The sequence below is a fragment of the Oncorhynchus nerka genome, linkage group LG4 (assembly GCF_034236695.1).
Source record: "Oncorhynchus nerka isolate Pitt River linkage group LG4, Oner_Uvic_2.0, whole genome shotgun sequence".
Classification (NCBI taxonomy): Eukaryota; Metazoa; Chordata; class Actinopteri; order Salmoniformes; family Salmonidae; genus Oncorhynchus; species Oncorhynchus nerka.
The window spans coordinates 93,359,824-93,504,002 of NC_088399.1; the positions used below are offsets into that span (position 1 = coordinate 93,359,824).

General features: G+C 44.1%; 4 protein-coding genes across 9 annotated transcripts; 1 reads left to right on the top strand and 3 right to left on the bottom strand.

Moving 5' to 3' along the window:
* Nucleotides 1–14,768: 14,768 nt before the first annotated feature.
* LOC115116544 (alpha-tubulin N-acetyltransferase 1-like) lies at nt 14,769–50,994 on the top strand. Of its 5 annotated transcripts, none has more exons than XM_029645037.2 (12): nt 14,769–15,400; nt 15,863–15,923; nt 16,001–16,092; nt 16,973–17,030; nt 19,474–19,587; nt 25,201–25,302; nt 26,084–26,129; nt 26,996–27,041; nt 30,709–30,783; nt 35,028–35,247; nt 42,731–42,834; nt 44,145–50,994. In XM_029645037.2, the coding sequence occupies exons 1-12, from the start codon at nt 15,309–15,311 to the stop codon at nt 44,452–44,454; spliced, it is 1,320 nt and encodes a 439-aa protein (XP_029500897.2). In that variant the 5' UTR covers nt 14,769–15,308; the 3' UTR covers nt 44,455–50,994. The 5 variants fall into 5 exon arrangements, with proteins under 5 accessions (XP_029500897.2, XP_029500900.1, XP_029500898.2 ...); XM_029645038.2 differs by having other exon boundaries at nt 14,770–15,400; nt 26,996–27,029; XM_029645036.2 differs by lacking the exon at nt 26,996–27,041 and adding an exon at nt 43,642–43,714 and having other exon boundaries at nt 14,771–15,400.
* Nucleotides 50,133–77,078, bottom strand: LOC115116545 (regulator of G-protein signaling 3-like). The gene is made up of 6 exons (XM_029645041.2): nt 76,414–77,078; nt 74,517–75,166; nt 73,450–73,508; nt 70,825–70,955; nt 52,792–52,958; nt 50,133–51,680 (listed from the first exon to the last, which is right to left on the bottom strand). The coding sequence occupies exons 2-6, from the start codon at nt 75,027–75,029 to the stop codon at nt 51,510–51,512; spliced, it is 1,041 nt and encodes a 346-aa protein (XP_029500901.1). The 5' UTR covers nt 75,030–75,166; nt 76,414–77,078; the 3' UTR covers nt 50,133–51,509.
* Nucleotides 77,079–88,026: 10,948 nt separating this feature from the next.
* Nucleotides 88,027–89,626, bottom strand: LOC115116549 (toll-like receptor 13). The gene is made up of 2 exons (XM_065018042.1): nt 89,087–89,626; nt 88,027–88,580 (listed from the first exon to the last, which is right to left on the bottom strand). The coding sequence occupies exons 1-2, from the start codon at nt 89,617–89,619 to the stop codon at nt 88,340–88,342; spliced, it is 774 nt and encodes a 257-aa protein (XP_064874114.1). The 5' UTR covers nt 89,620–89,626; the 3' UTR covers nt 88,027–88,339.
* Nucleotides 89,627–99,008: 9,382 nt separating this feature from the next.
* LOC115116547 (neurensin-1-like) lies at nt 99,009–118,926 on the bottom strand. 2 transcript variants are annotated; one of them, XM_029645044.2, is made up of 4 exons: nt 118,716–118,926; nt 102,217–102,296; nt 101,895–102,056; nt 99,009–101,376 (listed from the first exon to the last, which is right to left on the bottom strand). In XM_029645044.2, the coding sequence occupies exons 2-4, from the start codon at nt 102,280–102,282 to the stop codon at nt 100,933–100,935; spliced, it is 672 nt and encodes a 223-aa protein (XP_029500904.1). In that variant the 5' UTR covers nt 102,283–102,296; nt 118,716–118,926; the 3' UTR covers nt 99,009–100,932. The 2 variants fall into 2 exon arrangements, with proteins under 2 accessions (XP_029500904.1, XP_029500903.1); XM_029645043.2 differs by lacking the exon at nt 118,716–118,926 and adding an exon at nt 118,450–118,693.
* Between the last annotated feature and the right edge of the window lie 25,253 nt (nt 118,927–144,179).

Here is a 144,179-nt window from a genome sequence, read left to right on the forward strand (position 1 = left end):
TTAACCCACTGTTCCCCTCAACAAGGCAGTTAACCAACTGTTCCCCTCAACAAGGCAGTTAACCTGCTGTTCCCCTGAGCAAGCAGTTAACCCACTGTTCCCCTCAACAAGGCAGTTAACCGACTGTTCCCTTCAACAAGGCAGTTAACCCACTGTTCCCCTGAACAAGGCAGTTAACCCACTGTTCCCCTCAACAAGGCAGTTAACCCGCTGTTCCCCTCAACAAGGCAGGTAAGCCACTGTTCCCCTGAACAAGGCAGTTAACCCACTATTCCTCTGAACAAGGCAGTTAACCCGCTGTTCCCCTGAGCAAGGCAGTTAACCCACTGTTCCCCTGAACAAGGCAGTTAACCCACTGTTCCCCTGAACAAGGCAGTTAACTCACTGTTCCCCTGAACAGGCAGTTAACCCACTGTTCCCCTCAACAAGGCAGTTAACCCACTGTTCCCCTGAACAGGCAGTTAACCCACTGTTCCCCTGAACAGGCAGTTAACCCACTGTTCCCCTGAACAAGGCAGTTAAACCACTGTTCCCCTCAACAAGGCTGTTAACCCACTGTTACCCTGAGCAAGCAGTTAACCCACTGTTCCCCTCAACAAGGCAGTTAACCCGCTGTTCCCCTGAGCAAGGCAGTTAACCCGCTGTTCCCCTGAGCAAGGCAGTTAACCCACTGTTCCCCTGAACAAGGCAGGTAAGCCACTGTTCCCCTGAACAAGGCAGTTAACCCACTATTCCTCTGAACAAGGCAGTTAACCCACTGTTCCCCTGAACAAGGCAGTTAATCCACTGTTCCCCTGAACAAGGCAGTTAACCCACTGTTCCCCTCAACAAGGCAGTTAACCCACTGTTCCCCTGAACAAGGCAGTTAACCCACTTTTCCCCTGAGCAAGCAGTTAACCCACTTTTCCCTTGAACAAGACAGTTAACCCACTGTTCCCCTGAACAGGCAGTTAACCTACTGCTCCCCTCAACAAGGCAGTTAACCCACTGTTCCCCTCAACAAGGCAGTTAACCCACTGTTCCCCTGAACAGGCAGTTAACCCACTGTTCCCCTCAACAAGGCAGTTAACCCACTGTTCCCCTGAACAGGCAGTTAACCCACTGTTCCCCTGAACAGGCAGTTAACCCACTGTTCCCCTGAACAAGGCAGTTAACCCACTGTTCCCCTCAACAAGGCAGTTAACCCACTGTTCCCCTGAGCAAGCAGTTAACCCACTGTTCCCCTGAACAAGACAGTTAACCCACTGTTCCCCTGAACAAGGCAGTTAACCCACTGTTCCCCTCAACAAGGCAGTTAACCCACTGTTCCCCTCAACAAGGCAGTTAACCCACTGTTCCCCTGAACAAGGCAGTTAACCCACTGTTCCCTGGTAGACTGTCATTATAAATAACAATTTGTTCTTAACTGACTTGCCTAGTTAAATAAAAGTTAAATAAAAACCAAAAATATCCTAGGAACCTGAGCAAACGGAGCAAATGGAGCAGCTGAATCTCTACTTTCAAAATAAGGGTTGTTTTTCCTCTCCCCTGTTTTTTAAATGATCCTTTGGGTAATTTGCAACGTTCAATTATATTTTCAGCTAGTCTGTATTAAAATAGATATGTCCATTTTATATACGATACCATAAATAACAGATTGCATTTTGTACCACCCCTCCCCCCGTCGCCTCAGGATTATGCTTTGCTTTATCTTGGCCAGGTCGCAGTTGCAAATGAGAACTTGTTCTCAACCAGCCTAACTGGTTAAATAAAGGTGAAATGTATATATATATATTTTGCTTTGGCTCCCTGCCACTCACCACTGTGTTGGTTGTGAAAGCACCAGTTACACCCCTGGTGTTGAAAATCAAAAGGCAAAAGAACGTCCTTTATCTGTTTTGATGTGCTGTTGTTACATGTTGGTCGTTGTTTCGTGTCTGATGAACTCAGGGTGTTGCTACAGCACATGCATATATATATATATAAAATCAGGAAAAAGCATTCAAGATTGTCATCGTAGGCAAAATGTTCAAAATGTGTGATTTTAAGAACCAAAACGCAATTACATTATGTATGCAGACAGGCTGTAGCCTATATGAGTAGCTTGCAAAAAAAAGTTTTAGTATGAAGTTGCTCTTATGAAAGAAAAGGTTGAAAACCTCTGCCCAAACCGTTCAAATGTAACCCATATTACCGGAGCTACATATTATTATTTTGATTGCAGATTTCGGGCCGTAAAATATATGGGTATATATAGCTGGCCCCCCCAAAAAATGCTAATTTCACAATGATAATTATAAATTAATATGTGTGCAATGTTGTGTTTATGTGAACATAATCTATGACCAAATTTAAATGCAAAAACTCCAGTTTGCATTTTCAAGTTGACAGTTATTGTTTAATGTCCTACCAGATAACACTGCCAAACTGAGAAAGAAAATTGTTTAAAGAGAAATAAAAATTCACATTTGTAATTGTACTACATTACTGTGATTGCATTATTTTGGACAAAAAAATACAAATTTATTTGCAATTTAATAATGCTTTTTTTTTAATTAACCTATAAGTACACAATTTAAATTCTTATTGGGTAAAACAATATTATTCCTCCCATTTTCAATTATGTTTCTTCATTGTTGTCATTGTTGTCATTGTTGTCATGCCAACTTTCTTAACAGTTTGGCCTGTCAATCGATCACTGTAGGTGGGGGTTTTAGGGAAGGGGGCATGATGTTTATGAGTCACAGATTTGGTAGGGTTTCAGACCCGTCTATTTGTTATTGGGGGTGGGATTTTCAGGGAAGGGAGTAGATTAGTAAACTAGTCATCAAAACATGTTTTCTATATCATTTATTGTGGCAAAAGGTAAGAAGGATTGTTGTGTTCTGTTCATAAATATTGATTCTCCCTGTTAAGAAACGGTACAGAATTGCAGGAAAACTGAGCCCCCCTTTTGCACCCCCACTTTCAGACAAACTCAGGCACCCATACATATTAGAATGGCCTCAGTCTCATCCTGTTCTGTTTTGCCTCATCCAGTCTCATCCAGCTGATCTTTAACAACTGCATCCACTCAGTGTCATATTCAGAGGTAATACTGTAACATCAGTGGTAAAGATGATAAATAGTGACTCTGTATTATTTTTTGTGTATTTATTTAACCTGAATTCTGCAGATTGTTCCACAAAGTAGGGATACATTTTTTTTATGCAGATTTTCCCAAATCTGTGGAGACTGAAGGGATCTCTAGTGTTATCCATTCCTGTGAAAGGGTTTGGTAACTTCTGATTTTTAAAATCTTAATTAACGATGTTACACATAGAGGGAGTTTCAGTCAGATTGCTTTGTACATAAAAGAGAATGCAGCTTTCTTCTTACAGACAGAGAGAGGTCCATCCCACATTTTATACAGACTACAATGACGAGTCCTAAAATGGTCCCCTGTGATAAAACGTATTGCTGAATGGTAGACTGTGTCCAAGGGTTTTAAAACAGAGGTTGTGCCTCATGCATGTAAACAATATCACCAACATCCAATACAGGGAGAGGCGTTGTTTGAACAATCTTTCTCCTATTTTTAATACTAATGTGGGATTTATTTTGATATAAAGAATAAAAAAAAATCTTGGATCTTAGCTTCTTAGTCAGATATTTGATATGCGTTACGAAGGACAATTTCCAGTTACCAAGGACAACTTGTCATCAATCCAGACATCCAGGTACTTATATTGACAAACAAGCTTAATTTGGGCTCCATTTATAGGGCACATATACAGGTCCTCAGGGTCAATATTTCGTGACCTAGAGAACAGCATGAGCTTGATTTTACTTGTATATAACACTAATTTATGATCTGTACGTGATTTCTGAATTGAATCAAAGTCATGCTGAAGTTCACAAATGGCCTGCTGCACCGAGGTGGCACAGGAATACAAAACTGTGTCATCTGCATAGAGACGCATGTTACAAGTATTAAGTGTTTCCTATTTCATTAATATACAAGGTGAACAATAATGGACCTAAAATAGAACCCTGAGGAACACCTTTTTGAATCTCAAGAAATTCAGATTTAACCCCGTCTATCAAGATGGCCTAAGTTCTGTCGCTGAGATAATTCAGATTTAACCCCATCTATGAAGATGGCCTGAGTTCTGTCGCTAAGATAATTCAGATTTAACCCCACCAACAAGATGGCCTGAGTTCTGTCGCTCAAATAATTCAGATTTAACCCCATCTATCAAGATGGCCTGAGTTCTGCCGCTAAGATAATTCTGAAACCATAAACAGGCTGTATATCTCAGGCCGACTCTTGATAATTTCTTCAGCAAAACAAATGCCTTTGACAGGTCAATGAACAAGGCAGCACATTAACCAATGATTCAAGAATCTTAGCTAAACAAGGTAGTCTTGAAATGGGGCGATAGTTGTCAAGATCCTTTGTATCCCCACCCTTATGGGGCGATAGTTGTCAAGATCCTTTGTATCCCCACCTTTATGGGGCGATAGTTGTCAAGATCATTTGTATCCCCACCCTTATGGGGCGATAGTTGTCAAGATCATTTGTATCCCCACCCTTATGGGGCGATAGTTGTCAAGATCATTTGTATCCCCACCCTTATGGGGCGATAGTTGTCCAGATCCTTTGTATCCCCACCCTTATGGGGCGATAGTTGTCAAGATCCTTTGTATCCGCACCCTTATGGGGCGATAGTTGTCAAGATCCTTTGTATCCCCACCCTTATGGGGCGATAGTTGTCCAGATCCTTTGTATCCTCACCCTTATGGAGTGGCAGTACCTACGCGGATTTCCATGCTTTTGGAGCACTTCCTGATAACAATGTTAAATAAAAAATGTGGGCTACCGAGCCAGCAATAAGCCAGCACATAGGTAGACCAGGCTCAAAATGATCAGCCCCTGGGGATTGAAAAAAAAATAAAGCATCCAGGACCTCTTCATCTGTGAATTTCCAAAAAGAAAACTCCTGACCAGCATTTTCAGTATCATTCAATAGTGTTTCACCATCTACATCCAAACTACTCTTTTTTTTCAAGAGCTGGCTTTGAAATACATTCAAATATCAAGCCCGCAGAGATAAAATGGTTATTAAATGCATGAATGATATCAATTTTGTCAGTAATAGGACCAGAATCTAAATGAATGTCTTGGGAAGAGAGAGAAGAGGAGACACAAGCCTTCAGTGATTTAACAGCTTTCCAAAATGTAGCTGGGTTCCCTGTACATTCACACATATCAATGGACGAACATATTTGTAACTTTGTGACACATTTACTCAGTCTGTGCGGATGTTACCGATTCACCAATAATATCCCTAAGTGAGTTAGTGTCTGACTAGCCTCTGAAGCCCAGGATTTCTCACACTAGACGGGGGTTTGGAAGTAGGTGATGTCATCGACATTACTTAACAACTACAGAGCCGTGTGGGAGTATATTTGTAGCCAGTGTACTGTATGGCATGTTGACATTCTAGGGATTTGCCTATGACTGAGCGGCTATATTTAGCGCTTCCTTATTTTGAGCGTGAGGATATTTGAATAGATGAGTATTAATAATGAAGGGGCAACATTATGTCACACACATTATGGAAACAAGTAACAACAAACATTCCATATAAATCCCAGAACTACAATCTGTCACGCCCTGACCTTAGAGAGATGTTTTATTTCTCTATTTGGTCAGGTCAGGGTGTGATGTGGGCATTCTATGTTTTGTTTTCTATGTTTCTTTATTTCTATGTTTTGGCCGGGTATGGTTCTCAATCAGGGACAGCTGTCTATAGTTGTCTCTGATTGGGAATCATACTTAGGTGGCCCTTTTGCCCTCCTTCTGTGTGGGTAGTTAACGTTGTTTGTAGAACTAAAGCCCTGTAAGCGTCACGGTTGTTGCTTGTTTTGTTGGCGTCATTCCAAAATAAAGTGTAAAATCTACGCTCACCAGCGCGGCACCTTGGTCCTCTTCTTCTGACGGCCATGACACTAACAGAAACTAATAGTCATTAACATTAGTCATTCATTCAACTGGCTAAATAAAAATTAGACTGTTTGATCACAACAACAACAACAACAACAACAACAACAACAAAAAATAAGTTAATAGATCACACGAAGTGAACAATTTAGTAAACAGACACTGAACAGATAAGTATTTATTAAAGTATGGGCTGAGGTGGATCAACAGAGTTCAGAGCCCTAGAAAACACATTAAAGCTTTGTAATTACAACACTTTCTGTCTAGGTTCAAAACACCTGATGGTGACTGGTCCAGCATGAGTAATAAGATGATACACACGCACACACACACGCGCGCGCACACACACGCACGCACGCACGCACGCACGCACGCACGCACGCACGCACGCACGCACGCACGCACGCACACACACACACACACACACACACACACACACACACACACACACACACACACACACACACACACACGCAAAGAGAAACGACGGCCCATCATTACTTTAAGACATGAAGGTCAATTCGAAAAATGTCAATAACATTAAACGTTTCTTCAAGTGCAGTCGCAAAAACCATCAAGCGCTGTGATGAAACTGGCTCTCATGAGGAACGCCACAGGAAAAGAAAACCCAGAGTTACCTCTGCTGCAAAGGATAAGTTCATTAAGAGTTACCAGCCACAGAAATTGCAGCCCAAATAAATGCTTCACAGAGTTCAAGTAACAGATACATCTCAACATCAACTGTTCAGAGGAGACTGCGTGAATCAGGCCTTCATGGTCTAATTGCTGCAAAGAAACCACTACTAAAGGACACAAAAAATAAGAAGAGACTTGTTTGGCCAAGAAACACGAGCAATGGACATTAGACCAATGGACATTAAACCAATGGACATTAGACCAATGGACATTAGACCAATGGATATTAGACCAATGGACATTAGACCAATGGACATTAGACCAATGGGCATTAGACCAATGGACATTAGACTGGTGGAAATCTGTCCTTTGGTTTGCAACCGCCGTGTGTTTGTGAGACACAGAGTAGGTGAACGGATGATCTCCGCATGTGTGGTTCCCACTGTGAAGCATGGAGGAGGAGGTGTGATGGTGTGGGACTCCTTTGCTAGTGACACTGTCAGTGATCTATTTAGAATTCAAGGTACACTTAACCAGCATGGCTACCACAGCATTCTGCAGCAGTAAGCCATCCCAACAGGTTTGCGCTTAGTGGGACTATCATTTGTTTTTCAACAGGACAATGACCCAATACACATCCAGGCTGTGTAAGGGCTATGTGACAAAGAAGGAGAGTGATGGATTGCTGTATAAGATGACCTGGCCTTCACAATCACCCGACCTCAACCCAATTGAGATGGTTTGGGATGAGTTGGACCGCAGTGAAGGAAGAGCAGCCAACAAGTGTTCAGCATATGCTGAACCTCGGCAAGACGGAGCTGCTCTTCCTCCCGGGGAAGGACTGCCCGTTCCATGATCTCGCCATCACGGTTGACAACTCCATTGTGTCCTCGTCCCAGAGCGCTAAGAACCTTGGCGTGATCCTGGACAACACCCTGTCGTTCTCAAATAACATCAAGGCGGTGGCCCGTTCCTGTAGGTTCATGCTCTACAACATCCGCAGAGTACGACCCTGCCTCACACAGGAAGCGGCGCAGGTCCTAATCCAGGCACTTGTCATCTCCCGTCTGGATTACTGCAACTCGCTGTTGGCTGGGCTCCCTGCCTGTGCCATTAAACCCCTACAACTCATCCAGAACGCCGCAGCCCGTCTGGTGTTCAACCTTCCCAAGTTCTCTCACGTCACCCCGCTCCTCCGCTCTCTCCACTGGCTTCCAGTTGAAGCTCGCATCCGCTACAAGACCATGGTGCTTGCCTACGGAGCTGTGAGGGGAACGGCACCTCACTACCTCCAGGCTCTGATCAGGCCCTACACCCAAACAAGGGCACTGCGTTCATCCACCTCTGGCCTGCTCGCCTCCCTACCACTGAGGAAGTACAGTTCCCGCTCAGCCCAGTCAAAACTGTTCGCTGCTCTGGCCCCCCAATGGTGGAACAAACTCCCTCACGACGCCAGGACAGCGGAGTCAATCACCACCTTCCGGAGACACCTGAAACCCCACCTCTTTAAGGAATACCTAGGATAGGATAAAGTAATCCTTCTCCCCCCCCCCCCTTAAAAGACCTAGATGCACTATTGTAAAGTGGCTGTTCCACTGGATGTCATAAGGTGAAAGCACCAATTTGTAAGTCGCTCTGGATAAGAGCGTCTGCTAAATGACTTAAATGTAAATGTAAATGTAAATGTGGGAACGCCTTCAAGACTGTTGGAAAAGCATTCCATGTGAAGCTGGTTGAGAAAATGTCAAGAGTGTGCAAAGACATCATCAAGGCAAAGGGTGGCTACTTTGAAGAATCTCAAATATAAAATATATTTAGATTTGTTTAACACTTTTTTTGGTTACTACATGATTCCATATGTGTTATTTCATAGTGTTGATGTCTTCACTATTATTCTACAAAATAGAAAATAGTAAAAATACAGAAAAACCCTTGAATGAGTAAGTGTGTCCAAACTTTTGACTGGTATATAAGATTTTAACATGATAATACTGCAGCAAAAGGATATGAACATTTAGTCCATAATGTTGCTTGATCGATGGTTAGGCTATTAGCTGGCCAAAAAGTAGGCTACATGAAAAGAGCCATACTGTTAATTTAATGTGTCAGTGTGGGTTTTCAGTGAATTCATGTCAATCATGAAGCTCATCTGCATTTACTGCGGCCCAGGACAATTATCAGCCACAAGATCCTACATCTGTGAAATGTGAATAGGGTGCCGTTTTTGGGGGATTTAACCGATGTGTTTCACCTGGCATCTCATTCCGAGACGGTGAATGTTGTTGTTGTTGTTGTTTTGTTTGTCAGTCTCTTCATCTACCTTTTGAAAGAGGTATTTGACATATTGGAGAATTATTATAATTATTTGACACTTCCATTATGAATAGTCGGGGTAGTTCCCCCATGTGTAGTTTACAGTCCACCGTCGTAAAACATATTTTCCTTCCTCTTGTGTCAACAGAATTATCAGTTGATGAGAAAAGGACTAACAAACACCTTCCCACGTCCTATTTCACGTCGTTCTCTCTATCCTCTCCCACCGCAGCTTGTTTATCCGTGGGTGAATGGGGGCGCTGTCATTCACACAGCACAGCGCTTAGTAGTGCATAGACATTGGCCCCCTTTAGACATTCCACTTCTACAATTGATGTACAACGGCATTTGGCACAACAGTTGTGATAAAACATAACGTTTTTCTGCTAAAAAAAGAAGAAGATTATATAAGCATTGTGGAGACACACTGGTTGTAAAAGGTTGTGGAGATACTCTATTATTCCACCAAAAAAATGATATGTTGTATTACAACCAATGTGTGTAATGTGTTGTAGGCCTACATCATAGTTGTAGTACAGGGCCTGTGAGGGGCCAAATCTAGTACAGACGCACGGTGTGGATTCATTTCCAGTTCAGTGGAATGTAGTAATGCATCATTGCACTGTGTGGTATTACTACATACGGACCACATCAAGGCCACCACTGGAACACTGCGGAGGTGTTTACACACTGAGGAGGTGAGCTTCACCAGAAAGGGGCTGAAAGTGGGGCATTTCTTGGTAACTGATTTGATGAGAGAGAGAGAGAGAGACAGAGAGAGAGACAGAGAGAGAGACAGAGAGAGACAGAGAGAGAGAGAGAGAGAGAGAGAGAGAGAGAGAGAGAGAGAGATTCACATAAGGTCCAGGGGAAGTCCCATCTTTTTACCTATTAGCTTTGATTCAATTTCAACTTGAACCATCAGAGCTTTAAAAGTTGGTCTTAAAATCATGTACTGTACATAACTGTCAGATGATTATAGCCTCAACAATGATAACATTGATAGCAAAAAAAATAATGAATCCAGAAACATTCCCATATCATATGAAACATTCAAATATGATATTAAAGGTATTTCCAAAGACCGAAGTAAGAAAGTTTTCGTCAGTATCACGTGAAAGTCACTTTATTAGCTGAAAAATACCACGAGGAAGACTTGACCTTAAGACAGGGAAGTAAAACCTACAACCGCATTAAACCAAAAGGGGATTTGAAAGATGGAAGGCCATTCTAGACAATAAGATATTTGGACATCAAACATTGTTTCTGTGAAATATCGACAAGAAGGAACAGTCACTGTTGTGGAGTCTTGGCATCCCCCCCCCATTTCTATTGGTCTTATGCTTCGATCACACCGACATCGTCATTACATTTTTAGTACACAAGAATTACATTAATTTCCAATGAAACGCTGGGTTTGCCTTGCACCATTGGGTTGCAGAGGCAGTTGCAGTGCATTCTGGGTGATGCATAAATCGGATTTATCCAACATACGCTTCAAACGGTACGGTAGCAGGAATGTGTGAATGTTTAACTTTTGTCTCGCGTACATATCCAGATCATGCTGCATACTATTTTGTTCAATGACGCTGTCAGTGTAGTCGAGGCGTTTAGTATTGGTTTGAGAATGATGCAATAAACCCTTCCTGCCCCGAAGCTCAGTATCATAGGAAAAAAAATATATATGACTGTGTATTATTGAGAAAGGGTAGAAAGAATATACGTGGGAGAGAAAGGAGATTAGAAGGAGTGAGAGGAAGGTGGTCACAGGTGTGACCATTAAAGGTGAAACATACCAGCTACAGAGAGAGGAGGAAAAGGGGCATTCAGAGCTCTGACTAAGTGAAACTGTGGTTTCCTTTCCTTCCAGGCTTTTGGAACCATTACGCTACTGGTGTTGGGGGGAGGTGTGAGTGGCAAATATTGGTCCACTTGTGGTTTAAAATTAGGTTAGATAAGGATCGCATTTTAGTCAATCTCTCATTCAATCTCCCTCTGAGATACTGTATCGCTTGGCACCAGTTGCATCTGTAAATTCATAACATTACATGTAGTTTAAATGACAACAAATATAATGGTAATAGACATAGTCAAACAGTTGAAAGGCCTAACTGTTGAAAATGCCATTGATGGAAGTGAGATAGAATAGAACCACATGGTTGTGAATGACCCAGAACTTGTCTACTTGTAGCCCCACCTTATCAATGACTCACAACTTCTCTACATTTAGCCCCAACTTGTGGTCATGTCTGTTATTTAAACAAATTATTTAACCATAATTTAAACTAAGCAAGTCAGTTATTAAAGAACAAATTCTTATTTACGATTACTGTCATTGTAAACGTGTGTAACATGTCCACACAAGTGTAACATGCCCAAACAATTTCAGCTCAAGGAGAGTAGGTGTATATGCTCGATTTAAGTTATTTGATCTTAACTTTGATTCTTACATTTGTGGATATGTTGATGTTAGCTTTTGAAATATCAATTTGAACAACACCTCACATCCTAATATAGCTTGCTGCTTTTCAGTTTCACCTAACTATTGCAATTCTGTGAATTCCAAAATTGGAAACAGCTGACTTAATGTTTTTGTTTTGTACGTGTAAGTATAATCATTTTCCAGATAGACATTTAGAATTCATTTTCTCTGCAGTAGTCATCTGAATTATGCCCAAATGTGAGTTGATGACACTAACCACATTTCCATCCAACCATTTTATGTGGATGAATTACCTGACGCATTAAAAAAATCAAGACACGGTTGACGGAAACATGAAATGCCGGAACAATTTTATAAATGCCGACAGACAATTTGTTCGTTCGTTCCATGGTGGGATCTTTTTTTGTGTCGTTCAAATTAATTATGCATGAAATGCCTGTGGAAATAACCATCATATCGAAGTAAACTTGGAGCCACGCGATATGTTGTGTGATCCTCCAACTACGACTCGAAAAATAATGCAGTTTACTAGGCTACAGATGAAATAAATTGTGATGAATGTGCAAGGTGATGAGCTTGATGCCCCATTTCAATAAATATCGATGGACTTATTCTGGTGACATGATGATCGATGGTTTTATCGCTCTTTTCCATAATAATCTCATAATATAAAGTAGCCTACCAGCAATATATCTACGAGCTGTTGGCTAGAGCGCATGCGCTAAGACCAAAGTGCGCACATTTGCTATATAATGCAACGCAACAGTTTTAAAAATGCGATGGAAACCTATTTAATTAACTAGTATTTTTCATTCGGTACATGGGAAATTAATGGCAAAGGTTATTTTTATGAGCACTGCTGCCTCATCACGCACACCCTTTTATCCGTAAAAAGCAGTGGTGTAAAGTACTTAAGTAAAAATACTTGAAAATACTACTTAAGTCATTTTTTGGGGGGGTATCTGTACTTTACTATTTATATTTTTTGACAACTTATACTTTACCACATTCCTAAAGAAAATGATGTACTTTTTAATCCGTACATTTTCCCACTCAATACCGTACACCCCTGGTCATCCCTATTGCCTCTGATATGGCGGAGTCACTAAACACATCCTTCTTTGCAAATGATGTCTGAGTGTTGGAGCGTGCCCCCTTGCTATCCGTAAATAAAAATACAAAATTGGTGCCGTCTGGTTTGCTTGATATAAGGAATTTGAAATGAGTTATACTTTAACTTTTGATACGTATGTATATTTAAAACCAAATACTTTTAGACTTTGACTCAAGTAGAATTTTACTGGGTGACTTTTCTAAGGTATCTTTACTTTTACTCAAGTATGATATTTGGATACTTTTTCCACCACTGGTAAAAAGTCAGTTTGATGGAAACGCATCTCTGGTGGGAAAATGCACGTATAGTTTTTATTTATTTATTATTGCCGATTTTAGAATATTCGCATGAAAATCTGTTGCAAATTGGATGGAAACCTCGCCACTCACACACAAGTTTGAATATTTAGGTTAGAGCGTTGGACTAGTAACCGAAAGGTTGCAAGTTCAAATCCCCGAGCTGACAAGATCGTTCTGCCCCTGAACAGGCAGTTAACCCACTGTTCCTAGGCCGTCATTGAAAATAAGAATTTGTTCTTAACTGACTTGCCTAGTTAAATAAAGGTAAAATAAAAAAATAGGAGGAAGGAGGAAGTGAAATGTTAGCATTGCATGCTAAAACGTTACCCACCATGCATAAATTAACACATTTGATATTTTATCTATGTCGAGGAAGTGAAGAGGCTGATCTTTTACATTTTTTAAATTAGGATGTTTCCAACTCTGGATGAGTGTAGGCTATAGTGTCCCAAATGGCACCCTATGCCCTATATAGTGCCCTAACTTTTGACCTGGACTTATAGAGCTATTTGGGATACACTCACTCAATGATTAGCTTGACTCATTAAACTCTTCCGCTGTATTGAGTGGGTTTGAATGACATGGGCCAAGGGCTATCTGACACCAGAAATAACATCTGCGTCAAAGCCTAAAGGAACAGAGTGGCTCATCTGCAATAAGTCATCTTATGATGTCATCTTCCAAAGGCAGGAAGTTGTTGGCTTGATAAAATAAGGCTTATCAATTATGTCACCTTATCTCACCACATAATGAAAATGATTTTGGTCTCAAATTGACAATCCTTTAGCTTGTGCTAAATGGATGCACTTGATTTCATAATTTGTGGAAACTTAAAACACAACTGTGTATTATGTATATTTTAGTGGGCAGACAATAACCCCTTAGCCTACAGTTTATAGGGAGGAGGTCAGAGACCTGGCCGGATGGTGCCAGAATAACAACCTCTCCCTCAACGTAACCAAGACTAAGGAGATTATTGTGGACTACAGGAAAAGGAGCACCGAGCACGTCCCCATTCTCATCGGCGGGGCTGTAGTGGAGCAGGTTGAGAGCTTCAAGTTCCTTGGTGTCCACATCAACAACAAACTAGAATGGTCCAAACATACCAAGACAGTCATGAAGAGGGCACGACAAAGCCTGTTCCCCCTCAGGAGACTGAAAAGATTTGGCATGGGTCCTCAAATCCTCGAAAGGTTCTACAGCTGCAACATCGAGAGCATTCTGACCGGTTGCATCACTGCCTGGTACGGCAACTGCTCGGCCTCCAACCACAAGGCACTACAGAGGGTAGTGCGTACGGCCCAGTACATCACTGGGGCCAAGCTGCCTGCCATCCAGGACCTCTACACCAGGCGGTGTCAGAGGAAGGCCCTAAAAATTGTCAAAGACCCCAGCCACCCCAGTCATAGACTGTCTTCTCTACTACCGCATGGGAAGCGGTACCGGAGTGCAAAGTCTAGGACAAAAAGGCTTCTCAACAGTTTTTACCCCCAAGCCATAAGAGTCCTGAACAAGTAACCAAATGGCTACCTGGACTATTTGCATTGTGTGACCCCCCAACCCCTCTTTTTACACTACTGCTACTCTCTGTTTATCATATATGCATAGTCACTAATCATATTTACATGTACATACTACCTCAATCAGCCTGACCAACCGGTGTCTGTATGTAGCCTTGCTACTTTTATAGCCTCACTACTGTAAATAGCTTGTCTTTTTTACTGTTGTTTTATTTCTTTACTTACCTATTGTTCACCTAATCCCTTTTTTGCACTGTTGGTTAGAGCCTGTAAGTACGCATTGCACTGTAAGGTACCTGTTGTATTTGGCGCACGTCACAAATAAACTTTGATTTGATTTGATTAGAATAACAGCAGTCTTCTTTCTTGCAGAGATCCCTGATGACAGAGATAGAGGACAGGTTGCGCGCATTCAAGGGCTCTGGGAGCGTTCATGAGCCACCTGGGCGCGTTCATGAGCCACATTGGCGCGTTCATGAGCCTCCTTTGCTTTCCTAACAACCAAATCGAACTGTACAGCGACAGCCCGGACCCGTTCGCCGTAGGGCAGTGTATAAATGTACAGATTATACTTCAGGCTCATCGTGGCTGTTTTACACGAACTGATAAGATGTGCAATATTGGCATTTAAAGTTTTTATTTTATGTCATTGTTTATTTACTTGAGTTTTTGTAAGTTTTTGAAAGTTTAGTGGGCTAACGCTTTTATAAAGATCCGTGTTTTTGTTGTTGTATAATGGTATTATTGGGTTACCCGGGTATAGTATTGATACAATATTACCACTACATGACCGGACCGTGTTCATACTGTAGCTAGTTACTGTTGCTCATTGATAACATAGTTAAGTGACTGTAAAATCAGTGGCCAATGTTGTTCTATCTTTAAGGGTCGAGGTTGCTAGCTAGCTTTGCTAACAGTGTTATTGTTAAACCTCTAGCTGGCTGCACGTTAGCAAGCAATAAAACACATGCGGGAGCACTGATTTTATACTACGAGAGACGACTTTTTTTAAAGGAATATGGAAACCACTGTTGATGTAAACCACATTTTCCCTGAAAGGATTACAGTTTTGGATCAAAACCTGATTGCATTTACAAAATCGCTGGGAAGGTAACGTTATTCTATTCGTTTTCTGCAGCCAGAACGAACAGCTTTTCATTCGGGACATTCGCCGTTAAGTTTACCATCTCTGGTTACATGTGATGTCCATTTACAACATGACTGCGGAGAACTTCGGCCAAATACAGTTGTGCATGACGTCTGTGTATTGACAATCATTCAATCCCTTCCTCGGTTTGCAAAAAAATGCAAAGTGACAGTTCTTAATTAAAGCTGACAGAAAAAAAAGTCTATATGTAACCTACATTATATTCTTAAGTGTTTACTATTTTGGATAGAAGATCACTGAGCAGTTTGAAACACTAGGCTACCACATTTGACCAATACATGAATAGACCTAGAATACACACAAGATCAATAGATATTTTACTGTTAGTGTGACATGAATCAAACCTCCCATCTCCTCTCTTCACCTTTCTCCTCTTTTTATTGTTATTTTATTCTTTAATGTAGGTCAGATCCTCAATCTCTAATTGCAGCAGTAATTGATGAACTTGGAAGAGCCTCAGCCAAGGTGTGTGCGTGTGCGCTACAACCTATATTTCTGTTGCCGTAGGCCCTAGTTTCATTCACTGTATTGTCTTTCCCCAGGCCCAATACTTGACAGCACCAATCACAAGTGCATCAAAGCTGCAGACCAACAAGCACCATCTCTACCTGCTGAAAGACCGAGAAAGCAACGGGTACCCCTAACTACCTGCCTACCTACCTCACTCATCATGCACGCACAGCTCCTGGTTTCTATCCTTTTTCTAGAACATAGAAATAGTATCACTAGAATGGGAAAAGCCTCTTAACTCCTCACAGATTAGATTAGAACATGTAATCCTCGACTATTGAGGACATTTTGTCCAGTATAAGACACAATGAGACACAAGAACACGCATCTGTTTCAAACCTCTTTGTGGAAGTCCTTCAAGAATTCATGTTTGTTCATCATCATAGAGTAGCAAAAGCTTTTCAAGGCCACCTTGGCATGTCTACTACTGTCACAGCTGTCACATCTGTCTGTCGGTCGGTCGGTCTGTTATTCTCTGTCTGTCTGTCTGTCTGTCTGTCTTTCGGGCGGTCGGTCGGTCGGTCGGTCGGTCTGTTATTCACTCTGTCTGTCTGTCTGTCTGTCTGTCTGTCTGTCTGTCTGTCTGTCTGTCTGTCTGTCTGTCTGTCTGTCTGTCTGTCTGTCTGTCTGTCTGTCTGTCTGTCTGTCTGTCGGGCGGTCGGTCGGTCGGTCTGTTATTCACTCTGTCTGTCTGTCTGTCTGTCTGTCTGTCTGTCTTTTTCTTTCTTTCGTTCTTTCTTTCTTTCTTTCTTTCTTTCTTTCTTTCTTTCTGCTGTAATGAGTTGTGAGGTCACAAAGGAGGCACAGTGTTAGTGGTTTGCCAAGTTAAGAAACGGTGTGGTGCTGAAACCAACACTATACTAGTTCTGGTTTCTCTCAGTGGAATTCACTCAAATGGAAAACTAGGTTTATCATTTTGTGATTTCAACCCTCCTCTCGCTTCCCAATGTAGCAGCTTGACTGTAACACTCCCCTCTCTCTCTTTTTCTCCCCCACGCACACAGAGGAAAGGGACTTGCAGTGGGTTTTCTAAAGGTTGGCTGTAAGAAGTTATTTCTGCTTGTGAGTCCCACTTTCTTTACTTGTGTATTCCCACGATGTTTTTAATGCAACATATGCGAGAGTTTGTTCCTATTAATGCAAAAGTGTGTTCCCTGTTTGCAACATTTCAGTAGTAAAAGGAGGTTTCAGCTCATTCGAATGTAGGGCTGTGACGGTCATGGGATTTTGGATGACGGGAATTGGCCGGCCAAATGGCCTTGTTCACCGTAATAACCATTATAGCAAAAACATTTTAATTAAAGCACATCTTCTCCTCTCCTCCGCTCCTGACTGCATGTGCTGCCATATACACTGAACAAAAATATAAAACGCAGCATGTAAAGTGTTTGTCCCATCTTTCATGAGCTGAACAAAAAAAATACCAGAAATGTTTTTTTTTACGCACAGAAATGTTATTTCTCTCAAATGTTGTGCACAGATTTGTTTATATCCCAGTTAGTGAGCATTTCTCCTTTGCCAAGGTAATTAAATCCACTTGACAGGTGTTGCATATCAATAAGTTGATTAAACAGCATGATAATTACACAGGTGCACCTTGTGCCGGGGACAATAAAAGCCCATTTTAAAATGTGCCGTGTTTTGCTACATAACAAAAATGCAACAGATGTCTCAAGTTTTGAGGGAGCGTACAAATTGGCATGTTGACTGCAGGAATGTCCACCAGAGCTGTTGCCAGATAATTTAATGTTAATTGTTCTACTTTAAGCTTAGTTCAATGTCATTTTAGAGAATTTGGCAGTGTGTCCAACAAACCTCACAACCGTGTAACCACGCCAACCCAGGACCCCCCATCTGGCTTCTTCACCTGTGGGATCGTCTGGGGTGGGAGTGCTGAGGAGTATATCTGTCTGTAATAAGCCGTCTTGTGGGGAAAAACTCATTCTGATTGGCCGGGCCTGGCTCCCCAGTGGGTGGGCCTATGCCCTCCCAGGCCCACCCATGGCTACACCACTGCCCTACTCCATAGAGTAGGGCCTCGTGAATTTATTTCAATTGACTTCATTTCCTGAAATGTAGTGTAACTCAGTAAAATATTTGAAATTGTTCCATGTTGCGTTTTTATATTTTTGTTTGGTATAAATAGAATGAAAAGAACAGGTGTCAGTATAATCCAAGAACAGTATAATCCTTGTATGGATGTCAACCCCAATACGTGTCCATGTCATCGTCACCAATTCACTGCATAACAGTTAAAAACGACTATCAACCACTGAGCTTTGTACGCTAGCTATGCTACCAGTTTATACGAACAGGAGTTAGCATTTAGCAGTAACTTATTCTAAACATGAAAAAAGGGGTCAACTTCTAAATGTTGTTCAGTGAAAACAGACAGATATTTACACAAATCCAGACTTTATTTAACCACATTATGTGCCTGTTACAATACATCAATCATGACGGATTTGACAAATATCCACTTTAGTTAGATCAGATTTGTTGAATGTCAATCCGCCATCGCTCTGGATAAGAGCGTCTGCTAAATGACTTAAATGTAAATGTAAATGTAATCTTTCTTTTATCCTCAACGGTCGGCCTTACATTGACCTCTTTACCAATTTGAGTTTACCAGTCACATGACCAGGGTTAGAGGTTCTATTCATTATATTTACCAGTCACATGACCAGGGTTAGAGGTCCTATTCATTATATTTACCAGTCACATGACCAGGGTTAGAGGTTCTATTCATTATATTTACCAGTCACATGACCAGGGTTAGAGGTTCTATTCATTATATTTACCAATCACATGACCAGGGTTAGAGGTTCTATTCATTATATTTACCAGTCACATGACCAGGGTTAGAGGTTCTATTCATTATATTTACCAGTCACATGACCAGGGTTAGAGGTTCTATTCATTATATTTACCAATCACATGACCAGGGTTAGAGGTTCTATTCATTATATTTACCAGTCACATTACCAGGGTTAGAGGTCCTATTCATTATATTTACCAGTCACATGACCAGGGTTAGAGGTTCTATTCATTATATTTACCAGTCACATGACCAGGGTTAGAGGTTCCAAGCCTGTTCTATTCATTATATTTACCAGTCACATTACCAGGGTTAGAGGTTCTATTCATTATATTTACCAGTCACATGACCAGGGTTAGAGGTTCTATTCATTATATTTACCAGTCACATGACCAGGGTTAGAGGTTCTATTCATTATATTTCTATGTGCTGCGCTGCTGCTGATCATTCAGTCAGCTGTTTGTTTAAACGGTTATGTCGGTTGTATTTTATTTTCACAATGGTGTTCATCCATAACCGTCGGTTACACGGTTATACGGGAATTGTGCCAGCCTCATTCAAATGTCCTAGGTTCCCTCACTATGGTTACTCGTAATTGCTCCTGAGGGGATTAATCAAGTTGAATTAAATTCAATTGAGAATTGACTCGACTTGAATTGAATTGAATGTATTGTAATGCCTCCCTAGGACCAGCGAGGGGCGCATGTTGAGACGGAGCCTCTGTGTGTCTTGGATTTCTTCGTGACAGACCACTTTCAGAGGCACGGCTACGGACTGGAGCTGTTTAGCTTCATGCTGCAGGTGAGACAGAGACCAAGCCTTGATGCAGGGTTGGGGTTTACCTGGGACTGATGCAGGGTTGAGGTTTACCTGGGACTGATGCAGGGTTGAGGTTTACCTGGGACTAATGCAGGGTTGAGGTTTACCTGGGACTAATGCAGGGTTGAGGTTTACCTGGGACTAATGCAGGGTTGGGGTTTACCTGGGACTGATGCAGGGTTGGGGTACCTGGGACTGATGCAGGGTTGGGGTTTACCTGGGACTGATGTAGGGTTGGGGTTTACCTGGGACTGATGCAGGGTTGGGGTTTACCTGGGACTGATGTAGGGTTGGGGTTTACCTGGGACTGATGCAGGGTTGGGGTTTACCTGGGACTGATGCAGGGTTGGGGTTTACCTGGGACTGATGTAGGGTTGGGGTTTACCTGGGACTGATGCAGGGTTGGGGTTTACCTGGGACTGATGTAGGGTTGGGGTTTACCTGGGACTGATGCAGGGTTGGGGTTTACCTGGGACTAATGCAGGGTTGGGGTTTACCTGGGACTAATGCAGGGTTGAGGTTTACCTGGGACTGATGCAGGGTTGAGGTTTACCTGGGACTGATGCAGGGTTGGGGTTTACCTGGGACTAATGCAGGGTTGGGGTTTACCTGGGACTAATGCAGGGTTGAGGTTTACCTGGGACGGGTGAAAGGTTGGGGTTTACCTGGGACGGATGAAAGGTTGGGGTTTACCTGGGACGGATGAAAGGTTGGGGTTTACCTGGGACGGATGAAAGGTTGGGGTTTACCTGGGACTGATGCAGGGTTGAGGTTTACCTGGGACTGATGCAGGGTTGAGGTTTACCTGGGACTAATGCAGGGTTGAGGTTTACCTGGGACTGATGTAGGGTTGAGGTTTACCTGGGACGGAAGCAGGGTTGAGGTTTACCTGGGACGGAAGCAGGGTTGAGGTTTACCTGGGACTGATGCAGGGTTGAGGTTTACCCAAATCTAGGGATTTCATATGATTGGGAAAGAAGATTGTCACAGAAGGTAGGGGCGTGGATCAGAAAACCAGTCAGTATGTAGTGTGACCACTATTTGTCTCATGCAGCATGACACATCTCCTTCGCATAGAGCTGATCAGGCTATTGATTGTGGTCTGGAATATAGTCCCACTCTTCAATGGGTGTGTGAGGTTACTGGATATAGGCAGGAACTGGAACATGCTGTCGTGTGGCATGTCTGGAGAGTATGCAGGGCATGGAAGAACTGGGACATTTTCAGCTTTCAGGAATTGTGTAAAGATCCTTGTGACATGGGGCTGTGCATTATCATGCTGAAACATGAGGTGATGGCGGCGGATGAATGGCACGACAATGGGCCTCTCTGTGCATTCAAATTGCCATCGATAAAATGCAATTGTGTTCATTGTCCATAGTTTATGCCTGCCCTCACCATAACCCCACTGCCATCATGGTCTGTGGTTGTGAGGCCGATTGGACCTACTACCAAATTCTCTAAAATGACGTTGGAGGCGGCTTATGGTAGAAAAATTTACATTAAATTCTCTGGCAACAGGTCTGGTGGACATACCTGCAGTCTGCATGCCAATTGCACGCTCCCTCAAAACCTGAGACATGAGATTGTCTAACAAAACTGCACATTTTAAAGTGGCCTTTTATTGTCCTCAGCACAAGGTACTGTCGTGTCTTTGGCTATGCCGGATTAAGTGATATGACATGCTATTCTATAAAATAATTAATATTGAGCTAATCATGTAAATGTAATTAACTAGAGAGTCAGGCACCACAAAATAATATTTATAGAGCTGTTATCTTCCGAATAAACTCTTAAAGACCTAGTAATATTTTACACCAATAGCAGTCAATATTAATCCTCATCTTAATTCAGTCTCATCTGAAAGTTGTAAATTCTCTGCACGTACCCTGGCTAACAATTTGAATCAGCAATACAAAATTGGGTTTAATTATTTATTTACTAAATACCTAACTAATCACACAGAATTACACATAATTAAATCATAACTTGATTACATATTACGTCATAAAGGAAATCGTCCCCAGCGGGCGGAACAGATATGACAGCTTGTTACACAAAAGAAAAGGGGCTGGGTTTGAGTGAAAGAGCGGGAAGACTGAGGAACAAAGGGCGAAGCTGTGCTATCGTAAATACAGTATCTTATGGATTCTAAATTACCGCCCATTTGGAAAAGGAAAATGCAATAAATATTTACTCTGAGCTGCGCTTCGGTAGGTTGGTGGTAGATGGAAGGCCGTGTTGCCCAACCGAGTCCTTTGTCCGTTGAAGAATGTCTCTGCTGGTAAATTGAATACATTGTAGTAACGTCGTTGTGTGGTAGACAGGATACTGTGTCTGTTCCTTCCTAACCTCGTCTGCAGCGGCTGTTGCTAACTCAACGGCTAGGAGGTATCACTTCTGTAGTGAATAAGAGTTCAAAGTTCATACCATTCGCAACCAAAGCTCACGCTGATGTTGGCTTCGTTCTGTAGTTATTATCTGAACCATTCTGACATCGGACCGTCGTCCTCGGAACAGGAGGTTATATTGTCGTCCAGGCTTTATATAGGAAGGGAGAGGAGGGCGTGTTTGAAAAGTTTTATAGACCATGTCCCTTCACAGGGGCGGGCCACTGATTGAGCATAGCCCTAATTTATGAAAACCCAAATCTCACATTTTAGAAGCTAAAATCATATTTCATCCCATCACGAATAATTTCATATTCAAAAATTTAAATTGAACAAAAATTCCATGTGAATCCGATAACTCTGATGTGTAGACTTTCCACTGTAGAGTTTATGTCATCTTATCATTGATGAGAATATCTCAGATGACAACTGAACTGACATCATGTTAGATGACTTCGTCAACCATTTTGAAAAGAAGGTCGACGACATCCGATCCTCGTTTGCTAAGTCAAACGACACCGCTGGTTCTGCTCACACTGCCCTACCCTGTGCTCTGAACTCTTTCTCCCCTCTCTCTCCAGATGAAATCTCGCGTCTTGTGACGGCCGGCCGCCCAACAACCTGCCCGCTTGACCCTATTCCCTCCTCTCTTCTCCAGACCATTTCCGGAGACCTTCTCCCTTACCTCACCTCGCTCATCAACTCATCCCTGACCGCTGGCTACGTCCCTTCTGTCTTCAAGAGAGCGAGAGTTGCACCCCTTCTGAAAAAACCTACACTCGATCCCTCCGATGTCAACAACTACAGACCAGTATCCCTTCTTTCTTTTCTCTCCAAAACTCTTGAACGTGCCGTCCTTGGCCAGCTCTCCCGCTATCTCTCTCAGAATGACCTTCTTGATCCAAATCAGTCAGGTTTCAAGACTAGTCATTCAACTGAGACTGCTCTTCTCTGTATCACGGAGGCCCTCCGTACTGCTAAAGCTAACTCTCTCTCCTCTGCTCTCATCCTTCTAGACCTATCGGCTGCCTTCGATACTGTGAACCATCAGATCCTCCTCTCCACCCTCTCCGAGTTGGGCATCTCCGGCGCGGCCCACGCTTGGATTGCGTCCTACCTGACAGGTCGCTCCTACCAGGTGGCGTGGCGAGAATCTGTCTCCTCACCACGCGCTCTCACCACTGGCGTCCCCCAGGGCTCTGTTCTAGGCCCTCTCCTATTCTCGCTATACACCAAGTCACTTGGCTCTGTCATAACCTCACATGGTCTCTCCTATCATTGCTATGCAGACGACACACAATTAATCTTCTCCTTTCCCCCTTCTGATGACCAGGTGGCGAATCGCATCTCTGCATGTCTGGCAGACATATCAGTGTGGATGACGGATCACCACCTCAATCTGAACCTCGGCAAGACGGAGCTGCTCTTCCTCCCGGGGAAGGACTGCCCATTCCATGATCTCGCCATCACGGTTGACAACTCCATTGTGTCCTCCTCCCAGAGCGCTAAGAACCTTGGCGTGATCCTGGACAACACCCTGTCGTTCTCAACTAACATCAAGGCGGTGGCCCGTTCTTGTAGGTTCATGCTCTACAACATCCGCAGAGTACGACCCTGCCTCACACAGGAAGCAGCGCAGGTCCTAATCCAGGCACTTGTCATCTCCCGTCTGGATTACTGCAACTCGCTGTTGGCTGGGCTCCCTGCCTGTGCCATTAAACCCCTACAACTCATCCAGAACGCCGCAGCCCGTCTGGTGTACAACCTTCCCAAGTTCTCTCACGTCACCCCGCTCCTCCGCTCTCTCCACTGGCTTCCAGTTGAAGCTCGCATCCGCTACAAGACCATGGTGCTTGCCTACGGAGCTGTGAGGGGAACGGCACCTCAGTACCTCCAGGCTCTGATCAGGCCCTACACCCAAACAAGGGCACTGCGTTCATCCACCTCTGGCCTGCTCGCCTCCCAACCACTGAGGAAGTACAGTTCCCGCGCAGCCCAGTCAAAACTGTTCGCTGCTCTGGCCCCCCAATGGTGGAACAAACTCCCTCACGACGCCCGGACAGCGGAGTCAATCACCACCTTCCGGAGACACCTGAAACCCCACCTCTTTCAGGAATACCTAGGATAGGATAAAGTAATCCTTCTCACCCCCCCTTAAAAGATTTAGATGCACTATTGTAAAGTGGCTGTTCCACTGGATGTCTTAAGGTGAACGCACCAATTTGTAAGTCGCTCTGGATAAGAGCGTCTGCTAAATGACTTAAATGTAAATGTAAATGTAATGTTCATTAAGTACCACCGCATGTGTTCAATTGGTCGGATTACCAGAATATAGTTCCTTTCCCCCCACCTTCTGATGTTCCCAGAATCTCTATGTTAACCAAGGGTTTTGCAAATGTAACATCAGTAGGGTAGAGAGAGGAAAAAGGAGAGACAGAGAGAGGGGGGGAAGAGGTATTTATGACTGTCCTAAACCTACCCCCAGGCCAACGTCATGACAGTACACCTGTGTAATGATCATGCTGTTTAATCAGCTTCTTGATATGCAACACCTGTCAGGTGGATGGATTATGTTGGCAGAGGACAAAGGCTCACTAACAGGGATATTAACAAATTTGTGCATAAAGTTTGAGAGAAATAAGCTGGAACATTTCTGGGATCTTTTATTTCAGCTCATGAAACATGGGACCAACACTTTACATGTTGTGTTTATATTTTTGTTCAGTGTATTTAGATTTTTTAAATTCAAATCACTTTCTGAATTGAGTGACTTCAATTAGAATTGACACCCTGAAGGAATGACCACTATAGCCTGGTTACAGCCGGGGTGTATTCATTAGGAACCAAAGGGAAGCAAACGGGACGAAACGGGAATGGACCTACCTGAATTTGTCCTATAAGAAACTCTCCTTTTCGTTGCAAAACAAACATTTTTAGTGAAACGTTTTTTTTTTTTGTTACGGTTTTGCACTAATGAATACACCTCGGCTCTCACCATTGTTGAGTACAGTATGATTTTGTTTTTGTTGACCAGGCTATGAAAAGTAGAACGCACAGACTGGAATGTGATGGTGTGCTGAGGCAGAGTCGTTGGACTAGAAAGTACAGGGTGTTGCCAAGAGGCTGTTCTTCAAATGTCTGTTTGCTTGTTGAGACGTGTTGTAATTGCTATGTTTTACCTCCGTCTCTTCCCCTCCATGTTCAGCACAAAAAGGTAGAGCCAGTGATGATGGCTTACGACAGGCCCTCCCCTAAGTTCCTCTCTTTCCTGGAGAAGCATTACTGTCTGAAAAACGGTGTACCTCAGGTATGATTTGACGGCGGTCTCTCCTGTGATTGTGCCACCAGTTCTTTGTATTTCTCAACGCTGTATCTTTACTCTGGTAAATTATTATTATACAGGCCTGACAGTACAGCCTCAGATAATGCAAATAGATATGAACATTTCATAAACTAACTGTTTCAGACTGAGATAAGACAGGAGGTGAAGGGGGTATTGGCTAAATATAGAACATACTTGAAGAGAGGCTGGGCCCTACATCAGGCTGGGCCCTACGGTTAATGATTCTGGTAAACAGACTAGCTCTCATCAGGCTGGGCCCTACGGTTAATGATTCTGTTAAAGAGACTAGCTCTCATCAGGCTGGGCCCTACATCAGGCTGGGCCCTACGGTTAATGATTCTGGTAAACAGACTAGCTACATGATGTCATCATCATGGGCCGGCCATCTATCATCTACCTGGGACGGATTAATGAATTATTAATATGTTTTTCAGTTTCCTCTCTCTCTCCCCTTCTCTCTCCCCTCTCCCCCTTTCCTTGTCCACTTGTCTCCCCTTCTCTCCCCCTTTCCTTGTCCACTTGTCTCCCCTTCTCTCCCCCTTTCCTTGTCCACTTGTCTCCCCTTCTCTCTCCCCTTCTCTCCCCCTTTCCTTGTCCACTTGTCTCCCCTTCTCTCTCCCCTCTCCCCTTCTCTCCCCCTTTCCTTGTCCACTTGTCTCCCCTTCTCTCTCCCCTCTCCCCTTCTCTCTCCCTTTCCTTGTCCACTTGTCTCCCCTCCCCTTCTCTCTCCTCTCCCCTTCTCTAGGTCAATAACTTTGTGGTGTTTGATGGTTTCTTCACCAACAGATCAGGTAATATTCCCATCTCTGTGCCAGGCGATGTCTTCATTCATTCTGGGGTTATTTTCGATGAGTAGTGTTGTGCAACTAGGGTTGCGTCCCAAATGGCTCCCTTTCCCCTAAAGTAGTTCACTACTGTTGATCAGAGCCCGTATGAGTCCTGGTTAACAGTAGTACACTAAATAGAGAACTAGAGTGTCATTTGTGACGCAGCCCGTTGCGCAACACTTCTCATCCGAAATAACAGCACCACTCTGGTGTAGTCAGTGTTGGCTTCCTGCCTGTGGTGGTGTGGTGACTGGTAATAGGAGCAGGGTTTGTGCTAGCGTGGGTGTCCACACCCTCACAGGTGTCCGCTTGTGTCACGCCTAATACAGACTGGGCTGTCTCTCCTCTCTGTATCCTTGCCAAAAAACAGAACACTCTAATATTTGCAGCTGGGTTTGTTTTTAGAATAAGCTAGATGTTACATCATCCTGTCAATGCATGTATTTGGCCTTAAACCACTCAAAAGGTGTCGCACTAAAACCCAAATCTGTAGCAGCCATCTTAGTTGTGATAAAAGTGTCTGTGGAGGCACATTGCCAAGACGTACATGTAGCAGACATATCGTCTCCAGAAGCATGAGATATGAGATAAGCTGCAGTGCTACTTTTCTGAAGTAATATATTGTAATTTTTTATTTCATTTTTTACATTTTTGTTAAATGAACAAAAGTAGGCTACAAAAAAAAAGAAAAAACTATTTCCCCATTTGCACCCTCCAGTATATTGGATATTTTTGGAGAGTCACTAACCCTGGAAAGTTCTGTGAAGTGCACTACTTGTTCTTATTGCGTTTTTCCATACGCCGGCTTTTGTTTCACCAAACTTTCCCAGGCTCGCCTCCCTCTCCTCTGCCGGATCAGAGAAGGTACGGCTTTTTGTAAGGAACTCTCTATCTCTTTTACTCCTCCTCGTTCCTCGCATCCACTCCCCACTTTCTTTCTCGTTTAGCTGCTCTATCCTTTCATTGATGTCAGGGCCCCTCTTTTTCTCTGAGAAATGAGAAACAGGGGCCCTGACATAAACAAAGGGATCTCTCTCTGTCTCTCTCTCTCTCTTGCTCTCTCTCTCTCTCTCTCTCTCTCTCTCTCTCTCTCTGTCTCTCTCTGTCTCTCCCTGTCTCTCCCTCTGTCTCTCTCTCTCTCTCTCTCTCTCTGTCTCTCTCTTGCTCTCTCTCTCTCTGTCTCTCTCTCTCTCTCTCTCTCTCTTGCTCTCCCTCTGTCTCTCTCTCTCTCTATCTCTCCTCTGTCTCTCTCTCTCTCTCTCTCTCTCTCTCTCTCTCTCTCTCTCTCTCTCTCTCTCTCTTGCTCTCTCTGTCTCTCTCTCTCTTGCTCTCTCTCTCTCTCTCCCTCTGTCTCTGTCTCTGTCTCTCTCTGTCTCTCTCTCTCTCTCTCTCTCCTGTTTTCCTGTTTCTCCTGTCTCTCTCTCTGTGTGTGTGTGCTTGCTCTTCTGTATCACTACCCTGCTTCTCTCCCAGCTGGGTCGATTATATGACACAATGTATCTGACAGATATACTGTAGATATATGATATACTGGAGCAAGCCCTCCCAGGTACCAGGCTGCTATGGTTACCCTGAGATCAGATAGACACAATACCCCTAACAATGTCCCTGGCTTCCTTCCCACCACAGATAATAATATACCTATTTGTAGTCCCACCCACTACCAGTGCCATTTACACACATACAGTGCCTTGCAAAAGTATTCACCCCCCTGGAATTTTTCCTATTTTGTTGCATTACAACCTGTAATTTTAATTGATTTTTATTTGCATTTCATGGACAGACACAAAATAGTCCAAATTGGTGAAGTGAAAAAAAAAAAAAAAAATTGTTTCAAAAAATTCGAAAATATTCTAAACTGAAAAGTGGTGCGTGCATACAGTATGTATTCACCCCCTTTGCTATGAAGCCCCTCAATAAGATCTGGTGCAACCAATTACCTTCAGAAGTCACATAGTTAGTTAAATAAAGTACACCTGTGTGCAATCTAAGTGTCACATGATCTGTCACATGATCTCAGTATATATATAGTTGAAGTCAGAAGTTTACCTACACCTTAGCCAAATATATTTAAACTCAGCTTTTCACAATTCCTGACATTTAATCCTAGTTAAAAATGCCCTGTCTTAGGTTAGTTAGGATCATCGCTTTATTTTCAGGTTGTGAAATATTAGAATAATAGTAGAGATAATGATTTATTTCAGCTTTTATTTCTTTCATCACATTCCCAGTGGGGCAGAAGTTTACAGACACTCAATTAGCATTTGGTAGCATTTCCTTTAGCTGTCTATAGGACCACTTTAAACTGTGCATTGCACAGAGTTGGGCTTTACGGAAGAGTGTCCAGAAAAAAGCCATTGCTTAAATAACAAAATAAGCAAACACATTTGGTGTTCGCCAAAAGGCGTGCGGGAGACTCCCCAAACATATGGTAGAAGGTACTCTGGGTTAAATGAGACAAACATTTAGCTTTTTGGCCATCGAGGAAAATGCTATGTCTGGCGCAAACCCAACACCTCTCATCACCCCAAGAACACATATATAATATATATTTTCATTCCCGGTTGTAAGGCAACAAAATAGGAAAAAGGCCAAATGGGGTGAATACTTTCGCAGCCACTGTATGAGACAAGTAGAGATATGTTTGTATGGATGGCTCTACCTGTTTGGATGGATGGCTCTACCTGTTTGGATGGATGGCTCTACCTGTTTGTATAGATGGCTCTACCTGTTTGTATAGATGGCTCTACCTGTTTGTATAGATGGCTCTACCTGTTTGTATGGATGGCTCTACCTGTTGGTATAGATGGCTCTACCTGTTGGTATAGATGGCTCTACCTGTTTGGATGGATGGCTCTACCTGTTTGGATGGATGGCTCTACCTGTTTGTATGGATGGCTCTACCTGTTTGTATGGATGGCTCTACCTGTTTGTATAGATGGCTCTACCTGTTTGGATGGATGGCTCTACCTGTTTGGATGGATGGCTCTACCTGTTTGTATAGATGGCTCTACCTGTTTGTATGGATGGCTCTACCTGTTTGTATAGATGGCTCTACCTGTTTGGATGGATGGCTCTACCTGTGTGGATGGATGGCTCTACCTGTTTGTATAGATGGCTCTACCTGTTTGTATGGATGGCTCTACCTGTTTGTATGGATGGCTCTACCTGTTTGTATAGATGGCTCTACCTGTTTGTATAGATGGCTCTACCTGTTTGTATGGATGGCTCTACCTGTTTGTATGGATGGCTCTACCTGTTTGTATGGATGGCTCTACCTGTTTGGATGGATGGCTCTACCTGTTTGGATGGATGGCTCTACCTGTTTGGATGGATGGCTCTACCTGTTTGTATGGATGGCTCTACCTGTTTGTATGGATGGCTCTACCTGTTTGTATGGATGGCTCTACCTGTTTGGATGGATGGCTCTACCTGTTTGTATGGATGGCTCTACCTGTTTGTATGGATGGCTCTACCTGTTTGTATGGATGGCTCTACCTGTTTGTATGGATGGCTCTACCTGTTTGTATGAAGGTAAGAGTTTAGGTCCTCTAACATTGTACCCAGGCCTGCCATAGGGTTGCCATAGGGTTGCGATAGGGCTGCGATAGGGCTGCCATAGGGCTGCCATAGGGATGCCATAGGCCTGCCATAGGCCTGCCATAGGGTTGCCATAGGCCTGCCTGCCATAGGGTTGCGATAGGCCTGCCATAGGCCTGCCATAGGGTTGCCATAGGCCTGCCGTAGGGTTACCATCGGCCTGCCGTAGGGTTGCCATATACCTGTCGTAGGTTTGCCGTAGGCCTGCCATAGGGTTGCCATAGGCCTGCCATAGGGTTGCCATAGGGTTGCCATAGGGTTGCCATAGGCCTGCCATAGGGTTGCGATAGGCCTGCCATAGGGTTGCGATAGGGTTGCCATAGGGTTGCCATAGGCCTGCCATAGGGTTGCCATAGGCCTGCCATAGGGTTGCCATAGGGTTGCCATAGGGTTGCCATAGGCCTGCCATAGGGTTGCCATCGGCCTGCCATAGGGTTGACATAGGCCTCCCGTAGTGTTGCCGTAGGCCTGCCATTGGGTTGCCATCGGCCTGCCGTAGGGTTGCCATCGGCCTGCCGTAGGGTTGCCATATACCTGTCGTAGGGTTGCCGTAGGCCTGCCATAGGGTTGACATAGGCCTCCCGTAGTGTTGCCGTAGGCCTGCCATAGGGTTGACATAGGCCTCCCGTAGTGTTGCCGTAGGCCTGCCATAGGGTTGACATAGGCCTCCCGTAGTGTTGCCGTAGGCCTGCCATAGGGTTGACATAGGCCTCCCGTAGTGTTGCCGTAGGCCTGCCATTGGGTTGACATAGGCCTCCCGTAGTGTTGCCGTAGGCCTGCCATAGGGTTGACATAGGCCTCCCGTAGTGTTGCCGTAGGCCTGACATAGGGTTGACATAGGCCTCCCGTAGTGTTGCCGTAGGCCTAACATAGGGTTGACATAGGCCTGCCATAGGGTTGGCATAATGTTTCCACCCCGTGCTGACTGTATCCTCTTCCACAGCGGCCCAGTTGAGAAAGGTTCCCCCCATAAAGCTGGACGGAGAGATCAAGCCCTACTCACTAACACAGAGAGGAGGTGAGCCACCGTTTAATCTTGGACAGAACACGTGGAGGATAACTCCTAATGGGCCAGTTTCCCGGACCCAGATTAAGGCTAGTCCTGGATTAAACACGTTTAATGGAGATTCTTGTTCCAGGACTAGGTTTCATCTGGGTACGGGAAACCAGCCCAGTACAGCTGGAAAACGTCAGATTTACATCATTTAGTTGTACTAGAAAACCCAGTCAAGACATTGTATGACAGCTTGATGAGGATACAGTATATTTTCCCTGGGACTAAACATTGTTACTTGTAGGGATATTTCCCCACTTCATTGTAAACAGAGTGCTAATAGGACAGTTGTCATTCGGCTGAATTTGTGTGGCCTCTATGACAGGCCTTTATATTCTGCCTCGTTACTGTAGGTCAGTTTAGTCTGAAAGACACTGAGCCATTCAGTGGGTATTGTCTCCCCATCTCTCCTCTCCCTCATGGTATTGTCTCCTCCCTCTCCTCTCCCTCATGGTATTGTCTCCCCCCTCCCTCATGGTATTGTCTCCTCCCTCTCCTCTCCCTCATGGTATTGTCTCCCCATCTCTCCTGTCCCTCATGGTATTGTCTCCCCATCTCTCCTCTCCCTCATGGTATTGTCTCCCCATCTCTCCTCTCCCTCATGGTATTGTCTCCCCATCTCTCCTCTCCCTCATGGTATTGTCTCCCCATCTCTCCTCTCCCTCATGGTGTTGTCTCCCCATCTCTCCTGTCCCTCATGGTATTTTCTCCCCATCTCTCCTCTCCCTCATGGTATTGTCTCCCCCCTCCCTCGTGGTATTGTCTCCTCCCTCTCCTCTCCCTCATGGTATTGTCTCCCCATCTCTCCTCTCCCTCATGGTATTGTCTCTCCTCTCCCTCATGGTATTGTCTCCCCATCTCTCCTCTCCCTCATGGTATTGTCTCCCCATCTCTCCTCTCCCTCATGGTATTGTCTCCCCATCTCTCCTCTCCCTCATGGTATTGTCTCTCCCCTCCCTCATGGTATTGTCTCCCCATCTCTCCTCTCCCTCATGGTATTGTCTCCCCATCTCTCCTCTCCCTCATGGTATTGTCTCTCCCCTCCCTCATGGTATTGTCTCCCCATCTCTCCTCTCCCTCATGGTATTGTCTCCCCATCTCTCCTCTCCCTCATGGTATTGTCTCCCCATCTCCATGGTATTGTCTCTCCCCTCCCTCATGGTATTGTCTCCCCATCTCTCCTCTCCCTCATGGTATTGTCTCTCCCCTCCCTCATGGTATTGTCTCCCCATCTCTCCTCTCCCTCATGGTATTGTCTCCCCATCTCTCCTCTCCCTCATGGTATTGTCTCTCCTCTCCCTCATGGTATTGTCTCCCCATCTCTCCTCTCCCTCATGGTATTGTCTCCCCATCTCTCCTCTCCCTCATGGTATTGTCTCTCCCCTCCCTCATGGTATTGTCTCCCCATCTCTCCTCTCCCTCATGGTATTGTCTCCCCATCTCTCCTCTCCCTCATGGTATTGTCTCCTCCCTCTCCTCTCCCTCATGGTATTGTCTCCCCCCTCCCTCATGGTATTGTCTCCTCCCTCTCCTCTCCCTCATGGTATTGTCTCCCCATCTCTCCTGTCCCTCATGGTATTGTCTCCCCATCTCTCCTCTCCCTCATGGTATTGTCTCCCCATCTCTCCTCTCCCTCATGGTATTGTCTCCCCATCTCTCCTCTCCCTCATGGTATTGTCTCCCCATCTCTCCTCTCCCTCATGGTATTGTCTCCCCATCTCTCCTGTCCCTCATGGTATTGTCTCCCCATCTCTCCTCTCCCTCATGGTATTGTCTCCCCCCTCCCTCGTGGTATTGTCTCCTCCCTCTCCTCTCCCTCATGGTATTGTCTCCCCATCTCTCCTCTCCCTCATGGTATTGTCTCCCCATCTCTCCTCTCCCTCATGGTATTGTCTCCCCATCTCTCCTCTCCCTCATGGTATTGTCTCTCCCCTCCCTCATGGTATTGTCTCCCCATCTCTCCTCTCCCTCATGGTATTGTCTCCCCATCTCTCCTCTCCCTCATGGTATTGTCTCCCCATCTCTCCTCTCCTCATGGTATTGTCTCCCCATCTCTCCTCTCCCTCATGGTATTGTCTCCCCATCTCCCTCTCCCTCATGGTATTGTCTCCCCATCTCTCCTCTCCCTCATGGTATTGTCTCCCCATCTCTCCTCTCCCTCATGGTATTGTCTCCTCCCTCTCCTCTCCCTCATGGTATTGTCTCCCCTCCCTCATGGTATTGTCTCCTCCCTCTCCTCTCCCTCATGGTATTGTCTCCCCATCTCTCCTGTCCCTCATGGTATTGTCTCCCCATCTCTCCTCTCCCTCATGGTATTGTCTCCCCATCTCTCCTCTCCCTCATGGTATTGTCTCCCCATCTCTCCTCTCCCTCATGGTATTGTCTCCCCATCTCTCCTCTCCCTCATGGTATTGTCTCCCCATCTCTCCTGTCCCTCATGGTATTGTCTCCCCATCTCTCCTCTCCCTCATGGTATTGTCTCCCCCCTCCCTCGTGGTATTGTCTCCTCCCTCTCCTCTCCCTCATGGTATTGTCTCCCCATCTCTCCTCTCCCTCATGGTATTGTCTCCCCATCCTCCTCTCCCTCATGGTATTGTCTCCCCATCTCTCCTCTCCCTCATGGTATTGTCTCCCCATCTCTCCTCTCCCTCATGGTATTGTCTCCCATCTCTCCTCTCCCTCATGGTATTGTCTCTCCCCCCCTCATGGTATTGTCTCCCCATCTCTCCTCTCCCTCATGGTATTGTCTCCCCATCTCTCCTCTCCCTCATGGTATTGTCTCTCCCCTCCCTCATGGTATTGTCTCCTCATCTCTCCTCTCCCTCATGGTATTGTCTCCCCATCTCTCCTCTCCCTCATGGTATTGTCTCCCCATCTCTCCTCTCCCTCATGGTATTGTCTCCCCATCTCTCCTCTCCCTCATGGTATTGTCTCTCCCCTCCCTCATGGTATTGTCTCCCCATCTCTCCTCTCCCTCATGGTATTGTCTCCCCATCTCTCCTCTCCCTCATGGTATTGTCTCCCCCCTCCCTCGTGGTATTGTCTCCTCCCTCTCCTCTCCCTCATGGTATTGTCTCCCCATCTCTCCTGTCCCTCATGGTATTGTCTCCCCATCTCTCCTCTCCCTCATGGTATTGTCTCCCCATCTCTCCTCTCCCTCATGGTATTGTCTCCCCATCTCTCCTCTCCCTCATGGTATTGTCTCCCCATCTCTCCTCTCCCTCATGGTATTGTCTCTCCTCTCCCTCATGGTATTGTCTCCCCATCTCTCCTCTCCCTCATGGTATTGTCTCCTCCCTCTCCTCTCCCTCATGGTACTGTCTCCCCATCTCTCCTCTCCCTCATGGTATTGTCTCCCCATCTCTCCTCTCCCTCATGGTATTGTCTCCTCCCTCTCCTCTCCCTCATGGTATTGTCTCCCCATCTCTCCTCTCCCTCGTGGTATTGTCTCCCCATCTCTCCTCTCCCTCGTGGTATTGTCTCCTCCCTCTCCTCTCCCTCGTGGTATTGTCTCCTCATCTCTCCTCTCCCTCATGGTATTGTCTCCCCATCTCTCCTCTCCCTCATGGTATTGTCTCCCCATCTCTCCTCTCCCTCATGGTATTGTCTCTCCCCTCCCTCATGGTATTGTCTCCCCATCTCTCCTCTCCCTCATGGTATTGTCTCCCCATCTCTCCTCTCCCTCATGGTATTGTCTCCCCATCTCTCCTCTCCCTCATGGTATTGTCTCTCCTCTCCCTCATGGTATTGTCTCCCCATCTCTCCTCTCCCTCATGGTATTGTCTCCCCATCTCTCCTCTCCCTCATGGTATTGTCTCCCCCCTCCCTCGTGGTATTGTCTCCCCATCTCTCCTCTCCCTCATGGTATTGTCTCCCCATCTCTCCTCTCCCTCATGGTATTGTCTCCCCCCTCCCTCGTGGTATTGTCTCCTCCCTCTCCTCTCCCTCATGGTATTGTCTCCCCATCTCTCCTCTCCCTCATGGTATTGTCTCCTCCCTCTCCTCTCCCTCATGGTATTGTCTCCCCATCTCTCCTCTCCCTCATGGTATTGTCTCCCCATCTCTCCTCTCCCTCATGGTATTGTCTCCCCATCTCTCCTCTCCCTCATGGTATTGTCTCTCCCCTCCCTCATGGTATTGTCTCTCCCCTCCTCATGGTATTGTCTCCTCCCTCTCCTCTCCCTCATGGTATTGTCTCCCCCCTCCAGCTGTGGGAGAGGAACAGAGGGCTCTCTCCTGGCCTTTGTGTTGCCCCGCGGCTCCTCCCTTCTCTCCTCCGTTGTCGGTATCCTCCCCGTGCTCCCCAAGCAGGGCCCACCAGTGCCCCAACCCGGCCCTGGCCCCAGCATCTGCCCCTGGGGTCTACAGGGGCCCGGCCCCCAACCCCCCACTCATCGGCAACCTCAACTACAGGGTAAAACGCACCAGGTATGATATTCCTGAAAAACTGTCAAAACTAAATGCCCAGGTTTTACAGGAGAGATCTCAGATGGAGTGATCCCTGACTCCCAGAATCAGGAGGGATCTCGGATGGAGTGATCCCCGACTCCCAGAGTCAGGAGGGATCTCGGATGGAGTGATCCCTGACTCCCAGAATCAGGAGGGATCTCGGATGGAGTGATCCCTGACTCCCAGAATCAGGAGGGATCTCGGATGGAGTGATCCCTGACTCCCAAAATCAGGAGGGATCTCGGATGGACTGATCCCCGACTCCCAGAATAAGAGGGATCTCAGATGGAGTGATCCCTGACTCCCAGAATCAGGAGGGATCTCAGATGGAGTGATCCCTGACTCCCAGAATCAGGAGGGATCTCAGATGGAGTGATCCCTGACTCCCAAAATCAGGAGGGATCTCAGATGGAGTGATCCCCGACTCCCAGAATAAGAGGGATCTCAGATGGAGTGATCCCCGACTCCCAGAATCAGGAGGGATCTCAGATGGAGTGATCCCCGACTCCCAGAACCAGGAGGGATCTCAGATGGAGTGATCCCCGACTCCCAGAATCAGGAGGGATCTCAGATGGAGTGATCCCTGACTCACAGAATCAAGAGGGACTAAGTCATTTTGGAGGTTGTCAGCATTTTTTTTACCCTAGGCACTAATACAACTTCACTCCACGCAAACTATCTAAACTAATCCAGTTTTGTGGGAGAGTGTGTACAGCACAGCATTACATCTGAGGGCCTGTCTGTATCTCTGCCAGGTTTGGAAAGCTTGGCCCTGGGGACACAGAGTTCTGAGGGCCTGTCTGTATCTCTGCCAGGTTTGGAAAGCTTGGCCCTGGGGACACAGAGTTCTGAGGGCCTGTCTGTATCTCTGCCAGGTTTGGAAAGCTTGGCCCGGGGGACACAGCATTATGAGGGCCTTGTAACGTCGGGTTAGTGATGATTGAGGAGTCAAAAGCAGAGAGCGAAGTGAACGGGAAAAACGCTTTAATGTCCTTCAAAACGTAACAGGTCCAAACATGGGTGAATGCCCTAAAACACTGGCGCTAAAACAAACCCAAAACCTAGTTAAAAACACTGGACAGCGGAAACCCAAAACAAACACGATACATCACCAAACGTAACAAACCAACAAGCCTGCACAAACACCAGCGGGCAAGACAAACTTAAATAACACCCATCCCAAAACCCCAACAATACACCACTAACATGCACAAACACCAGCGGGCAAGACAAACTTAAATAACACCCATCCCAAAACCCCAACAAGGAACAGGTGAAAACAATCAGACAAAAACAAACGAAAAGGAAAAAGAGATCGGTGGCAGCTAGTAGACCGGCGACGACGACCATGACAGGCCTGTCTGTATCTCTGCTAGGTTTGGAAAGCTTGGCCCGGGGGACACAGAGTTCTGAGGGCCTGTCTGTATCTCTGCTAGGTTTGGAAAGCTTGGCCCGGGGACACAGAGTTCTGAGGGCCTGTCTGTATCTCTGCCAGGTTTGGAAAGCTTGGCCCGGGGGACACAGAGTTCTGAGGGCCTGTCTGTATCTCTGCTAGGTTTGGAAAGCTTGGCCCTGGGGACACAGAGTTCTGAGGGCCTGTCTGTATCTCTGCCAAGTTTGGAAAGCTTGGCCCTGGGGACACAGAGTTCTGAGGGCCTGTCTGTATCTCTGCCAGGTTTGGAAGGCTTGGCCCGGGGAACACAGAATTCTGAGGGCCTGTCTGTATCTCTGCTAGGTTTGGAAAGATTGGCCCTGGGGACACAGAGTTCTGAGGGCCTGTCTGTATCTCTGCCAAGTTTGGAAGGCTTGGCCCGGGGGACACAGAGTTCTGAGGGCCTGTCTGTATCTCTGCCAGGTTTGGAAGGCTTGGCCCGGGGAACACAGAGTTCTGAGGGCCTGTCTGTATCTCTGCCAGGTTTGGAAGGCTTGGCCCGGGGAACACAGAGTTCTGAGGGCCTGTCTGTATCTCTGCCAGGTTTGGAAGGCTTGGCCCGGGGGACACAGAGTTCTTCTCATTTAAGAGTATTGTTCATACAAAGAGGCAGCCTCAGGGCACCAAATGCCACACTATTCACTTTGGGAATAGGGTGCCATTTGGGAGTGTACACGGCTCCTGGGTAAAGTGCTTTCTCTCTGATTCCAAGCGTCTCTCTCTCTCTCTCTCGCTCTCGCTCTCGCTCGCTCCCCCCCACACCTAATTGTTCTGTGTGACCAGCACTGCTCTCTTTGTGATCTCTCTTTCTAAATACTGTTCTGTCTATCTCTCTACCCATCTCTCTCTCTCTCTACCCATCTCTCTCTCTCTCTTTTATCATGACATCTCTCTCTCTTTTATTATGCCATCTCTCTCTCTCTTTTATCATGCCATCTCTCTCTCTCTCTACCCATCTCTCTCTCTCTCTCTCTCTCACCATTCCATCTCTCTCTCTCTCTTTTATCATGCCATCTCTCCCTCTCACTCTCATTCTTCCTCTCTCTCTGTCTCTCTCTCTCTCTCTCTCTTTCTCTCTCTCTGTCTCTCTCTCTCTCTCTACCCATCTCTCTCTCTCTCTTTTATCATGTATCTCTCTCTCTCTCTTTTATCATGCCATCTCTCTCTCTCTTTTATCATGCCATCTCTCTCTCTCTCTCTCTCTCTCACCATTCCATCTCTCTCTCTCTCTTTTATCATGCCATCTCTCTCTTTTATTATGCCATCTCTCTCTCTCTTTTATCATGCCATCTCTCTCTCTCTCTACCCATCTCTCTCTCTCTCTCTCACCATTCCATCTCTCTCTCTCTTTTTATCATGCCATCTCTCTCTCTCTTTCTTCCTCTCTCTCTGTCTCTCTCTCTCTCTCTACCCATCTCTCTCTCTCTTTTATCATGCCATCTCTCTCTCTTTTATTATGCCATCTCTCTCTCTCTCTTTTATCATGCCATCTCTCTCTCTCTCTACCCATCTCTCTCTCTCTCTCACCATTCCATCTCTCTCTCTCTCTTTTATCATGCCATCTCTCCCTCTCTCTCTTTTCTTCCTCTCTCTCTGTCTCTCTCTCTCTCTCTCTCTTTCTTTCTCTCTCTCTGTCTCTCTCTCTCTCTACCCATCTCTCTCTCTCTACCCATCTCTCTCTCTCTCTCTACCCATCTCTCTCTCTCTCTTTTATCATGACATCTCTCTCTCTTTTATTATGCCATCTCTCTCTCTCTTTTATCATGCCATCTCTCTCTCTCTCTACCCATCTTTCTCTCTCTCTCTCTCTCTCACCATTCCATCTCTCTCTCTCTCTTTTATCATGCCATCTCTCCCTCTCACTCTCATTCTTCCTCTCTCTCTGTCTCTCTCTCTCTCTCTCTCTTTCTCTCTCTCTGTCTCTCTCTCTCTCTCTCTACCCATCTCTCTCTCTCTCTTTTATCATGTATCTCTCTCTCTCTCTTTTATCATGCCATCTCTCTCTCTCTTTTATCATGCCATCTCTCTCTCTCTCTACCCATCTCTCTCTCTCTCTCTCACCATTCCATCTCTCTCTCTCTCTTTTATCATGCCATCTCTCTCTTTTATTATGCCATCTCTCTCTCTCTTTTATCATGCCATCTCTCTCTCTCTCTACCCATCTCTCTCTCTCTCTCTCACCATTCCATCTCTCTCTCTCTCTTTTATCATGCCATCTCTCTCTCTCTTTCTTCCTCTCTCTCTGTCTCTCTCTCTCTCTCTCTACCCATCTCTCTCTCTCTTTTATCATGCCATCTCTCTCTCTTTTATTATGCCATCTCTCTCTCTCTCTTTTATCATGCCATCTCTCTCTCTCTCTACCCATCTCTCTCTCTCTCTCACCATTCCATCTCTCTCTCTCTCTTTTATCATGCCATCTCTCCCTCTCTCTCTCTTTCTTCCTCTCTCTCTGTCTCTCTCTCTCTCTCTTTCTCTCTCTCTCTGTCTCTCTCTCTCTGTCTCTCTCTCTCTCTACCCATCTCTCTCTCTCTCTCTACCCATCTCTCTCTCTCTCTCTACCCATCTCTCTCTCTCTCTCTACCCATCTCTCTCTCTCTCTCTTTTTTATCATGCCATCTCTCTCTCTCTTTTATCATGTATCTCTCTCTCTCTCTTTTATCATGCCATCTCTCTCTCTCTCTTGTATCAATCTCTCTCTCTCTCTCTACCCATCTCTCTCTCTCTCTCTTTTATCATGCCATCTCTCTCTCTCTCTTGTATCAATCTCTCTCTCTCTCTACCCATCTCTCTCGCTCTCGCCCCCCCCCCTGATTGTCCTGTGTGACCAGCACTGCTCTCTTTGAGAGTGAGCGTGTGGGTACTGGTCCGGTGAGCGTGTGGGTACTGGTCCAGTGAGCGTGTGGGTACGGTCCAGTGAGCGTGTGGGTACCGGTCCAGTGAGCGTGGGTACTGGTCCAGTGAGCGTGTGGGTACGGTCCAGTGAGGGTGTGAGTACGGTCCAGTGAGCATGTGGGTACCGGTCCAGTGGGCGTGCCTCGTTTTGGCAGATGGCGAAGTCGTCTCAAAACGAAGTGACGTAGGTGAGGCGTGTAGTAATGAATAAGATTCTGTGTTTTCACATGCAAATTTGTTTTATTGTTTTTGATTTAAAAAAAAGTAATTCTAACATATATGTTATGGAAAATAGCTTCTGTATGCTTCTGGACGATGCACAATGCTACCTTGTTGACAACATGACCGAGCAGCGCAAGGTTACTGTTCGATTGGAGAAGGGCGCTCCTCACTCACCGCTTTTTGCCCGTTCTAGTCACAGGCCACAGACTGGTGCCCTTAATCAAACTCCCTGAATGGTGGGAACTTCCCCCGCGCCCAATGTTTACATCAATCCAATGTTTACATCAAGGTTTAGGGATCTGTGACAGGAAGAGCCCAATGTTTACATCAAGGTTTAGGGATCTGTGACAGGAAGTGCCCAATGTTTACATCAAGGTTTAGGGATCTGTGACAGGAAGTGCCCAATGTTTACATCAAGGTTTAGGGATCCGTGACAGGAAGTGCCCAATGTTTACATCAAGGTTTAGGGATCCGTGACAGGAAGTGCCCAATGTTTACATCAAGGTTTAGGGATCTGTGACAGGAAGTGCCCAATGTTTACATCAAGGTTTAGGGATCTGTGACAGGAAGTGCCCAATGTTTACATCAAGGTTTAGGGATCTGTGACAGGAAGTGCCCAATGTTTACATCAAGGTTTAGGGATCTGTGACAGGAAGTGCCCAATGTTTACATCAAGGTTTAGGGATCTGTGACAGGAAGTGTTTAAGTGTACACTTAGTGGGCAGGGTGTGGACAATCAGGAGGCAACCTAGCTGTCATCCATCCGTCTGTCAAGGCCAGGGGAGTTTAGTATTATATCAATGATTCATTTACTACGAAACGAGGGAAGAACAAAACAGAACAAACTCTCTCTACATCGGTTAGAGCTTGTTCAACCTTTCCTAGTGTGCTGGTCGTCCGATTCAGGGAATTTTTTATTAAGCTGCCTTTTACCCGACGTTTCCTAGAAGAAAGCATTAAAACGATCTCCAACAAAACTGGACAAGTTCCCTTGGTAACCCTGTTTAGAGCTTTGTTTTAACCAATAGTTGTACCTTTTAACTACAATGTTCTTTAGTAGGTACTCTCATTCAGTGTATGAGGCCACTAAAATAATATTTGGATGACTTTTGGAGGCATATTCATTCATGTTCAGGCGGCAGGGTAGCCTAGTGGTTAGAGCGTTGGACTAGTAACCGGAAGTTCAAAACCCCGAGCTGGACAAGGTACAAATCTGTCGTTCTGCCCCTGAACAGGCAGTTAACCCACTGTTCCTAGGCCGTCATTGAAAATAAGAATTTGTTCTTAACTGACTTGCCTAGTTAAATAAAGGTTAAAATACATTTTAAAAAGTTTATTAACATGAAGTTCGCATGTTAAAAAAAACAAAAACTTTTCACTTTGTCATAACAGATTACTGCACCTGTACGTAGCCCACCTATAATTTAGCCCAAACAACTACCTCTTTCCCTACTGTATTTATTTATTTTATTTATTTATTTATTTTGGTCCTTTGCACCCCATTATTTTTATTTCTACTTTGCACATTCTTCCACTGCAAATCTACCATTCCAGTGTTTTACTTGCTATATTGTATTTACTTTGCCACCATGGCCTTTTTTTTGCCTTTACCTCCCTTATCTCACCTCATTTGCTCACATCGTATATAGACTTGTTTATACTGTATTATTGACTGTATGTTTGTTTTACTCCATGTGTAACTCTGTGTCGTTGTATGTGTCGAACTGCTTTGCTTTATCTTGACCAGGTCGCAATTGTAAATGAAAACTTGTTCTCAACTTTCCTACCTGGTTAAATAAAGGTGAAATAAAATAAAATAAATAAATAAATAACAACATGACACATCAACAAGAAACAATGCTTAGAATTTGATAATGAGCCAGAGAAGGCTTTTTCATTAATAGTCCCCTACTTCAGTGGTTCTTAAACTTGGGGTTGGGACCCCATGTGGGTTCCTCTGAAATGTGAAATGGGGTCCCGTGAGTAATCTTAGGAAAAACTTTGGTAACCCCTGCCCTACTTGTATAATTCTCACATTAGTCTTCGGGTCTTTCTGTTGGCGTTGCTTTCACTTCATATCACAACAATATGTTTGTTGTTTTGTTTTCAGTTATTGTTTGTATGATTTGTCAAGCATTCAGTGTTGCCATTGTTTGCTAATTCTGTTTTAATTAAGTGTTTCCTTTCGGTTGAATTCTCTTGCTGTTTCCTTCTGGTTGAATTCTCTTGCTGTTTCCTTCACTGTTTCCTTTTGGTTGAATTCTCTTGCTGTTTCCTTCACTGTTTCCTTTCGGTTGAATTCTCTTGCTGTTTCCTTCACTGTTTCCTTTCGGTTGAATTCTCTTGCTATTTCCTTCACTGTTTCCTTTCGGTTGAATTCTCTTGCTGTTTCCTTTCTGTTGAATTCTCTTGCTGTTTCCTTCTGGTTGAATTCTCTTGCTGTTTCCTTCACTGTTTCCTTTTGGTTGAATTCTCTTGCTGTTTCCTTCACTGTTTCCTTTCGGTTGAATTCTCTTGCTGTTTCCCTCACTGTTTCCTTTCGGTTGAATTCTCTTGCTATTTCCTTCACTGTTTCCTTTCTGTTGAATTCTCTTGCTGTTTCTGTCACTGTTTCCTTTTGGTTGAATTCTCTTGCTGTTTCCTTCACTGTTTCCTTTCGGTTGAATTCTCTTGCTGTTTCCTTTCTGTTGAATTCTCTTGCTGTTTCCTTCACTGTTTCCTTTTGCATCACACTTGTCTTTTTCCCGTTTCTGTACTTTCCTACGTTCTGTCTCCTCCTTCGCTTCCTATTCATGTTTCCCTCCCTCTTTCTTCCACTCTCTCTCGTTTTCTCTGTCCTGTTCTTATTTGTCCTCCATCTCCCATTCCCTTGCTCTTCCTATCCTCTCTACCTTCCCTGCTCCATCGCCGTGGTAGCCAACAGGGCCTAGTTGCCAGGGGAAACCTCTACAGTCGCTACATCAACACCCGGGGCTTTGGGCTGTTGTTGGAGACCCAGCAGAACACCTTCAAACTGCCAGGTAACCAGATCTGATTGGCTATGGGACATGTGTAGTACACCGTAGTACACCGTAACAACACACCACTAAGGACTATGTATGTCTCCCAAATGGCACCCTGTTTGCTATAGGGCACTACTTTAGACCAATCACTCAATCAACCAATCAAATGTATTTATAAAGCCCTTCTTTACATCAGCTGATATCTCAAAGTGCTGTACAGAAACCCAGCCTAAAACCCCAAACAGCAAGCAATGCAGGTGTAGAAGCACGGTGGCTAGGAAAAACTCCCTGGAAAGGGCCAAAACCTAGGAAGAAACCTAGAGAGGAACCAGGCTCTGAGACCAGAACTCTATGGGCCTTTTTGAGTATATTCCCTATTTAGTGGACTACTTTAGACCAGGCCATGGTCTAAAGTAGTGCACTATATAGGGAATAGGGCTCTGGTCTAAAGTAGTGCACTATATAGGGAACAGGGCTCTGGTCTAAAGTAGTGCACTATATAGGGAATAGGGCTCTGGTCTAAAGTAGTGCACTATATAGGGAATAGGGCTCTGGTCTAAAGTAGTGCACTATATAGGGAATAGGGCTCTGGTCTAAAGTAGTGCACTATATAGGGAATAGAGCTCTGGTCTAAAGTAGTGCACTATATAGGGAACAGGGCTCTGGTCTAAAGTAGTGCACTATATAGGGAATAGGGCTCTGGTCTAAAGTAGTGCACTACATAGGGAATAGAGTGCCATTTAGTACATAGACCACTGTGCCCAGGAATGTACTGTGTTGTCTTGTGACTGACCTCTGACCTGTTAGTGCTGTGTACCTCCTCAGGTTTGACACCATTATTGAGAGAGAGAGAGACTGACACGGGGGGACAGACAGACCCCCTGGGACACACAGACAGGTTTGCCAAGATGTCATTTCCCCTCACATAGACATACTCAGGATATATCTGGCTGACTGTATATATAAAATGCATGCAGGGGGGGTTGGAAAGGCATTGAATTCTTCACTTTGACATTCAGAGCACTGGGCAGAAATCACATCGCGTCATCACCCACCTTGGGCCTTCGCGATGCTTTGTTTTAATTAAACAGTCGGATTCCACTGGTCCGCACCAGTTCTAAGTCAGCTGCTAGGTGGCTACAATTGAAGCAAGAAAAATAAGCTGGAATTACAGTGGATTTGAGTTTTGACTGAACTACATTTCCTTCTCTGCAGCACAAAAATGAGTTATCTTCCTTCTTCACACTCTCCGTTTCTCTATCACTCATCCCCTCATCTTACCTCTCGTCATATGCCTCCTCTCCCCAACCCTCCTTGTCCCTGTCCAGGTCCCTTCCACCTCTGTCCCTATCCAGGAAGGAGTTGCTCTGCTCCCAGACCACCAGAGAACCAGACAGACAGGCTGGGATGGAGACCAGGGTGCTGGAGAATAGGCTCAGGGTGGGGGTAGGGGGAGAGCCCTGGCCTGGGAGGGCTCGAGAGAAAGGAGGTGGGCCCCAGGTGGTTGAGAAGGGGACATTGGGGGCTGAGAAGGACAGGGGGAGAGGAGGCTGGTCATGGACGGTGGGAGAGAGCTGCTGTAACACAGCTCAGTGGGTCAGGCAGAAGCAGGAATATAACAACACCAGACCCTGGTGACCCACATGGAAGACACACGGACTGACAGGAAGAAGGAGATAGAAGACGGGCTGGCTGACTGACAGATGGATGAATAAGAAGCAGAACATAGAAGACGGGCTGACTGACAGATGGATGAATAAGAAGCAGGACATAGAAGACGGGCTGACTGACAGATGGATGAATAAGAAGCAGAACATAGAAGACGGGCTGACTGACAGATGGATGAATAAGAAGCAGGAGATGGAAGACTGACTGACTGACAGATGGATAGATACGAGGCAGGAGATGGAAGACAGACGGATGGATGGATAAGAAACAGGAAGTAGAGAGGAGAAAAAGACCGACTGACAGACTGATTTAATAGAGATTTAGAGAAATGGACTGTGAGCTAGAGTCGAGATAGACGGGAAGACAGCCACAGCCAATCCTCACCCACTCACCTTCAGCCCTCTCACCTGATCACTGGTTAGTGGTACTATGTCTTCTAGACAGAACAAGTGCCCTCTCACCTGATCACTGGTTAGTGGTGCTATGTCTTCTAGACAGAACAAGTGCCCTCTCACCTGATCACTGGTTAGTGGTGCTATGTCTTCTAGACAGAACAAGTGCCCTCTCACCTGATCACTGGTTAGTGGTGCTATGTCTTCTAGACAGAACAAGTGCCCTCTCACCTGATCACTGGTTAGTGGTGCTATGTCTTCTAGACAGAACAAGTGAAGGGTTTGTTTGGTATGCAACAATAGTCAGCCAGATGTCACAGTATACATCCCAAATGGCACCCTATTCCCTATGGGACCTGGTCAAAAGTAGTGCACAATATTGGGAATAGGGTGCCATTTTGGGTCAAAAGTAGTGCACTAACGTAGGGAATAGGGTGCCATTTGGGGCTTAGACACAGTCTGAGGGTGTGAAATGGTGTGTTACAGTACAATGAACAGAATGTAGCAGTGAATACTGAGTACTAGTCAGTAGGTTGATGATGGTAACGAGAACCACAGCTTTAGAGACCTACTAAATCTGTCACATGTACCAGCAGCAATTCACTTGAAGCAAAAAGGCAATGGAGCCATGCTGGAAATTCCATCAGACTTTAGTTGACACGTTAAGATGTTTTCAATGTAGAAATAAATGGCCTATGCGGATCACAGAAAGACCTGTCCCTAAATGTTGTTGGAATCGCTTTACTTGTTATGTCTGTGTTATTTACCCATGTATTGATCATAGATTACATTTCAAATCAAATCCAATTTTATTTGCCACATACACATGGTTAGCAGATGTTAATGCGAGTGTAGCGAAATGCTTGTGCTTCTAGTTCCGACAATGCAGTAATAACCAACAAGTAATCTAGCTAACAATTCCAAAACTACCACCTTATACACATAAGTGTAAAGGGATAAAGAATATGTACATAAAGATATATGAATGAGTGATGGTACAGAGCGGCATAGGCAACAGTAGATGGTATTGAGTGCAGTATATACATATGAGATGAGTATGTAAACAAAGTGGCATAGTTAAAGTGGCTAGTGATACATGTGTTACATAAAGATGCAGTAGATGATATAGAGTACAGTGTATACATATGAGATGAATAATGTAGGGTAAGTAACATTATATTAGGTAGCATTGTTTAAAGTGGCTAGTGATATATTTGACATAATTTCCCATCAATTCCCATTATTAAAGTGGCTGGAGTTGAGTCAGTGTGTTGGCAGCAGCCACTCAATGTTAGTGGTGGCTGTTTAACAGTCTGATGGCCTTGAGATAGAAGCTGTTTTTCAGTCTCTCGGTCCCAGCTTTGATGCACCTGTACTGACCTCGCCTTCTGGATGATAGCGGGGTGAACAGGCAGTGGCTCGGGTGGTTGTTGTCCTTGATGATCTTTATGACCTTCCTGTGACATCGGGTGGTGTAGGTGTCTTGGAGGGCAGGTAGCCTCTCGAGGTTGAAGAGGCGCTGCTGCACCTTCTTCACGATGCTGTCTGTGTGGGTGGACCAATTCAGTTTGTCTGTGATGTGTACGCCGAGGAACTTAAAACTTACTACCCTCTCCACTACTGTTCCATCGATGTGGATAGGGGGGTGATTACCTAAATGTTGATATTGTGCTTTGTGTTTCCCTCATGTCCCCTCTACACCCTTGAACCTCCTGCACTGCCCTCTACTGGCTAAATCCGGTACTGCAGTATCACGAGAACTCAACAGGCAGTCAAGTACAAGACAGGGTTGTGTTCATTCGGCACCAAAACTGAAGACAATTTAGTTAAATGGGGTGGAACAACTTGGACTTGTCCAATAAGAAATGGCCATTATTGTTTTGTTTCAAAACGTTTTGTGTATAGTTTGTATAGTGTGCCCTAATGAACACAACCCTGCTTCCCCACACACATAGATATCATCCCCAAAACATTGGTGTCCTGATTACATATGTTAAACATTCACGACCAATGCCGCGTTTACCTTTAGTCGGAACTAGGTAACTCTTGACATTTCCGACTTGCTAACTGGTTGTAGTTACACTGGTTGTAAGGAATACCTAGGATAGGATAAAGTAATCCTTCTCACCCCCCCCCCTTAAAAGATTTAGATGCACTATTGTAAAGTGGCTGTTCCACTGGATGTCATAAGGTGAACGCACCAATTTGTAAGTCGCTCTGGATAAGAGCGTCTGCTAAATGACTTAAATGTAAATGTTGTAGTATTCAACCAGTTAGCAAGTCGGACATTTCAGAGTTTCCTAGTTTCCTACAGCACGTGAATGCGACGTTAGTACCATCAAGCTACAACGTCGGAAGCCCCACCTACACTGAACAAAAAATAAACACAACATGTAAAGTGTTGGTCCCATGTTTCATGAGCTGAAATAAAAGATCCCAGAAAAAGTACCATATGCACAAAAAGCTAATTTCTCTCATATTTTCTACACAAATGTGTTAATATCCTTGTTAGTGAGCATTTCTCCTTTGCCATGATAATCCATCCACCTGACAGGTGTGGCATATCAAGAAGCTGATTAAACAGCATGATCATTACACAGGTGCACCTTGCGCTGGGGACAATAAAAGCCCATTCTAAAATGTGCCGTTTTGCCACAGCACAATGCCACAGATGTCTCCAGTTTTGAGGGAGCGTGCAATTGGCATGCTGACTGCAGGAATGTCCACCAGAGCTGTTGCCAGATAATTTAATGGAATTTCTCTACCACAAGCAGCTTCCAATGTAGTTGTAGAGAATTTGGCAGCATGTCCAACCGGCCTCACAACCGCAGACCCACGTGTAACCACTCCAGCCCAGGACCTCCACAGACCCAGGTGTAACCACTCCAGCCCAGGACCTCCACAGACCCACGTGTAACCACTCCAGCCCAGGACCTCCACAGACCCAGGTGTAACCACTCCAGCCCAGGACCTCCACAGACCCACGTGTAACCAGCCCAGGACCTCCACAGACCCACGTGTAACCACTCCAGCCCAGGACCTCCACAGACCCACGTGTAACCACTCCAGCCCAGGATCTCCACAGACCCACGTGTAACCACCACTCCAGCCCAGGACCTCCACAGACCCACGTGTAACCACTCCAGCCCAGGACCTCCACAGACCCACGTGTAACCACTCCAGCCCAGGACCTCCACAGACCCATGTGTAACCACTCCAGCCCAGGACCTCCACAGACCCACGTGTAACCACTCCAGCCCAGGACCTCCACAGACCCAGGTGTAACCACTCCAGCCCTTGACCTCCACAGACCCACGTGTAACCAGCCCAGGACCTCCACAGACCCACGTGTAACCACTCCAGCCCAGGACCTCCACAGACCCACGTGTAACCACTCCAGCCCAGGATCTCCACAGACCCACGTGTAACCACCACTCCAGCCCAGACCTCCACACAGACCCACGTGTAACCACCACTCCAGCCCAGGACCTCCACAGACCCACGTGTAACCACCACTCCAGCCCAGGACCTCCACAGACCCACGTGTAACCACTCCAGCCCAGGACCTCCACAGACCCACGTGTAACCACTCCAGCCCAGGACCTCCACAGACCCATGTGTAACCACTCCAGCCCAGGACCTCCACAGACCCACGTGTAACCACTCCAGCCCAGGACCTCCACAGACCCATGTGTAACCACTCCAGCCCAGGACCTCCACAGACCCACGTGTAACCAGCCCAGGACCTCCACAGACCCACGTGTAACCACTCCAGCCCAGGACCTCCACAGACCCAGGTGTAACCACTCCAGCCCAGGACCTCCACAGACCCACGTGTAACCACTCCAGCCCAGGACCTCCACAGACCCACGTGTAACCAGCCCAGGACCTCCACAGACCCACGTGTAACCACTCCAGCCCAGGACCTCCACAGACCCAGGTGTAACCACTCCAGCCCAGGACCTCCACAGACCCACGTGTAACCACTCCAGCCCAGGACCTCCACAGACCCACGTGTAACCACTCCAGCCCAGGACCTCCACAGACCCACGTGTAACCACTCCAGCCCAGGACCTCCACAGACCCAGGTGTAACCACTCCAACCCAGGACCTCCACAGACCCATGTGTAACCACTCCAGCCCAGGACCTCCACAGACCCACGTGTAACCAGCCCAGGACCTCCACAGACCCATGTGTAACCACTCCAGCCCAGGACCTCCACAGACCCACGTGTAACCACTCCAGCCCAGGACCTCCACAGACCCACGTGTAACCACTCCAGCCCAGGACCTCCACAGACCCACGTGTAACCACTCCAGCCCAGGACCTCCACAGACCCACGTGTAACCACCACTCCAGCCCAGGACCTGCACAGACCCACGTGTAACCACTCCAGCCCAGGACCTCCACAGACCCACGTGTAACCACTCCAGCCCAGGACCTCCACAGACCCACGTGTAACCACTCCAGCCCAGGACCTCCACATCCGGCTTCTTCCCTTGAGGGATCGTCTGAGACCAGCTACCCAGACAGCTGATGAAACTGAGTATTTATGTCTGTAATAAAGCCATTTTGTGAGGGGAAATGTATTCTGATTGGTTGGGGCCTGGCTCCCAAGTCGATGGGTCTGTGCACACCCACGGCTCGCACCTCTGCCCAGTCACGTGAAATCCATAGATTAGGGACTAATGAATTTATTTCAATTGACTGATTTCCTCATAGGAACTTTTAACTCAGTAAAATTGTTGAAATTGTTACATCTTCGTGTTTATATATATTTTTTTATCAGTGTAGTTCTACAATTTATCTTCTTAAAATCTGATTTTGAAACCCAAACATTAATCCCCGGGTTTTCGTAGGTTACTTTCTAAATGTAATCCGTTACTATAGTAACCTGTACAAAATTGTAATCAGTAACGTAACTTTTGGATTACCCAAACTCAGCAACGTAATGATTACTTTCAGTTATGCTAGCAGATCCCCATAGACTTCCATTCATTGCGCTGATGCTAGTTAGCATTGGCTCGCGAAACTACCTCAAACTTCCTTCATACTGGACACAGAGATGTATAGTTTATTTCCTTAGCGTTACTTAGCAACCGCACAGTGTTTAGACAGATAGCACTGAGATCCACCTATAATGACCAACGACTACTGTCATATGTACACAACATCTAGGTGCATTTATTTATCTTTAAAAATAGTTTGACAAAACCACATTCAAAACTAGGTACAAAGAAATTATACACACGAAATAAATGATTATATTTGTTTATCTGTTGGATTCTCTTCAGATTACTGTTTAAAAATATGTACAATGGAGCATAAAGTGAAAGGGTTTCTCTCTTGGTTTTCATACGCTGTTTAGCACACTGCAGTCACATAAGAACAGCATCAAACCAACACGGACTTTGTTTTGCCAGAGGCCTGATGGGATCTCCTTTTTGTGTTATTGTAATGGAAGATGGTTTACTTGGAAGCAATACAATTGTTTTGAATTATCTAGCGACAAACGATCTGTCTTGATATGTTAATAAAACCATCCATCTGATCTGAGGGATTATAAGGTGACATCTTTGAAAAGGAATCTCTTTTTGCAAAAAGAGTTCCTGGAGGCAATCTTTAAATAGGTTACTTCCTTGTGCGGGCCACCCTCCTCCACCCTCTACCAGTGTGGCCTGCTTTGGGTTTCACAAAATGCCTTGTCCTTTTTTAACTAGTGTGGCATCTTGCTCTACTTGTTTTTTCCTTTGTCTCCGCTGTCGGAATTCCATACGTGCTCATTGGACCGTGGGCGACCTATCGGCTTCTTAGCTGCTCTGCTATGAATGATGCCAACAAAAAGAGGATGTTTAATGATTACAAACGCTGATAATCGGCAGTTTCACACTCACTAAGTCATGGAAGAAACAGGTCCCTGTCTCGTAACCTCTGTTGCTCGATTGGCAAGCTCCTTCAATCCAAAACCCATGGCATTCCCTGCTGCCATTTCCCCAAGCTCCTTCACACCCTAAGCAGAACAGAACCTAACAGAACCCCCTGGGTTATGTTCATTAGGCACTGAAACAGAAAGGGACTACCTGGACTTGTCCAATAAGGAACTCTCATTTTTGTTTTTTGCTTTTGAAAAAACATTTTTAAACGTTTTTCTGTTCCATGCCCAAATGAACACAACCCTGCTCATTAACTGGAATGACTAAACCCCAAAACCTCGTTAACTCTACATTATGTAACAGCATCTCCTGCAACTGTCCAATCCCATTTCCACGACAGATAGGTCTCTGTTTTCCACCCTTTCCCACTTACACACACCCATCATAGATTTCAAAAGCACTGGATTGGAGTGTCCTTTCCACCATTGTTAAATCCATGTAAGATAGTGTGCAAGTGTACACTTTAGGGAGAAGGGTGGAGAGTGGAGGAATAGGGACGCAGCCTTAGGTCTCCATTCAATTCTTATTGCAGTAACTCAACGCTACAGCGTGATTGAAATGTAAAGGTAATTTCAGATTGAGCCATCATATATACAGCGTTTAACGTGAATGTAGTCTCCGCAAACGCAGGCACATTTGCCGATACCTTTCAATCGAGGCTGAGCTTCCACGATACGGATTGAATGGAGCCTTTAGTCTCTAGTCAGCCTGGCCCAGCAGGGTGAGGTAGATGTCGGACTGGAGGAAGCGAGGGTAGCAGTCTGTATCCAGGAGGGAGTAGATGCGTTTCTGGGCGTGGGACAGGGAGGTGTGTGATGGGGCCTGTAGGAGCTGTGTGGTTAAGTCTCTGGTCTTACTGTCCAAGTTCACCTGAAAGGGAGAGAGAGGCAGAGTGGGGAAAGGGAGGGAGGGAGGGAGAGAGAGGGGAGAAAGAAAGAGCAAGAGCAGGAGAGGTATGGAGAGACGGAGGAGAGAGGGGAGAAAGAAAGAGCAAGAGCGGGAGAGGTATGGAGAGATGGAGGAGGAGAGAGAGGGGCAGTGGGAAAGAGAGGGAGATGGAGACAGAGAGAGAGGGGAGAGAGAGTGAAAGATGGCGAGGATGGGGTTGGAGGGGAGAGAGAGGGAGAAGACGGGATGGAGGAGAGAGAGTGAAAGAGGGAGAGGATGGGGGATGGATGGGAGAGAGAGGACAGGGGATGGAGGGAGGGAGGGAGAGGACGGGATGGAGGGAGAGATAGTGAAAGAGGGAGAGGATGGGGGATGGAGGGAGAGAGAGAGAGTGAAAGAGGGAGAGGACAGGGGATGGAGGGAGAGAGAGAGAGTGAAAGAGGGAGAGGACAGGGATGGAGGGAGAGAGAGAGAGTGAAAGAGGGAGAGGACAGGGGATGGAGGGAGAGAGAGAGGGAGAGATAGTGAGAGGGAGAGGACGGGGGATGGAGGGAGAGAGAGAGAGTGAAAGAGGGAGAGGACAGGGGATGGAGGGAGAGAGAGTGAAAGAGGGAGAGGACAGGGGATGGAGGGAGAGAGAAGAGTGAAAGAGGAGAGAGGAGGGATGGAGGGAGAGGGAGAGGAAAGATAGGGATGGGGGATGGAGGGAGGGAGAGAGAGAGGATGGGGGATGGAAAGAGGGAAAGAGGACGGGGGGATGGAGGGAGATGGAGAGATAGTGAAAGAGGGAGAGGATGGGGGATGGAGGAAGAGAGAGATAGTGAAAGAGGGAGAGGATGGGGGATGGAGGGAGGGAGAGAGAGAGTGAAAGAGGGAGAGGACGGGATGGAGGGAGAGAGATAGTGAAAGAGGGAGAGAGAGAGTGAAAGAGGGAGAGGACAGGGGATGGGTGAATCAACTGGTTTAACAAACACACCATCGTGCAGAAGGAAGAAGATTACAGAATGGTAGATGGATAAAGAGAAGCCCATTTACAGATAAACCGATAGAAAGGCCGGTCAGGCAGCTTCAAGTATAGACAAATGCTGTTTACCTCTCGTGGCGCCCCCGCATCGATATAGGTGGCAGTGATCGCCTTGGCCCGTCTGTGCAGGCTGAAGTTGTTGGACGAGTTTCTGTACTGCTCACAGGCCAGATAGAACTGCAGATTCTCCTCACTAAACTCTGAGCGAAGGAATGCTCCAAACACAGACACACCCACTGGAGAGAGGGGGATGAGGAAGGGAGAGGGGGAGAGGGGGGGAGAGGGAGGGAGGAGTATTAGGGTTTATGAAAGTACATTTAGGAAGTCACTAGAGGGGAAGACGAGGAAGGGGAGACAGATGGGATGTTCACACACACCATTGGCCAATACACTGACATGCAAACACACACCCCATTGGCCAATACACTGACATGCAAACACACACCCCATTGGCCAATACACTGACATGCAAACACACACAGACACAGCTTTATTTGTGACTTTTTGGAGTAAAAATCTTATTTTCCCTAACTCTAACCTGCAAAACCCAAAACCTAACCCTTAAGCTTAAAATAGCATTTGAACAAATTCAGGACCTGAAAAAATCCTGACGTTTCAAAAAAGTTAATGTGCGCGCACACACACACACACACACACACACACACACACACACAGAGATACAGCATTTACACAGAAATATACAGTCTGTAAAGTACTAATCAATCATAGGATTTTTTCCCCCAGTATATTGTCATTCGTGCTATCTTTAATCAGTCACACATCCACCCCCTTTACTATCTCTCTCTCTCTCTCTCTGCTTAGACAGTGGGTTGCAACATGTTTTTGTGCAGACTGAGTGGGGGTGGGGAAGCGAAGGAGTCCAGCAGATTGCTGACACAGTGTTTACAACATGTCATTGTTCACACACCGTGACTGGGATAGGCAGGGTAACACGTACACACACACACACACACACACACACATACGCCCACACATACACACACACACACACACAGGTTTGTTTTACTATCCTTATTGGGGACCAAATAATTGATTCCCATTCAAAAATCGTATTTTCCCTAACACCAACCGTAACCTTTAACCTAGCCTCATCGCAAACCAGAAAAACGGGAAGCCTGGGGAGGTTCCATGGCAGAAATCAGCTCAAGAGGGGTCAGCACCAGATGTCAATCAGTGACGCCTCCCAACTCGCCAAACAATCAAATGCTTTGCTTGGGCGGAGCTCCGAAGGCGCTCACCAGGTTAGTGCCGTAAGGAGCAACAGTCTACAATGCTGGCCATAAAAATAGACTTTAATCTTTAATCTTTAAAATAGACTTTAATCTTGACGTCACATTGAGAGGCTAGCATGAGGGACAAGTAGCTAGACGTAAGTGATATTTGGCTGTGAAGGCTAGCATGAGGGACAAGTAGCTAGCCACATTGAGAGGCTAGCATGAGGGACAAGTAGCTAGCCACATTGAGAGGCTAGCATGAGGGACAAGTAGCTAGCCACATTGAGAGGCTAGCATGAGGGACAAGTAGCTAGCCACATTGAGAGGCTAGCATGAGGGACAAGTAGCTAGCCACATTGAGAGGCTAGCATGAGGGACAAGTAGCTAGCCACATTGAGTTATTTTTGTTGTTGTTGAAAAGTCAGCTAACCTTGTAAGTTACCTACAGTAGTAGGAATAACTAACTAACCTAGCTAGCTACTAGCTAGCTACTATTAGAAAGCAATTTAAAAAAAATAAAAACAGCATATTATTGACCTAAAAGGTTTCCTCTGTTAGCCCAGTCGCTAGCTTATGCAGGGTCAATGATGCATAGACAGTTCCTGGTTGCTATGGGAGCTGCAATGATTTTGCTAGTAATATTGCTAAAATGAATTAAATAAAATTAACCTCGTAGAATGTTTCCTGTAATGCTCATCTCCTTTAGCCTAATTGTCATCTCCTTATTTTCATACAAGGGTTGGATTTGCACAAAATTTGATGTCAGAACTTAAAACTTAAAAGGCATGTACAAAATCTGGTATAGTCTTTACCTTATATACATTGTCTACTGGATCATTTTAAATTGAGAACGTCAACATGTAAACAATGTGTGAGTTTAGCTATTCTCTGCTTCAGATGACGGATGCCCACAAGGCTAGTAATGCCATCATTCTGTGGTCCTGCATTGGCGATGCATGCTATATGATAAGCAGCAAAACGGATTCTCAAAGCTGATATACTGAGAGCTGATATACAATCAAATAAAACATATTAGAGATCTTACAACCAGACAAGGAAAGCTGAGAATAAATCCCAGAAACACAGACAAATTACAGACACAATCCCCTCTTTATTGCAGGTTTGTGACATGTGATTAATCAACACTGACACTAGTTAATCACTGACACTAGTTAATCACTGACACCAATTAATCACAACTGACACTAGTTAATCACTGACACCAATTAATCAACACTGACACCAATTAATCAACACTGATACTAGTTGATGACTGACACCAATTAATCAACACTGACAGTAGTTAATCAACACTGACACTAGTTAATCAACACTGACACTAGTTAATCAACACTGACACTAGTTAATCACTGACACCAATTAATCAACACTGACACCAATTAATCAACACTGACACTAGTTAATCACTGACACCAATTAATCAACACTGATACTAGTTGATGACTGACACCAATTAATCAACACTGACACTAGTTAATCAACACTGACACTAGTTAATCACTGACACCAATTAATCAACACTGATACTAGTTGATGACTGACACCAATTAATCAACACTGACACTAGTTAATCACTGACACCAATTAATCAACACTGATACTAGTTGATGACTGACACCAATTAATCAACACTGACACTAGTTAATCAACACTGACACTAGTTAATCAACACTGACACTAGTTAATCAACACTGACACTAGTTAATCACTGACACCAATTAATCAACACTGATACTAGTTGATGACTGACACCAATTAATCAACACTGACACTAGTTAATCACTGACACCAATTAATCAACACTGATACTAGTTGATGACTGACACCAATTAATCAACACTGACACTAGTTAATCAACACTGACACTAGTTAATCACTGACACTAGTTAATCACTGACACCAATTAATCAACACTGACACTAGTTAATATATATTGAAGCAACATCTCAAGACAGTCAGTTAAGTTAAAGCTCGCAAATGGGTCTTCCAAATGGGTCTTCCAAATGGACAATGACCCCAAGCATACTTCCAAATGGGTCTTCCAGATGTACAATGACCCCAAGCATACTTCCAAATGGGTCTTCCAGATGTACAATGACCCCAAGCATACTTCCAAATGGGTCTTCCAAATAGACAATGACCCCAAGCATACTTCCAAATGGGTCTTCCAGATGTACAATGACCCCAAGCATACTTCCAAATGGGTCTTCCAGATGTACAATGACCCCAAGCATACTTCCAAATGGGTCTTCCAGATGTACAATGACCCCAAGCATACTTCCAAATGGGTCTTCCAGATGTACAATGACCCCAAGCATACTTCCAAATGGGTCTTCCAGATGTACAATGACCCCAAGCATACTTCCAAATGGGTCTTCCAGATGTACAATGACCCCAAGCATACTTCCAAATGGGTCTTCCAAATGGACAATGACCCCAAGCATACTTCCAAATGGGTCTTCCAAATGGACAATGACCCCAAGCATACTTCCAAATGGGTCTTCCAAATAGACAATGACCCCAAGCATACTTCCAAATGGGTCTTCCAAATGGACAATGACCCCAAGCATACTTCCAAATGGGTCTTCCAAATAGACAATGACCCCAAGCATACTTCCAAAGTTGTGCCAAAATGGCTTAAGGACAACAAAGTCAAGGTATTGGAGTGGCCATCACAAAGCCCTGACCTCAATCCTATAGAACATTTGTGGGCAGAACTGAAAAAGCGTGTACGAACAAGGAGGCCTACAAACCTGACTCAGTTACACCAGCTCTGTCAGGAGGAATAGGCCAACATTCACCCAACTTATTGTGGGAAGCTTGTGGAAGGGCTACCTGAAACGTTTGACCCAAGTTTAAAAAATTAACGGCAATGCTATCAAATACTAATTTAGTGTATGTAAACTTCTGACCCACTGGGAATGTGATGAAAGAAATAAAAGCTGAAAGAAATCTATCTTTCTGTATATGTATATAGAAAGTAGATGAAAGCAGTCCAAGAAAGCTTTTAATTTCAATAACAGTAGACTGATGATAGTATTTATGCGGTTGTATTTATGAGTATATGTTATATATATATATTTATGTATTCATTTAGACTGTTTTTGTATTCTGTCTGACTGCTATGTGTGAGCCACATCACTATAAAGACATTTCCATTCCACAAGAATGGACAATACAGTTTATAATCTGAAAGGAACCAGATAAGCTCAATATTATTGCCAATAATTGGGCAAAAGATCAGAAATGGACTGCCTGTCTAAACCCAGCCATTGAGATGTAGGAATATGTGACGCTTGGCATTCAGGCCAAATAGTTCAATCTTGGTTTCATCAGACCAGAGAATCGTGTTTCTCATGGTCTGAGAGTCTTTAGGTGCCTTTTGGCAAACTCCAAGCGGGCTGTCATGTGGCTTCCGTCTTGCCTCTCTACCATAAAGGCCTGATTGGTGGAGTGCTGCAGAGATGGTTGTCCTTCTGGAAGGTTCTCCCATCTCCACAGAGGAACTCTGGAGCTCTGTTAGAGTGACCATCGGGTTCTTGGTCACCTCCCTGACCAAGGCCCTTGTCTTCCTGATTGTTCAGTTTGGCCAGGCGGCCAGCTCTAGGAAGATTTTTGGTAGTTCCAAACTTCTTCCAATTAAGAATGATGGAGGCCACTGTGTTTGGGGACCTTCAATGCAGCAGACATGTTTTGGTACCCTTCCCCAGACCTGTGCCATCATCATTGCTTTGCACAAAAAAGGGCATCACAGGCAAGGATATTGCTGCCAGTAAGATTGCACCTAAATCAACCATTTATCAGATCATCAAGAACTTCAAGGAGAGCGGTCAATTGTTGTGAAGAAGGCTTCAGGGCGCCCAAGAAAGTCCAGCAAGCGCCAGGACCGTCTCCTAAAGTTGATTCAGCTGCAGGATCGGGGCACCACCAGTACAGAGCTTGCTCAGGAATGGCAGCAGGCAGGTGTGAGTGCATCTGCACACACAGTGAGGTGAAGACTTTTGGAGGATGGCCTGGTGGCAAGAATGGCAGCAAAGAAGCCACTTCTCTCCAGGAAAAACATCAGGGACAGACTGATATTCTGCAAAGGGTACAGGGATTGGACTGCTGAGGACTGGGGTGAAGTCATTTTCTCTGATGAATCCCTTTTCCGATTGTTTGGGGCATCCGGAAAAAAGCTTGTCCGGAGAAGACAAGGTGGGTGCTACCATCAGTCCTGTGTCATGCCAATAGTAAAGCATCCTGAGACCATTCATGTGTGGGGTTGCTTCTCAGCCAAGGGAGTGGGCTCACTCACCATTTTGCCTAATGACACAGCCATGAATAAAGAATGGTACCAACACATCCTCCGAGAGCAACTCCTCCCAACCATCCAGGAACAGTTTGGTGACGAACAATGCCTTTTCCAGCAGGGAGCACCTTGCCATAAGGCAAAAGTGATAACTAAGTGGCTCGGGGAACAAAACATCAATATGTTGGGTCCATGACCAGGAAACTTCCCAGACTTTAATCCCATTGGGAACTTGTGGTCAATCCTCAAGAGGCGGGTGGGCAAACAAAACCCCACAAATTCGGACAAAACTCCAAGCATTGATTATGCAAGAATGGGCTGCCAGAAGTTAATTGACAGCATGCCAGGGCGGATTGCAGAGGTTTGCAGAGTCAACACTAACAAATATTGACTCTTTGTATCAACTTTATGTAATTGTCAATAAAAGCCTTTGACACTTATGAAATGCTTGTAATTATACTTCAGTATTCCATAGTAACATCTGACAAAAATATCTAAAGACACTGAAGCAGCAGACTTTGTGAAAAGTAATATTTGTGTCATTCTCTAAACTTTTGTGCACAACTGTAAATAAGGTATCTGCTTTTATTTTTAATGCATTTGGTAAAATTTCTAAAAACCTGTTTACACTTTTTTTATTATGGGGTATTTTGTGTAGATTAATGCGGGCAAAATAAATGTAATTTAATCGATTTTAGATCAAGGCTGTAACATAACAAAAATATGGAAAAAGTCAAGGGGTCTGAATACTTTCCCAATGCACTGTTAGCATTAATGGTTCTCTAATGTTCCACATTCTAATAGGACTACACTAAAGTATGGTGTGTGTGTGTGTATGTGGGGGCACATGTAGCCATGACAACCTAGGGTTTATCTTTAACTGACAACAATTTCCATAGAAGAGCAAGGACACTTGCTTTCCTGGAATGTGACTATCAAAAGGAAGGTCGCTGAAAACACCATCCCTTAGTTATTTTGATCCCGTACGACAGGGGTAGGTAACCCTGTTCCTGGACTGCCGCAGGTACTAACTAGGCGCCCACACCTGAACAACTGAGCTAATTGATCAGTTCAGTGATTGACTAAATTCAACACACCTGGTCTTCCAGGTCAGTTAAATCAAAAAACATGAAGTGCCTGCGGGCCCCTCCAGGACCAGGGTTGCCTGAACCTGTTTTACAAGATAACGACAACAAACTGTCACAACAGTGTGTGGTGTGGTGGAATAATACGGGTGTTAGTAACAGGACAGGAGAAATTCTAGAAGGAATGAGGAAGTAAACAAGACATTACTGTATCTTCCTTGGTCACGGCGTGTGTGTCCCCCAAATGGCACCCTGTTCCCTATATAGTGCACTACTTTTAACCAGAGTCCGTAGTCAAAAGTGGTGCACTATATAGGGAGAAGAGGGTGCCATTTGGGATTCAAGGTCCCACCCATTATCCTTGTCACGTAGAACAATCAATCTGAGAACTGGGACTATATTCACGAAGCGTCTCAGAGTAGGAGTGCTGACCTAGGATCAGTTTGGCCTTTTAGATCACCATGAATACGATGACATGGACCTGATCTTATTCTCTGAGACGCTGTATGAATCAAGACAGCAAAAAAAAAAATGGAAGGATTCAATGTTTAGTTTGTTAAATGTGATTTGTAACTCTTAAAAAAAAAAAAAAAGTTTACTCTTGCTACATGAGTTCTATCTCTCCCTTTCTCTCTCACCCTGTCACTAAAGGAGGGCAGTTGTTGCTCGTTCAAATAGATTTTTATTGGTCATGTACACATATTTAGCAGATGTTACTGCGGGTGTAACTAAATGCTTGTGTTCCTAGCTCCAACAGAGCAGTAATATCTAACTAAATGCTGGTGTTCCTAGCTCCAACAGTGCAGTAGTATCTAACTAAATGCTTGTGTTTCTAGCTCCAACAGAGCAGTAATATCTAACTAAATGCTTGTGTTCCTAGCTCCAACAGAGCAGTAATATCTAACTAAATGATTGTGTTCCTAGCTCCAACAGAGCAGTAATATCTAACTAAATGCTTGTGTTTCTAGCTCCAACAGAGCAGTAATATCTAACTAAATGCTTGTGTTTCTAGCTCCAACAGAGCAGTAATATCTAACTAAATGCTTGTGTTCCTAGCTCCAACAGTGCAGTAATATCTAACTAAATGCTTGTGTTCCTAGCTCCAACAGAGCAGTAATATCTAACTAAATGATTGTGTTTCTAGCTCCAACAGAGCAGTAATATCTAACTAAATGCTTGTGTTCCTGGCTCCAACAGAGCAGTAATATCTAACTAAATGCTTGTGTTCCTAGCTCCAACAGAGCAGTAATATCTAACTAAATGCGTGTGTTCCTAGCTCCAACAGTGCAGTAATATCTAACTAAATGCTTGTGTTTCTAGCTCCAACAGAGCAGTAATATCTAACTAAATGCTTGTGTTCCTAGCTCCAACAGTGCAGTAATATCTAACTAAATGCTTGTGTTCCTAGCTCCAACAGTGCAGTAATATCTAACTAAATGCTTGTGTTCCTAGCTCCAACAGTGCAGTAATATCTAACTAAATGCTTGTGTTCCTAGCTCCAACAGTGCAGTAATATCTAACTAAATGCTTGTGTTCCTAGCTCCAACAGAGCAGTAATATCTAACTAAATGCTTGTGTTCCTAGCTCCAACAGAGCAGTAATATCTAACTAAATGCTTGTGTTTCTAGCTCCAACAGTGCAGTAATATCTAACTAAATGCTTGTGTTCCTAGCTCCAACAGTGCAGTAGTATCTAACTAAATGCTTGTGTTCCTAGCTCCAACAGTGCAGTAGTATCTAACTAAATGCTTGTGTTCCTAGCTCCAACAGTACAGTAATATCTAACTAAATGCTTGTGTTCCTAGCTCCAACAGAGCAGTAATATCTAACTAAATGCTTGTGTTCCTAGCTCCAACAGTACAGTAATATCTAACTAAATGCTTGTGTTCCTAGCTCCAACAGAGCAGTAATATCTAACTAAATGCTTGTGTTCCTAGCTCCAACAGTGCAGTAGTATCTAACTAAATGCTTGTGTTCCTAGCTCCAACAGAGCAGTAATATCTAACTAAATGCTTGTGTTCCTAGCTCCAACAGAGCAGTAATATCTAACTAAATGCTTGTGTTCCTAGCTCCAACAGAGCAGTAATATCTAACTAAATGCTTGTGTTCCTAGCTCCAACAGAGCAGTAATATCTAACTAAATGCTTGTGTTCCTAGCTCCAACAGAGCAGTAGTATCTAACTAAATGCTTGTGTTTCTAGCTCCAACAGAGCAGTAATGTTCCTAGCTCCAACAGAGCAGTAATATCTAACTAAATGCTTGGTGTTTCTAGCTCCAACAGAGCAGTAATATCTAACTAAATGCTTGTGTTTCTAGCTCCAACAGAGCAGTAGTATCTAACTAAATGCTGGTGTTTCTAGCTCCAACAGAGCAGTAATATCTAACTAAATGCTGGTGTTTCTAGCTCCAACAGAGCAGTAATATCTAACTAAATGCTTGTGTTCCTAGCTCCAACAGAGCAGTAGTATCTAACTAAATGCTTGTGTTTCTAGCTCCAACAGAGCAGTAATATCTAACTAAATGCTTGTGTTCCTGGCTCCAACAGAGCAGTAATATCTAACTAAATGCTTGTGTTCCTAGCTCCAACAGAGCAGTAGTATCTAACTAAATGCTTGTGTTTCTAGCTCCAACAGAGCAGTAGTATCTAACTAAATGCTTGTGTTCCTAGCTCCAACAGAGCAGTAGTATCTAACTAAATGCTTGTGTTCCTAGCTCCAACAGAGCAGTAATATCTAACTAAATGCTTGTGTTTCTAGCTCCAACAGAGCAGTAATATCTAACTAAATGCTTGTGTTCCTAGCTCCAACAGAGCAGTAATATCTAACTAAATGCTTGTGTTCCTAGCTCCAACAGAGCAGTAATATCTAACTAAATGCTTGTGTTCCTAGCTCCAACAGAGCAGTAATATCTAACTAAATGCTTGTGTTTCTAGCTCCAACAGAGCAGTAATATCTAACTAAATGCTTGTGTTCCTAGCTCCAACAGAGCAGTAGTATCTAACTAAATGCTTGTGTTTCTAGCTCCAACAGAGCAGTAGTATCTAACTAAATGCTTGTGTTCCTAGCTCCAACAGAGCAGTAGTATCTAACTAAATGCTTGTGTTCCTAGCTCCAACAGTGCAGTAATATCTAACTAAATGCTTGTGTTTCTAGCTCCAACAGAGCAGTAGTATCTAACTAAATGCTTGTGTTCCTAGCTCCAACAGAGCAGTAATATCTAACTAAATGCTTGTGTTCCTAGCTCCAACAGAGCAGTAATATCTAACTAAATGCTTGTGTTCCTAGCTCCAACAGAGCAGTAATATCTAACTAAATGCTTGTGTTTCTAGCTCCAACAGAGCAGTAATATCTAACTAAATGCTTGTGTTTCTAGCTCCAACAGTGCAGTAGTATCTAACTAAATGCTTGTGTTTCTAGCTCCAACAGAGCAGTAATATCTAACTAAATGCTTGTGTTCCTAGCTCCAACAGTGCAGTAATATCTAACTAAATGCTTGTGTTTCTAGCTCCAACAGAGCAGTAATATCTAACTAAATGCTTGTGTTCCTAGCTCCAACAGTGCAGTAATATCTAACTAAATGCTTGTGTTTCTGGCTCCAACAGAGCAGTAATATCTAACTAAATGTTTGTGTTTCTGGCTCCAACAGAGCAGTAATATCTAACTAAATGCTGGTGTTTCTAGCTCCAACAGAGCAGTAATATCTAACTAAATGCTTGTGTTCCTAGCTCCAACAGAGCAGTAATATCTAACTAAATGCTTGTGTTCCTGGCTCCAACAGAGCAGTAATATCTAACTAAATGCTGGTGTTCCTGGCTCCAACAGAGCAGTAATATCTAACTAAATGCTGGTGTTTCTGGTTAGTATCTAACTAAATGATTGTGTTCTGGCTCCAACAGAGCAGTAATATCTAACTAAATGTTTGTGTTTCTGGCTCCAACAGTGAAATAATATCTAACTAAATGCTTGTGTTCCTAGCTCCAACAGTGCAGTAATATCTAACTAAATGCTTGTGTTTCTGGCTCCAACAGAGCAGTAATATCTAACTAAATGTTTGTGTTCCTAGCTCCAACAGAGCAGTAATATCTAACTAAATGCTTGTGTTCCTAGCTCCAACAGAGCAGTAATATCTAACTAAATGCTTGTGTTTCTAGCTCCAACAGTGCAGTAATATCTAACTAAATGCTTGTGTTCCTAGCTCCAACAGTGCAGTAGTATCTAACTAAATGCTTGTGTTCCTAGCTCCAACAGTGCAGTAACTAACTAAATGCTTGTGTTCCTAGCTCCAACAGAGCAGTAATATCTAACTAAATGCTTGTGTTCCTAGCTCCAACAGAGCAGTAATATCTAACTAAATGCTTGTGTTCCTAGCTCCAACAGTACAGTAATATCTAACTAAATGCTTGTGTTCCTAGCTCCAACAGAGCAGTAATATCTAACTAAATGCTTGTGTTCCTAGCTCCAACAGTGCAGTAGTATCTAACTAAATGCTTGTGTTCCTAGCTCCAACAGAGCAGTAATATCTAACTAAATGCTTGTGTTCCTAGCTCCAACAGAGCAGTAATATCTAACTAAATGCTTGTGTTCCTAGCTCCAACAGAGCAGTAATATCTAACTAAATGCTTGTGTTCCTAGCTCCAACAGAGCAGTAATATCTAACTAAATGCTTGTGTTCCTAGCTCCAACAGAGCAGTAGTATCTAACTAAATGCTTGTGTTTCTAGCTCCAACAGAGCAGTAATATCTAACTAAATGCTGGTGTTTCTAGCTCCAACAGAGCAGTAATATCTAACTAAATGCTGGTGTTTCTAGCTCCAACAGAGCAGTAATATCTAACTAAATGCTTGTGTTTCTAGCTCCAACAGAGCAGTAGTATCTAACTAAATGCTTGTGTTCCTAGCTCCAACAGAGCAGTAATATCTAACTAAATGCTTGTGTTCCTAGCTCCAACAGAGCAGTAATATCTAACTAAATGCTTGTGTTTCTAGCTCCAACAGAGCAGTAATATCTAACTAAATGCTTGTGTTCCTAGCTCCAACAGAGCAGTAGTATCTAACTAAATGCTTGTGTTTCTAGCTCCAACAGAGCAGTAATATCTAACTAAATGCTTGTGTTTCTAGCTCCAACAGAGCAGTAATATCTAACTAAATGCTTGTGTTCCTAGCTCCAACAGAGCAGTAGTATCTAACTAAATGCTTGTGTTTCTAGCTCCAACAGAGCAGTAATATCTAACTAAATGCTTGTGTTCCTGGCTCCAACAGAGCAGTAATATCTAACTAAATGCTTGTGTTCCTAGCTCCAACAGAGCAGTAGTATCTAACTAAATGCTTGTGTTTCTAGCTCCAACAGAGCAGTAGTATCTAACTAAATGCTTGTGTTCCTAGCTCCAACAGAGCAGTAGTATCTAACTAAATGCTTGTGTTCCTAGCTCCAACAGTGCAGTAATATCTAACTAAATGCTTGTGTTTCTAGCTCCAACAGAGCAGTAGTATCTAACTAAATGCTTGTGTTCCTAGCTCCAACAGAGCAGTAATATCTAACTAAATGCTTGTGTTCCTAGCTCCAACAGAGCAGTAATATCTAACTAAATGCTTGTGTTCCTAGCTCCAACAGAGCAGTAATATCTAACTAAATGCTTGTGTTTCTAGCTCCAACAGAGCAGTAATATCTAACTAAATGCTTGTGTTTCTAGCTCCAACAGTGCAGTAGTATCTAACTAAATGCTTGTGTTTCTAGCTCCAACAGAGCAGTAATATCTAACTAAATGCTTGTGTTCCTAGCTCCAACAGTGCAGTAATATCTAACTAAATGCTTGTGTTTCTAGCTCCAACAGAGCAGTAATATCTAACTAAATGCTTGTGTTCCTAGCTCCAACAGTGCAGTAATATCTAACTAAATGCTTGTGTTTCTGGCTCCAACAGAGCAGTAATATCTAACTAAATGTTTGTGTTTCTGGCTCCAACAGAGCAGTAATATCTAACTAAATGCTGGTGTTTCTAGCTCCAACAGAGCAGTAATATCTAACTAAATGCTTGTGTTCCTAGCTCCAACAGAGCAGTAATATCTAACTAAATGCTTGTGTTCCTGGCTCCAACAGAGCAGTAATATCTAACTAAATGCTGGTGTTCCTGGCTCCAACAGAGCAGTAATATCTAACTAAATGCTGGTGTTTCTGGCTCCAACAGAGCAGTAGTATCTAACTAAATGATTGTGTTCCTGGCTCCAACAGAGCAGTAATATCTAACTAAATGTTTGTGTTTCTGGCTCCAACAGTGAAATAATATCTAACTAAATGCTTGTGTTCCTAGCTCCAACAGTGCAGTAATATCTAACTAAATGCTTGTGTTTCTGGCTCCAACAGAGCAGTAATATCTAACTAAATGTTTGTGTTTCTGGCTCCAACAGAGCAGTAATATCTAACTAAATGCTTGTGTTCCTAGCTCCAACAGAGCAGTAATATCTAACTAAATGCTTGTGTTCCTAGCTCCAACAGTGCAGTAATATCTAACTAAATGCTTGTGTTTCTGGCTCCAACAGAGCAGTAATATCTAACTAAATGTTTGTGTTTCTGGCTCCAACAGAGCAGTAATATCTAACTAAATGCTGGTGTTTCTAGCTCCAACAGAGCAGTAATATCTAACTAAATGCTTGTGTTCCTAGCTCCAACAGAGCAGTAATATCTAACTAAATGCTTGTGTTCCTGGCTCCAACAGAGCAGTAATATCTAACTAAATGCTGGTGTTCCTGGCTCCAACAGAGCAGTAATATCTAACTAAATGCTGGTGTTTCTGGCTCCAACAGAGCAGTAATATCTAACTAAATGCTTGTGTTTCTGGCTCCAACAGAGCAGTAATATCTAACTAAATGCTGGTGTTTCTGGCTCCAACAGTGAAATAATATCTAACTAAATGTTTGTGTTTCTGGCTCCAACAGAGCAGTAATATCTAACTAAATGCTGGTGTTTCTAGCTCCAACAGAGCAGTAATATCTAACTAAATGCTGGTGTTTCTAGCTCCAACAGAGCAGTAATATCTAACTAAATGCTGGTGTTTCTGGCTCCAACAGAGCAGTAATATCTAACTAAATGTTTGTGTTTCTGGCTCCAACAGAGCAGTAATATCTAACTAAATGCTGGTGTTTCTGGCTCCAACAGAGCAGTAATATCTAACTAAATGCTGGTGTTTCTGGCTCCAACAGTGAAATAATATCTAACAATTCACAACAATACACACAATCTAAAAGTAAAATAATGGAATTAAGAAACATATAAATATTAGGATGAGCAATGTTGGAGTGGCACTGATTAAAGTACAGTAGAATAGAATACAGTATATACATATGAGATGAGTAAAGCAGTATTTAAACATTATTAAAGTTTCTAGTGTTCCATCATTAAAGTGGCCAGTGATTCCAAGTCTATGTACATAGGACAGCAGCCTCTTAAGGTGTAGAGTTGTGTAACCGGGTGGAAGCCAGTTAGTGATGGCTATTTGTGGGAGAAGAAGGTGTTTAGCTTGTCCAAAGCAAGGCGTCGGTGTCCGTGACGTGGCCGATTTGACCTTTGTAGGTCGTGATTGTCTGTAGACTCTGCCACATACGTCTCGTGTCTGAGCCGTTGAATTGCGACTCCACTTTGTCATATCCTAGTCTGCGTGATCAAAACGATCCTGAAGCATGGATTCCGATTGGTCAGAACAGCATTGAATAGACCTTAGCCCAGGTACTTCCTGTTTGAATTTCGTCCTATAGGAAGAGAGGAGCAAAATGATCAGATTTGCTAAAAGGAGGGCGGGGGAGGGCCTTGCAGTAGCAGTTGTCCAATGTTTTCCCAGCACAGGTAATACAGTCAATGTGTTGGTAGATCTTCGGTAGCGTTTTCCTTAAATTTGCTTTGTTAAAATCCCCAGCTACAATAAATGCGGCCTCAGGATATCTGGTTTCCAGTTTGCATGAAGTCCAGTGTAGTTCCTTGAGGGCCGCCGTGGTATCGGTTTGAGGGGGAATATACACGGCTGTGACTATAACCAAAGAGAATTCTCTTGGGAGGTAATACGTTGGCATTTGATTGTGAGGTATTCTAGGTTGGGGGAACAAAATGACTTGAGTTTCTGTATGTTATCACAATCACCCCATGAGTAGTTAATCATGAAACATACACCCCGCCTTTCTTCTCCCAGGAGAGTTCTTTATTCTTGTCTGTGCGATGTACTGAGAATCCAGCTGACTGTATAGACAGGGACAGTATATCCCGAGAACCATGTTTCCGTGAAACAGAGTATGTTACAATCCCTGATGTATATCTGGAAGGAGATCCTCGCCCTGAGCTTGTCTACTTTATTATTCAAAGACTGAACATTAGAGAGTAATATACTCGGAAGCGGTGGATGGTGTGCATTCCTCCTGTGTCAGACTAGTCCACTCCGAATATCTCTTCTCTGCTGGCGGTGTTTTGGAGCAGCCTCTGGGATAAGTTCAATTGCCCTGGGGGGTACGAACAAAGGATCCAAGTCGTATTCCTGGTCGTAATGCTGGTGAGTTACCGCCGCTCTGATATTTAAAAAAAATTCTGGCCTGCTAAGCACTCAAAATGTAACAAGTACTTTTGGGTGTCAGGGATAATGTAAGTACATATTTTTCATTAAGAATGTAGTAAAGTAAAGATACCCCCCAAAAACAACTTAAGTAGTACTTTCAAGTATTTTTATTAAATGTTTAAGTAACTAGGTAAGTCAGTTAAGAACAAATTCTAATTTACAATGACGGCTTAGGAACAGTGGGTTAACTGCCTTGTTCAGGGGCAGAATGGCAGATTTTTTAACCTTGTCAGCTCAGGGATTTGATCTAGCAACCTTTCGGTTACTGGCACAACACTCTAACCACTAGGCTACCTGCTGCCCCAACTTAAGTACTTCACACCACTGAGCAGATGCAACAATATGTTAGTTGACAACAATGCTGCTTTCCACTTTGCTTTTTAATGTACATCCACAAGCGTCCTATAATTAAACTATTGGTTTGTGTATCATACTGTTTGCAAACAGCTAGTTTGTCTTTTCTTAGCAAGTTGTGGCTAAAATAAATTGTGTTAGCCACTAATACTAAATCGCTAGTTAGCTGGCTAACTAATAAAATGTACAGAGTCAGAGTAAACGTAGCTAGCTAATACAGGCTGATACCAGTGCTGGTGTAGGCCTAAATCAGTCTGTTGTCTGTGCAACAGTATCTTCTAAATCAGAGAGGAATAAGCGAAGCATGAATATGTTAGCTACATAAAGAGAAAACTACAATTATAGGGTCCCACTCCCCTGGGAAACACTGACCAACACTTTGGTTCCTACCCTGTGTCAATAATGCCTCCATAGAGATTCTAATAGTATTTTAATTCCTAATTCTATGAATGTCTTGTCATACAACAACGTATTCAAAGGGGCCACTGTTACACTCCAACTATAGAATTAGAATAATCATTTCCATGATTCCAACAGTTCACCTAAGTGTTTTTTTAATCTAAATTGCAAGTCAAATTGCAATTGCAATATTTGGTTCAACATAAGGCCTAGATTCTATTGCCCATATCGTGCAGCCCTACGTGGCAGAGTGGAAATTATCTCAAAATCAGATCAACTTTTGTTTGTACTGTTCAATCAAACTTCAAACAATCAGAATGGAGAAAGCCTGATTTTAGAAGGTATGTGTTTCCACTCTAGGGTCACGGACAACTCATAAAGCAAAATGGATAACTTTTATTATTTAAAAACATAAAATACTGTCAAATACCGTCAACAGAACAAATGCATTGTGATATTTTTTCCCATATTTCCCAGCCCTACATCTGGAACACAATCCAGATCATTCGAGACAGTAATCTAAAACGGTCTTACTGTTTTCTATCACATCTATTCATAGTAACTAGTGCTGCACTCAGCTTTATGGCACAGCACACAGAAACCAATGACGTACGCAAAGACCATACGGCCCTATCGCGCTGACATCACAACACACTGCAAGACACTCGTGAGCTGAGGTTGAAAACAGGATCAGAGTACACTTTGCATTTCCTCCCCACCCCCCCTTCCCACTGAGCCCTAGTCTCTTGTGGACAGACTACGTAACATAAATGGTATCAGAACATCTGTCAGCAGCCTATGGGACACAAACTCAACTCAAAGAGAGATCATAGAAACTTCAATAATGACAAGATCAACATCCAACTCTAATTATAAACTGGGTGGTTCGAGCCCAAAATGCTGATTGGCTGACAGCCGTGGTATATCAGACTGTATACCACGGGTAATGACACAACATGTATTTTTCCTGCTCTAATTACGTTGGAAACCAGTTTATAATATCAAATAAGGCATCTCTGGGGTTTGTGGTATATGGCCAATATACAACGGCTATGGGCTGTGTCCAGGCACTCCACGTTGCGTTGTGCTTAAGAACAGCTTTTAGCCGTGGTATATTGGCCATATACCACACCCCCTCCCCTTATTGCTTAATTACAGGTGCCCAGTAAACACTCCGGTGCAACAATTGTTCTGGTGGTTCTTTCAACGTCCCTGTCATTTGGATAGGTATTTTTACATAGGAGGGGGGGGGTGTATCACCCTGCTTCCTTTCTTCAATCTAGTATCTTTTCTCATACCTCTCCCCCCTCCTAGAATCTAATCAAGTAGTTGGCGCCAGGTTTTCCTTCTGGGATGCCCAGATGACCTTTGCCCTAACCCTTCCATGTTTGTAGATCTGTACAGCGGAAGCATTACCACGACACTGATTATGCCTGAATAAAGCCCTTCAGATCAGCAAACATGGAAGGGTAAGGGCCAAGAGGAAGGGTAGGGAGTGGTTTAGTCTACTGGCCAGGAGGGTGTCCTAGTCTACTGGTCCCTAGTCTACTGGTCAGGAGGGTGTCCTAGTCTACTGGTCAGGAGGGTGTCCTAGTCTACTGGTCAGGAGGGTGTCCTAGTCTACTGGTCAGGAGGGTGTCCTAGTCTACTGGTCAGGAGGGTGTCCTAGTCTACTGGTCAGGAGGGTGTCCTAGTCTACTGGCCAGGAGGGTGTCCTAGTCTACTGGTCAGGAGGGTGTCCTTGTCTACTGGTCAGGAGGGTGTCCTTGTCAGGAGGGTGACCTAGGTCTGGACTGGTCAGGAGGGTGTCCTAGTCTACTGGTCAGGAGGGTGTCCTTGTCTACTGGTCAGGAGGGTGTCCTAGTCTACTGGTCAGGAGGGTGTCCTAGTCTACTGGTCTGGAGGGTGTCCTAGCCTACTGGTCAGGAGGGTAACCTAGTTTACTGGTCAGGAGGGTGTCCTAGTCTACTGGTCAGGAGGGTGTCCTAGTCTACTGGTCAGGAGAGGGTGTCCTAGTCTACTGGTCAGGAGAGGGTGTCCTAGTCTACTGGTCAGGAGAGGGTGTCCTAGTCTACTGGTCAGGAGGGTGTCCTTGTCTACTGGTCAGGAGGGTGTCCTAGTCTACTTACTCCGACTGGCCAGGAGGTCGTCCAGCGATTCAGCCCACTTATCAAGTTCCACCCGACTGAACTTGGCGTTGCTGTGGCCCACCTGACTCCACTGGTGCATCAACGGGAGGCGAGACCTCCGCTCTTTATCACTGTTAGGGAGGAGAGGGGGGAGAGGAAGGGTGAGAGAGATTCAGAGAGAGGAGGGGTAAGGAGAGAGACAGGAAGAGATAGGGGGTGAGGGAGGGAGATGGAGATATAGGGAGACAGGAGGAGAGGGGGGAGAGGGAGAGACAGGGAGAGGGAGGGAGAGAGAGAGGGAGACAGAAGGGGAAGGTAGAGAGGGGGGAGAGACAGAGACAAAGGGAGAGAGGAGACAGGCATCAGATTTCATGATAACACAACCCCTCATTTCCACAGCTGTTTGGTAAATGAGGTCCGGATGGGTATCGTTTCAAACGGAACTTCTTAGGATACGTCCCAAATGTCACCCCATTCCCTATGTAGTGCACTACTTTTGACCAGGGAAAGTACCTCATACTCCCTATTTAGTGCACTAATCTTTACCAGAGCCCAAAGGGCTACGTAGGGAATAGGGTGCCATTTGGCCAGGCACAGGGACATCTTCCTATTAGAAAGCTACCTTGCCCATAGTCTATTGCCCTCATTATATTGCCCTCATTATATTGTCCACAGTCTATTGCCCTCATTATATTGCCCTCATTATATTGTCCTCAGTCTATTGTCCACAGTCTATTGTCCTCAGTCTATTGTCCTCAGTCTATTGTCCACAGTCTATTGTCCACAGTCTATTGCCCTCAGTCTATTGTCCACAGTCTATTGCCCTCATTATATTGTCCACAGTCTATTGTCCTCATTATATTGTCCTCAGTATATTGTCCACAGTCTATTGTCCACAGTCTATTGTCCACAGTCTATTGTCCACAGTCTATTGTCCTCATTATATTGTCCTCATTATATTGTCCTCATTATATTGTCTACAGTCTATTGTCCACAGTCTATTGTCCACAGTCTATTGTCCACAGTCTATTGTCCACAGTCTATTGTCCACAGTCTATTGTCCTCATTATATTGTCCACAGTCTATTGTCCACAGTCTATTGTCCACAGTCTATTGTCCACAGTCTATTGTCCACAGTCTATTGTCCACAGTCTATTGTCCTCATTATATTGTCCACAGTCTATTGTCCACAGTCTATTGTCCTCATTATATTGTCCACAGTCTATTGTCCACAGTCTATTGTCCACAGTCTATTGCCCACAGTCTATTGTCCACAGTCTATTGTCCACAGTCTATTGTCCACAGTCTATTGTCCTCAGTCTATTGTCCTCATTATATTGTCCACAGTCTATTGTCCACAGTCTATTGTCCACAGTCTATTGTCCACAGTCTATTGTCCTCATTATATTGTCCACAGTCTATTGTCCACAGTCTATTGTCCACAGTCTATTGCCCACAGTCTATTGTCCTCATTATATTGTCCACAGTCTATTGTCCACAGTCTATTGTCCACAGTTTATTGTCCACAGTCTATTGTCCTCATTATATTGTCCACAGTCTATTGTCCTCATTATATTGTCCACAGTCTATTTTCCACAGTCTATTGTCCACAGTCTATTGCCCACAGTCTATTGTCCTCATTATATTGTCCACAGTCTATTGTCCACAGTCTATTGTCCACAGTCTATTGCCCACAGTCTATTGTCCTCATTATATTGTCCACAGTCTATTGTCCACAGTCTATTGTCCACAGTTTATTGTCCACAGTCTATTGTCCTCATTATATTGTCCACAGTCTATTGTCCTCATTATATTGTCCACAGTCTATTGCCCTCAGTCTATTGCCCACAGTCTATTGTCCACAGTCTATTGTCCTCATTATATTGTCCACAGTCTATTGTCCACAGTCTATTGCCCACAGTCTATTGTCCACAGTCTATTGCCCACAGTCTATTGTCCTCATTATATTGTCCACAGTCTATTGTCCACAGTCTATTGTCCTCATTATATTGTCCACAGTCTATTGTCCTCATTATATTGTCCACAGTCTATTGTCCTCAGTCTATTGCCCACAGTCTATTGTCCACAGTCTATTGCCCACAGTATATTGTCCACAGTCTGTTGTCCTCATTATATTGTCCACAGTCTATTGTCCTCATTATATTGTCCACAGTCTATTGTCCACAGTCTATTGTCCACAGTCTATTGTCCACAGTCTATTGTCCTCATTATATTGTCCACAGTCTATTGTCCACAGTCTATTATATTGCCCACAGTCTATTGTCCTCATTATATTGCCCACAGTCTATTGCCCACAGTCTATTGTCCACAGTCTATTGCCCACAGTCTATTGTCCACAGTCTATTGTCCTCATTATATTGTCCACAGTCTATTGTCCACAGTCTATTGTCCTCATTATATTGTCCACAGTCTATTGTCCACAGTCTATTGTCCACAGTCTATTGTCCACAGTCTATTGTCCACAGTCTATTGTCCTCATTATATTGTCCACAGTCTATTGCCCACAGTCTATTGTCCACAGTCAATTGCCCTCATTATATTGTCCACAGTCTATTGCCCACAGTCTATTGCCCATAGTCTATTGTCCACAGTCGATGACCTCACCTGTCTCTCTGTTCTTTCTGTTCTGGGTTAAACAGGTTGGAATGTGATGAATGGGGACTCTGGAAATACAGACACAATTAGTTTGTTTCCAAGTTGAAATGATTGGCATGTGTCACTCCTACAGTTAACACACACACACACACACACACACACACACACACCTTTGGTTCTGGCCCAAACGTTATACAAAATTTTTAAGAAGTTCTGTTTGAGCAATATTTTCCTGTATCGAGTCATTGTCGCCATTTAAAAAAAACATTCAACATTCCAAACCTAAAGCATTAAAACATGACGTAGTGGATGTCAACATATAGGAGAAATAGGAGAGGAGGGGGACTCGCTATTCATTGGTTTTGCCATTTGGCAGATGCTTTTATCTAAAAGAACAAAAGGAAAGACTGGATGAGCCTAATGAGTTACACAATGACAGGAATAATATGCCTGTATAACTTTAGACCGTCCCCTCGCCCATACCCGGGCGCGAACCAGGGACTCTCTGCACACATCAACAACAGTCACCCCACGAAGCATCGTTACCCATCGCTCCACAAAAGCCATGGCCCTTGCAGAGCAAAGGGGGAACAACTACTTCAAGGTCTCAGAGCAAGTGACGTCACCGATTGAAACGCTATTTAGCGCGCACCGCTAACTAAGCTAGCCGTTTCACATCCGTTACACGTGACAATATTTAAATCAAATTGAGAATATTAGAGGTAAATGTGTGCTGTTGAGCATGATTATTTAATCCTTTGTCAACTTAGTGTGACCTTGACATGAACAAAACCGCTTTATATGTAACACTCTGTTGGATGAATCTCAAGGTTGGAATGACTACTGAGAGGAAACAGACTCATACACTTCCCTGATTGGATTAGAGATTTCACAAGGTCCAATGGAATGGTCTGAAATGGTGCACCCGGAAATCTAGAACTAACGCACCTAGTCAAAACCCATCTAACACACACAGGCTATCCATTCCCACACTGCCAGTCCTAAAACACCCAATACCCTAAACACTGCCAGGGACCACTCCTCTAGTGATCCTGACCTCCCACATCCCCCTTTACCTGCCCAAACAGGCTCTTCAGGTGTAGCTTGGCTGCGGACAGCTTGGCTCTGGTGTGGGACCGTTGCTGTGACTTCAAGGACAAGGGGCTGGAGCCAGAGGTTGAGAGCGAGGGAGAGGACGGTGGCTGGTTGTCGCTGCCCACGCTCTCTGTGCTGCGGCCCGTCGTCCCCGGCGCCAACTGCCCATCACTATATGCCCTACATCCTTCATTGAGGTTTACCACTCCAAGAAATCCCTTACCCTCTAGCTTCCCCAGTTCTGTGAAGTTCTCCACACTGACGCTGTGATCCCTGCTCAGCTCCCCCCTCCCGTGGCTGGCTCCAGGCTCCACGATGATAGGGGTAGGGGGGAAAGAGGTGGTTCGCCCATCCAGTTCGTCACCTTCCAGGTGGGGGTTGTAGGTACCTGACTCCCCGTCCCGGCTGTGGTAGTTGTGGCCCTTCGCGGATACTTTCTTCCGCAGCAGGAAGTCCATATCGAGTAGAGACCCCTCGGAGCTGTACCGACGCATGATGGCAGTGCCACTGGGTGGAGTTAAGAGACAAGGAAGGATGGAGGGACTGATGTGCAGGTGGAGAAAGAGAGTGAAGGGAAAGGGAGGATGAAAGAGAGAAATAGTCTGGAGCGAGGACCCCAGCAAAGAACAGCCTATAAAAGGAAAACAGAGAGAGGGGGAATTGGACATGATAGATTTGGACAATCACAGAAAATGGGTGAAATGGGTCAATTCATCCGGACCACAGTGTGCTGTTCCATATCATTGGTACACTTTTACAGAGTGCAGCTGGTCGGACTCATGATCTATGTCCCAAAAGGCACCCTATTCCCTACATAGTGCGCTATTTTTGACCAGGGCCCATAGAGTAGTGCACCATGTAGGGAATAGGGTGTCATTTGGGATGTAGATCATGAGTCAGACCAGCTGCAGTATGTATGATAACAACTGCTATGTCCAATGCTGTCAAGTCCACTCTACATCCAATGTGGGTTAACGAGAAAGATTTTTTCTGATATTCACATGTGACATATTGAAACCACCTATTCGTTTTCAACGGACATGAGAGACATATTAACATTAATGTGTTGGCCCCTTGGCTGCAAAAATGTGATGAACTGTAGTCATGCCAGTCTACTGATTTAAATTCAGCAGATTTGTACTGATTCTACTGATTTAAATTCAGCAGATTTGTACTGATTCTACTGATTTAAATTCAGCAGATTTGTACTGATTCTACTGATTTAAATTCAGCAGATTTGTACTGATTCTACTGATTTAAATTCAGCAGATTTGACTTTCTAAAAATTCAGCAGATTTGATTTCTACTGATTTAAATTCAGGTCTTCCTGATTCTACTGATTTAAATTCAGCAGATTTGTACTGATTCTACTGATTTAAATTCAGCAGATTTGTACTGATTCTACTGATTTAAATTCAGCAGATTTTTACTGATTCTACTGACTTGAAATATTGATTTGATTGAAATGGTCTTCCTGCAACTTGACCCACATCTAAATGACATATGACTGGTGTGAAGAGTAACATTTATTCTCCATACTATCATATAACTGATTTAAACATCAACATTTATTCTCCATACTATCATATAACTGATTTAAATAAACATCAACATTTATTCTCCATACTATCATGTTTACTTATGTTTTTTAACTTGGTGTTTTAATTGTGTATTAACGTGATAACCACACATGCCAGTGTTTATGCTGTGTATAAGTCAGATGTTGAACTTGGGCTGTCTAGAAGGCATTACATAACTGTTGAGACTGCCGCTGAGAACTTTAAGCAGAAGTATTATCTATGTCCCACAAGGAGGGGAGTTGAATTCCTTGCAGTGAATCTAACAACAACAAAAAAGAGCCGGGGTAAAATGTATTACCTCGATGTCCTGCGGTTACTCTGCCACCTGTGCTTTCAGGATTTTGGCTCCAAACAAAGAGTTCTCTGTCCCGGGAAGTATATCCACTGATTGAACCATAATATATATATATATATATATATAGGCTTGCTTTAGTTGAGAGTCTCACTTGTGACGTCAGAGCATTGCCTGTTGTGTGTTGTTAACTAGGAACCAAAACGGAAGCAAACGGAACGAAACGGGGAGAGACCTAAGCTGGATTTGTCCAATATAAAGTCTCGTTTTAATGCGAAACGTTTTCGTTTGTAGTAAATGGTTCCCGTTGCAAAACGTTTTGTACTAATGATTACACCCGTGCCAAGACGCGGAGTCGCGGATGCCCCCTCTCTCTCTCTCCACCGAGTGCTCGCAATAATCAACAGAGTCCTGACGCTGCATGTGTTACTGAATATCTATGAAAACGTAACAAGCATACTGACAGACGAAACGAAATCACAAGCACCAAGAAAGTTTCTCCGTCTCAAACTTCATTCAGACCTTTTTAAATCTCACACTTGCATGAACCCGAAACGCCTATTGTCTGTGTTGCCACCCACAACTCCGTCTCAGCTTGCAGTGTTGTCTCTTGAAGCGCTCTGTACAATACAACATCATTCACATATTTTAGGTGTGTCGTGGAAAAACACTTCTGAACTCCCCGGGGTTAGGAAGCTTACTTTGAATGGAATTACTGAAGGGAGGGAACTTTTCTGTAGCTGCCTGAGCTATTTTAACAATGTCAGTGACGGAATGGAAGATCGTTCAAAATAAGTTGTTTATATTCAATAAAATGTTAAAATTAACTTCAATCATTTGAAAATGATCTTATTTTGTTATTTGAACAGTGTGTTTTTATTATCCATATCTTTGGTTTTAACAATGTAGGCCAACAAAGGACTTTGCACATGGTGTCATGCCATCTCTGAACTGTACTCTAAATAACTGCCGTATACTGCATTACGCTGTTCATCGCTCTGCATTGTACTCTAAATAACTGCACTATACCGCATTACGCTGTTCATCGCTCTGCATTTAGATATAGTCATACTGATACTGTAAATACATGGAATATCAACCATATGCCTATTGGATATCAACCATATACCCACTATATAGCCAGCAGTGTCCCACCCTGCGTACCACTGCTGGCTTGCTTCTGAAGCTAAGCAGGGTTGGTCCTGGTCACTTCCTGGATGGGAGACCAGATGCTGCTGGAAGTGGTGTTGGAGGGTCAGTAGGAGGCACTCTTTCCTCTGGTCTAAAAAAATATCCCAATACCCCAGGGCAGTGATTGGGGATGCTGTCTTTTGGATGGGACGTTTAATGGGTTTCCTGACTCTCTGAGGTCATTAAAGATCACATGGCACTTATCGTAAGAGTAGGGGTGTTAACCCTGGTGTCCTGGCTAAATTCCCAATCTGCCCCTCAAACCATTACAGTCACCTAATAATCCCCAGTTTACAATAGCCTCTTTCATCCCCCCTCCTCTCCCCTGTAACTATTCCCCAGGTCGTTGCTGCAAATGAGAACATATTCTCAGTCAACTTACCTGGTAAAATAACGGATAAATAAATAAAAATATATCAACTCTATATGTGTATCTCTGTTCATTCTCTTACAGATCTATGCTCACTCTAACTAGTTGTATATAATGTATGTAAACTTTGTTTAAAATCCTTTGCCTGTATCAAATCAAATCAAATTTATTTATATAGCCCTTCGTACATCAGCTGATATCTCAAAGTGCTGTACAGAAACCCAGCCTAAAACCCCAACCAGCAAGCAATGCAGGTGTAGAAGCACGGTGGCTAGGAAAAACTCCCTAGAAAGGCCAAAACCTAGGAAGAAACCTAGAGAGGAACCAGGCTATGTGGGGTGGCCAGTCCTCTTCTGGCTGTGCCGGGTGGAGATTATATCAGAAGATGGCCAAGATGTTCAAATGTTCATAAATGACCAGCATGGTCGAATAATAATAAGGCAGAACAGTTGAAACTGGAGCAGCAGCACAGTCAGGTGGAAGTTGAAACTGGAACAGCAGCATGGCCAGGTGGACTGGGGACAGCAAGGAGTCATCATGTCAGGTGGTCCTGGGGCATGGTCCTAGGGCTCAGGTCCTCCGAGAGAGAGAAGGAAAGAGAGAAGGAGAGAATTAGAGAACGCACACTTAGATTCACACAGGACACCGAATAGGACAGGAGAAGTACTCCAGATATAACAAACTGACCCCAGCCCCCCGACACATAAACTACTGCAGCATAAATACTGGAGGCTGAGACAGGAGGGGTCAGGAGACACTGTAGTCTGTCTCTAAATGTTGCCTATCACTAGCAGCACCACATCACCAGGTAACATTCTGAGTATGTTGTCTATCACTAGCAGCACCATATCACCAGGTAACATTCTGAGTATCTATCACTAGCAGCACCATATCACCAGGTAACATTCTGAGTATGTTGTCTAACAGCACCATATCACCAGGTAACATTCTGAGTATGTTGTCTAGCAGCACCATATCACCAGGTAACATTCTGAGTATGTTGACTAGCAGCACCATATCACCAGGTAACATTCTGAGGATGTTGTCTAGCAGCACCATATCAACAGGTAACATTCTGAGGATGTTGTCTAGCAGCACCATATCACCAGGTAACATTCTGAGTATGTTGTCTAGCAGCACCATATCAACAGGTAACATTCTGAGTATGTTGTCTAACAGCACCATATCACCAGGTAACATTCTGAGTATGTTGTCTAACACTAGCAGCACCATATCACCAGGTAACATTCTGAGTATGTTGTCTAGCAGCACCATATCACCAGGTAACATTCTGAGTATGTTGTCTATCACTAGCAGCACCATATCACCAGGTAACATTCTGAGTATGTTGTCTAACAGCACCATATCACCAGGTAACATTCTGAGTATGTTGTCTAACACTAGCAGCACCATATCACCAGGTAACATTCTGAGTATGTTGTCTAGCAGCACCATATCACCAGGTAACATTCTGAGTATGTTGTCTAGCAGCACCATATCACCAGGTAACATTCTGAGTATGTTGTCTAACAGCACCATATCACCAGGTAACATTCTGAGTATGTTGTCTAGCAGCACCATATCACCAGGTAACATTCTGAGTATGTTGACTAGCAGCACCATATCACCAGGTAACATTCTGAGGATGTTGTCTAGCAGCACCATATCAACAGGTAACATTCTGAGGATGTTGTCTAGCAGCACCATATCACCAGGTAACATTCTGAGTATGTTGTCTAGCAGCACCATATCAACAGGTAACATTCTGAGTATGTTGTCTAGCAGCACCATATCACCAGGTAACATTCTGAGTATGTTGTCTAGCAGCACCATATCAACAGGTAACATTCTGAGTATGTTGTCTAACACTAGCAGCACCATATCACCAGGTAACATTCTGAGTATGTTGTCTAGCAGCACCATATCACCAGGTAACATTCTGAGTATGTTGTCTAGCAGCACCATATCACCAGGTAACATTCTGAGTATGTTGTCTATCACTAGCAGCACCATATCACCAGGTAACATTCTGAGTATGTTGTCTAACACTAGCAGCACCATATCACCAGGTAACATTCTGAGTATATTGTCTAGCAGCACCATATCACTAGGTAATACTCTGAGTATGTTGTCTAACAGCACCATATCACCAGGTAACATTCTGAGTATGTTGTCTATCACTAGCAGCACCATATCACCAGGTAACAATCTGAGTATGTTGTCTAACACTAGCAGCACCATATCACCAGGTAACATTCTGAGTATGTTGTCTATCACTAGCAGCACCATATCACCAGGTAACATTCTGAGTATGTTGTCTAACACTAGCAGCACCATATCACCAGGTAACATTCTGAGTATGTTGTCTAGCAGCACCATATCACCAGGTAACATTCTGAGTATGTTGTCTAACAGCACCATATCACCAGGTAACATTCTGAGTATGTTGTCTAACACTAGCAGCACCATATCACCAGGTAACATTCTGAGTATGTTGTCTAGCAGCACCATATCACCAGGTAACATTCTGAGTATGTTGTCTAGCAGCACCATATCACCAGGTAACATTCTGAGTATGTTGTCTAGCAGCACCATATCACCAGGTAACATTCTGAGTATGTTGTCTAACAGCACCATATCACCAGGTAACATTCTGAGTATGTTGTCTAGCAGCACCATATCACCAGGTAACATTCTGCAGCAGCACCATATCACCAGGTAACATTCTGAGGATGTTGTCTAGCAGCACCATATCAACAGGTAACATTCTGAGGATGTTGTCTAGCAGCACCATATCACCAGGTAACATTCTGAGTATGTTGTCTAGCAGCACCATATCAACAGGTAACATTCTGAGTATGTTGTCTAGCAGCACCATATCACCAGGTAACATTCTGAGTATGTTGTCTAGCAGCACCATATCAACAGGTAACATTCTGAGTATGTTGTCTAACACTAGCAGCACCATATCACCAGGTAACATTCTGAGTATGTTGTCTAGTATCACCAGGTAACATTCTGAGTATGTTGTCTAGCAGCACCATATCACCAGGTAACATTCTGAGTATGTTGTCTATCACTAGCAGCACCATATCACCAGGTAACATTCTGAGTATGTTGTCTAGCAGCACCATATCACCAGGTAACATTTTGAGTATGTTGTCTAGCAGCACCATATCACCAGGTAACATTCTGAGTATGTTGTCTAGCAGCACCATATCACCAGGTAACATTCTGAGTATGTTGTCTAGCAGCACCATATCACCAGGTAACATTCTGAGTATGTTGTCTAACACTAGCAGCACCATATCACCAGGTAACATTCTGAGTATATTGTCTAGCAGCACCATATCACTAGGTAATACTCTGAGTATGTTGTCTAACAGCACCATATCACCAGGTAACATTCTGAGTATGTTGTCTATCACTAGCAGCACCATATCACCAGGTAACATTCTGAGTATGTTGTCTAACACTAGCAGCACCATATCACCAGGTAACATTCTGAGTATGTTGTCTATCACTAGCAGCACCATATCACCAGGTAACATTCTGAGTATGTTGTCTAACACTAGCAGCACCATATCACCAGGTAACATTCTGAGTATGTTGTCTAGCAGCACCATATCACCAGGTAACATTCTGAGTATGTTGTCTAGCAGCACCATATCACCAGGTAACATTCTGAGTATGTTGTCTATCACTAGCAGCACCATATCACCAGGTAACATTCTGAGTATGTTGTCTAACAGCACATTCATATGTTGTCTAGCAGCACCATATCACCAGGTAACATTCTGAGTATGTTGTCTAGCAGCACCATATCACCAGGTAACATTCTGAGTATGTTGTCTAGCAGCACCATATCACCAGGTAACATTCTGAGTATGTTGTCTAGCAGCACCATATCACCAGGTAACATTCTGAGTATGTTGTCTAGCAGCACCATATCACCAGGTAACATTCTGAGTATGTTGTCTAGCAGCACCATATCACCAGGTAACATTCTGAGTATGTTGTCTAACACTAGCAGCACCATATCACCAGGTAACATTCTGAGTATGTTGTCTAGCAGCACCATATCACCAGGTAACATTCTGAGTATGTTGTCTAAGCACCATATCACCAGGTAACATTCTGAGTATGTTGTCTAAGCACCATATCACCAGGTAAATTCTGAGTATGTTGTCTATCACTAGCAGCACCATATCACCAGGTAACATTCTGAGTATGTTGTCTAACACTAGCAGCACCATATCACCAGGTAACATTCTGAGTATGTTGTCTAGCAGCACCATATCACTAGGTAATACTCTGAGTATGTTGTCTAACAGCACCATATCACCAGGTAACATTCTGAGTATGTTGTCTAGCAGCACCATATCACCAGGTAACATTCTATCACCAGGTAACATTCTGAGTATGTTGTCTAACCATATCACTAGGTAATACTTCTGTTGTCTAGCAGCACCATATCACCAGGTAACATTCTGAGTATGTTGTCTATCACTAGCAGCACCATATCACTAGGTAATACTTTATTTGCACCATATCACCACTGTATATCACCAGGTAACATTCTGAGTATGTTGTCTATCACTAGCAGCACCATATCACTAGGTTATACTCTGAGTATGTTGTCTAACAGCACCATATCACCAGGTAACATTCTGAGTATGTTGTCTAGCAGCACCATATCACCAGGTAACATTCTGAGTATGTTGTCTAACACTAGCAGCACCATATCACTAGGTAATACTCTGAGTATGTTGTCTAACAGCACCATATCACCAGGTAACATTCTGAGTATGTTGTCTAACAGCACCATATCACCAGGTAACATTCTGAGTATGTTGTCTAGCAGCACCATATCACCAGGTACCATTCTGAGTATGTTGTCTAGCAGCACCATATCACCAGGTAACATTCTGAGGATGTGTAATTGTACTTTAGCAAATAAAGTTGATTCTGGTCAAAAATATTGTACTGAACGGTGGGTCAGGGAAGTGTGATGAGAGAGGCCTGTAATTTTCATCATAGGTACACTTAAACTATGACAGACAAATGAGAAAAAAAATCCAGAAAATCACATTGTAGGATTTTTAATGAATTTGTCTGTCATAGTTAAGACCTAGATGAAAAATTACAGATCTTTTAAGTGGGAGAACTTGCACAATTGGTGGCTGACTAAATACTTTTTTGCCCCACTGTATATACATAATATTACATTTGTAATGTCTTTATTGTTTTGAAACTTCTGTGTGTAATGTTTACTGTTCATTTTTGTGGTTTATTTAACTTTTGTTTATTATCTACCTCACTTGCTTTGGCAATGTTAACACATGTTTCCCATGCCAATAATGCCCCTTGAATTGAATTATTAAATAGATAGATAGATAGATAGATTGTTAGATAGTTAGATAGATAGATAGATAGATAGATAGATAGATAGATAGATAGATAGATAGATAGATAGTCTCCCAAGTGAGGATGGCTTTCACTTCAGCAGTAATAAATGAATTAACTTCTTTGAGGAAAATATCATGATCATTAGAAAGCAAATTACAGACTCCTCTTTAAATATGCATATTCCTCCAAAGCTCAGTTGTCCTGAGTCTGCACAACTCTGCCAGGACCAAGGATCAAGAGAGACACTAGGGTGTTTTAGTACTGTATCTCTTGACACAATGATGAAAATAATCATGGCCTCTAAACCTTCCAGCTGCATACTGGACCCTATTCCAACAAAACTACTGAAAGAGCTGCTTCCTGTGCTTGGCCCTCCTATGTTGAACATAATAAACGGCTCTCTATCCACCGGATGTGTACCAAACTCACTAAAAGTGGTAGTAATAAAGCCTCTCTTGAAAAAGCCAAACCTTGACCCAGAAAATATAAAATATATAAATATATGTAAAAAACTATCGGCCTATATTGAATCTTCCATCCCTCTCAATTTTTTTAGAAAACGCTTGTGCTCAGCAACTCACTGCCTTCCTGAAGACAAACAATGTATACGAAATGCTTCAGTCTGGTTTTAGACCCCATCCTAGCACTGAGACTGCACTTGTGAAGGTGGTAAATGACCTTTTAATGGCGTCAGACTGAGGCTCTGCTCTGTCCTCGTGCTCCTAGACCTTAGTCCTGCTTTTGATACCATCGATCACCACATTCTTTTGGAGAGATTGGAAAACCAAATGGCTCTAAACGGAGAAGTTCTGGCCTAGTTTAGATCTTATCTGTCGGAAAGACATCAGTTTGTCTCTGTGAATGGTTTGTCCTCTGACAAATCAACTGTACATTTCGGTGTTCCTCAAGGTTCCGTTATAGGACCACTATTGTTTTCACTATATATTTTACCTCTTGGGGATGTCATTCGAAAACATCATGTTAACTTTCACTGCTATGCGGATGACACAATGAAACATGGTGAAGCCCCAAAATTGCCCTCGCTAGAAGCTTGTGTTTCAGACATAAGGAAGTGGATGGCTGCAAATGTTCTACTTTTAAACTCGGACAAAACTGAGCTGCTTGTTTTAGGTCCCAAGAAACAAAGAGATCTTCTGTTGAATCTGACAATTAATCTTGATGGTTGTGCAGTCGGTCTCAAATAAAACTGTGAAGGACCTCGGCGTTACTCTGGACCCTGATCTTTCAAACATATCAAGACTGTTTCAAGGAAAGCTTTTTTCCATCTCCGTAACATTGCAAAAAATAAAAAACTTTCTGTCCAAAATGATGCAGAAAAATTAATCCATGCTTTTGTTACTTCTAGGTTAGACTACTGCAATGCTTTACTTTCTGGCTACCCGGATAAAGCACTAAATAAACTTCAGTTAGTGCTAAATATGGCTGCTAGAATCGTGACTAGAACCAACCAATTTTATCATATTACTCCAGTGCTAGCCTCCCTACACTGGCTTCCTGTTAAGACAAGGGCTGATTTCAAGGTTTTACTGCAACCTACAAAGCATTACATGGGCTTGCTCCTACCTGTCTTTCTGATTGGGTCCTGCCGTACATACCTACACGTACTCTACGGTCACAAGACGCAGGCCTCCTAATTGTCCCTAGAATTTCTAAGCAAACAGCTGGAGGCAGGGCTTTCTCCTGTAGAGCTCCATTTTTATGGAATGGTCTGCCTACCCATGTGAGAAATGGAGACTCGGTCTCAACCTTTAAGTCTTTACTGAAGACTCATCTCTTCAGTGGGTCATATGATTGAGTGTAGTCTGGCCCAGAAGTGTGAAGGTGAACGGAAAGGCTCTGGAGCCATTGCTGTCTCTTCCTGGCCGGTTCCCCTCTCTCCACTGGGATTCTCTGCCTCTAACCCTATTACAGGGGCTGAGTCACTGGCTTACTGGTGCTCTTTCATGCCGTCCCTAGGAGGGGTGCGTCACTTGAGTGGGTTGAGTCAGTGACGTGATCTTCCTGTCTGGGTTGGCACCACCCCTTGGGTTGTGCTGTGGCGGAGATCTTTGTGGGCTATACTCGACCTTGTCTCAGGTTGGTAAGTTGGGGGTTGAAGATATCCCTCTAGTGTTGTGGGGGCTGTGCTTTGCTTTGGCAAAGTGGGTGGGGTTATATCCTTCCTGTTTGGCCCTATCATCGGATGGGGCCACAGTGTCTCCTGACCCCTCCTGTCTCAGCCTCCAGTATTTATGCTGCAGTAGTTTATGTGTCAGGGGGCAAAGGTCAGTTTGTTATATCTGGAGTACTTCTCCTGTCTTATCCGGTGTCCTGTGTGAATTTAAGTATGCTCTCTCTAATTCTTTCTCTCTTTCTCTCTCTCGGAGGACCTGAGCCCTAGGACCATGCCTCAGGACTACCTGGCATGATGACTCCTTGCTGTCCCCAGTCCACCTGGCCGTGCTGCTGCTCCAGTTTCAACTGTTCTGCCTGCGGCTATGGAACCCTGACCTGTTCACCGGACGTGCTACCTGTCCCAGACCTGCTCTTTCAACTCTCTAGAGACAGCAGGATACTCTTAATGCGGTAGAGATACTCTTAATGATCTGCACCCTCGACAACTACTGTGAGAGTCCATTTGAGGGAATGTCCACCCGGGGAGCAGCAGGGAGGGGGGAAGGGGGAGGGTAAGAGTCCATTAGGGAATGTCCATAGGGGAGCAGCAGGGAGGGGGGGTTTTAGGAGTCCATTAGGGAATGTCCATAGATTTGGATATATAGTTAGTTAGCAGCAGGGAGGGGGTAAGAGTCCATTAGGGGAATGTCCATACAAACTGAACTGGTGTGCAGTGTGGGAGGGGGGGGAGGGGGGGGGTAAGAGTCCATTAGGGAATGTCCATAGGGGGAGCATCAGGGAGGGGGAAGGGGGCCCATAGGGGAAGAGTCCATTAGGGAATGTCCATAGGGGGAGCAGCAGGGAGGGGGAGGGGGGTAAGAGTCCATTAGGGAATGTCCATAGGGGGAGCAGCAGGGAAGGGGGGGGTAAGAGTCCATTAGGGAATGTCCATAGGGGAGCAGCAGGGAAGGGGGGTAAGAGTCCATTAGGGAATGTCCATAGGGGAGCAGCAGGGAGGGGGAGTCCATTAGGGAATGTCCATAGGGGAGTCCAGGGAGGGGGGGGGGTAGACTGACCAAGGTGAATCCAGGTGAACTCTATGATCCCTTGTTGATGTCACTTGTTAAATCCACTTCAACAGTCTAGATGAAGGGGAGGAGACAGGTTAAAGAAGCTTTGAAAGCCTTGAGACAATTGAGACATGGATTGTGTATGTATGTGTGACGTTCAGGGGGTCAATGGGCAAGATAAAAGATGTATGTGCCTTTGAATGGGATATGGTAGTGGGTGGCATGGCAACCGTCTCGAGTAACTCAAGAACTGCAACGCTGCTGGGTTTTTCATGCTCAACAGTTTCCTCTTGTGCATCAAGTATGGTCTACCAGCCACCTGGATATAACTGTGGGAAGCATTGGAGTCAATATGGGCAAGCATCCCTGTGGAACACTTTTGTCACCATGTAGAGTCCATGCCCCGGCATATTGGATCTGTTTTGAGGGCAAAAGGAGGTGTAACTCAATATTGGATGGTGTTCCTAATGTTTTTGAACACTCACTGACATTTATGGAGATGGCGCGCCCTCTAGTGGTGGATGTGCCACCCTACCCCCTTTAATTGCGACGTCAGAAGGAGCCCTGTTGTGTGTAATCGCACTCTGTACTACCGCTCTTGGAGGTCTGCATCATCCTGCTTGCCTTGTAATCATTGGTGGTTCAAGCCCCACTGTTTATTACAGAGTCTGTAAGGATAGTGTGTGTAGCTAAAATTATATCAAGATCATCATGTGAATTGAATCTAGCAAACTAACCAGCTAGCTAAGTTAGTTATCTTCATCTGAGTGTTTTGCTTCATTAGCTTGTCAGCTAGCTAGCAATAGTTATCTTCATTAGCTTGTCAGCTAGCAATAGTTATCTTCATTAGCTTGTCAGCTAGCTAGCAATAGTTATCTTCATTAGCTTGTCAGCAAGCTAGCAATAGTTATCCTCATTAGCTTGTCAGCTAGCAATAGTTATCTTCATTAGCTTGTCAGCAAGCTAGCAATAGTTATCTTCATTAGCTTGTCAGCAAGCTAGCAATAGTTATCTTCATTAGCTTGTCAGCTAGCTAGCAATAGTTATCTTCATTACCTTGTCAGCTAGCTAGCAATAGTTAACTTCATTAGCTTGTCAGCTAGCTAGCAAAGGTTATCTTCATTAGCTTGTCAGCAAGCTAGCAATAGTTAACTTCATTAGCTTGTCAGCAAGCTAGCAATAGTTATCTTCATTAGCTTGTCAGCTAGCTAGAAATAGTTATCTTCATTAGCTTGTCAGCTAGCTAGCAATAGTTATCTTCATTAGCTTGTCAGCTAGCTAGCAATAGTTATCTTCATTAGCTTGTCAGGTAGCTAGCATTAGCTAGCTGGCTTGCTAGTTCAAATGAAGCATAACTGACAAAGGTGTGACAAAGGTGTGACTATTATAAACTTGTATTCATCCTAAACACAAAAGGATTTTGACAAATTAACAACAAAAAAATAAGGTAGGACACTATTTGTCATAATAATTGTACATTTTTATCTTACTCGAAGAAGAAAAAACACCAATGATATTAGGCAAAGCTAAGCAAGTTAATAAAAAATGACCCTGAGAGCAAACTTATAGCAATCTGCATCTGCATTCATTGGCCCACTTCACATTTGGTTCAATATTTTGCTAGCTGGGTAGGCATGTAACTATACGCAAGTAAATTAGCTGAATTTCTAATTATATAAGATGCATTAGTATTTGTCAATAACGTTCAGTCATGTTTATATCATAACATGTCTGATGAACATATAGGTTAAAGGTTAGTACATTTAGTTTATTTCTGTCACCATCTCTCCACCCCAGTGAGGATTGGGTTCTGCTCAGCAGGGCAGTCCCTGGTCTCCAGAGCCACCCGTAGTTTCTGCCAGAAGACCCCGGCGTACTCCCCAGCTCTGGGCCAGCTGAGGTAGGTTTTTCTCTTCAGCAGCCTCCTCATGCGGTGGTAGGGAGAGAGCTGCTGGTCTGCGATCTCCTCCAGAAACACCAGGATCAACACATCCTTCTGCTCGTCAAACAGACGGAAGCTGGAGAGTAAAGTAGAAAGTCTTTATGAAGTACAGTATATGTGTGTTTATGTGTACTGTGTTAGCAGTTGATGTTATTCTTCAATAACACAAACTCCAAAGCAAATCGGGGAGAAAAATAGATTTATTTGAGAAGGACAAATCATACATGTTATGCTGGGAGGTAGATATTCAGTCTCCCCTGTCCTCAGCTATTCTCTACAGAACAAAGGGACAGGATACCATTTTATAACCCCCCACCCTAGCATGGGGTTTAGTCCTTGCAGTACAACTGGGCCAATGGCCAAATAACAAGTGTCCTGCTCCAGACTCAATGTACAGAACGTAGCTCTGAGTTCAGGACTGACATTCCACAGTTTCTAAACAGCTGTTTAACGGAAAACCAACTCATATTTACAATTCCCTATTGACCATTAGTACTCTAGTTTTTAGTCCTTCCATCCTCTGTGTTGTGTATTTATCGTCAAAATATTCTTATAACTGTAATTGAAGATTGTTAGACCCACCTGGCCACCTGTATCTCTCTGGAGCACCACTCACTCTCCAGACAGTGACGGCTGATCACACAGATGGTCTTGCGGCTCCAGTAGATGGCATCTGTGATGTTTTCTATGATGGGTTTGCCTGGCTGGAAGTCCCGGTGGTGCAGACACAGCTTCCAGCCCTGCTGCCCCTCCAGCTCTGTCAGAAGCTCCCTCGGGACCCAGGGCTCATCGTGGGTGTTGTAGGAGACGAAGGCATCATACTGATAAGCTGCACGCCTGTTCCTCCGCTTGGTGTCGTAGAGAAATGCCACGAAGAAGAAGAAGAAGGAATAGACAACTTGCCGTCTCAGGAGATGGTAGATGATGGACCCCAGCAGGGTGAGGAGGACCAGAGAAGTGGTGGACAGGAAGTAGAAGAAGCCTACGTCTACTGAACACGAAAGGTCCAACAGTTTAGTGCCCCTCAGATTGTCTGGATAGCTGCAGTTATAGTCATGGGCTTCACCAACTTGTGTTTGGTTTATTGTCCTCCACCCACTGGATGAACCAAGCATTTCTACAGTCACATATGAAAGGGCTATTATTCATTTTCAAGGACGTTACGGCAGGGAGAGAACGAATCAATGTCTCATTGATCTCTCTAATCTGGTTGTTTTCCAACAGCGGAAATGCAACTTGAGATAGATTGGCTAGTATGAGGAAATCCAAAGACTGACGTTGAGATTTGGACAGATATAGTCTGCTGATTTGATTGGCATTGGAAGAAACAGCTCTGGAGTGAGGGTTGAGAACACATTATTGCTGATGTCAAGGTACCTCAATTGGAGGGTATGAATGAATGTGTCTGGATGCAGAGACTTAATATTCTGATACCCTGCCCTGAATTCTGATAAACATTTCAGACCCTCAAGAAAGTTTGATGGTTTATTATCCATCCGTTGGCTGAAGATATATAGAATCTTGAATGATGTCAGGTGATAGAAGGGTGGAGGGTTGAGTTTATCATCTGTTTCATGTTTGATGTGATTGGAAGAAATACTGAGGCTGGTTAAGCGTGTTCGGCCTCTGATCACCCGGTCTATAGTTTCAGTTTGACTGATTCTATTTGCTGAAAGAGTAAGGCTTCTAAAAGGTTGACCATCACCTCAAATGCCGCCATCTTCTAAACTGCTAATTAGATTTTTTGAATAAAAGCAATTCCTTGAGTGATTGTAAGCTGTTAAAGTCTTCTTTTCTGACAGAACTTAGTTTATTGCCTCGCAAATCCAAGATCTCTAGTTTTTGAAAAACATTCTTGAAAGCATCACTCAAGGCCAGCATTTGGTTTGTTCCAATGTTTAGGACCTTTAAGGACTTCACATCCTGGAACACACAGCTTTCAAATTGAGGGATTTTGTTTTTGTGAAGGAAGAGTTGTGTGAGTCCAGTTTTATTGGTGAAATCTGAGCATTCTAGTTTATTGATTCTATTGAAGCTGAGATCCAGGACATCCCAAGTGGGGAGATTGTGGCTTTTAGCACAGGTAAAATCTGAGCATTCTAGTTGATTGATTCTATTGAAGCTGAGACATCCCAAGTGGGGGAGATTGTGGCTTTTAGCACAGGTGAAATCTGAGCATTCTAGTTGATTGATTCTATTGAAGCAGGACATCATGGGGAGATTGTGGCCAAGGTGGGTTGATTGATTGAAGCTGAGCCAGGACATCCCAAGTTGTGGCTTTTAGCACAGGTGAAATCTGAGCATTCTAGTTGATTGATTCTATTGAAGCTGAGATCCAGGACATCCCAAGTGGGGAGATTGTGGCTTTTAGCACAGGTGAAATCTGAGCATTCTAGTTTATTGATTCTATTGAAGCTGAGATCCAGGACATCCCAAGTGGGGAGATTGTGGCTTTTAGCACAGGTGAAATCTGAGCATTCTAGTTTATTGATTCTATTGAAGCTGAGATCCAGGACATCCCAAGTGGGGAGATTGTGGCTTTTAGCACAGGTGAAATCTGAGCATTCTAGTTGATTGATTCTATTGAAGCTGAGATCCAGGACATCCCAAGTGGGGAGATTGTGGCTTTTAGCACAGGTGAAATCTGAGCATTCTAGTTGATTGATTCTATTGAAGCTGAGATCCAGGACATCCCAAGTGGGGAGATTGTGGCTTTTAGCACAGGTGAAATCTGAGCATTCTAGTTTATTGATTCTATTGAAGCTGAGATCCAGGACATCCCAAGTGGGGAGATTGTGGCTTTTAGCACAGGTGAAAGCATGTTGTTTCCCAATTCCAGATTTCGCAGCTGCTTCATTTGCTAGAATGAAGAGTCAGACAGATCAATCATATTATTATATTAGATTCCCAGATCTGTCATCTGGGTGCAGGACTGCAGGAGTTCCCCAGAAACAAAACTGATGTTGTTATATCTAAATTGGAGTATTCTCAACGTAGGTATGTGGCAGGCAATATTGGCGAGGACTTTTGTATAGGCAGGCGTCTCTATTCCTAAATGAGAAAGGAATTCTAACAGGGAGTCGAAGCTCTACAGCAACATGCTCATAACCTCCAGAGACATGTGGAAACTACTCATGTCAAGACTCGACACGTTCCTCAGAAAACACCTGTCTGCCACATCCCATTGCCCGCTTCCATTATGGCCACAGTAGGCTAAGTCTAACTTCTGAAGGTTTGGAAAAACACTTCCTGTGACGACGGAGATGTCCAACGGATTCCCAGACACATCAAGCACTCTCAACCCTATGGACTTGTTTGATACCTGTCGCAATTATACCTGTCGCAATTATACCTGTCGCAATTATAGCTGTCGCAATTATAATTGTCGCAATTATACCTGTCGCAATTATAGCTGTCGCAATTATAATTGTCGCAATTATACCTGTCGCAATTATTCCTGTCGCAATTATTCCTGTCGCAATTATACCCGTCGCAATTATACCTGTCGCAATTATTCCTGTCGCAATTATTCCTGTCGCAAGTCAGATTCAAAATCTCAGAGATAGTAATATTATTTTATAAAACAAAGATTTATTATAAAAACAAGATAATACTACAGTATACAATGACAGATTATCAAATGATCAGCTAAGGAAGTAGTTAGCCAGGGGTAGTGGCAGGTAGTGGTCTCCTGGTATCCGCCAAACCCAGATTCATCCATCGGACAGCCAGATGGTGAAGCGTGATTCATCACTCCAGAGAATGCGTTTCCACTGCTCTGGAGTCCAATGGCAACAAGCTTTACACCACTCCAGCCAACGCTTGGTATTGCACATGGTGATATTAGGCTTGTGTACGGGTGCCCGGTGCCATGGAAACTAACAGTTCTTGTGCTGACGTTGCTTCTAGAGGCAGTTTGGAACTTGGTAGTGAGTGTTTCAACCGAGGACAGGTGATTTTTATGCGCTTCAGCACTCGGCGGTGCCGTTCTGTGAGCTTGTGTGGCCTACCACTTCAGGGCCTACCACTTGTGTGGCCTACCACTTGTGTGGCCTACCACTTCAGGGCCTACCACTTTGTGTGGCCTACCACTTTGTTACTCCTAGATGTTTCCACTTCACAATAACAGCACTTACAGTTGACCGGGGAAGATCCAGAAGAGAAGAAGTTTGACAGAACTAACATGCTGGAAAGGTGGCGCATTGAAAGTCACTGAGATCTTCAGTAAGGTCATTTTACTGCCAGTGTTTGTCTATTGAGATTGCATGGCTGTGTGCTTAATTTTATACACCTGTCGGCAATGGGTGTGGCTGAAAATAGAAAAAATCCACTAATTTGAAGGGGTGTCCAAATACTTTTGTAAATATATATAGTGTGCAAAACATGACAGCGCAGAATGATCATCAGTACACTTTTTGCCTCCCGGCCCAGATCCTTACGTAAAGGTTATTGGTGTTAACAAGAATGTCCTAGTGATTCCACATGACTAGTCTGGATTCTGTCCTTTAAGAGCAGAGAGCGAGAGCCACTTGGCGGGCACCCTAGCTGTCACGGTGCCATCCTGTCCTGGATAGAACATTTATAAGTGGATGTTCTGCCGTTTACGGGCCCTCTGAAGTGTTATCTTGTGTGCTGGGAAAGGGGAAGTGGCTGGGATGTGCCAGGGTCTTTTTCATCTCGACCGTTGTCATGCCGATCGGCGAGTAGATGTGTATCGGGTACGGTCTGCCAACTTGGAATTGGCCTTGGTCTTTAGTCAGAGCGACGACCCTACAATCCCAAATGGCACTCTATTCTCTACATGGTGTACTGCTTAGGGTTCTGATCACTGTGGGCCCTGGTCAAAACTAGTGTACTATATAGGGAATACTGTAGGTTGCCATTTGGGAGGCCAAACAGCTAGTGTACACAGAAGAAAAACTGCATTAACTATAACCATGCGATATTACCTCCAATTCCTTGAGCCGACTCTCCCCCCCATATATCCTACAATGATGAAGCAGTAGGGACACATGCCTGGCATGGGGGGACTCTACACAGAGGCCTTCATTTAGATAAGTGCAGTCACTTACCTAATGTGCAAAAGTAAAATTAATATGCAAAACAGTGAAGGGGGCCAAGTAAGCATCCTTGACTCTCACTGTTCATTGTACGGTGACAGAACAACGTTCATTGAAGGTGACGGTTTTCTAATGATGATTGTGAGTAAAAATACGCTATATTTTTATACATATGTCATTTATCAGATGACATACATCAGTTTTGTCAATATCTATTGTCATTTGTGTGTATATTTTATGTACGGGTGGTCCCCGGAATCAACACACTATCCTGGCATTGCAAGAGCCATTCTCTACCAACTGAGCTAGAGAGGACCATGTTCTACTAATTGAGCTAGAGAGGACCATGTTCTACTAATTGAGCTAGAGAGGACCATGTTCTACTAATTGAACTACAGAGGACCGTGTTCTACTAATTGAACTACAGAGGACCATGTTCTACTAACTGAACTACAGGGGACCATGTTCTACTAACTGAACTACAGGGGACCATGTTCTACTAACTGAACTACAGAGGACCATGTTCTACTAACTGAACTACAGGGGAGCATGTTCTACTAACTGAACTACAGAGAACCGTGTTCTACTAACTGAACTACAGAGGACCATGTTCTACTAACTGAACTACAGAGAAGCTTGTTCTACTAACTGAACTACAGGGGAGCATGTTCTACTAACTGAACTACAGAGGAGCATGTTCTACTAACTGAACTACAGAGGACCATGTTCTACTAACTGAACTACAGAGGACCGTGTTCTACTAACTGAACTACAGAGAACCGTGTTCTACTAACTGAACTACAGAGGACCATGTTCTACTAACTGAACCACAGAGGACCATGTTCTACTAACTGAGCTAGAGAGGACCATGTTCTACTAATTGAGCTAGAGAGGACCATGTTCTACTAATTGAGCTAGAGAGGACCATGTTCTACTAACTGAGCTAGAGAGGACCATGTTCTACTAACTGAACTACAGAGGACCATGTTCTACTAACTGAACTACAGAGGACCATGTTCTACTAACTGAACCACAGAGGACCATGTTCTACTAACTGAACTACAGAGGACCATGTTCTACTAATTGAGCTAGAGAGGACCATGTTCTACTAATTGAGCTAGAGAGGACCTTGTTCTACTAACTGAACTACAGGGGAGCTATACCCTCCTTCGTATGTGTTTTGGATAGTGAAGCTAAACGTTTTCATTTTGCTTTATACTCCACCATTTTCGATTTGAGATGAAATGTTTCATATGAGGCAGCACTATAAAATGTCACCTTTTTGAGGGTATTTCCATACCGTTTTACCATTAAGAAATTAAAGTACTTTATGTATCTAGTCTCCCCATTTGAGGAAGTGATGATTATTTGCACAAATTCACTTCTATTGTTTTAAAGTAATCAAACACTTAGTATTTGGTTCCATATTCCATGCACTCAATGACTACATCAAGCTTGTGACTCTACAAACTCGTTGGCTGGATGTGCAGAGGTTCAACTGCATTATTGTTTGCCACAGATCTACATGGAACACACTTCAACTGCAGTAGAGCCTGCTACAGATCTACATGGAACACACTTCAACTGCAGTAGAGCCTGCTACAGATCTACATGGAACACGCTTCAACTGCAGTTGAGCCTGCTACAGATCTACATGGAACACACTTCAACTGCAGTAGAGCCTGCCACAGATCTACATGGAACACGCTTCAACTGCAGTAGAGCCTGCCATAGATCTACCTGGAACACACTTCAACTGCAGTAGAGATCTACATGGAACACACTTCAACTGCAGTTGAGCCTGCCACAGATCTACATGGAACACACTTCAACTGAAATATAACAACACCTGTATTGTTTCTGAGCAACTGCTTCAGTCTTGCACCCCGCTGACAGGTCTGGTAATATCAGATAATAATATGCTGTTCATAATCAATAGTACATTGAGAATGATCATTAACAATGATGCTTGGAATGTACTGTTCATACCTTAGAAATGACAGGGTTCAGAAAATAGGTTTTGACCAATATGCTGTGTGAAAGAGGGTTCAATATGCTGTGTGAAACAGGGTTCAATATGCTGTGTGAAAGAGGGTTCAATATGCTGTGTGAAAGAGGGTTCAATATGCTGTGTGAAAGAGGGTTCAATATGCTGTGTGAAAGAGGGTTCAATATGCTGTGTGAAAGAGGGTTCAATATGCTGTGTGAAAGAGGGTTCAATATGCTGTGTGAAACAGGGTTCAATATGCTGTGTGAAACAGGGTTCAATATGCTATGTGAAAGAGGGTTCAATATGCTGTGTGAAAGAGGGTTCAATGTGTTGTGTGAAAGAGGGTTCAATGTGTTGTGTGAAACAGGGTTCAATATGCTGTGTGAAACAGGGTTCAATATGCTGTGTGAAAGAGGGTTCAATGTGTTGTGTGAAACAGGGTTCAATATGCTGTGTGAAACAGGGTTCAATATGCTGTGTGAAAGAGGGTTCAATGTGTTGTGTGAAAGAGGGTTCAATGTGTTGTGTGAAACAGGGTTCAATATGCTGTGTGAAACAGGGTTCAATATGATGTGTGAAAGAGGGTTCAATATGCTGTGTGAAAGAGGGTTCAATATGCTGTGTGCTGTGTGAAAGAGGGTTCAATGTGCTGTGTGAAAGAGGGTTCAATATGCTGTGTGTGAAACAGGGTTCAATATGCTGTGTGAAAGAGGGTTCAATATGCTGTGTGCTGTGTGAAACAGGGTTCAATATGATGTGTGAAAGAGGGTTCAATATGCTCTGTGAAAGAGGGTTCAATGTGTTGTGTGAAAGAGGGTTCAATGTGTTGTGTGAAACAGGGTTCAATATGCTGTGTGAAAGAGGGTTCAATATGCTGTGTGAAAGAGGGTTCAATATGCTGTGTGCTGTGTGAAAGAGGGTTCAATGTGCTGTGTGAAAGAGGGTTCAATATGCTGTGTGTGAAACAGGGTTCAATATGCTGTGTGAAACAGGGTTCAATATGCTGTGTGAAACAGGGTTCAATATGCTGTGTGAAAGAGGGTTCAATATGCTGTGTGAAAGAGGGTTCAATATGCTCTGTGAAAGAGGGTTCAATATGCTGTGTGAAAGAGGGTTCAATATGCTATGTGAAACAGGGTTCAATATGCTGTGTGAAACAGGGTTCAATATGCTGTGTGAAAGAGGGTTCAATATGCTGTGTGAAAGAGGGTTCAATATGCTCTGTGAAAGAGGGTTCAATATGCTGTGTGAAAGAGGGTTCAATATGCTGTGTGAAAGAGGGTTCAATATGCTGTGTGAAAGAGGGTTCAATATGCTGTGTGAAACAGGGTTCAATATGCTGTGTGCTGTGTGAAACAGGGTTCAATATGCTGTGTGAAAGAGGGTTCAATATGCTGTGTGAAACAGGGTTCAATATGCTGTGTGAAACAGGGTTCAATATGCTGTGTGAAACAGGGTTCAATATGCTGTGTGAAAGAGGGTTCCATATGCTGTGTGAAACAGGGTTCAATATGCTGTGTGCTGTGTGAAACAGGGTTCAATATGCTGTGTGAAAGAGGGTTCAATATGCTGTGTGAAACAGGGTTCAATATGCTGTGTGAAACAGGGTTCAATATGCTGTGTGAAACAGGGTTCAATATGCTGTGTGAAACAGGGTTCAATATGCTGTGTGAAACAGGGTTCAATATGATGTGTGAAACAGGGGTGAATATGCTGTGTGAAAGAGGGTTCCATATGCTGTGTGAAACAGAGTTCAATATGCTGTGTGAAACAGGGTTCAATATGCTGTGTGAAACAGGGTTCAATATGATGTGTGAAACAGGGTTCAATATGATGTGTGAAACAGGGTTCAATATGCAGTTTGTGCCACACCCTGATCTGTTTCACCTGTCCCTGTGATTGTCTCCACCCCCTCCAGGTGTCGCTTATTTTCCCCAGTGTATTTATCTCTGTGTTTCCTGTCTCTCTGTACCAGTGTATTTATCCTTGTGTTTCCTGTCTCTCTGTACCAGTGTATTTATCCATGTGTTTCCTGTCTCTCTGTGCCAGTTTATTTGTCTCTGTGTTTCCTGTCTCTCTGTACCAGTGTATTTATCTCAGTGTTCTCCTGTCTCTCTGTACCAGTGTATCTATCCCTGTTTTCCTGTCTCTCTGTGCCAGTGTATTTATCCCTGTGTTTCCTGTCTCCCTGTTCCAGTGTATTTATCCCTGTGTTTCCTGTCTCTCTGTACCAGTGTATTTATCCCTGTGTTTCCTGTCTCTCTGTACCAGTGTATTTATCCCTGTGTTTCCTGTCTCTCTGTACCAGTGTATTTATCCCTGTGTTTCCTGTCTCTGTGCCAGTTCTTCTTGTATGTTCAGTCAAGTCAACCAGCGTGTTTTCCCCCGTACTCCTTTTCTATTGATAGTCTTCCTGGTTTTGACCCCTGCCTGACTCTAGACTACTTTCCTGCCTGCCTGTTCATCCTGCCTGCCCTGACCTTGAATCTGCCTGCCTGTTCATCCTGCCTGCCCTGACCTTGAATCTGCCTGCCCTTCGGTACCTATTGGACTGGTTCTGACCCCTGCTTGACCCTGGACTACTTTCCCTCCTGCCTGTTCATCCTGCCTGCCCTGACCTTGAATCTGCCTGCCCTTCGGTACCTATTGGACTATGAACTGGTTTTCACCTTTCGTCTGTCCACGACCATTCTCTTGCCTGCCCCTTTTTGGATGAATAAACATTGTAAAACTCCAACCATCTGCCTCCTGTGTCTGCATCTAGGTCTCGCCTTGTGCCTTGATAGTTTGTGCCATGAGAAACAAGGACATTTTCCAGATTGACTGACCATGACTTAAAGTAATGATGGACTGTCGTTTTGTCTTTGCTTATTTGACCTGTTCTTGCCATAAATATGGACTTGGTCTTTCACCAAAGAGGGCTATCTTCTGTATACCACCCCTACCTCTTCACAACACAACTGATTGGCTCAAACGCATTAAGAAGGAAAGAAATATCACAAATTAACTTTTCATTTGTGGAATTTAACTTTTGAAGAATATATTTAGATTAGTTTAGTAACACTTTTTGTGGTTGCTACATGATTCCATATGTGTTATTTCATTGTTCTGATGTCTCCACTATTATAGGAAAATTAAAATAAACCATGGAATGAATAAGTGTGTCCAAACTTTTGACTGGTACTCTATGTAATTCAAAGTTTCATTTAAGTTATGCTACATTTCCTGGCGTCTCCCTCATGTCAGCATTGGTCTGGACACAAGGCTGTAGCCAAACTGCATATTTCCTACACTTTGGCGTGTAGGCTGCGTTATTTATGTACTATTCCAATGTTGGCATCTCTGATCCGATTCTGATCTGAGAAAGTGTTTGACATTGCGATATACAGTCTTATCCTAAAGTAGTCAGTAGTCAGGAGTCAGTCAGTAGAACATCAGTAATTCAACTCCAGGGAGAGTTTGCAGATCAGGGGTTTATTCAGCAGACAACCGTTTGCTCCACTCCAATTCTCACATAAAGGTATATACCACACAGGTATATACTATACAGGTATACTATACAGGTATACTATATAGGTATATACTATAGTATACCACACAGGTATATACTATACAGGTATACTATACATGTATACTATACAGGTATATACTATAGTATACCACACAGGTATATACTATACAGGTATACTATACAGGTATACTATAGTATACCACACAGGTATATACTATACAGGTATACTATACAGGTATACTATACAGGTATATACTATAGTATACCACACAGGTATATACTATACAGGTATACTATACATGTATACTATACAGGTATATACTATAGTATACCACACAGGTATATACTATACAGGTATACTATACAGGTATACTATAGTATACCACACAGGTATATACTATACAGGTATACTATACAGGTATACTATACAGGTATATACTATAGTATACCACACAGGTATATACTATACAGGTATATACTATACAGGTATATACTATAGTATACCACACAGGTATACACTATACAGGTATACTATACAGGTATACTATACAGGTATATACTATAGTATACCACACAGGTATATACTATACAGGTATATACTATAGGTTACCACACAGGTATATACTATACAGGTATACTATACAGGTATATACTATAGTATACCACACAGGTATATACCACACAGGTGTACAATACAGGTATACTATACATGTATACTATACAGGTATATACTATAGAGGTATACTATACAGGTATACCACACAGGTATATACTATACAGGTATACTATACAGGTATATACTATAGAGGTATACTATACAGGTATACCACACAGGTATACTATACATGTATACTATACAGGTATATACTATAGAGGTATACTATACAGGTATACCACACAGGTATATACTATACAGGTATACTATACAGGTATATACTACACAGGTATATACTATACAGGTATACACCATACAGGTATATACTATGCAGGTATACTATACAGGTATACACCATACAGGTATACACCATACAGGTATACACCACACAGGTATACACCATACAGGTATACTATACAAGTAGAAACCATACAGGTAAATACCATACAGGTATACTATACAGGTATATACAATGCAGGTATATACTATACAGGTATATACCATACAGGTATACTATACAGGTATATACTATGCAGGTATACTATACTATGGTTCGGTGCGTGAGTACAGGAGTACAGGTAATGGGTGTAATGCTCAATGGGGCCGGTGTGTTTACGCATGTGAGTAAACACACCCACTGTAAATCATGTGATAATACAGTATATATATATATATTAAATTGAGTAAAATTGGTCCTGCAAGTTGCTCTAAAATGACATGAGAAAAGTCAATTTCTTATATTTTACAACAGTGAGGTGGAACACGATGCAAAAATCATTGACGAGTAAATTCAAAGAACAAATGTATGAGAGTTGTACCAAATCACTCCTTATCAAGACCACCATTCAAATAGCTTATAGACGTTTCAACATGTGTGACCATTATTTAAATAGCTTATAGACTTTTCAACATGTGACCATTATTTAAATAGCTTATAGACTTTTCAACATGTGACCATTATTTAAATAGCTTATAGACTTTTCAACATGTGACCATTATTTAAATAGCTTATAGACTTTTCAACATGTGACCATTATTTAAATAGCTTATAGACTTTTCAACATGTGTGAACATTATTTAAATAGCTTATAGACTTTTCAACATATGACCATTATTTAAATAGCTTATAGACTTTTCAACATATGTGATTTGACAAGATTCAGCTCATTTTAAAAGAGGACACATGTGCACCACATAAAGACCTTTTAAAACCTATGGGGATTCTCTTCCTGATGGCTGGACCGTTTCCACTTTGGTCAGGATGGCAGGCACCTTCCCCTTCCCTGCTCCAGGGGCCTTCATAACAGCCATCTCCCCCTGTCCTCCTCCCTGTGCCCCCCCCTCTATCCCTTCCTTCTTTCCACACTCCACCCCTCCTTTCTTCTCTCTCTCTCTCCGATATAGCCTCTCTTTCAATTTGCTCCTGGAGAAGGACCAGAAAAGGAGGCCCGCCACGGTCAGACCCGTTCCCAGGCAGGTGAGACCGATCCCGGCCGCCACGCAGTGATGCAGACCCCTGTTAAAACTGACAGCCTGGGTGTCTGTGAAGAGGAGGTCCCCCTCCCCGAAGGACTCGATCCTGGTGGGGCCGGAGTAACCCACGGATAGACTGACCAGACCAGAGGTCACCATCAGGAGACCAAGGGCCAGAGAGACCTGAGAGAGAGGGAGAGAGAGAGAGAGAGAGAGGGAGGAGTAGAGAGAGAGAGGGAGAGAGGGGGGAGTAGAGAGAGAGAGAGAGAGATAAAAGTGAGTGAGTTACGAAGGGACTGGAAAGGAAGATAGGGAGACAGAGAGTGACCAGATAAGGTAGAGAAAGAGGGTAGAGAAAGAGGGTAGAGAGAGACAGAGAGAGAGAGAGAGAGAGAGAGAGAGAGAGAGAGACAGACAGACAGACAGACAGACAGACAGACAGACAGACAGACAGACAGACAGACAGACAGACAGACAGACAGACAGACAGACAGACAGACATAGAGAGAGGGAGACATAAGAGAGAGGGAGACATAGAGAGAGACATAGAGAGAGGGAGACATAGCGAGAGAGACATAGAGAGAGGGAGATATAGAGAGAGGGAGAGGGGGAGAGAGAGAGAGAGAGAGAGAGAGAGAGAGAGAGAGAGAGAGAGAGAGAGAGAGATAAGGTCAGTCATTGACAGTGCATTAGTTGTCTACCTTCCAGAGTGCTGAGCTCCACCTCAGGGGCGATCTCAAGGTCTGGACGTCCCCCACTCCCTCAGGGTCTCTCTCCCACCCTGATGCAGTGCTACACCCCTCATAGAAATGGTGCAGGTAGGAACGCACCCCAAACTGCGGACAGGCACAGCTAGAACCTACCTGTGGGAGGGAACCATAGAAATAGAAGACGTAGAATGGATATCCCCATTCACACATCATTCCATGGTGAGTAATCTTGGCATCCTGAACCAAATAATAAATACCAGTGTATAAATGTTTAAACTAAGATTCTATTGAAAGCAGATTAGTAAGATCTCACCTCACAGCCTGAGGACCCTGACCCACATCCAGACCCTGAGTTACAGGCCTCAGAGCACGACGCCATCACACCTCATACACCTGGAGAGACACACACGCACGCACGCACGCACGCACACACACACACACACACACACACACACACACACACACACACACACACACACACACACACACACACACACACACACACACACACACACACACACACACAGAGAGAGACATGAGGACACACACACACTCTCAATTGTGGTTGACTTTCCCTAACTGTTTCCAAAGCCTACAGACGTACATCAAACTGTCTCGTCTCCTGCTTTAGACTGTAAAATACAATAATATATAAACCAGAGATTGCTGATGCTATGTATTGGCCATTGAGAGTTTTTGAAGCCACTGGTCGGCCATATTGGCTCTCCCCAGTAGAATAAGTCCTCCATAGGAATTAATGAAATTCTACAGTATTTCAAATAATTGTATCAAAGACAAAATTACACATATTTAAGTATACTATTTTTTATTATAGTGGGAACAGTAACAAATATATACTTTTAAAGATTTTTAAAAACATTTGATTTATTTATTTATGTTTAGCATAACATAATATAATGATACAGTATGCATTAAGGTGTCTGTAGAAGAAAACATCTGGCGAAAACTAATGTAGACATTAAAATATAAAGGTATTTCTATAACTACCAAAATAGTGTAGGAGTGACAAGATGGAGGCGCAGTGGGTGGCTTAAGCACAGCGTCCCTTACCAATCATCTAGTGTATTTATAAATCATTAACAGACTGTAGACAACCAACAGCAACTGTCTCCTTGTCTCCTACTTTAGACTGTAGACTACCAGTGAAGCCTCCTCAGAGGAAGAAGGGGACAACCATCCTCCTCAGTGAATTTCAGAAAAATAGTGAAAGTTCTCATTTTTAGATAAAACTATACTGAATATATTCACGTCACCAAATAATTGATTATAATTGATTATAACACACTGTTAATTCCGGCGCCGACAGAGATGGCCGCCTCGCTTCGCGTTCCTAGGAAACTATGCAGTTTTTTGTTTTTTTACGTGTTATTTCTTACATTAGTACCCCAGGTCATCTTAGGTTTCATTACATACAGTCGAGAAGAACTACTGAATATAAGATCAGCGTCAACTCATCATCAGTACGACCAAGAATATGTTTTTCGCGACGCGGATCCTGTGTTCTGCCTTACAAACAGGACAACGGAATGGATCGCATGCAGCGACCCAAAAAAACGACTCCGAAAAAGAGGGAAATGAGGCGGTCTTCTGGTCAGACTCCGGAGACGGGCACACCGTGCACCACTCCCTAGCATTCTTCTTGCCAATGTCCAGTCTCTTGACAACAAGGTTGATGAAATCCGAGCAAGGGTAGCATTCCAGAGGGACATCAGAGACTGTAACGTTCTGTGCTTCACGGAAACATGGCTCACTGGAGAGACGCTATCCGAAGCGGTGCAGCCAACGGGTTTCTCCACGCATCGCGCCGACAGAAACAAACACCTTTCTGGTAAGAAGAGGGGCGGGGGCGTATGCCTTATGGCTAACGAGACATGGTGTGATGAAAGAAACATACAGGAACTCAAATCCTTCTGTTCACCTGATTTAGAATTCCTCACAATCAAATGTAGACCGCATTATCTACCAAGAGAATTCTCTTTGATTATAATCACAGCCGTATATATCCCCCCCAAGCAGACACATCGATGGTTCTGAACGAACTTTATTTAACTCTTTGCAAACTGGAAACTGGAAATTTATCCGGAGGCTGCATTCATTGTAGCTGGGGATTTTAACAAGGCTAATCTGAAAGCAAGACTCCCTAAATTTTATCAGCATATCGATTGCGCAACCAGGGGTGGAAAAACCTTGGATCATTGTTACTCTAACTTCCGCGACGCATATAAGGCCCTGCCCCGCCCCCCTTTCGGAAAAGCTGACCACGACTGCATTTTGTTGATCCCTGCCTACAGACAGAAACTAAAACTAGAGGCTCCCACGCTGAGGTCTGTCCAACGCTGGTCCGACCAAACTGACTCCACACTCCAAGACTGCTTCCATCATGTGGACTGAGATATGTTTCGTATTGCGTCAGAGAACAACATTGACGAATACGCTGATTCGGTGTGCGAGTTCATTAGAACGTGCGTTGAAGATGTCGTTCCCATAGCAACGATTAAAACATTCCCTAACCAGAAACCGTGGATTGATGGCAGCATTCGCATGAAACTGAAAGCGCGAACCACTGCTTTTAATCAGGGCAAGGTGTCTGGTAACATGACCGAATATAAACAGTGCAGCTATTCCCTCTGCAAGGCTATCAAACAAGCTAAGCGTCAGTACAGAGACAAAGTAGAATCTCAATTCAACGGCTCAGACACAAGAGGCATGTGGCAGGGTCTACAGTCAATCACGGACAACAGGAAGAAATCCAGCCCAGTCACGGACCAGGATGTCTTGCTCCCAGGCAGACTAAATAACTTTTTTGCCCGCTTTGAGGACAATACAGTGCCACTGACACGGCCTGCAACAAAAACATGCGGTCTCTCCTTCACTGCAGCCAAGGTTGAGTAAAACATTTAAACGTGTTAACCCTCGCAAGGCTGCAGGCCCAGACGGCATCCCCAGCCGCGCCCTCAGAGCATGCGCAGACCAGCTGGCCGGTGTGTTTACGGACATATTCAATCAATCCCTGTACCAGTCTGCTGTTCCCACATGCTTCAAGAGGGCCACCATTGTTCCTGTTCCCAAGAAAGCTAAGGTAACTGAGCTAAATGACTACCGCCCCGTAGCACTCACTTCCGTCATCATGAAGTGCTTTGAGAGACTATTCAAGGACCATATCACCTCCACCCTACCTGACACCCTAGACCCACTCCAATTTGCTTACCGCCCAAATAGGTCCACAGACGATGCAATCTCAACCACACTGCACACTGCCCTAACCCATCTTGTGACGGCCCTGAATTTTTCTGAACCGTCTCAGTGCAGCTCCTTCCAATAGGGCGCTTTCCCTTTAATTCCTAATTAAATAGCCAGCATCAGCTGCGCAAAAGGGGGGTTGTGATGGAGACGTGACTGAGGATGTGTTCAACCCTCAGTTCCCGAAGCTTCTCTATTCTGTTGTTTTGTTGCCGTTAAACGTGTGTTTTGTTGCCAAATAGAGTTTACCCACCGTCTGACTGACCGACTGACTACAACCTTTTTGTATACGGTATTTCATTTGTTTTGATGTGATGTATACTGTGATTTATGTAGTTAGTTGTAGTTGAGGACTTAGTAAGAGTTGATACGCTTTAAAGTTCTGTGGTAAAATTATTGTTATATTAATTGTATGACTAATACTGGGTTTACGCTACACTGAATGAACGGACAAACATTGCGTGACAGAAGTCACTTGAGTTCCCTGAACTCTACCGGGCAGGACTCTTTTTAGGCCCGAGGTACAGGACATTTCTGGAGGAACCAGAACTCATTGTGTTATATTATTATATGTGTGTGTAATCATTGATGTTGTTAATACAACCCACGCAAAGAATATAGTTGTTTTGGAAGTTCTTTCCAATGTTTTAAGGGTTTATGAAAAGTTTATTTCCATCCTGACTTTTACATAAGTCCTTTGTATTGGTGTAGACTTGACGGACCAGATGGGACTCATTCCCACCCAAACTAAAAGGAGAAACCAATGTTTTCTCTGGTAGGCACAACCTACCTGGCACCCCTATAAATAATAACCTCAAGTCAAAACCGTTACATAAAAAATGGCACCCCAGATGGGACCGCTCAACATTGAGAACTAACCAATATTTTGTGTGGAATTAAAACAATGGATTCACCCCAAGATAATGTGCTCATCCATGTCATACCTGTCAATGGGAATACACAGGGCCATTCTGACCATCAAGCTGACAACACAAATCATAATGTGAATGGAGATAATGGAGTTGATTTGGGCCAGAGCCCTGGGAATCTAAATGCTCGGCCTGAGCCACAGGCCACAGGAGGTCTAACCAGTTTCTCACTTATTGACATGGATCTGTGTGGAAGTACTGAGCTAGTCCTCCCTCTGACACCCAACCTTCCTCCATTGTCTGGTTTATCTCCAGAGGTTGTAGTCTTACAACTTCAAGGTGACATCCTTGATATTCGTCGGACTCAACAACATCTCCAAACTCTTATCCACCATAATTTCAAATGTCTGAGGGAAGAGCAACAACAGAGTGCCATGGAATTCAGAAACTCACTGAGCACTCTAACCCACATGCTGACAGAGCTCAGTGAGAGTGGAAGACGGGAAATTACTGGTGCCATGGACAGGCAGTTTGACTACCAACGAAACCAACTCACTGCCACTCTCCAATGGCGCCTGCAACATCACCACACTGAGGTCCTCAAGGACGTTAATTCTGTTTTTTCTCCCATGGTTAACACTGTAGGCCACTTGCAGAGAGAACTCTCTAATTGTGTTAAAATGTTGGATGACGTGTCTGTGGACATGGCCTCCATTAGGCACAACTCCTTACACAGAGTTTCTCTGGTGTCCACTTCTGTTCAGACCACTGAGGGCCAAGCTGGCACCTCTGAACAGCCAAGACAAGGCCATGCTACAGTCACCACTGTCGATGGACTGGTTCGCTTGGGACAGCAGTTTGAGAAGGACAGAGAATGCCAACAGCAATATGACCAGAGAAAGAAACAGACACCCAAACAGTTGCCCAAGACAGACCATCAACAACAGCCAGAGTCTCCAGTCAAGACCCCTCTCATGTTCTGTTGGAGATGTAGCCAAAAGGGACATTCTTCAGCTACATGTCCAAGACCGTATCAAGTAAACCCTTCTAGAGACCACAAATCACAACAGGCCAACACACCTAAATCTCTTCGCAGCAATGACCATCCTTCTCTGGGTGCTTTAACCAGAGCTGAAACCCCAAGAGTCACTGCCTACGCCCCCCCATCGACATCCCCTTCCTTTCAGTTAATACCGCACCAATCAGAAGCTACAAAGTTACATGATTGGGGTTCAAATGTGGCAGTCTTCTCTGCCATTGCTCCGGTACCACTAACCCTTGATAATCCTTCTGACTGTGGTTCAAATGTGGCAGTCTTCTCTGCCGTTGCTCCGGTACCACTAACCCTTGATAATCCTTCTGACGATCTCCTTTTACTGTGAGGCTGTGAACAGCCAAGGAGTTAGCTCAGCAGCCAGAGGAGTTAAGGCTGTTGGACAGCCAGAGGGTTAAGGCTGTTGGAACAGCCAGAGGAGTTAAGGCTGTTGCTTAAGAGCCAACAGCCAGGGAGTTAAGGCTGTTGGAACAGCCAGAGGAGTTAAGGCTGTTGGAACAGCCAGGGAGTTAGGCTCTCAGCCAGAGGAGTTAAGGCTTTGGAACAGCCAGAGGAGTTAAGGCTGTTGGAACAGCCAGGGAGTTAAGGCTGTGGAACAGCCAGAGGAGTTAGAGCTGTTGGAACAGCTGGGAACAGCCAGAGGAGTTAAGGCTGTTGGAACAGCTGTTGGAACAGCCAGGGTTAAGGCTGTTGGAACAGCCAGGGGTTAAGGCTGTTGGAGTTAAGGCTGTTGGAACAGCTGCAGAATAATGCTGATGTATGTACTTCAAAGCTAGGACGCACCGGGCTCCTGAAGCACAAAATATTCCTTACACAGGAAATGCCAATCAAGCAAAAGCCATATCGTTTGTCCCCAGCGAAGCTAATCATCCAAAAGGGACTCATTAATGATATGTTAGCACAAGATATAATAGAACGTTCCTCCTCTCCCTGGGCTGCTCCTGTTGTCCTCATCCCAAAAAAGACTGGTGGTCTTAGATTTTGTGTGGACTATAGGAAGACCAACAATGTTTCTCAGACTGATGCCTATCCTCTTCCTACCATCCATGAGATCCTGGAGTCATTGTCTGGCGCTGTTGTGTTCACTACCCTTGACCTCAATAGTGGTTATTGGCAGGTTGAGATGGACCAGGAAAGCAAGGACAAGACTGCTTTTGTCTGTGCTGAGGGCTTGTTTTCCTTTAAGGTGATGCCCTTTGGATTAAAGAATGCCCCTGCCACTTTCCAAAGACTCATGGAGATTGCGTTAGGTGAGCTCAAAGGGAAGATCTGTTTCGTCTACCTGGACGATATAATTATCTACTCTCAGAACAGAGAAAGACACTTTCAAGATCTTCAAGCAGTGTTGGACAAGCTACGAGAAGCTGGTCTGACCTTGAATATGAAGAAGAGCAACTTCTGCCAAACCTCCCTGAAGTTCCTTGGCCATATTGTGTCTTTCGACGGCATTCATGTGGATCCTGAAAAGACAAAGGCTGTACAAGACTTCCCTGTGCCAACCACACTCAAGGCCCTTCAACGGTTCCTTGGTATGGCTGGATGGTACCATCGGTTTGTGTCGAACTTCTCCCAGGTGGCAGAACCCCTCAACGCGTTGAAGCGAAAAGGAGCGAAATTCCAATGGACGGCAGAGTGCCAGACCTCCTTTGAAACCCTGAAACGACATCTCGTCACACCTCCCATTTTAGGTCATCCCAACTTTGATTGCCCTTTTTTTGTTTACACTGATGCAAGTGATGTTGGACTTGGTGCTGTCCTAGTCCAACAGACTGGACTTGGCACTGAAGAAGTGCTAGCGTTCGCCAGTCGAACATTGAATGGAGCAGAACGGAACTACTCCACAACTGAGCAAGAGTGCCTTGCAGTTGTCTGGGCTTTGGAAAAGTGGAGGTACTACTTGGAGGGTAGACACTTCACTGTGGTCACTGACCATTCCTCCCTTGTGTGGGTGTTCAAGACCAACAAACCAAGCACCAGACTCATAAGATGGGCTCTACGGTTGCAAGAGTTCACCTTTTCAGTGGAATACAGGAAAGGAAAATACAACACTGTTCCAGATGCCTTGTCCAGAGCTCCTGCTTGTGATAACAGTGGCCCTCATCTTACATGTGCTACTGTCCTGTCAAGCAGTCGAGACTCGCCCAAAACGGACTTTCCCATCTCTGATGAGGCCATATGGAAAGCCCAACAGGATGATCCAGAAGTACAGGCTTTGTACCAGACTATCCTGGAAGATGGAGAAAAGATGGTCAATCCTACCACAAAGCTGACCATCATTGAAGATAAAGTCTACCGAGTTGTACAATTACCTCACAGAACACTCTACCAAATGTACATACCTGAAACTCTACGCCTTCAACTGCTTCAACATTTCCACGAAGACCCATTAGCTGGTCATTTGGGCAGGTTCAAAACCTACAAGCGGTTGCAAGCGTTACTGTACTGGCCACATCTGAGCATGGATGTGAAGTCACACATCCGAAACTGTCAGGTTTGTCAAATGTACAAACCAGAAGGTAGAAAGCCTGCTGGCATGTTGCAGCAAACGGTGGTTACCCGACCTTGGGAAATGTTAGGAGTGGATTTGATGGGTCCATTTCCTAGAAGCTCCAATCAGAATGTGTACATGCTTGTTTTTGTTGATTATTATTCAAAGTGGGTGGAGCTCTTTTCCCTGCGTCAGGCCACAGCAAGGACCGTCTCTAACATCCTTACGAAAGAGATCCTGACTCGCTGGGGAGTGCCTGATTACATCCTGTCTGATCGAGGTTCCCAATTTGTCTCTGATCTCTTTGAGGAGACCTGCCAAAGATGGAACCTGAGACAGAAGTTGACCACTGCCTATCACCCACAGACCAATCTCACTGAGAGAGTAAATCGAACCTTGAAGACAATGATTGCTTCCTATGTAGGGACCCAGCACAAACACTGGGACAAGCACCTTCACGAGTTTCGATTTGCTCTGAATTCTGCTGTGCAAGAGTCCACTGGAGTCACACCTGCAGAGCTGAACCTAAGTCGTCCTCTCCGAGGACCCTTGGATATGGTGCTACAGCCCCAGCAGCTTACTCCAGACGCTGCTTGCTATGACCAGGTAGTCCATCTCCATGACTTGAGAGCTCTTGTCTCAAAGAACATGATCCAGGCTCGACTCAAGCAGAAGAGGAATTATGATAAGAACAGACGAGACATGCAGTTCCAGCTTCGTGATCGGGTGTGGCTTCGCTCTCATCCTTACTCGAAAGCTGAACAATTCTTCTCGGCCAAGCTCGCTCCTAAATGGCAAGGACCATATAGGATTGTGGAGCAGATGGGCCCTTTGAACTACCGAGTGGTGAAAGAGGACACAAGTGAAGATATGCGCATTGTCCATGTCTCACGCCTTAAGGCCTGTTACCCCTCGGCTGAGGAATTGGAGGCGATTGAGCGCCGCAAGGTCCTGGATATCTTTGAAGAGGAAAGTGAGGAGACTTTTCTCGGATTCCCAGACCCAGAAGTCTCACACCTCAAGGCCTGTGACCCCTCAGCTGAGGAGCGTGAGCTCCAAAAAGTCACAAATATTTTTGTAGAGGAAAGCGATGAGGAGACCTTTCTCGGTTTCCCCGACCAAGATGTGCCTTCCAGGGCAATGGTCGGCTTTTTCCAGGGGAGGGGGTGTGTGACGGCCCTGAATTTTTCTGAACCGTCTCAGTGCAGCTCCTTCCAATAGGGCGCTTTCCCTTTAATTCCTAATTAAATAGCCAGCATCAGCTGCGCAAAAGGGGGGTTGTGATGGAGACGTGACTGAGGATGTGTTCAACCCTCAGTTCCCGAAGCTTCTCTATTCCGTTGTTTTGTTGCCGTTAAACATGTGTTTTGTTGCCAAATAGAGTTTACCCAGGATCGGATCCACTCTTTGCATCCGTCCGTGGACTACACCGTCTGACTGACCGACTGACTACAACCTTTTTGTATACGGTATTTCATTTGTTTTGATGTGATGTATACTGTGATTTATGTAGTTAGTTGTAGTTGAGGACTTAGTAAGAGTTGATACGCTTTAAAGTTCTGTGGTAAAATTATTGTTATATTAATTGTATGACTAATACTGGGTTTACGCTACTGTTACGGATACAGTTATCCTGTGTGTGTGTGTATCCTGTGTGTGTGTTTCTTTTCTGTCCTTCTCCCTCACAGGTGAAAATCATCACTCCCCAATCAGTCAACAATCAATCATCAATCAGAAGACACACCTCCTCCTATTTCCTACCCTATCACAGTTCCTTCCCCATGGTTTAAAAACCCCATCATTTGTTTGCTCTGGAGCAAACTCTAGCTCAATCTCTAGCTCAATCTCTCTGTAAATGCCATGTCTGTAGGTCTCTGTGTTTCACTCTCGCTTTGTTTCTTAACCTCTCTTTTGTTTAAAGCACCTCCATAGCACTTTGTCATCACCTGTGAGTATTGTTTTTGGCTATGGTGTTTGTTTGTTGCTGGTGGGAAAAGGGGAAACCAAGACAAGTCGCCCATGGGCATACACTACCCGTAGGTGAACTTTGTTAAATACACTAGTTAGAACTGGGCGGACCACCAACTGTATTTTTGGTTAGTTAGTTAGCTGTTGTTAAAGTAGGCTAGTCTAGCTTAGGGGTGTTTTTGAATACTTATTGTTTCTTTTCTTGGGTCCAGCTCAGCCCCTTTTCCTGCTCCCCCCATTACCGTGTGTTTATAAATAAACCTAGAGTTTGACGGTAGATTTCTGTTGTCGTGGTTATTTCGTGCACACTTTTACTTTGTCACAATAATAATTTGCATGAGTTATGTTACCATCCCCCCTAGACTGTCGGGCCAAAAGGGATTCGTAACAGCTACACTGAATGAACGGACAAACATTGCGTGACAGAAGTCACTTGAGTTCCCTGAACTCTACCGGGCAGGACTCTTTTTAGGCCCGAGGTACAGGACATTTTTGGAGGAACCAGAACTCATTGTGTTATATTATTATATGTGTGTGTAATCATTGATGTTGTTAATACAACCCACACAAAGAATATAGTTGTTTTGGAAGTTCTTTCCAATGTTTTAAGGGTTTATGAAACATTTATTTCCATCCTGACTTTTACATAAGTCCTTTGTATTGGTGTAGACTTGACGGACCAGATGGGACTCATTCCCACCCAAACTAAAAGGAGAAACCAATGTTTTCTCTGGTAGGCACAACCTACCTGGCACCCCTATAAATAATAACCTCAAGTCAAAACCGTTACAATCTGGACAAGAGGAATACCTATGTGAGAATGCTGTTCATCGACTACAGCTCGGCATTCAACACCATAGTACCCTCCAAGCTCGTCATCAAGCTCGAGACCCTGGGTCTCGACCCTGCCCTGTGCAACTGGGTACTGGACTTCCTGACGGGCCGCCCCCAGGTGGTGAGGGTAGGCAACAACATCTCCTCCCCGCTGATCCTCAACACTGGGGCCCCACAAGGGTGCGTTCTGAGCCCTCTCCTGTACTACCTGTTCACCCACGACTGCGTGGCCACGTACGCCTCCAACTCAATCATCAAGTTTGCGGACGACACAACAGTGGTAGGCTTGATTACCAACAACGACGAGACGGCCTACAGGGAGGAGGTGAGGGCCCTCGGAGTGTGGTGTCAGGAAAATAACCTCACACTCAACGTCAACAAAACTAAGGAGATGATTGTGGACTTCAGGAAACAGCAGAGGGAACACCCCCCTATCCACATCGATGGAACAGTAGTGGAGAGGGTAGCAAGTTTTAAGTTCCTCGGCATACACATCACAGACAAACTGAATTGGTCCACTCAAACAGACAGCATCGTGAAGAAGGCGCAGCAGCGCCTCTTCAACCTCAGGAGGCTGAAGAAATTTGGCTTGTCACCAAAAGCACTCACAAACTTCTACAGATGCACAATCGAGAGCATCCTGGCGGGCTGTATCACCGCCTGGTACGGCAACTGCTCCGCCCTCCACCGTAAGGCTCTCCAGAGGGTAGTGAGGTCTGCACAACGCATCACCGGGGGCAAACTACCTGCCCTCCAGGACACCTACACCACCCGATGTTACAGGAAGGCCATAAAGATCATCAAGGACATCAACCACCCGAGCCACTGCCTGTTCACCTCGCTATCATCCAGAAGGCGAGGTCAGTACAGGTGCATCAAAGCTGGGACCGAGAGACTGAAAAACAGCTTCTATCTCAAGGCCATCAGACTGTTAAACAGCCACCACTAACATTGAGTGGCTGCTGCCAACACACTGACACTGACTCAACTCCAGCCACTTTAATAATGGGAATTGATGGGAAATTATGTAAATATATCACTAGCCACTTTAAACAATGCTACCTTATATAATGTTACTTACCCTACATTATTCATCTCATATGCATACGTATATACTGTACTCTATATCATCGACTGCATCCTTATGTAATACATGTATCACTAGCCACTTTAACTATGCCACTTTGTTTACATACTCATCTCATATGTATATACTGTACTCGATACCATCTACTGTATCTTGCCTATGCTGCTCTGTACCATCACTCATTCATATATCCTTATGTACATATTCTTTATCCCCTTACACTGTGTATAAGACAGAAGTTTAGGAATTGTTAGTTAGATTACTTGTTGGTTATTACTGCATTGTCGGAACTAGAAGCACAAGCATTTTGCTACACTCGCATTAACATCTGCTAACCATGTGTATGTGACAAATAACATTTGATTTGATTTGATTTGAAGGTATACAGTAGCCTCAGCCGCACTCTGTAGTGTATCACCATGGTGTAGCCGAAGGACAGATAGTTTCCGTCCTCCTCTAAGTACATTGACTTCAATACAAAACCTAGGAGGCTCATGGTTCTCACCCACCTTCCATAGACTTAAACAGCAAATAATGACAACTTCTGGAGGACGTCCTCCAACCTATCAGAGCTCTTGCAGCATGAACTGACATGTTGTGCACCCAATCAAAGGAACAGAGAATGAATCTAGTACTGAAAGCATACACTACAGCTAGCTAGCACTGCAGTGCATAACATGTGGGGAGTAGTTGACTCAAGGAAAGAGAAAAACAATAGTTGAACAAATTAAATTCTTCCAAAATGGAGAAGCAAGAGAGAGAGAGAGAAAAAAAAATAAAGCCCCTTGAATAAAGCACCTTGAATTGAATTGAGAGAGAGCTAGCTATATTTTGTTGTATTTAAAAAAAACATTCGCTTTCACTTAATTAGCAAGCGAATGCAGCTAGCTAGTTTAGCCTACTCAAACACCCGGCTCAAACAGAGAGGGATGCTATGTTAGCTAGTGGGCTATGGCTATCCAACAGAGAGGGATGCTATGTTAGCTAGCTGGCTATGGCTATCCAACAGAGAGGGATGCCATGTTAGCTAGCGGGCTATGGCTATCCAACAGAGAGGGATGCTATGTTAGCTAGCTGGCTATGGCTATCCAACAGAGAGGGATGCCATGTTAGCTAGCGGGCTATGGCTATCCAACAGAGAGGGATGCTATGTTAGCTAGCTGGCTATGGCTATCCAACAGAGAGGGATGCTATGTAAGCTAGCGGGCTATGGCTATCCAACAGAGAGGGATGCTATGTTAGCTAGCCGGCTATGGCTATCCAACAGAGAGGGATGCTATGTAAGCTAGCGGGCTATGGCTATCCAACAGAGATGGATGCTATGTTAGCTAGCGGGCTATGGCTATCCAACAATGGAACACTTCCAAGTAAGCTTTTGGTTTTATTAATTTGTTGCCACTGGGGCCTGACGATGTAACTGCTAAACTGCTGTTTACTAACGCGTTAGTTCTAGTAGCTATGTTGACTATGACGTTAGTTAATATGGTGACAACAATGTAGGCTGTGTGTAGCGGTTAGTGGTTATGATATGAAGGTTTGTCTTGGAAAGGTTATTTTGGTTGGTCACAGACTGCTGATGTGTTATGCACTGAAGCCCACAAGTGAAGGAAAAGGTGAGAGGAGGAGAGCACATAGATGAGAAGAAATTAATGAGCAAAGTGACCATGCTGTTTGTATGTGGCTGCTATGAAAGTCAACTGTGTTTGCTTGTGATCTGGGGTGTAGAAACGGAAGCAAATGTCTGTTACGGAAACGGAAGCTAATGTCAACCCAATTGAGATGGTTTGGGATGAGTTGGACTGCAGAGTGAAGGAAAAGCAGCCAACAAGTGCTCAGCATATGTAGTAACTCCTTCAAGACTGTTGGAAAAGCATTCCAGGTGACTACCTCATGAAGCTGGTTGAGAAAAAGCTTTGCAAACACTTGGCAATCATCAAGGCAAAGGGTGGCTACTTTGAAGAATCTCAAATAGATATTGATTTGTTTAACATTTTTGGCAACTACATGATTCCATATGTGTTATTTCATAGTTTTGATGTCTTCACTATTATTCTACAATGTAGAAAAGAGTAAAAATAAAGAAAAACACCGGAATGAGTAGGTGTGTCCAAACTTTTGACTGGTACTATACATCAAAGGAGACTGAAATAAACTCCCTTTTTCAGGACCCTGTCTTTCAAACATAATTTGTAAAAATCGAAATAACTTCACAGATCTTCATTGTAAAGGGTTTAAACACTGTTTCCCATGCGTGTTCAATGAACCATAAACAAATAATGAACATGCACCTGTGGAACGGTCGTTAAGACACTAACAGCTTACAGACGGTAGGCAATTAAGGTCACAGTTATGAAAACTTAGGACACTAAAGAGGACTTTCTACTGACTCTGAAAAAAACAAAAACAAAGATTCCCAGGGTCCCTGCTCATCTGCATGAACGTGCCTTAGGCATGCTGCAAGGAGACATGAGGACTGCAGATGTGGCCAGGGTAATACATTTCAATGTCCCTACTGTGAGACGCCTAAGACAGCGCTACAGGGAGACAGAACTGACAGCTGATCGTCCTCGCAGTGCAGACCACGTGTAATAACACCTGCACAGGATCGGTACATCCGAACATCACACCTGCGGGACAGGTACAGGATGGCAACAACAACTGCCCGAGTTACACCAGGAACGCACAATTCCTCCATCAGTGCTCAGACTGTCCACAATAAGCTGAGAGAGGCTGGACTGAGGGCTTGTAGGCCTGTTGTAAAGCAGGTCCTCACCAGACATCACTGGCAACAACGTCGTCTATGGGCACAAACCCACCGTCGCTGGACCAGACAGGACTGGCAAAAAGTGCTCTTCACTGACGAGTTGCAGATTTGTCTCACCAGGGGTGATAGTCGGATTCACGTTTATCGTCGAAGGAATGAGCGTTACACCGAGGCCTGTACTCTGCAGCAGGATCGATTTGGAGGTGGAGGGTCCGTCATGGTCTGGGGCGGTGTGTCACAGCATCATTGGCCTGAGCTTGTTGTCATTGCAGGCAATCTCAAAGCTGTGTGTTACAGGGAAGACATCCTCCTCCCTCATGTGGTACCCTTCCTGCAGGCTCATCCTGACATGACCCTCCAGCATGACAATGCCACCAGCTATATTGCTCGTTCTGGCGTGATTTCCTGCAAGAAAGGAATGTCAGAGCTCTGCCATGGCCAGCGAAGAGCCTGGATCTCAATCCCATTGAGCACGTCTGGGACCTGTTGGATCGGAGGGTGAGGGCTAGGACCATTCCCCCCAGAAATGTCCAGGAACTTGCAGGTGCCTTGGTGTAAGAGTGGGGTAACATCTCACAGCAAAAACTGGCAAATCTTGTGCAGTCCATGAGGAGTAGATGCACTGCAGTACTTAATGCAGTTGGTGGCCACACCAGATACTGACTGTTACTTTTGATTTTGACCCCCCCTTTGTTCAGGGACACATTATTCCATTTCTGTTAGTCACATGTCTGTGGAACTTGTTCAGTTTATGTCTCAGTTGTTGAATCTTATGTTCATACAAATATTTACACATGTTCAGTTTGCTGAAAATAAAAGCCAGTTGACAGTGAGGATGTTTCTTTTTTTGGTTTTGAGTTTATAATAAAACCTTTTGACATAGAAACAACAGATTTTTGGCAGTTTTCTTTTAATAATATTTATTCATTTTAAAAGTATTCAAAATATTAAAAACATTCCACCCATGAGACAAAGATATTTCAAAAGTTCATAAGAAAAACATGAAATCTTAATCATATTGTTGAGGAGTTGCACCTACTAATTATCTTATGAACTTCTTATTGTTTTTCTTAAAGAAGCTTCCTAAGTTTTTGCATAAGAAGTGTTTTGTGAAACGGGGCCCTGTTGCTTCAGTATTCCCTGGGTGTCTCCTTCGTCAAGCAACGTTAGAAGGATAGAGCTCTGTCTGTGTAGGATGATGCCATGACGCCAAGGCCCAAGGGTTGATAGCCACCCACGGATGAGTCACTCACACACACACACACACACACACACACACACACACACACACACACACACACACACACACACACACACACACACTGAGTCTATAAGGAGCTATTGTCTTGTTACTTGAATAGCTTTAGTGCAAACAGAAATGGCTACACTAGAGACTTACTCATAACACTCGACAAGATGCGCGGTGTGCAACACTGTCAAATAACTAGCTTATCTATTATTATCACTGAACTGAGGTGCATGATGTGTCAAGAATAGAGAGAGACGTGCGACACAACATATTAAATGTATCACATTTAGATACCCGACTGGTTCTCGTCAGCTAATTCCTCCGCTTCTTTTTTCCACGTTGTTTGTTCAGATTAAAGACTAAATGTCGGTAAAATGATCGATTTTGCAGCAGTGAATTAGTTTTCGATTGCGGTGCTGAAAACATTCTCCCCACAGCGGTAGACAGAAGATAATGTAGGTAGACAGAAGATAATGTAGGTAGACAGAGGATAATGTAGTTAGACAGAAGATAATGTAGGTAGACAGAAGATAATGTGGGTAGACAGAAGATAATGTAGGTAGACAGAAGATAATGTAGGTAGACAGAAGATAATGTAGGTAGACAGAGGATAATGTAGGTAGACAGAGGATAATGCAGATAGACAGAAGATGATGTAGGTAGACAGAAGATAATGTAGGTAGACAGAAGATAATGTAGATATACAGAAGATAGTGCGGGTAGACGGAGGATAATGCATATATACACAGAAGATAATGCATGTAGATAGAAGATAATGTAGGTAGACAGAAGATAATGTAGGTAGACAGAAGATAATGTCTCAACTCCTTCCCCTAATCCTCATTGTCCAATTACGTGCTACAAAATGCCGTTTTCACAACTCCAGAGAAACTCTTTGCAAAACATGTATTTTATTAACATGAACGTGAGCCTCTTCATTAGAGGCTGTTTAGGCTCATTTTCTAATCTTACCTTGTCCGGAGTGCTCGCTTCCGCGCCACGGTCTTACTCGAGTCCCATTGCAGAACGAGCTCTCAGAACCAGCGAATCTACACTTGACATCAATTCTCAATAAAGACCCTGTGCGCAGGTGCACAGCTCCAACACATTTGTTATCAGAGGAACCCGGTTGTCACTAGTTACCAACAATCATGGCTACACCCTGCCTATTTCTTCAATTGATCTGTTTCCTTCAATAGCCTAGATTTTCAATAATGAGATTTCCTCCTAAAACTTACCTCGACACTCCGGCAGTGCCTTTCAGTGACCGTGCCTGTAGCACATGGAGTCGGGCAGTGATGGTTTACGGGAAATCAAATGACAAAGGGGAGTTGAGTTCCACAGGCTGTATCGAATATCCAACTCCAAACCTTCAAGTGTCGAGACAAGTCTTCTGACCACAGAGTGCCCAACGTACTACTTTGGAGGGGCAGGTTTCTACACATTCGTTTCAGTAGGCTATTCAGTTCTGTAATTCAACACATCCTATTCAATGGTAATAAGATGTGATGGGGAGTGAAGTCGAACACAAACTCTCTCACGCACACTGAGTCACATCCTGATTATGTGGTTTATGTAAATATTTAATTTGGTCCTGGCCATGTATAATTCATACGGTATGTAATATCCTAAACCAGTGACACAACACGTCCCACAGGAAAACAACAACAAAACATCACCTGTGCTTCCCAAATGACAGCATATTCCCTACGTAGTGCACTACGGAATAGGGTGCCGGTTGGGATATAGACCCTCCTTAAAAGGAGAATAAGGGAAGCTTGGTTACCGGATTGTTTCTGCATTCAACAAATTCAACTCTTCATTGTCATGCCAAGCCAAACACATTTTTGTTTATTTCTTTATCTAACTGTTTATTCAGTTGATTATTGGTCTCGATCACAACTGTACTAATGCGTTTTCGAGGTGCTAAACATTGGATCATTTTGAATTTTTGCATTGTAATTTCAGAAAATGTCACTAAATTATCTGTCTCTAATAGTGGAATGATGAGTGTTTCACTCACAGTGTTGTGATTGGCTGTGATGCTCGCCTATTGATTTCCCCTGCCTGAGCGACATCTGTTGTCAAACTGAGAAAGCTGTTCTGACTTTGTGGGCGTGTTCAATTTCAGCTTTTTTTGTGAGAAAACGAGCACTGAATAGTGTAGTAAAACCATTGTACCATCTAAAATGCTGTGAAACATATTTTCAATAACAACAATTGTTTTTACAGCTTTGAAGCTGGTGGACTAAAATCTAAACTTGTTTTCTCACATAAACTGAAATTGAGAAACAAAGTAGAAATGTACGGACAATTCAATAAAACATCCTATGTGGAACACCTTTAAAATCATGTGATCGTTGTGACTCAAGACCATCTGATCCCACTGGTAGTGAACACAGTGTACCCATATCAGATAGTAGGATATTTACAGAGGGAACACAGTGTACCCATATCAGATAGTAGGATATTTACAGAGGGAACACAGTGTACCCATATCAGATAGCAGGATATTTACAAAGGGAACACAGTGTACCCATATCAGATAGCAGGATATTTACAGAGGGAACACAGTGTACCCATATCAGATAGTAGGATATTTACAGAGGGAACACAGTGTACTCCTAGTATTGATTTTAGTAATGAACATTGTCAGTGAGCATGTCACCAAGGGGACGCAACACACACCTCTCTCTCTCTCTCCTTCTCCCTCACATATCTCTCTCTCTCTCTCTCTCTCTCTCTCTCTCTCTCTCTCACTCTCTCTCTCCCTCACATCTCTCTCTCTCTCCCTCACATCTCTCTCCCTCTCTCCCTCACATCTCTCTCTCTCTCTCCCTCACATCTCTCTCTTTCTCTCTCTCCCTCACATCTCTCTCTCTCTCTCTCCCTCACATCTCTCTCTTTCTCTCTCTCCCTCACATCTCTCTCTCTCTCTCTCTCTCTCTCTCTCTCTCACTCTCTCTCTCTCTCTCTCTCTCTATCAACACTCTGGATAAAGTCTCCTGTTATATGACCATATTATGGCCTGCTGCTCTGGGTGTGTATTTTCTACAGAGAGTGGCTGTCACCAATCACCCCACACAGACAGGCCAACCACTGAGGCTCTGTGTAGGGACTGCAGAGTTAATCCATTCCGTCATTATGGAATGAAGAAGCTACCGAGGCAGAACCATTATCATTACAGTTTCTCTCTCTTTCTCCTCTCCCCCCTGCTCTCTCTCCTCACTCTCTCTCTCAAATCCATTTCAATTCAATTTAAGGGCTTTATTGGCATGGGAAACATTGCCAAAGCAAGTGAAATAGATAATAATAAAATAGCAGATTACACTCACAAACGCTCCACAAGTAAACAACATTTCCAATGTCATACCACGTCTATATACAGTGTTGTAATGATGTGCAAATAGTTAAAGTACACATAGGCTGTATTTACAATGGTGTTTGTTCTTCACTGGTTGCGCTTTTCTCGTGGCAACAGGTCACAAATCTTGCTGTGATGTCACACTGTGGAATTTCACCCAGTAGATATATGAGTTTATCAAAATTGGATTTGTTTTCGAATCCTTTGTGGATCTGTGTAATCTGAGGGAAATATGCATCTCTAATATGGTCATACATTTGGCAGGAGGTTAGAAAGTGCAGCTCAGTTTCCACCTCATTTTGTGGGCAGTGAGCACATAGCCTGTCTTCTCTTGAGAGCCATGTCTGCCTACGGCGGCCTTTCTCAAAGCTTTCCTTAATTTTGGTTCAGTCACAGTGATCAGGTATTCTGCCAATGTGTACTCTCTGTTTAGGGCCAAATAGCATTCTAGGTTTTTGTAAATTCTTTCCAATGTGTCAAGTAATTATCTTTTTGTTTTCTCGTGATTTGGTTGGGTCTAATTGTGTGCTGTCCTGGGGCTCTGTGGGGTGTGTTTGTGATTGTGAACAGAGCCCCAGGACCAGCTTTCTTAGGGGACTCTTCTCCAGTTTAATTTCTCTGTTGGTGATGGCTTTGTTATGGAAGGTTTGGGAATCGCTTCCTTTTAGGTGGTTGCAGAATTTAACGGCTCTTTTCTGGATTTTGATCATTAGCGGGTCTCGGCCTAATTCTGCTCTGCATGCATTATTTGGTGTTTTACACGGAGGATATCTATGTCACTCGTCGTCGCCGGTCTAATAGCTTCCACCGAAGGTGGCTCCTCTCCCTGTTCAGCCGGTGCTCGGCGCTCGTCGGCGCCGGTCTAATAGCTTCCACCGAAGGTGGCTCCTCTCCCTGTTCAGGCGGTGCTCGGCGCTCGTCGGCGCCGGTCTAATAGCTTCCACCGAAGGTGGCTCCTCTCCCTGTTCAGGCGGAGCTCGGTGCTCGTCGTCGCCGGTCTAATAGCTTCCACCGAAGGTGGCTCCTCTCCCTGTTCAGGCGGTGCTCGGCGCTCGTCGGTGCCGGTCTAATAGCTTCCACCGAAGGTGGCTCCTCTCCCTGTTCAGGCGGTGCTCGGCGCTCGTCGTCGCCGGTCTAATAGCTTCCACGATCCTTTTTTTCCTTTCATTTGGTTGTGTCTGTCTTATGTGTCACCTGTGTTCTATTTTTGGTAATTAGTGTGGGAATTTAAATCTCGCCATTTCTTCTGGGTTTTGTGTGGGATTGTTTTGTTTGCTGTCGTTCAGTTCTGGGTTCCGTTTTTAGGTTCTGTTGTACAGGTGGTTTGAGGCTACTGTGTTAGTCCTGTTTTTCCTGTTTCCTCTTTGGACCTTGTTTATTAAATGCCCCTTTGGGAAACTTGCTTTCTCCTGCGCCTGACTCCACACGCACATCTCTTTTTGGAGATATCTGACAATTTTGGGGTGCTTGTCCCCATTTTGTGAATTCCAGGTTGGTGAGCGGACCCCAGACCTCACAGGGCAATGGATTCTATAACTGATTCAAGTATTTTTAGCCAGATCCTAATTGGTTTGTTGAATTTTATGTTTCTTTTGAGGGCATAGAAAGACCTTCCTGCCTTGTCTCTCAGATCGTTCACGGCTTTGCGGAAGTTACCTGTGGCGCTGATGTTTAGGCCGAGGTATGTATCGTTTTTTTGTGAGCTCTAGGGCAACGATGTCTAGATGGAATTTGTATTTGTGGTTCTGTCAACTGGACCTTTTTTGGAACACCATTATTTTTGTCTCACTGATATTTGCTGTCAGGGCCCGTGACTGATATAATCTGTGCAGAAGATCTAGGTGTTGCTGTAGGCCCTTCTTGGTTAGGGATAGAAGCATCAGATCATTAGCAAACAGCAGACATTTGACTTCAGATTCTAGTAGGGTGGGTGAGCAGTAGGTGCTGCTGTAGGCCCTCCTTGGTTGGTGACAGAGGCACCAGATCATCAGCAAACAGCACACATTTGACTTCGGATTCTAGTAGGGTGAGGCCGGGTGCTGCAGACTGTTCTAGTGCCAATCACCAATTCGTTGTTATATATGTTGAAGAGGGTGGGGCTTAAGCTGCATACCTGTCTCACCCCCTGACCCTGTGGAAAGAAATGTGTTTGTTTTTTGCCAATTTTAACTGCACACTTGTTGTTTGTGTACATGGATTTTATAATGTTGTATGTTTTTCCCCTAACACCACTTTCCATGAATTTGTATACTAGGCCCTCATGCCAAATTGAGTCGAAAGCATTTTTGAAATCATCAAAGCATGAGAAGACATTGCCTTTGTTTTGGTTTGTTTGTTTGTAAATTAGAGTGTGCAGAGTGAATAGGTGGTCTATCGTATGGTAATTTGGTAAAAGGTACATTTGACATTGGCTCAGTACATTGTTTTTGTTGATGAAATGTACGAGTCTGCTGTTAATGATAATGCAGAGGATTTTCCCAAGGTTGCTGTTGACACATATCCCACGGTAGTTATGGAGGTCAGATTTGTCTCCACTTTTGTGGACTGGGGTGATCGGTCCTTGGTTCCAAATATTGGGGAATATTGTAGAGCTGAGGATGATGTTAAAGAGAAAGCCAAGTGTGTGCAAAGCTGTCATCAAGGCAAAGAGTGGCTACTTTGAAGAATCTCAAATATATTTTTATTTGTTTAACCTCTTAAGTCGACCCTCTACTTTTTTGAACATTCTGTTAAAAATCGCGCAACATTTCAGCGCCCTGCTACTCATGCCAGGAATATAGTATATGCATTTGCTTAGTCTGTGTGGATAGAAAACACTCAGACGTTTAAAAAACTGGTTAAATCACTGCTGTGGCTTTACCAGAACGGCATTTACATCGAAAAGCACAGGAAAAACTGATCACTGAAAATGGGGAAAATATATCCATGCGCTACTTGAACCCATTGATAAAGGTGAACCACAATTAATTGACTGAGGTTGCAGTACCTACAGCTTCCACACGGTGTCTAGAGTCTTGTCATTTCCCTTCGAGTTTTTTCTTGGTCAAACACATGCAGGACACCGTATCTCCTCCGGTCTAGGACCGGATATTTTCGTTGAGTTTCTAGCCGGACATTTTTCCAGACGGACAGCTAATGATCTTTACATCGCCTCCTGATGAATTTTATCGCTTATTAACGTTTACTAATACCTAAAGTTGCATTACAAACGTATTTCAAGTGTTTTGTGAAAGTTTATCGTCGACTTTTTGAATTTTAAAAAATGACGTTACGTTTTGAAACGATGTTTTTTTCGTTTATCACACAGTCTACATATAACGATATCTAGGCTTTATATGGACCGATTTAATCGAAATAAAGACCCAAATAGTGTTTATGGGACATCTAGGAGTGCCAACAAAGAAGATGGTGAAAGGTAATGAATGTTTTCTATTTTATTGTGCGGTTTGTGTAACGCCGAAATGCTAATTATTTTGTTTACGTCCCCTGTGGGTCTTTTGGGGTGTTGCATGCTATCAGATAATAGCTTCTCATGCTTTCGCCGAAAAGCATTTTAAAAATCTGACTTGTTGCCTGGATTCACAACGAGTGTAGCTTTAATTCGATACCCTGCATGTGTATTTTAATGAACTTTTGAGTTTTAACTAATACTATTAGCATTTAGCGTAGCGCATTTGCATTTCCAGAGCTCTAGTTGGGACGCAAGCGTCCCGAGTAGAAGCAACAGGTTAACTCTTTTTGGGTTACTACGTGATTCCATATGTGTTATTTCATAGTTTTGATGTCTTCACTATTATTCTTCAATGTAGAAAATAGTAAAAATAAAGAAAATCCCTGGAACTGTCACGGATCCCTCCGGAACTTTCATTACGCACACCTCTTCCCTATTTCCACTGATTGGTACTTGTATAAGTGTGCCCTTTTGTTTCCATTGGGCTGTCCATTATTGTTACAATGTCCGTTGGTGAGTGTGATTACCTGTGCTGTGTGTTTTGGGCTTTCGTGCCATTGTGGATTGCGCAGATGATTATGGGTCTCGTCCCGTGGGTTAATCATTGTGCGTGCGTTATTTATTCGAGGTACTCCTCGCTCTTTGTTTTGGGTTTCTATCCTGTGCTTTGTTATGTGTTTGTTTGGTCTTCTTCCCTTAATAGGGCTTAATAAAAAACTATTACGCATTCCTGCTCCTGTCTACCGAATCATTCATGCCAATGTGACAGGAACGAGTAGGTGTGTCCAAATTTGTGGTACTGTACTTTTTAGGTTTTATACTGCTAAGTTTACACGTTTACTATTACAGTGAAGCATTTTGTCCAGGAAATTGTCGAGAAGGGATTGAATTTGTTGTTGTCTAATTGTTTTTTGGTGGATTTCCACACTACTTTCCTTCCATCTGTAGCATTTCTTAATATTATTCAGTTTCTTTGTCTTTTATTCCTCATGGTTGATTATTGCTCTGTTCAAGTAGAATGTGATTTTGCTGTAAACTGAAAGGGGTGTCAGTGGACTGACTGTGAACACTCTGAGAGACTCTGGGTTGAGGTCAGTGATAAAGTAATCTACAGTACTACTGCCAAGGGATGAGCTGTAGGTGTACCTACCGTAAGAGTCCTCTCGAAGCCTACCGTTGACTATGTACAGACCCAGCCTCTGACAGAACTGCAGGAGTTGTGACCCATTTTTGTTGGTTATGTTGTCATAGTTGTGTCTAGGCGGGCATATGGGGGAAGGAATGCTGTCACCTCCAGGTAGCTGTTTGTCCCCTGTGTGCTGAGGGTGTCAGGTTCTTGTCCAGTTCTGGTATTTAGGTCGCCACAGACTAGTCCATGTCCCTGGGCCTGGAAATTGTTAATCTCCAACTCAATTTTTCTCAGTTGTGATAATTTCCTTATTAATTTCTAGCCAGATGTAAAATGTTCCTGTTTTGACAAATTTAATAGAGTGGGTTCGGTCTTCTCTATACCGAATTAGCATACCCCCTGAGTCTGTTCCCTGTTCACACATGGTAGTTTGGTGGATGGGACTACCAGCGCTCTGTAACCTAGAGGGCAACCATTGGGGCCATCTCCTTTATCTTCTTTGGGCTCATTGGGACGCTAGCGTCCCACCTCGACAACATACAAATTCAAATGACAAAAATAGTAATAATAAACATCCATGAAAATAAAAGTGTTATACATAGGTTAAAATATGAATTTCTTGATAATCCAGCCATTTTTTCAGATTTCTAAAAGACTTTACGGCGAAAGCATACCATGCGATTGTCTGAGGACAGCGCCCCGTATGCAAAAGCATACAAACATTTCCCAACCAAGCAGAGGCGTCACGAAAGTCAGAAATAGCGATAAAATAAATCACTTACCTTTGAACATCTTCCTCTGTTGGCAATCCAAAGGGTCCCAGCTACACAATAAATGGTCATTTTGTTCGATAAAATCCCTCTTTATATCCCAGAGTTTTGTTGGCACGTTTTGTTCAGTAATCCACTGGCTCAAAGGCAGTCCAAACATTCAGACGAATACATCCCAAAAGTACTGGTAAAGTTCATCGAAACATGTTTATAATTAATCTTCAGGTTGTCAATTATCCAAATAATCAATAATATTTCAACCGGACAATAGCGTATTCAATAGAAAGGAAAAAGAATGAAGAGCACACACAGTCACGCGCGCAAACCAGTACTGCATGACTCCATAGACCACATACCAAAAGGTCTTATTCTTCTTAGTTTTTCAGAAAACAAGTCTGAAACCATGTCTAAAGACTGTTGACATCTAGTGGAAGCCATAGGAACTGCAATCTGGGCCCTAACCCCTTATATAGTCAATAGGCTTTCAATGGAAAACCACTCACATCAAAACATGTAATAATGTAATAATGGGGGTTGGGACTGTTTCTCTGCTCACGGCCTGGGCATATGTCCTGCTGTCATGTTGAGGCCCTTGCCACAGGTGCGGGGGGCATGGGGTGGGCAGATAGGGCATATATCTAGAATGGGGAGGTCTATAAAGGGTGTGGCCAGGGTTTGCTTGGGGTGGTCTTAGCTGGTTGGGTGTGGCTGGTGATGCTGTGGTCTGGGTGTAGGTCCTCCTGGCATGGGTTCTCTCGGTGCAGGCCCTTCAGTAGGGGGTCTTGCAGGTCTGGGAGGGGTGACGTCCTTCAGGGTCCTGGCAAAGGTTGGGATTGCTGCCTTGTAGAGAGAGCAGAATCATCATGTTGTTCTAGAATCCCTCAGAGCCCTATAACACAGGCTGGTCAAGTCCAGGGTGGAGTGGTGGGCCAGGTAGAGATTAGGGATTGAGGCACAGTCTCGCAAAATATGCTTACATTCACCAGCTGTATGGTGGCAAGGTGAAAGTATTTTCCTGGTAGCAGGGTGGAGATAACAACTTGGTGAAAATGGAAGTTGTTGTTGTTGTGCTGGTCAGTTTTGTGGGTTTGTTCTGTCTGGAGTTTGTGGACGAGCTCTCTGAGCACCATGTCTTTCTCCAGCTCTGTAAATGTATCCCTCTCAATGATGGAGGAGCAGTTGTGGGAACTGGGTGTGTTCAGTGCCGGGGGACGGGGGAGACGGGGACGGGGGGAGGTGAGTTTGAAGAGGTGAGATCAGACTCACTCAGGATGGAGGAGTTGTCACAGAAAAATAGCTTTTTCCTGATGTGCTCTCTCTCTCTCTCTCTCTCTCCCTCTCTCTCTCTCTCTCTCTCTTTCTCTCTCTCTCTCTCTCTCTCTCTCTCTCTCTCTCTCTGTCTCTCTCTCTGTCTCTCTCTGTCTCTCTCTGACTCTGTCTCTGTCTCTCTCTCTGTCTCTCTCTCTCTCTGTCTCTCTCTCTCTGTCTCTCTCTCTGTCTCTCTCTGTCTCTCTCTGACTCTGTCTCTGTCTCTCTCTCTGTCTCTCTCTGACTCTGTCTCTGTCTCTCTCTCTGTCTCTCTCTCTCTGTCTCTCTCTCTGTCTCTCTCTGATTCTGTCTCTGTCTCTCTCTGTCTCTCTCTGTCTCTTTCTGTCTCTCTCTCTCTCTCTCACACACACACACTCCCCCCCCCCCCAGCTGCTCCCTGGCGTAACATGAGGAGTTCGGTTCACAAAGTCAATAGACTCGTCTTCAGGATCAGCAGACGGCGCTTGGTCGGCGAGGCGAGAGATCGTGGCACCTCACGCAGAGCGAAGGATCATGGCACATCAAGATGAATAATGCAGCTGCATGTTGACAAGCTGAGAGAAACCCAGAGAGAGATAATGGTGTATAAAGACCTCATATACCACAGAGTAGTAGCCTAGAAGGTAATGACATTCCAGATGTCATATCTTCAGATAGAGAGTCTGAAATACATTAAAAGTGAGAGTGGTGCACCTACGTTATGTATGTTAAAGAGGTGGTGATGTCATTATGTATGTTATAGGGGTGGTGATGTCATTATGTATGTTATAGGGGTGGTGATGTCATTATGTATGTTATAGAGGTGGTGATGTCATTATGTATGTTAAAGAGGTGGTGATGTCATTATGTATGTTATAGGGGTGGTGATGTCATTATGTATGTTATAGGGGTGGTGATGTCATTATGTATGTTAAAGAGGTTGGTGATGTCATTATGTATGTTATAGGGGTGGTGATGTCATTATGTATGTTATAGAGGTGGTGATGTCATTATGTATGTTAAAGAGGTGGTGATGTCATTATGTATGTTATAGGGGTGGTGATGTCATTATGTATGTTATAGAGGTGGTGATGTCATTATGTATGTTAAAGAGGTGGTGATGTCATTATGTATGTTATAGGGGTGGTGATGTCATTATGTATGTTATAGGGGTGGTGATGTCATTATGTATGTTAAAGAGGTTGGTGATGTCATTATGTATGTTATAGGGGTGGTGATGTCATTATGTATGTTAAAGAGGTTGGTGATGTCATTATGTATGTTATAGAGGGGGTGATGTCATGTATGTTATAGGGGTGGTGGTGTCATTATGTATGTTATAGGGGTGGTGATGTCATTATGTATGTTATAGGGGTGGTGATGTCATTATGTATGTTATAGGGGTGGTGAAGTCATTATGTATGTTATAGAGGTGGTGATGTCATGATGTATGTCATAGCCTGGTGACATCATTATGTATGTTAAAGGGGTGGTGATGTCATTATGTATGTTATAGCCTCGTGACATCATTATGTATGCTATATTGGTGGTGATGTCATTATGTATGTTATAGCCTGGTGATGTCATTATGTATATTATAGAGGTGGTGATGTCATTATGTATGTTATAGATCAAATCAAATCAAATGTATTTATATAGCCCTTCTTATATCAGCTAATATCTCAAAGTGCTGTACAGAAACCCAGCCTGAAACCCCAAACAGCAAGCAATGCAGGTGTAGAAGCACAGTGGCCAAGAAAAACTCCCTAGAAAGGCCAAAACCTAGGAAGAAACCTAGAGAGGAACCAGGCTCTGAGGGGTGGCCAGTCCTCTTCTGGCTGTGTCGGGTGGAGATTATAACAGAATATGGCCAAGATGTTCAAATGTTCATAAATGACCAGCATGGTCAAATAATAATAATCACATAGTTGTCGAGGGTGCATCAGGTCAGCACATCAGGAGTAAATGTCAGTTGGCTTTTCATAGCCGATCATTAAGAGTATCTCTACCGCTCCTGCTGTCTCTAGAGAGTTGAAAACAGCAGGTCTGGGACAGGTTGCACGTCCGGTGAACAGGTCAGGGTTCCATAGCCGCAGGCAGAACAGTTGAAACTGGAGCAGCAGCATAAATACTGGAGGCTGAGACAGGAGGGGTCAGGAGACACTGTGGCCCCATCCGATGATACCCACGGACAGGGCCAAACAGGAAGGATATAACCCCACCCACTTTGCCAAAGCACAGCCCCCACACCACTACAGGGATATCTTCAACCACCAACTTACCATCCTGAGACAAGGCCGAGTATAGCCCACAAAGATATCAGCCATGGCACAGGGAACCAACCCAGACAGGTAGATCACGTCAGTGACTCAACCCACTCAAGTGATGCACCCCTCCTAGGGACAGCATGGAAGAGCACCAGTAAGCCAGTGACTCAGCCCCTGTAATAGGGTTAGTGTCACGGTTCATGAATCCACTGCCTCCTTTTCCTTTTCTCTCTCTCTCTCTCTCTCTCTCTCTCTCTCCCGTGTTTGTGTGGGCGTGGTTCCCAATCTCGGCCTGATTGTCTGCGCCAGCTGGAATCACTTATCTTCCTTTTATATGTTCTGTAACCAGTGTTTCTTGTTGTCAGATCGTTGTTACTTCCCTGAGGTTGTGTCGTGTGTCCGTACTCATCTCTCGCCGCCCTTGTGTGGATTATCTGCTGTGCTCCTTCCTACCCATCCGGACACTCTCACTTGGGTTTCTCAGCACGCTCACATAGGAGGATGCGCCCTAGTCCCTGGGTCGGATTCCGTCTGAGTACAGTCTGTCTGTCCTGTTGCTGCTGTAACCTGTATTCATTAAACCATCGTTGCTTGCATCTTGCATCCGCCTCTGTATTGTTACAGAACGATCTGACCAGACCATGGATGCAGCGAGTTCAACGAGTCTGACCGAATTCATTTCCCGTAGTATCACGAGAATGGATCAACAAGAGGAGAACATCTCCAGCACAGGTCGGGAAGTACAAGCCATTGCGACGCAGGTATCCCAGCTGACCCAACAATTACAACATCTGAGGGGTCTCGCTGCGCCACCTACACCGGCAGTTCAACCCGCCCCGCCAGAACCGGATTCCCAGCTAGAGCCACGGCTACCGACACCAGAGGGTTATTCAGGTGATCCTGACTATTGCAGAGCTTTTCTTACGAGATGTTCCATGCATTTCTCGTTGCAGCCACGGACCTTCAACCGTGAACAGTCTAAGGTAGCATTCGTACTCACACTGCTATCAGGCAAAGCGGCTCTTTGGGGAACGGCGGTGTGGGCGAACCAGGACCCATGCTGCACCTCTTTCCAGACACTCTCCGAGGAGATGAGAAGGGTCTTCGATCGGGCCGTGGCGGGTAGGGAGGCGGCCAGACTACTCGCTGACCTTCGCCAAGGAGACCGTTCAGTATCGGAATACTCCATCCAATTCCGCACTCTGGCGGTCAGCACTCTGAGTGTCAGTGGAACGAGGAGGCGCAGTGGGACATGTTCCTGCATGGGCTGGAGGACCGGATCCAGAAGGAGATTTATGTTCTGGACCTTCCCAGGAGTTTAAATGGACTAGTGGAACTAGCCTTGAGGGTCGACGCTCGTCTGAGTCGTGTTGGCCGCCGAGCATGCCCTAACAGACCGTATAACGACACGGAGGGCTGGCATGCCAGCGGCGGGAACACGGCCAGTTCAGCCTCCGCTCACGAACCCATGCAGCTGGGGAGAGCTCGCCTCTCCCGGGAAGAGAGGGAGAGGCAGAGATCCCAAGGACTCTGTCTCTACTGTGGTAGAGCGGGCCACTTTATCCACTCCTGCCCGGTAAAAGATTAGGCCCGGTAGTAAGAATGAGGCTACTATCGGGTGGTGTCACCACAGAGAAGACCTCATCATCTACTCTCCTCCCGGTAAGACTAAGATGGGCCAACCACACGCACGACACCCAAGCCTTACTGGACTCAGGAGCAGAGGGTAATTTCATGGACTTCAAGCTCGCTCACAAACTCCAGATTCCTATCACCTCACTCACGCACAAGATATCCATCAACGCTCTCAATGGTCAAGAACTACCCAACATTTCTCACACCACTGAACCTATCACACTCATCACTTCTGGCAATCACACTGAGACACTATCATTTCTACTCATGGACTCACCCCTTGCACCATTAGTTCTCGGCCACCCTTGGCTCACCCAACACAACCCCAGAGTTGACTGGGGTCATAATTCTATATCCATGTGGAGTAACAAATGTCTTGAGTCCTGTTTAGTGTCTGCTTGTTCGTCTGTGTCTGATTCTGTGTTTCTAGAGGAGGCGGTGGATTTGTCTAACGTGCCCGTTGAATACCTCGACCTGAAGGAGGTGTTCAGTAAGTCCCGTGCTGCTTCTCTTCCTCCGCATCGTCCCTATGACTGTGCAATAGAATTATTGCCAGGTGAGTCTCCGCCTAAAGGCAAGTTATATTCACTCTCTGTTCATGAGAGGGAGGCTATGGAGAGATACATCTCTGGTTCTCTGGCATCTGGATTCATTCGTCCTTCCTCTTCTCAGCGGGGCGGGGTTCTTCTTTGTGGAGAAGAAGGACGGATCTCTGCGTCCTTGCATTGATTACCGTGGGTTGAATAACATCACAGTGAAGAATACCTATCCCTTACCGTTGATGTCCTCAGCCTTTGAAAGGTTACAGGGAGCATCCGTGTTCACTAAGTTGGATTTACGTAATGCATATCATTTGGTTCGCATAAGGGGGGACGAATGGAAGACCGCGTTTAACACCCCAGAGGGCACTTCGAATATTTGGTCATGCCTTTTGGGCTATCCAACTCCCCAGCGGTTTTCCAGGCACTCGTAAATGACGTGCTGAGAGATATGATTGATCAGTTCATATATGTTTACCTGGATGACATACTGATTTTTCTTCTTCTCTCCAGGAACACGTTCAGCACGTCAGACGAGTGCTTCAGAGGTTGTTGGAGAATGGACTTTTTGTCAAGGCGGAGAAATGCATTTTCATGCACAATCCGTTCCATTCCTAGGTTACATCGTCTCGACTGAAGGTATTCGCATGGATCCTGACAAGGTTAAGGCTGTGGTGGATTGGCCAAGCCCAGATTCCCGTAAGGCCCTACAGAGGTTTCTGGGATTCGCCAATTTCTACCGGCGTTTCGTCGCAACTTTAGCCAGATAGTCGCTCCTCTTACCGCCTTAACCTCCCCCAGAGTGACGTTCAGGTGGTCCGATACAGCCGAGGCTGCATTCGTCAAACTCAAGAGCCGCTTTGTTTCGGCTCCCATCCTCATAGCTCCCGATCCCTCGCGTCAGTTCGTGGTGGAGGTGGACGCTTCAGAGGTGGGGGTAGGTGCGGTACTTTCCCAACGTTCCTCTTCTGACGACAAGATGCACCCTTGCGCGTTCCTTTCCCATCGGTTATCACCTGCGGAACGCAACTACGACATTGGCAACAGAGAGTTGTTGGCAGTGAAGTTAGCACTGGAGGAGTGGCGCCATTGGTTAGAGGGTTCGGGGGTACCTTTTATAGTTTGGACCGATCACAAAAATTTGGAATATATCAGAACCGCCAAGCGACTTAACTCCAGGCAGGCGCGGTGGGCACTCTTTTTCGGACGTTTTGACTTCTCTCTCTCGTACGCCCGGGTTCCAAGAATGTCAAACCCGATTCCCTTCTCGCATTTTTGACCATTCCGAACGCCCATCCACTCCCGAGTGCATCCTACCCGGGACCCTAGTGGTCTCCACACTCACATGGGAGGTTGAATCGAGGGTCAAAACGGCCTTAGAAGGGGTAACGCCTCCGCCCGGTTGCCCGCCTAATCGGTTGTTTGTGCCGGAGGGGTGTCGGTCCGATGTTATTCGGTGGGGGCATTGCTCCAACGTAGCGTGTCATCCAGGAGTCAGTCGCACTAGCTTTTTGGTTAAGCAAAGCTTTTGGTGGCCACTGATGGCTCGTGACATTCACAGTTTTGTCTTGGCTTGCTCGGTTTGTGCCACTGGGAAGATTTCTAATCGACCCCCAGATGGGTTACTCCAACCGCTGTCGGTCCCTTCGAGACCCTGGTCCCACATCGCGCTAGATTTTGTTACCGCACTCCCGCCCTCCCAGGGCAAGACGGTTGTTTTGACCGTGGTGGACCGGTTCTCGAAGGCGGCTCATTTTATTCCCTTGCCTAAATTACCATCTGCCAAGGAGACAGCGGTAACTGTCGTGGATCACGTCTTTCGCTTACATGGTCTGCCGATGGACGTAGTTTCTGACAGGGGGCCCCAATTTGTGTCCAAGTTTTGGCAAGAGTTTTGTAGGTTACTGGGAGCGAGTGTCAGCCTGTCTTCAGGGTATCATCCCCAGAGCAACGGTCAAGCGGAGAGGGCCAACCAAGATTTGGAGAGAGTGTTGCGATGTTTGGTTTCTAAGAATCCCTCTTCCTGGAGTCAACAACTCTCTATGGTTGAGTACGCTCACAATTCGTTGCCAGTGGCAGCCACGGGTCTCTCTCCGTTTGAGTGTAGTTTAGGTTACCAGCCACCTATCTTTCCCAGTACGGAGTCCGAGGTGTCTGTTCCCTCCGCTCACGCTTTCATCCAGAGGTGCCGTCACGCATGGAGCAGAGCCCGTGAGACTCTTCTCCGGGTGGGGGCGCACCAAGACTAAGGCCGATCGCCACCGGTCGAAGCCTCCGGTATACGTCGTTGGCCAAAGAGTGTGGCTTTCTACTAAGAACATTCCACTCCGATCCGTTTCGAACAAGCTTGCCCCCAAATTTATCGGCCCGTTCAAAGTCACCAGGATCATTAGTCCGGTGGCGGTCCGGCTCCAGCTTCCTCCGCGTATAGGAGAATTCATCCTACCTTTCATGTGTCTAAAATAAAACCTGTGTTTCAGGCACGCATTAACCCACCGGTCCCGGTTCCCCGCCGCCACGACTTGTTGATGGGAACCCACCTTTTCTGTCAATCGTATTTTGGACTCTAGAAGGAGGGGACGCGGATTCCAGTACCTGGTGGACTGGGAGGGTTACGGCCCGGAGGAGAGAAGTTGGGTACCTGCTAGGGACATTCTGGATCACTCCCTTATCGATGATTTCAATCGACAGGTAAATTCGCCTGGGAACGCCAAGAGGCGTTCCTAGGGGGGGGTATTGTCACGGTTCATGAATCCACTGCCTCCTTTTCCTTTTCTCTCTCTCTCTCTCTCTCTCTCTCTCCCGTGTTTGTGTGGGCGTGGTTCCCAATCTCGGCCTGATTGTCTGCGCCAGCTGGAATCACTTATCTTCCCTTTATATGTTCTGTAACCAGTGTTTCTTGTTGTCAGATCGTTGTTACTTCCCTGAGGTTGTGTCGTGTGTCCGTACTCATCTCTCGCCGCCCTTGTGTGGATTATCTGCTGTGCTCCTTCCTATCCATCCGGACACTCTCACCTGGGTTTCTCAGCACGCTCACATAGGAGGATGCGCCCTAGTCCCTGGGTCGGATTCCGTCTGAGTACAGTCTGTCTGTCCTGTTGCTGCTGTAACCTGTATTCATTAAACCATCGTTGCTTGCATCTTGCATCCGCCTCTGTATTGTTACAGTTAGAGGCAGAGAATCCCAGTGGAAAGAGGGGAACCGGCCAGGCAGAGACAGCAAGGGCGGTTCGTTGCTCCAGTGCCTTTACGTTCACCTTCACACTCCTGGGCCAGACTACACTCAATCATAGGACCTACTGAAGAGATGAGTCTTCAGTAAAGATTTAAAGGTTGAGACCGAGTTTGCGACTCTCACATGGATAGGCAGACCATTCCATAAAAATGGAGCTCTATTGGAGAAAGCCCTGCCTCCAGCTGTTTGCTTAGAAATTCTATGGACAATTAGGAGGCCTGCGTACATACCTATGTGTAGGTATGTAGGGCAGGACCAAATCAGAGAGATAGGTAGGAGCAAGCCCATGTATTGCTTTGTAGGTTGCAGTAAAACCTTGAAATCAGCCCTTGCCTTAACCTGTTGCTTCTACTCGGGACGCTTGCGTCCCAACTAGAGCTCTGGAAATGCAAATGCGCTACGCTAAATGCTAATAGTATTAGTTAAAACTCAAAAGTTCATTAAAATACACATGCAGGGTATCGAATTAAAGCTACACTCGTTGTGAATCCAGGCAACAAGTCAGATTTTTAAAATGCTTTTCGGCGAAAGCATGAGAAGCTATTATCTGATAGCATGCAACACCCCAAAAGACCCACAGGGGACGTAAACAAAATAATTAGCATTTCGGCGTTACACAAACCGCACAATAAAATAGAAAACATTCATTACCTTTCACCATCTTCTTTGTTGGCACTCCTAGATGTCCCATAAACACTATTTGGGTCTTTATTTCGATTAAATCGGTCCATATAAAGCCTAGATATCGTTATATGTTATATATAAACGAAAAAAACATTGTTTCAAAACGTAACGTCATTTTTTAAAATTCAAAAAGTCGACGATAAACTTTCACAAAACACTTCAAAATACGTTTGTAATGCAACTTTAGGTATTAGTAAACGTTAATAAGCGATAAAATTCATCAGGAGGCGATGTAAAGATCATTAGCTGTCCGTCTGGAAAAATGTCCGGCTAGAAACTCAACGAAAATATCCGGTCCTAGACCGGATTAGATACGGTGTCCTGTATGTGTTTGACCAAGAAAAAACTCGAAGGGAAATGACAAGACTCTAGACACGCTGTGGAAGCTGTAGGTACTGCAACCTCAGTCAATTAATTGTGGTTCACGTTTATCAATTGGTTCAAGTAGCGCATGGATATATTTTCCCCATTTTCAGTGATCAGTTTTTCCTGTGCTTTTCGATGTAAATGCCGTTCTGGTAAAGCCACAGCAGTGATTTAACCAGTTTTTTAAACGTCTGAGTGTTTTCTATCCACACAGACTAAGCAAATGCATATACTATATTCCTGGCATGAGTAGCAGGGCGCTGAAATGTTGCGCGATTTTTAACAGAATGTTCAAAAAAGTAGAGGGTCGACTGAAGAGGTTAACAGGAAGCCAGTGTAGGGAGGCTAGCACTGGAGTAATATGATCACATAGATGTCTTGTAAATTATCTGAATGTCTTTTACCTCTGTTTCCAATAACACAGTGTGTGTATGTCTATATGTGTGTGTGTGTGTGTGTGTGTGTGTGTGTGTGTGTGTGTGTGTGTGTGTGTGTGTGTCTAAGTGTGTTTTTTTAATGTTTGTGTGTGTGTATATCTAAGTGTGTTTTTATGTATGTGTCTAAGTGCGTGTGCGTGTGTATGTCCAAGTGTGTGTGTTTGTATGTGTGTGTGTGTGTGTGTGTGTATGTCTAAGTGTGTTTTTTATGTATGTGTCTAAGTGCGTGTGCGTGTGTATGTCCAAGTGTGTGTGTTTGTATGTGTGTTTATTTGTATTTGTGTGTGTATTTGTACGTTTGCGTGTGTGTAATGTAAGTGCCTGGAATGTTTCCCGACAGCACTCTGCATGACCCTGATTGCTGATAGAGACCAGAAGTGATCCTCACTGAACTCCTCCCCCAACTCCTCATCTACTTTAAATTCTCCACGCTCTCTCTGTCTCTCTCTATCTAGGCTCTCAACCTTGAGGCACATTCCGACATTATTTTAACAGATCAGTTTGAGTTTCAGGGCAAGAGGTTGAAAAGATTGGTTCACAAGCATCAGATGTCAACCCAGCAGTACCATTCATTCACAGTGAGCAAAAGAAAAGTGTTCATTGGGCCTGAAATGGTACCACCCGAACTTGTCTAATACACACATTTTCCTATTCCTTATGTTGCTTTATTGTGTCCAATGACTGAATGAATAAATGGTTGTCGCAAAACATGCTCCTAATATAGGCATGTTCCTAATATAGGCATGTTCCTAATATAGGCATGCTCCTAATATAGGCATGCTCCTAATATCTCAAAAAACAAGTGACATTATGTAAATGTGAAATAGAGGTCCTTGGGGAAAAAAAGGTTAGGAACCTATGAATATGGCTGACCCAGGTGTCCTGTGAATGACCAGTCTCTGCCACTAGGTGTCAGTAGTGTTCAACAACACGGTTGAACTGCACCACCTCACTGGAGCTGTCCTCACTGCTTAGTCGTCTGGGCCCAGAGTCACAAAAACACTTCTTACGCAAAAAAAAGAAGAAGAAGCATCTTAAGAAAAAAAAGTAAGAAGTTCATAAAATGGTTCGTAAGTGCAATTCCTCACAACAATATTTTAAGATTGAATCATTTTCCTTACAAACTTCTCAAATAAGATATGTGTTGCTAGGCAACAGTTTTAGATAGCTATCTAGTTAGCAATGGGAATCATGTTAGCATGTTTCTTACTTAGATTACTGTTCTAAAACATGTTCTTGGGTTTAAATAATACTGAAACTTTCAGATTAAGTTTGTGAATGAATTTAACATGTTCAATTGCTTTCATTAGCAAGAATCTACATTTGACCAAACATACCTTTACCATTTAGGAGAGTAGGAATGGAGAAGCACGGTACAGGGCCATTACTCTTCCTTGTTTGTAACACAGAGGTCGTCTGTAGTAGAGTTGTTTGAGGGGAAAGGGGGTCAGTGGTTAGGGGCTAATCTGTTGAGTGTGTACAGGCTAGGGACCTTGCTTTTGTCTGGCAGGTAGCCTAGTGGTTAGAGTGTTGGACTTGGCAGTTAACCCACTGTTCCTCAACCATCATTGAAATTAAGAATTTGTTCTTGCTGAATTTGACTTGCCTAATTAAATAAAGGTAAAAAAAATTTGTTGCTATTTTGGAATTAAGAACATTTTCAATAACTTTATTTTCAAGAATAAAATTATTATTCTTAACTTTTTTTGCACAAGGAGAAACATAAGAAATAGCACAACAACATTTCCAAGAACCTTTTTTTTGTGGTAGAGCAACTTTAACTTTCTTCAGAAGGAGAAAAAATGTCTTCTTAAAAATGGTTTTGTGAATCTGGGTCCAGATTCATAAACCCTTAGCTGTGTTCGAATACTCTTACTAACTGCACTAAACACACCATTTGTGACATAAATCGACTAGGTAGTATGCTTATTGGTCATAGTATGGATATAATTGGTATGCCAAAAGTTCCCAGATGTCGTACTAAATTCTCCAAAATACTGTAAATGAACATGATGGGAGACAGAACTGGTCAAAGCGCAGGGGGAGGCAGGTAGAAAGGACCACAGGAGGAGGCAGGTAGCTGGGTCCAGGGGCAGGCAGAAGGTCATACACAGGAGGAGGCAGGTAGCTGGGTCCAGGGACAGGCAGAAGGTCATACACAGGAGGAGGCAGGTAGCTGGGTCCAGGGACAGGCATAAGGTCATGCACAGGAGGAGGCAGGTAGCTGGGTCCAGGGGCAGGCATAAGGTCATAGACAGGAGGAGGCAGGTAGCTGGGTCCAGGGGCAGGCAGAAGGTCATGCACAGGAGGAGGCAGGTAGCTGGGTCCAGGGGCAGGCAGAAGGTCATGCACAGGAGGTCCAAAAGAAGTTACATTAAACGTTATGTTGACTGACAATTTATCTACGTTATCCTTACGAACCACATAGCATATCTTTACAGCAGCAGTATGTACTGGGTATGTTATCCTTACGAACCACATAGCATATCATTACAGCAGCAGTATGTACTGGGTATGTTATCCTTACGAACCACATAGCATATCATTACAGCAGCAGTATGTACTGGGTATGTTATCCTTACGAACCACATAGCATATCATTACAGCAGCAGTATGTACTGGGTATGTTATCCTTACGAACCACATAGCATATCATTACAGCAGCAGTATGTACTGTGTATGTTATCCTTACGATCCACATAGCATATCATTACAGCAGCAGTATGTACTGGGTATGTTATCCTTACGAACCACATAGCATATCATTACAGCAGCAGTATGTACTGTGTATGTTATCCTTACGATCCACATAGCATATCATTACAGCAGCAGTATGTACTGGGTATGTTATCCTTACGAACCACATAGCATATCATTACAGCATCAGTATGTACTGGGTATGTTATCCTTACGAACCACATAGCATATCATTACAGCAGCAGTATGTACTGGGTATGTTATCCTTACGAACCACATAGCATATCATTACAGCATCAGTATGTACTGGGTATGTTATCCTTACGAACCACATAGCATATCATTACAGCAGCAGTATGTACTGGGTATGTTATCCTTACGAACCACATAGCATATCATTGCAGCAGCAGTATGTACTGGGTATGTTATCCTTACGAACCACATAGCATATCATAACAGCAGCAGTATGTACTGGGTATGTTATCCTTACGAACCACATAGCATATCATTACATTACATTACATTACATTACATTTAAGTCATTTAGCAGACGGGTATGTTATCCTTACGAACCACATAGCATATCATTACAGCAGCAGTATGTACTGGGTATGTTATCCTTACGAACCACATAATATATCATTACAGCAGCAGTATGTACTGGGTATGTTATCCTTAGGAACCACATAGCATATCATTACAGCAGCAGTATGTACTGGGTATGTTATCCCTACGAACCACATAGCATATCATTACAGCAGCAGTATGTACTGGGTATGTTATCCCTACGAACCACATAGCATATCATTACAGCAGCAGTATGTACTGGGTATGTTATCCGTACGAACCACATAGCATATCATTACAGCAGCAGTATGTACTGGGTATGTTATCCTTACGAACCACATAGCATATCATTACAGCAGCACCATGTACTGGGTATGTTATCCTTACGAACCACATAGCATATCATTACAGCAGCAGTATGTACTGGGTATGTTATCCTTACGAACCACATAGCATATCATTACAGCAGCAGTATGTACTGGGTATGTTATCCTTACGAACCACATAGCATATCATTACAGCAGCAGTATGTACTGTGTATGTTATCCTTACGAACCACATAGCATATCATTACAGCAGCAGTATGTACTGTCTATGTTATCCTTACGAACCACATAGCATATCATTACAGCAGCAGTATGTACTGCGTATGTTATCCTTACGAACCACATAGCATATCATTACAGCAGCGGTATGTACTGGGTATGTTATCCTTACGAACCACATAGCATATCATTACAGCAGCAGTATGTACTGGGTATGTTATCCTTACGAACCACATAGCATATCATTACAGCAGCAGTATGTACTGGGTATGTTATCCCTACGAACCACATAGCATATCATTACAGCAGCAGTATGTACTGGGTATGTTATCCTTACGAACCACATAGCATATCATTACAGCAGCAGTATGTACTGTGTATGTTATCCTTACGATCCACATAGCATATCATTACAGCAGCAGTATGTACTGGGTATGTTATCCTTACGAACCACATAGCATATCATTACAGCAGCAGTATGTACTGGGTATGTTATCCTTACGAACCACATAGCATATCATTACAGCATCAGTATGTACTGGGTATGTTATCCTTACGAACCACATAGCATATCATTACAGCAGCAGTATGTACTGGGTATGTTATCCTTACGAACCACATAGCATATCATTACAGCAGCAGTATGTACTGGGTATGTTATCCTTACGAACCACATAGCATATCATAACAGCAGCAGTATGTACTGGGTATGTTATCCTTACGAACCACATAGCATATCATTACAGCAGCAGTATGTACTGGGTATGTTATCCTTACGAACCACATAGCATATCATTGCAGCAGCAGTATGTACTGGGTATGTTATCCTTACGAACCACATAGCATATCATAACAGCAGCAGTATGTACTGGGTATGTTATCCTTACGAACCACATAGCATATCATTACAGCACATTGTACATTACATTTAAGTCATTTCATTACAGCAGTACTGGGTATGTTATCCTTACGAACCACATAGCATATCATTACAGCAGCAGTATGTACTGGGTATGTTATCCTTACGAACCACATAGCATATCATTACAGCAGCAGTATGTACTGGGTATGTTATCCTTACGAACCACATAGCATATCATTACAGCAGCAGTATGTACTGGGTATGTTATCCTTACGAACCACATAGCATATCATTACAGCAGCAGTATGTACTGGGTATGTTATCCTTACGAACCACATAGCATATCATTACAGCAGCAGTATGTACTGGGTATGTTATCCTTACGAACCACATAGCATATCATTACAGCAGCAGTATGTACTGGGTATGTTATCCCTACGAACCACATAGCATATCATTACAGCAGCAGTATGTACTGGGTATGTTATCCTTACGAACCACATAGCATATCATTACAGCATCAGTATGTACTGGGTATGTTATCCTTACGAACCACATAGCATATCATTACAGCAGCAGTATGTACTGGGTATGTTATCCTTACGAACCACATAGCATATCATTGCAGCAGCAGTATGTACTGGGTATTTTATCCTTACGATCCACATAGCATATCATTACAGCAGCAGTATGTACTGGGTATGTTATCCTTACGAACCACATAGCATATCATTACAGCAGCAGTATGTACTGTGTATGTTATCCTTACGATCCACATAGCATATCATTACAGCAGCAGTATGTACTGGGTATGTTATCCTTACGAACCACATAGCATATCATTACAGCAGCAGTATGTACTGGGTATGTTATCCTTACGAACCACATAGCATATCATTACAGCAGCAGTATGTACTGGGTATGTTATCCTTACGAACCACATAGCATATCATTACAGTAGCAGTATGTACTGGGTATGTTATCCTTACGAACCACATAGCATATCATTACAGCAGCAGTATGTACTGGGTATGTTATCCTTACGAACCACATAGCATATCATTACAGCAGCAGTATGTACTGGGTATGTTATCCTTACGAACCACATAGCATATCATTACAGCAGCAGTATGTACTGGGTATGTTATCCTTACGAACCACATAGCATATCATTACAGCAGCAGTATGTACTGGGTATGTTAGTTACCTACTGTAACGATAGTTGGCAACTAATACATCAAACGTGCCAGTATATTTATTTTATGCTATCTATCTAACTACCCAACGTTTATTGACTTGATTATCCACGTCATTCATAGCTTAGCTAAGTGGTATAGTGGTTCGGGTGTGTTCGTAAAATTCGCTCTGGATATCTACTCCGATTTTAGAGCACTCTCCGTCTGACTGTTCCAGAGTGCAGAATAACTGATGAATTTACTAACGCTCAACACCTGTTGAATGTGGCCGGTGTCAGTAAACTTCATCAAAAAAAGCGTAATTATATTGTTGTCAGCAGCACAGTTGCAATCACCAACACTCTGGATAACATGAAAACTGCCAAACCAGCTCTGCTACGGGCGAGTAAAATGTGAGTGAGGTGTTCTCTCATTCATGTCTCGAAGTAGTTAGCCAGTTAGCTTGGTTGCTTGACTGTCTTTATGAGGTCAGAACACTCGGATCAACCTTACTCCTCAGACAGAAAGTCCAGTGTCTACTCTGAACGCTCCGGGAGTGAAACGCTCTGCATTTACAAACACGCCTGAAGTCTAGCTAGTTAATTTGTTATGCTAACAAGCTAGCAAGAGGTTGCATAGCAACAGCATCAACTTCCGGTAGACAGGCGAAGCGCTAGTACGCTCAACTGAAAGGATGAAAGGATACTGTTCGTTTACAGTACTAAAATGAACTAATTGTATATAGTATGTAGTATATACTCAGTATGTAGTATATAGTATGTTAGTATGGGTATTCAAACACAGCTCTTATCTAACTATAGACTTATAAAGAAAGTTGCTATTCCTCAAAAAGGTTACTGGAAATTGACTTCCGCAATTTCTTATGTTTCACCTTGAGTTTTTGCATAACAAGTGTTTTGTGAATCTGGACCCCGAACCTCAGTGTTGTTTCATATTTTATACAAAGGGTTGGCCTAATCCTGAATGCTGATTGGTTAAAACCGCATTCCGGCCGGTGTCTATTCCACTTGGTACCACCGGCTAAATCTATGACATTAAAATGCCTATTTGCTCTGTTCCATCTGACTGCACAATCCACTGTCTCATCAGCCCAGCCAGGCAATTTATAAACTTGATCTCCACTATAAAAAGCATCTAGACATTATCTCACATTTCTTTTAGACATTTAGTTTTCAACAGCAGAGATTTGTATTAACTTGCTGTCTGTCTCTCCAATATTTGCAACATTGTTTCAATATTTAAATTCGATCGCCAGCTGTCCCATAGTAATGAATGTGTTGGGAGTCAGGACGAGCCCGACAGGCAGTTTTTCTCAGCCAGTCAAAATCATGAATCAGCTGGTAATTTTCTTTGTGGATACATACACAGAAATGTCAATTGAAAAAACAAAGTGCAGCTAGTTTCCAGCTTCAGTTTGAAGTGATTGTGTTAGCAGTGTTGTTGACTAGCTCCTCTGAACAACAGTGTCCTGACAAGAGAGCACATTTTCTATGACAGGCGAAATCACACCTCATTAGCTCATTGTTATGGATATATCCAAATAAATGTCACTAGAAAACAGCTTAAACAAATGCTAATGCAACTACTGTTATTCTTTTTGACGTGACTGTAATTTAGCCATAGCTGGCTAGCTAGCAATGGATAAGAACATTGACAGCCAGTATGGCAATG

Bases quoted from the DNA above. Each gene is read 5' to 3' on its own strand.
- LOC115116549 (XM_065018042.1), bottom strand. From the start codon at position 89,619: ATGCTTGGTTCATCCAGTGGGTGGAGGACAATAAACCAAACACAAGTT. The intron at 88,581-89,086 runs GTGGGTCTAACA...TTTACTCTCCAG, and splicing joins AGAGAGATACAGGTGGCCAG to CTTCCGTCTGTTTGACGAGC.
- LOC115116545 (XM_029645041.2), bottom strand. From the start codon at position 75,029: ATGCGTCGGTACAGCTCCGAGGGGTCTCTACTCGATATGGACTTCCTG. The intron at 70,956-73,449 runs GTGAGGTCATCG...CCTCCCTAACAG, and splicing joins CAGAAAGAACAGAGAGACAG to TGATAAAGAGCGGAGGTCTC. The intron at 51,681-52,791 runs GTAAACAGCATT...TCTCCCTTTCAG, and splicing joins ATGCGGGGGCGCCACGAGAG to GTGAACTTGGACAGTAAGAC.
- LOC115116544 (XM_029645036.2), top strand. From the start codon at position 15,309: ATGGAAACCACTGTTGATGTAAACCACATTTTCCCTGAAAGGATTACA. The intron at 26,130-30,708 runs GTAATATTCCCA...CCTCTTCCACAG, and splicing joins TTTCTTCACCAACAGATCAG to CGGCCCAGTTGAGAAAGGTT. The intron at 35,248-42,730 runs GTATGATATTCC...TCGCCGTGGTAG, and splicing joins TACAGGGTAAAACGCACCAG to CCAACAGGGCCTAGTTGCCA.
- LOC115116547 (XM_029645044.2), bottom strand. From the start codon at position 102,282: ATGGCGTCGTGCTCTGAGGCCTGTAACTCAGGGTCTGGATGTGGGTCA. The intron at 102,057-102,216 runs GTGAGATCTTAC...TCCCTCCCACAG, and splicing joins CAGGGTCCTCAGGCTGTGAG to GTAGGTTCTAGCTGTGCCTG. The intron at 101,377-101,894 runs GTAGACAACTAA...CCTCTCTCTCAG, and splicing joins GGAGCTCAGCACTCTGGAAG to GTCTCTCTGGCCCTTGGTCT.